Source organism: Hemicordylus capensis, chromosome 5 (assembly GCF_027244095.1).
Source record: "Hemicordylus capensis ecotype Gifberg chromosome 5, rHemCap1.1.pri, whole genome shotgun sequence".
In the NCBI taxonomy this organism is placed as follows: Eukaryota; Metazoa; Chordata; class Lepidosauria; order Squamata; family Cordylidae; genus Hemicordylus; species Hemicordylus capensis.
This window is the reverse complement of record NC_069661.1, coordinates 218203362-218316092: the sequence shown is the minus strand read 5'-3', so window position 1 is coordinate 218316092 and position 112731 is coordinate 218203362. Positions and strand designations below refer to the sequence as shown.

Sequence of the window (112731 nt, the reverse complement as noted above, 5' to 3'; positions counted from 1 at the left end):
TAATAACCAGCACTTTGTATTTTGCCTAGAAACATATTGGCAGCCAGTGCAACTGTTTTAAAAAAGGCATAATATGGTCTCTCTGGGTTACCCTGGAGACCAATCTAGCTGCCACATTTTGAACTAATTAAAGCTTCAGAACGACATACAAAGGCAGCCCCACATAGAGTGCATTGCAATAGTCAAGCCTGGAGGTTACCAGCTGATGCATCACTGTTTTGAGCTTGTTCTCTTCAAGGAATGGATACAGCTGTTGAATCACCTGAAGATGCTGGAAAGCGCTCCTGGCCATAGCCTCCATCTGAGACATCAGGGTGGGGCCTGGATCCAAGAGCACTCCCAAGCTGCATATCTGTTCCTTCTGGGGGAGTGTAACCGCATCCAGCACAGGAAGATCAAACTCATCCCTCAGATTCTGATTGCCCACAATGAGCACCTCTGTCTTCCTTGGATTCAGCTTCAATTTGTTATTCCTCATCCAGCCCATTACTGCCTGTAGGCTGGCATTTAGGGAGTGAATGCCATTTCATGATGATGATGATAGATTTCTCCTTATCATAATAATAGGATGAGGATTATTATCATCATAATAATAGGATGATGAAAAATAGATTTCTCCTTGTCATTCACTTCTTGTTGATATTTCCTGATGATGATGATTGATGATAAGGAGAAATATGAGGGTAATTGCCTGCCGCTGTTGCTTATATGTGCTGCTAACAAATGTCAACATACTATTTCTTCCTGAGATTAAGTGGGGAAACAATGCAATCCCAGTTCCTTGGTACAATATGTAGATGCTTCTAGTTTATCTCTGCCAAGTCATCAAAAGCTCAAGCACAATTCTCTTCCAGTTTTTGAAAGAAGTTTTGAGTATCTACTATCAGCAAGGCTCAAAGTAATTTCATAGTTATAGGGCATCAAAGGCAGTGCTCACTTAGCTCTACAGGAAGTACCCCTTGGACTATTAAAGTGGGGCAGAGGGGAGGGAAAAGGTTTGGGTGCTGAGCAGTAAAATTAGGATCTTGAATGTGCCCTCAGAATAGGAGATGAAGTCATTGGGATGCTATTATATGAATCCAGTGTGCTCGCTTGAGGAAATGGGCTATTCCCAACTTTGGGTCCCAACTTTGGGTCCCCAGATAATGGCCTACAACTCCCATCATCTACAGCCACAAAGACTGAAGGCATTGTGGCTAGGGATGATGGGAGTTGTAGTCCAACAACATCTGGGAATTCACAGTAGGGCATCCCTGGGCCAGGACTGCACAACTTCAGCTCTCCAACTGTTGTTGGACCACAACTCCCATCAACCCCAGCCAGAGTGGTCAGTAGGGATGATGGGAGTTGTAGTCTGATAACAGCCATGGGGGTCAAAGTTGTGCAGCTCTGTCCTGGGTTATTGCATTCTGCACCAGCAGAAGAGTCTGCAGATCACTTTGTAAGTAGTAACAGGGAACAGGAACACGCAAATAACTTTTACTGATGGGGGTAGTGTGTCTGTGAAGATGGAGAGAGAGGAAGAGAGTCATGGTGGTGGAGGAAGAGAATGTGTATGTCCTGTGACTCTCAGTCATGTGAGGCTTTAGGTATGCAGCTCATGGGATTAAACATTGAGGCCACTCCTGGCATATGGCGAAAAGATAGAAATGTGAGCTTCATGGCAATTGGTAGAAGACTTTCCACTTTTTCATTGAACTTTCAGGTTTCTAAGTTGCTATAGAGCCCTCATATTCTTATTTTTAAATTAATCATGGGTTCCCCTATTGCCAATCTGCAGTGTCTAGCTCCTGTACATCCTCAGACGTTCTCCTACCCCAAAGTCGTTATTAGCAAGAGCATGGAAAAGAGTTGAGTGGAAGGTCTAATAAAGTAAGTAAAGTTGTGCTGTTGAGTCAGTGTCAACTCTTGGCGACCACAGAGCCATGTGGTTGTCTTTGGTAGAATACAGGAGGGGTTTACCATTGCCATCTCCCTCACAGTATAAGATGATGCCTTTCAGCATCTTCCTATATCACTGCTGCCCAATACAGGTGTTTCCAATAGTCTGGCAAACATACCAGCGGGGAATTCGAACCAGCAACCTCTTGCTCGCTAGGCAAGTCATTTCCCCGCTGCGCCATTAGGTGGCTTTGGACGGCCAATACCTTAGTACAAAACAGCCAAAAGGGCTTGCCTATCTCCAAGTTATCTAATATTTGTCTGGTATTGTTGCATTCCTGGCCTCAACAAACCACAGCTAAGCCCATGCAGCCAAACAGTGATTCTTTCGCTTTCATTTAACCATGTAGTCCTCTGAAATGGGTAATAGCAATAGCAATAGCAATAGCACTTACATTTATATACCGCTTTATAGCCGGAGCTCTCTAAGCGGTTTACAATGATTTAGCATATTGCCCCCAACATTCTGGGTACTCATTTTACCGACCTCGGAAGGATGGAAGGCTGAGTCAACCTTGAGCCCCTGGTCAGGATCGAACTTGCAACCTTATGGTTACAGGGCAGCAGTTTTACCACTGCGCCACCAGGGGCTCATATTGTGTAATGTCAGCAATCTAATGGTTTTTGTTCAAGTTCTTCATAAGCCACCCAGAATCCCCTGGTAGAAAGGTGGAATAGAAATGAATAAACAGTAATAATTGACAGGGTGATTCCTGAGTCTGAATTTCACACTGTTTAGGTGAAAATTCAAATACTGATGTATAAAATGTTGGTTTGTTAGAATGCAAAGTGCCTAACAAAGCCATCCTGTCTTTGAGTTGTAGTGGCAGGACAGGTGTAGGATTGCTGTTAAATCCCTTATGTGAGCCTAAAGAAGTTAATGACAGCACAGTAACATCAGTATGTTGGTGGAACGCTCAATTGGTATACAGTAAGTGCTAAAGTGCCATCACTTGGATAGCATAAGGGTAGAAATGGGTGGAACTGGGGTATGGCGAGGAGGGGCTACCTTAGTTCAGATCCTGATTTCCTAAAGCAGAGGTTCCCAGCCTTTTTAAGCAAGTGTACCCTTTCTGTCATAAACCTTCAGCTCAAGTACCCAGAAAGAGTACACTAATTTAAACGTTACACAGTTATGAGACAGGCTACTCCAATCATTGGCTTACGTCCAGACTAAATTACTCATTGTTAATTTTCTGAAGCCTGTCAGTCAAGCTAAGGGGAGGGGTATGCTGAGCTTCAGCACACAGCCAGCCAATCAGGAGCAGAGGAGGAGGGGCCTTGACCCTTCTCCCTCCCTTCTGCAATAGACACGTCGCTGAAGATGTGCCGGCTGCAAGCTGGTGAGCCTCAGATGGGGAACAAATATTGTGGCTGTAGCAAGCATGCAGAGATAAGAGGGCTCTGAGAAACCCCTGGGAGCCCTTCACGTACCCTAAGGGTACTAGTTGCCCCCTTTTGGAAACCCCTGTCCTAAAGCACTAGGTCTCATTCCTTCCTGTGTAAAGTTATGCTAGCAAAATAGCTCTCTTGGTTGAATATCATTAAAGCTGATGGAGGAGCCCAAGCTGACTCTCCCGCCCTGTAACTGGTATTCAGAGGTATCGTACCTTTGAGCCTGGAGGTAGCCTATAGCCATCAAGCCTAGTAGCCATTGATAGACTTGACCTTCATGTTTTTTTCTAAGCCAGGGGTTCCCAACTGGTTGTACTCAGCTGTTGCTGAACTACAATTCCCGTAATCCCCAGCCACAATAAATTATAGCTGGGGGTCATGGGAGCTGTAGTTCAGCAACATCTGGAGTACCACAGGTTGGGTACTCCTGGCCTAACCCTCTTTTAAAGTAATCCAAGCTGGTGGCCATCACCGTGTCCCAATGGCAGAGAATTCTATAGATTTGTTATGCACTGCGTGGAAAAGTACTCCCTTTTGTTGGTCATAAATTTTCTGGTCATCAGGAAATGGTTCTAGTGTTGTGAGAGAGGGAGAACTCAATGTCTTATCTTCCTCTCTATCTGCTCTCTCCACACCATGCATAATTGTTATAAGCCTCCCCTTGTTATTTATTTATTTTACATCTCTCTCTCTCTCTCTCTCTCTCTCTCTCTACACACACACACACACATTAATTATTTATGTATCATATTTTTATACCACCAGATATGTACATCTCTAGGCGGTATACAAAATTTAAAATGATATTCAAAAATCAGCACAGATTAGAATACACAAAACAATTAAAACAGTAGCATAAAACAGAAATAAAAACAGTGGCATAAAACCATTATTAAAACAAATTATTAAAATTAATTCAAATCAGAAGCCTGTGAGAACAGGTGAGACTTGAGGGTCTTCCTGAAAACAAACAGAGAAGGAGATGCTGTTATTTCAGGAGGGAGCATATTCTAAAGCCCTGGGGCAGCCACAGAGAAAGCCCTGTCCTGTGTTGCCCCCCAACGAGCTGGTGGCAACCATAACCAGACTTCTCCAGAAGATCGTAACAGGCGGCAGGGTTCATGACAAAAAGGAGGCACTCTCTTAAATACCCTGGACCCAAGCCGTTAAGGACTTTATAGGTAACTAGTATTTTTCAGCCCGTTAAAATAACGGGCACTAGTACCTTTTGTTTGTTTGTTTGTTTTCTTTATTCCTTCTCCCTCTCTCTCGCCCTCCTTTCCTTTTTTGTTTGTTTGTTTGTTTGTCGGGCAGCCGGGCAGAGAGTTCCGCTGCCGCCGCTGCCCAGAGTTCTCCCCAGTTCCCGCTTTGCCGCTTGCTCGTTGCTGTCGGCGGCAGGCGGAGAGTTCAGCCGCCGTCGCAGTGGGCGGCCGGGCGGAGAGTTCCGCTGCCGCCGCTGCCCAGAATTCTCCCCGGTTCCTGTTTTGCCACTTCCTGCCATTGCCGTTTCTGCTCTCCCGGTCCCCCCGCGGGCCCGTCTTTTGACTCTTTACTTTTCTTCCCGCCGTTGGTGTTTTTTTTTTGTTGTTCCCCGCTGCTCTCCCGGTTCCCCCGCTGCTGCCACAGCCCTCCCGGTTCCCCCGCTGCCGCCTCAGCCCTCCCGGTTCCCCCGCTGCCGCCTCAGCCCTCCCGGTTCCCCCGGTGCTGCCTCTGTCCTCCCGGTCCCCCTGCTGTTGCTCAACATGGCCGCCCGTGTCTGGACGGCCGTATCTTTCTCGGCCATTCTGAGCATGCACTCCGCGCATGCCCAGAACGGCCGAGAAAGACACGGGCCGGAAAAGGACACGGGATCACGCTCAAGACTTTTATTATAGAGGATAGCCAGCACCTTGTATTTCAACTGGAAACATATCGGCAGCCAATCAGTTCCCTTAAAACCGGTGTTATGTGGTCCCTTCGAGTTGTCCCAAAGACCAGTCTGGCTGTCGCATTCTGTACCAATTGTCGTTTCCGGACTATGTACAAAGGCAGCCCCACGTGGAGTGCATTACAGTAGTCCAGTCTGGAGGTGACCAGCATATGCACCACTCTTTTAAGGCCATTTACCTCCAGTAATGGATATAGCTGTCATATCAGCCAAAGCTGATAAAAAGCGCTCCTGGCCACTGCCAACCTGAGAAATCAGAGAGAGCTTGGGACTAGGAGCTGTCAGCATTCCTGGGGCGAGGAATTCTCCAAGGCAAACCTTCTGCCCTCCAGCACTAAATTCTAGGTGTGGGCATGGCCTCAGAGCTGGGGAAGGAGGGAAGTTCATTCATTCCGTTCTTCTCCTATCAGTGGGAGCAAAAAGGTCTGAGCTCCTCCCCGGGAGACAGTCAGGCCAACAAGTCCGTCCCGGCTGATCTCCTCATCCTCGGCAGCCCCTGGTTTAAATAGAGCCCTGCATTTCAGACACTCCTCCCTACGTCCAACCTGCTCCATCTTCCCTGGCTGGGCAGGTGTAGTGGCAGCCAACCCCTGGCTTCCGAAAGGGACTTGTTCTCTAATTTCACCACCTTCTGTAATATCCCTGTACCCGTTTGCAGCTGTGGAGTTAATATCGTTGCTCTTCCCATCTCCTGAACTGTCCCCCCCCATCCCCCAGCAGTTGTTGCACTTCTCTCCGAGCCCTCCCTGACTCCTGAGAGGTAATTACTGGGGTTGCCTTGGCATCTGGAGGCCCCGGCTTCCCTTGGCACCCTGCCGTTTGGCTGGGTACGCAACCCTGTCTCGCAGGGGAGGGTAGGAACTCCCAACAGGAGCACTCCCAAGCTACATAGCTGATCTTTCAGGGGGAGTGTAACCTTAGATCTTAAACTCTAAGATCTTAGATCTTAGTGAGATCTAAGTGAATCTCTCGGGTCCCGACCCCTCACAGTCAGTACCTCTGTCTCATTTGGATTCAACTTCAGTTTGTTAACCCCCATCCAACCCATTACCGCCTCCAAGCAGACATTTAGAGAATATATGCCATTTTCTGATGAGGTTGACTATATATAGACTACATATAGACCCTATAAACCCTATTTCTATATTGATTGATTAAGTGCCATCAAGTCGGTGTCGACTCTTAGTGACTACATAGATAGATTTTTCCCAGGATGATCTGTCTTCAACTAGCCTTTTCTCTAACGCTTGGCATTGCTGCTGTGAGAGGATAGGATCTTATGATGATCCAGGTAAGACCAGGCCTGTCCGTAGGGCAGGTGACCAGGGCAATTGCCCCAGCCCAGTGCTGGGACAGGCTCTGCAAAGGATCAGCCTGCCCTGAAAAAAAAATTGACCTCCCTCCCCTCTCCCAGCTTCGACCAACCTGTAGAGCTGCAGCCTGCAAAAGCCCTGCACAGGCTAGCCTGCTATCCAAAGGCTTCTTGCACAAGAGGAGACACTGCTACAGCTCCCTTCCTGGACCGACTCTCAGCTGTTCGGCGGGTGGGTAGGGCTTCCAAGGGCTTCTCTGCTGGTGCAGGCCTCTCTGAAGGCCTCCTAGTTTCCTGAAGCTCTCTCCAGTCCCTGAAGCTCTCCAGCCAGGAGGCAGAGTGTCCAGTGCTGGCTGCCCACTAGAGCGCTGTGCACACTTTCCGTCCTCCCTGCCTACAGCCCTGGGCTGTGCAAAGAGCTTTTGCTTTCCTCCTCCTTCTCAGAGCCAGCAAAGAAAAGTATGGGATTTCCTTTTTTTCATCATTCCCCACTCCCTTGTATATTTATAGAATGGTTTCCTATAGGGCTTTGATATCGGGCACAGATAGAGGCAGGGTAGGAGAGCTCTAAATATTGAAATTGAAATGGATTGGACAAATTATTTTTAATAATTTTTTTTGAATTAACAATAATATATATTTTTTAAAGTCCTACGTGGCTTGTTTCATGGCAGAAAATTACAAAAACATCTGGAACTGAAGGCCCCCCCCATCATTCTACCCCCATGTGGAGGAATCTGCCCTTTGCCTTCATAAAAAGAGTAAAAGCACCCCACTTTTTGCCCCACCCTTTAGATTACCTGGAATGACTTGCATTAGGGCTTTGATATCGGGCACAGATATAGGACAGAGTGAGAGGGCTCTGAATACTGAAACTGATTTTTTTCTAAAAAATATTTTTTAAAAGTCCTATGTGGCTTGTCTCATGACTTTTAATAAATTTTCCTACTGCAGTAAAGCTGCCAGCAAGAGTTCTCTCTATCCACAGAGTACTTCACAACTAGTGAAAGTAGGGCTAACTGTAAACATCTAAATAAACGTTATTTATTTTATTTGTACATGTACTATGCTCAAGTTGGTTTGCAATCCAGAATGTCTGAGTGAGAACATGTGTTGTGCTTTTAACTTTTGTCCCCTTACAAATGAACTATATGACCAAGCTGGTTGGACATGTCAAAAACCCCACTCACTTACTCACTCACATTATTTACACAGTAAGTCATCAGTCAGTATGATTTTGTAATCATACAAAATGTTAAGGGGCCCCCACACATGCTGATTCGCCCCCTGCCCCGCACCTTCCTAGGGACGTCCCTGGCTAAGACCATGAAAGATTCCCAGCTGTAGCAAGTCAAATGCAAGTGCAATCCTATGAACCTACTAAGATGGGCACTATTACACCAAACACTGATGCCTACTGCAGTCCCATCATCCAGCTAAGATGACCGCCATGACACCTGAGTATGAACCCTGAGCTGTCAGGCCCAGCTCAGGCAGGGAGAGGCAGGTTGATTGAGAGAAAACAGAGCAAGCAAGCAATACTGGAAGGATCCAATAAATTTACAAAGGAAGCAAACTAATAATAATAATAATAATTCATATGAAAATACAGGGAATTGCAGTGGAACATAGCACTGTCGAGCAACCCATCAACAAATGGAGGGAATGCACACTTCACCACTGATTCAGTTAAGAGAAGGTAAAGTGTGCCCGTCAAGTTGATTTCGACTCCTGGTGCCCACAGAGCCCTGTGGTTTTCTTTGGTAGAACACAGGAGAGATTTACCATTGCCTCGTCCCGTGCAGTATGAGATGATGCCTTTTAGCATCTTCCTATAAGATACACCTTTAAAAAACCCAAAAAACATGAGCCTCAAGGCAGGGAAAGCTTGAATACCACCTGCTACCCTTTGGAGCTACCTGACTGAGACTTTTTGAAGAAGCCTACAGTGCATTTTGGGGGGAAAGGATATAAAGTAGCTCCCTTTGGGGGGTTATACTGTAAATTTTATACTGGAGCCTTACCTCAGTGGTAACCTGCTGCTTGAATGCAAAAGGTCCCAGTTCCCCAGTTCAAAGCCTCCTGGGCTGAAGCCCAGTCAGTGTCGACAGTCCTGAGCTAAATGGATCAATGGTCTGGCTCGGTACAAGGCAGCTTCCTATGTGCCTATGATGAAGGCTTGCCCTAAAAAATGTCCACTCAGAGCCTAATTGCCCAGGAAACCCCCCCCCCCGCCCCAGTGATTTTGCAGTGGCAGTTTTTTGGGGGGTGGGGGGAACAGTCCTATTGCATCGGCCAAAAAAAAATGCAAATTGTGCTCAGTCTAGGGAGACAGCATGGGCTTCCGTGATGGTAAAAGGAGAGGCAATAAGCTGCACAGGGACTCAAAACAGATGTAATTCTGTTTGTGTGTTCCACATTTCCATTCTCCTCCTCGTTAAAAGACCAAAAGCATAAGGGAAATAATTGGTTTGGCACGCGGGCCAAACGAGCTAATTCTGGAAAGGGAGGAGGGGAGAGGATCAATCACACTGCCAGTGTCGCTGCAACGTGGGCTACCAAACAGGAAGAAAAAGGGCGTCGAGTTAATTAAAAAAAAAAAAAGAGTTTCGACTCTGAAAGTTCCAATCGTGATCGACGTCCCGAAGTTTCATTCGCGGCCAAAAGTAGCCCACCCCTCTCACAGACAGCCACTCAAAACGTTGTATTCAAATTAAGGTATCCTCTTCAGCCAATTACAAAGAGGTTGGTGGGTGTGGCCTGGTCCACCTCCCTGGGGGAAAGTTTGTATTCATTGTTAAAAAACAGGAGACCGCGGTAGCAAGTGTTTCGAGAGCAGCAGAATTATAGAGGTGTATAGTAAGGATTGTATGCTGAAGGGGGCGTTTCTACTATTTTTCCCGGTATGTTTTTTGATGATTGTGTTACCTTCTAAGGCTTGAAATTAAATAGGGTGCGTGAGTGTGTTTAAAACGGCCTGATGCATAAATATTTTAGCAAATCTTATAATTGTTTACCAATACCAACGTGAAACTCGTTTTCCTGATTTACAAGGTGCTCAAGGGTTTGTGACTTTCCCAAAATGAAGCTGTGGAGTTAATAATTTGGTTTCATCGTTGAGATCTCGACTAGCTGCAAGTGACTTTGCTACGTTGTGCTTCTCTTAAATAAGTTCCTAAATGTGTTGTGCGGTAATTAAAAACAGCAACCACAGAGGAAGAGAGAAAAAGCAAACTATCCAGCTAAAGTCATGCACTGATGAGAAGATGCTGCAAACTTGTATGTCGGGTATATGCATGTCTTCCTTTTCGTTTGGAGGAAGTGTTGTGGGAAAACTGCTTTTTAATTATTCTAAACTAGAAAACTTGATGGCTGCTAAATCAGGCTCCTAATTGATTAACAAGGCTGGACTTTTTGCCTTGTTGTGATGGAATGCCACATTAGCTATCATTGTATGGAGGCATGGAATGTCCCTTGCAGCTATCTTCTTTCCACTGTGGTGTTTGATTCAGATAATGTATTTCCAAATGGAAGAATGCTATTTGGAACTTTTCCCAAATAAAACACTAGTGTAGGGTGACTTGTAAATCCAGTATACAGCATATATGTAAAGAAACTAAAAATGAGGGAGAATGGGTGACAAGTATTATCTGTTTATAATATTTACTACATTTCAGAGACTGTACTACATTGGTTGATTGGTTGGTTCAAAGTACTGATCTTCTAATTTTGGTTGATCCTTGCTTGCATTTATCCTGCTGTGCAAATGAGTTGAAAGTGGAAGCAAGAACCACTAGTTACTAATCCAGACCTTGTGTATATGGAAACACTCATTGATTACTGCTTCCCTGTTAAAATTAATCTGGTGACCCAGCATGTGCTTCTAAAAAGATTTTCCTTCTGCATGATCCTGACCCTTATGGTTTCCAGTATATGTCAAATGGAAACTAGAAAGACTTCCTTTACAAACTTGGTCCAAGGATAAAGTTGATAAATCTTGAATGATTGTCAGCATACTAAAAATGCTGTATAATTTTGAAATGGGGGATGGAGGAGAGATGTTAGGTCACTGAGCATGTAGTGTGGCAATGAACTGGATTCTCAGACATCTCCAGTTGAGATACTCAGATAACGGGGAAACAGATTTCTGCTAAACTGTGTTCCTGAGCTCAATATTCCACATGAGCACAAGTGATCTCGTAGTGTTAGGAAAGTCCTTGCCCAAGTCCATGCATCCAGCTAGCAAATGTGGAGCTAATAGCCCTATTCAGACATCATGTTGTATGTGCATGCAGGTATTCCACCTTAAGTGGCGCAGTGGGGAGATGCTTGACTAACAAGCAGAAGGTTGCCAGTTCGAATCCTGAAACACCTATATCCAGCAGTAGCGATATAGGAAGATGCTGTAAGGCATCATTTCATACTGCACAGGAGGAGACAATGGTAAATCCCTCCTGTATTCTACCAAAGAAAACCACGGGGCTCTGTGGCTGCCAGGAGTTGAAGTCGACTTGACAGTACACTTTATCGTTACATGCAGGTATCTGTACAAATGTACATGTGTTTGTGGATCTATACATGTGCTCATTTTAAAAGTGAACCTGGGTACAGCCTGCCTCAAATGTAAAATACCAGTCGGAAATGTACTACTGTATTTGTGTGGAACATACTATGTGAACCTCTCCTCCATTCAACTAGGAGGGGAGAATTGGAGGAGTAAGCCTCTCCTCCAATAACTTGTCTGATCCCCTTTTGAAAGCTATCTAAGTGAATGGGTTGTTGCCACATCTGGTGACTGCAAATTCCACTAATTATGTGTTGTATGAAGAAGTATTCCCTATTTAGGGTGCAATTTAGAGGCATATGATCGGAGCATAGGAAGCTGCCATATACTGAGTCATACCACTGGTCCATCTAGATCAGCATTGTTGACACTGACTGGCAGCAGTTTTCAGAAGTTTCAGGCAGGCAGGAGTTTTTCCCAGCCCTACCTGGAGATGCCAGGGATTGAATCTAGGACCTTCTGCATACATAGTGGATGGTCTACCACTGAACTCTCTCTAGGCTGACTTAAACTTCTGTGGTGTGTGTATGTAAACTGGTGGTTCACTGATGTGGTCTTATAGAGCAAAAGTGCATACTTGGGGTCACTTAGGCAAGTTATACCTTACCTGTTCAGTCATCCTGAGCATGCATTCTTGTCTAAAAACAGAGGAGTTGTATTACTGGATCAGATCAAGGCTCACATGGTCTAGCATTCTTTTGTAAGAATCCCAGCGATCAGCAGGCCTTAAATCAGGAATCCCCAACCTTGGGTCCTCAGATTATGTTGAACTGCAACTCCCATCATCCCCAGCAACAAAGGCTGGGGCTGATGGGAATTGTAGTCCAACAACATCTGGGGACCCAACGTTGGGAGTCTCTGCCTTAGAACACCCACTAGAACAGGGGTAGGCAATGTTGGCTATCCAGCTGTTGCTGAACTACAACTCCCATCATCCTCAACCGCAATAAATGGCAGCTTTCCAGTTCAGCAACAGCTGGAGTGCCAAGTGTTCCTTGCTCCTGCACTAGAAAATGGCCACGAGTCCATCAGTGTGGACTACTGTGTACCTTCTGCCCATCCCTCCTCAAGGTCCTCACCTCACCTGCTTGAGCCTCTTGCATTGTCACTGGGGAGGGGGGGAGAGTCTCAAGTCTGCGCACTGTCAAATCAACATCTAGGAATTCTGTGTGTGCATTGCACATTCCTGGTTCTATCTTGGAGGTGTTTCCCTTGGCAGAGAAGGAGACAGCTGACCAAGTGGACTGTGAAACAAAGGAGGGGAAAGCTCACTGGGGTGGTGGTGGTGGGGGTGAGGGAGTCCAAGTGTGGACAGCCGAGGAGGTGACTTATGGTTGAGCAGGCTAGTGGTGACGGAGAGGAGAGCTGATCTTGTGGTAGCAAGCATGCCTTGTCCCCTTTGCTAAACAGGGTCCACCCTGGTTTGCATTGCAATGGGAGACTCCATGTGAGCACTGTAAAATATTCCCTTTGGGGGATGGGGCTGCTCAGAGTATCTGCATGCAGAAGGTTCCAAGTTCCCTCCCTGGCAGCATCTCCAAGATACAGCTCAGAGAGACTCCTGCCTGTAACCTTGGAGAAGCTGCTGCCAGTCCGTGTAGAGTAGACCATACTTAGCTAGAGGACCAATGGTCTGACTCGGTATAAGGCAGCTTCTTGTGTTCCTATGAAGTAGCCTTTTTGGTCTGAGCAGGAAAACAGCCAAGGCTATCCACACATCTCCACTATACTGTCCTCATCAATGGCTTCCTGTTTCCCATTGGAAAGAGAGTTAGGTTGCAGTTATGGGCTGGAGTGAACACAGCTGCAGCCATGGGGTAAAGTGCTTAAAGTAAAGTGTGCTATTGAGTTGGTGTCGACTCCTGGTGCCCACAGAGCCCTGTGGTTGTCTTTGGTAGAATAGAAGAAGGGTTTACCACTGCCTCCTCCTGTGCAGTATGAGATTATGCCTTTCAGCATCTTCCTATATCGCTGCTGCCCGATATAGGTGTTTCCCATAGTCTGGGAAACATACCAGAGGGGATTCGAGCCGGCAACCTCATGCTTGCTGGGCAAGTGCTTACCCATGTATTTATTATATTTGTACACCGTTCCAAACATGCATCTCTGGGTGGCTTACAAAACATAAAACAAATGAAAACAAAAATTAAAAACATTAAAACAATTTAAAACCACAATTCTAGTTAAAAAGTGGAGAGCTTGCATGGCGAAGTGCATCTGTTGCATCTGCTTAGGTCAGGGCTGTACAACTTTGGCCCTCCCATTTCTTTTTGAATTACAGCTCCCAATCTCTCCAGCTGCAGTGGAGAGGGATGATGGGAGTTGTTGTTTAACATTTGTAGGAGGGCTGAAGTTGTGCAGCCCGAGCTTAGGCCTACAGACTTTGATACTCCTGTATGACGATTCCTTCTTGGAGATGAAGACATTTTGTGCTGTTGTCAGTGACTATCTAGCTACCTGAAGTGCTTTCTCTTTGATCAGCCTGGGGGGGTGGGAATGGAGCTTTCTGATGTGTTATGTGTGTTATGTCCGTTATGTCTTTGATATTAGCTTTCCCCTTTCCCTGCAGCTAGCCCTTTAAAACCGCATGCCTGAGAGACCTTTCCTTTCCTGCATGGACCATGTCAGAAATTGCTGATAATGTTCTCTGTGAGAAGTTTGAAGCCAATATATTTGCCAAGAGCCGGTGCCAGAACTGTTTTCGAACGGCTAGTGCACACCACCCTGGTGACCAGGTGAGCTTACGGTTTGATCTGAGTGGGTGGCTAGGAGGATTTCCTGCACTCTGGGTGGGTAGGGTGTTCCCATAGGATGCACAAGTAGAAATTTCCAAAAGGAGGGGAATAACTAAGAAGTGGTCTTTCTCGTGTGCAGGATGTAAATAATCAGTTCTATACACTGAAAGTGTTGATGGAAGGGGACGGAATATGATTTTTAAAAGTGCCTATGGGGAACCTTTGCAATATTTGTGTGTCTTAAAGCCTGGAATATCAAAGAGATGTTATGAAAAGTATGATATGTCGTCATATTCAAAGTATAAGCTGCCCAAAGATATGAGTTTGGGGCAGTATACATATGTAGAAAATATCCAGTTTTCAGTGATCTGGTCTAATTTTAGTGAGCGTTTTGGTTTAAAAAGAAATACCTTGGATGTTTTTTCTTATTACAGTTAGCATTATTTATATACTATGTAGATAAGTAAAGGGGTGTTTCTTTGTATTTTTCCCTCTTTTATTTAACTATGTAGTTATTCGTATGGATTATTAGTTGTCCTAGCTGAAATAAACAGTGGGGGAATGAAATGCTTCTACAGCAAAGGATTGAGGCATATAGTTTAAAGCTGTGCAAATCCAAGAGTGTGATCATGCAGGAGGCTATTGTGTCTCCTAGATATTGAAAGTGTCAGGAAGCCAAGTGTGTGGCTTTCTATATGGCACAGGCCCTCCAAATGCTAGTGTTGCCACAGAAGGGATGTCAACTCTTTCATGTGACTTTAATAGACTAATGGGGTTCTGAAATTCCCCCCCGCCAAATATTGTGGAATTTAGCTCCCATTAGCCAAGGCCATCGTGGCTGGGAATGATGGAAGCAGAGTCCCCAAATGTGTTTGGACCCACAAGTTTGAAAGCTCCTGGGTGAATGTTTGCTTTGGAAGAAGTGGGCTGATCATGCAACTCTCTGCCATAGGCTTGCTGTGTGACTTGGAACAAGCTGCTGTCTTCCAGCCTCTGCTCCCCATGATGAGAGAGCCAGCGTGGTGTAGTGGTTAGAGTGCTGGACTAGGACCGGGGAGACCCGAGTTCAAATCCCCATTCAGCCATAATACTAGCTGGGTGACTCTGGGCCAGTCACTTCTCTCTCAGCCTAACCTACTTCACAGGGTTGTTGTGAAAGAGAAACTCGAGCATGTAGTACACTGCTCTGGGCTCCTTGGAGGAAGAGCGGGATATAAATGTAAAAATAATGATGATGATGATAATAATAATAATGGGGATGCCATCCTCTAATCCAGGGGTTTCCAACTGGTGGCACTCCAGATGTTAGCAATAGCAATAGCACTTACATTTATATAGCGCTCTATAGCCGGAGCTCTCTAAGCGGTTTACAATGATTTAGCATATTGCCCCCAACATTCTGGGTACTCATTTTACCGACCTCGGAAGGATGGAAGGCTGAGTCAACCTTGAGCCCCTGGTCAGGATTGAACTTGTAACCTTCTGGTTACAGGGCGGCAGTTTTACCACTGCGCCACCATGTTGCTGGACTACAACTCCCATCACCCCAGCTACATTTTATTGTGATTGGGGGTGAGGGGAGTTGTAGTCCCGCAACATCTGGAGTGCCACCGGTTGAGAACCTCCGCTCTAATCCTACCTGCAGCCCTTCTCGCATGGCTGCTTGTGTGCTGCATTGTTTTTAACACTCTGACTAGAAGCAGCCTGTTGGGGGGGGCGGCCTTCAGAAGATCTGAATTTACTGGTGGCTCCCAATCAATGGTTAGGGAATTGCTGGGTGTGCTCACAAAACCTTCCCTGCTTCACTGTTAATTCAGTCAGATTCTACTGTAATTACTTTGGCCGTGTTTTACTACTCTGCACAGTGCAACCAAGGATCAGATTGTAGGGCCAGGAGGCCACATGTGCAACGACGGGGCTCCTGTCCCTTTAAGAGTTGCGTAGAGGCCCGAGTTTTGGCAGGTACTGCTTTTCTCCCCCTGCAGAACAATATGACAAGCTGCACCTGCTGAAATCTCCCTTCCGGCAGCTGTCCTAATGGCGAGAGATGGGCCTATCCTTGCTGTAGTGCATACCTGGGGGAGCGGATCTGGTAGCTTCCCAGTTTTCCTATTTTAGGGCACCTCATGGGGGAGTTGTTCCTGTAATCTGAGCACTCCTTGCAGCAAAGCAGTGACTTCCCTTGCTGACATGCAAAAAAAGAAATCCCCCCCCCCAAAAAAAAACCCTAAGCACTTGAGTCCATTTGTGAATGTGGACTTTGGATGAGGCTTCAAGAGCTTCTAGATAATGTGATAATGGAATCCTGCAGGTTCTGACAGGAGGTGTAAAAAAACAAAACAAAACGGCAGATGAAGTCCTGATGGTGGCTGCAGAGTCATTGGCAGCCTTCTCTTGAGTGGACAAAGCTTCTGCCTCTCTTTAAAATAGTGCTGCATAACTTCAGCCCTCTAGGAAGTTTTCCACATAGGGCTTTTAAAGCCCTTTAGCTCGCATCTCCTCCAGAAGGGAGGGTGTGTGTTCACACATCGACCAGATTTACCCTGAAGTCCCTGCGAGGAAGTAGTTCACACACACAATTCAGGTTTTTCACTGCATGTTAGAGTGCAACTCGATTTATATTCGGGGTAAAGAACCACCACTTTTTGCATTGGGTTTTTTGGGATAACTTTGAGTTCGCAGTAAAGCCGCCTGTGTGGAGAACTCCCAGCTGCTGGACTCCAGTGCCCATGATCCCTAGCCACAGCGGCCAATAGTCAGGGTGATGGGTGCTGGAGTCCAGCAATATTTGCAGGGCCATAGCTGTGCAGCCCTGCTTTAAAAGCTGTATGACTGGTAGCAATTCAGCAGGTGCAGCTTCTCCCTTTATGTTGTGTAAGTACAAGTCTATGTGCCTAGTCCTTTCAAGTCTCTGCCCTTTCAAGGAGTTTACACACTTCTGCAGTGGAGGCAAGGACAGTAACCCTAACTGCAGTGCAGGGGGGAGAGTGAGAGACAGTCTAGGCTGGTTCAGACTATCAGCTAAACCAAGCCTTGACATCCATTCTATGGATCTAGGAGCCAGCCCCTAAAATTAGGGTCTGGACAATAGACACTTGGCAAAATTACCTAAATTAGAGAGAGATGGTAAATGGGCATCACTCTATGCCCTTTACATGTAATAAGAACAGAAACAGGGCTGCCAGGGACAAATAAAGATATTATTAAATAACTCTACCTTGGAATATCCTAGTCTAGGTACCACAGTTAAATTCCTAGGTGCCATGGCTTCCTGGCCCCTGAAACTTGTCAAGTCCTGAACTAAGCATAGCTAGTTAGGATTGTGACGGTAGCGTAACCCAAGCCCATGCCTTTCCTCCTCCCCTTGATACAGTGACTCTGTAATGAAGCTGAGGAGCTTGGCTTTAACAAACCAGGATATTACCTCTGTGGCTTGTGTGAAACCAGGGACTGTGGTTTAATTCTGGTTTACAAGCCAGGATGTTAAACCAGCTTCAAACTCTGGTTTTTAAGCCAGAGTTAAACCACAGTTCTTAGTTTTGCACAAGCCATTGTTTATGCAAGCTAGGATTCCCAGCAGTGTGATCAGAGGAGGTCAGGGGAAGGAGGGCTGTGCTTCTTAGTCTGCATTTACCGTCTTAACTATGGTTCACTGATCATCTGAACCAACCCAATAATTAAATGCTATTTGTCTGAGGAAACTGCCATGAATTATGTGCCATGTGGATGCAAGTCTTCTCTCTTTTGCCCCAGTTTCTAGTTTGTGTGTTAATGCTGGAATGGCCATTTTGTACTGGGAAAGGAGTACAGATGTCACCTGTATATTAATACTCTAATAGCCAATTGTTTCTGCCCAACAGAGCAGGAAAGAAACTTCTGCATCCCCTTAAATTACCTGTGTCGGCTTCATTATTTGGTTTTCCTGAAATTATCAGAACTTATGTAAGATCACCCAAACAATTTAATACTGTTTAGGTGAGCCAAATCTAGGTGGTATATCTAGTAGTGAAGTACTAGAGTCCGATCCCACTGCTTTAATTATAAGACCTTTTGTGATTTTTTTTTTTAAAGTCTTGTGGCTTCCTGTCAAAACCCACTACACAATAAATCTGATCTGTTTTACTGTCTTGAGATCAAACTACACTTTATGTTAAGTTTGTCACTGAGACAGGCTTAACACAGGAAGTGAGAGACACTTGTCAAAAAACAACTGCAGGCCACCCACTCCCTCCATATCAATTGGGATGAGGGAGTTAACACTTTCCCCACTGTGCCATTTTCCTACAGAAAATCCCCAGGATAGTTGGCAATTTATAGTTGTCTTGGGGGGTAAAAGGCCGCTGGTGTGGGTGAGGTGTTCTAGGGGAGGTTGGCAGGAAAATGGTGCAAGAGTAAAGTGTTAACCTTTCCCTCCCTATGCACCATGGTTCCAATCTGGATTGTGTGTGTGTGTGTGTGTATGCATGTTCACACATGTGCACAGACACACACACCTTTTTGACCAAAAAGAGGCACTTCCTGTTTTTACTTCTCTCTTAACAGGTTTAATGTAATGTGACGTTTATACCTTGGTTCACATGAAACCTTGGGAATGTTTACAGTTCAGAGAGTGCCAAGAATGGTCTCTTAAGAGATCCTTGGCCCTCTCATAGAGCTACAGTTTCCAAAAGGTGGGGAGGAGAAGCCACAACAGTTAAATTGATTAAAGCTTTGAGTGCAGACAAGTGAGTCCTGCTTTCACAGTGGCGCATGAGGTTTTCAGTTCTTTTGTTTGGACTTTTCATTCCCTCTAGAATACAGAAATTCTGGGCATTGCCGCGCTAGATGAGCGTCCCTCTAGTAAGCACCTGCAAGGCCACAGTGAGCCACCTGTCGGCTCCTGGCCAACCCCCTGTCTGGGCAGGTGTAAAACTCCATCCCTCCCTATGGGGTGCCAGCTGGTGTCCTGTTAACAAAGGGTTTCGTGTTGTTCATTGTTTGCGGGCTAGATCAGCTCAGGGTTATGAAATAGTAATGAGGTTCCCTCTCTTGCCCAGTCGGGGCCCTCTAGAATTTCCTCCTGGCTCACCTGTGATCTGCTCAGAGCCATGCAGAATTGCAGCCTGAGCAAGACAATGGAGGGAAAGTGGTGCTGACAGCTAGAGACCCTCCCTTTGGTGATCATAACCTACTAAGGTAACTGGGCTGGGGTGAAGGCGGGGAGGGGATGAACCAGTCTAGCATGCTAGGGCAATGCTGATGCTCTTAAAGAGACAGGTGGGTTTGAGATTCAACTCTGGGTCAGAAGCAAGGGAAAGATCAGCTCTGTGTGCCTTTGCCTGGTGGAGTCCTGTTTAATCCCCTCCCCCAAACAAGAAGATGCAGGCAACAAGACACTTCTTGCTTCCCAATCTGTGCTTCAAGTGGATACCTCCTAAGTGCTCCCCTGAGTGGGTAGAGTGGGGACCCCTTGAACTGCAGGGTTGGAACAGCTGTGCTCTCTTGCTCACTCTCCTGCAAAAAGGCATCCTCTCTGTATTGGATGTCTTGATTAGATCGGATCGGATCATGCCTCCCAGATGATTGTGTCTCTCACAGACGGCAGAAGCGAGTCAAGTATCCCTTGTCGGAGGTGCTGCAGAACAAGTGGGATTCCAGGAGGAGACACAGGCAGCTGCTAAGGGAAGCACAGTCCCCTTTCAGTGTGCTCCATGATTGTGCCAGGATAAGGGTCAAAGCTTAACCTGTCCTTCACATCATCCACTTAATGCAGTGTAAGAGGCCATGCACCCTGCATCTCCGATTGATTGCTCGTGGATTGGAATAAAATGAGGTTCTCAAATTGGGTCCTCGGATGTTGTTGGACTACAACTTCCATCATCCCATGGGGACAATGAGAGTTTTAGTCTGCCAGCATCTGAGGACCCATCTTCGAGAGTCCCTGGAATAACTTGCTTATATCTTTGCTTTGCAAGCTCTTTGGCTCACGCCCTCTGGAGTATACTTTGAGTTTGTGTGTTAATCTTATTTTAAGATTAATACGTGCTTAATCTTAACAAATAGGAAGGCACGGCACAGTTAGCATGCCAAGATTTGGGAGTCCCTACTCTAGGGAAAGAATAAGTTCAGTTCTTTAAGTGATTTCTTGCCTGTGTGTTTTCATGTATGCACACACACGTACATCTGTCCTTGTGTCTGCAACTCAATATGTTTTGGAATGGCTGGATTGTGCGCACCCTCTCAGTAGAGGTTGAGGAGAGACTCTGTGTCAACCTCCGCCAAAGAGAAGGCGGAAAAAATGTTCATTTGTTCAGGAATGTAGAATTCCTCTTTAACTGAAATCCTCATAGTGGTTTTCAACACAAATAAGAACAATAGCTGCAGTATTAAACATTGCAGAACATACTATCAATGTCGCAGTTAATATGAAGCAAAGATAAAGGTTTACAATAGAAGGTTGACACCGATGATGACAGGCCAGGGGTTCTCAGAGTTGGGTTCCTGGATATTGTTGAGGTACAATGCCAATCATCCCCAGTCACAATGGACAAAGAGAGTTGTAGTCCCACAACACCTGAGGACCAGTGTTGCCTGTAACCGGGGTTCCCAGATGTTGTTGACGACAACTCCTATAATCCCCAGCCAAAGGCCATTGCAGCTGGGGATTATGAGTGTTGTAATTGGCAACATCTGGGAACCCCTGTTACAGGGAAACCTGCTGGGCAGAGGTGCAGCTAGGTAATTTTGGAGCCTAGACCTAAAGGCCTTTGGAGGCCCCTAGCCCACATCGTATTTTTAACATGACCATGCCACCTGGGACAGACTAAAAAAGATTTGGGGGTCCACAGGGGGTGTGGAGGCCCTGGACTTTGGTCTGGAAGTCCAGGGGTAAGAGCGCCTCTACTGCTGGGGACCCAAGTTTGAGAACCCTGTTACAGCCCAACGGCTTGTTTGAACACAGAGGCTTTATATGGCCCTTCTAAAAGGGTTGAGTGAGAAGGTCTAGCATATTTCGTAGGAGTGAATGCTGCAGTTAAAGCTACTATGAAGAAACATAGGAAGCTTCCATATACTGAGTCAGACCATGGGTCCATCTAGCTCAGTATTGTCTACATAGACTGGCAGTAGCTTCTCCAAGGTTGCAGGCAGGAATCTCTCTCAGCCCTATCTTGGAGATGCCAGAGGGGGAACTTGGAACCTTCTGCTATTCCCAGAGTGGCTCCATCCCCTGAGGGGAATCTCTTACAGTGGTCACACTTCTTGTCTCCCATTCATATGCAACCAGGACAGACCCTGCTTAGCTAAGGGGACAAGTCATGCTTGCTACCACAAGACCAGAAAGCTGTACAATGTTTCATTATGTACCTGGGGGAGATCTCCAAGCAGTTGAAGATGGGATTACCGCAGGCCTGCACCACATAAGGCCCCAGGGGCCAGATCTGGCCCTCAGGGACTATTTTACTGGCCCCCAGGTATCCCACAGCAACACAGGAGCTGGAAACTGCCTTATAGCGCCATCCTATGCATGTTTTCTCAGGAATATGTTCCATCGTGTACCCAGTGAGGCTTACTCCTATGTAACAATGCCTAGGATTGGGTCCTGAAAGTGATTTAGGGAGTGGAGTGGAGAGGATTTTATTTTATATTTATTTTATATTTATTTTATTTACTTACTTACTTACTTATTTTTGCATTTATATACCGCCTTTCATTAAAAGACAACCCCAAGGCGGTTAACAAAAGTTAAAACATACAATAAAAAGACAATAAAAACATCAAGCTAAAAAGTATAAAAACATATGAAAACAGGCATTAAAACAATACAACACTTGGCATTTGTTTGGGGCTGGCATGCATTCCAGGGGCCCCACTGATTGAGCAGGGACAGGATCTATTTTCTGGCCACTATCCTTAGTTAAAACTATGAGTTCCTTGACAGGGGAATATATCCACAATAACATTTTTAATTGTAATGTAATAATGTACTTAAAATTGGCCTTGGCCCTTGGGTTAGGGTGACATTGAGCTGGAGTGGACAGCTGCTGTGATTGCTGTGCCGTTTTTGGTGTTCCCAGTGCAGTTCAAGATGATAAGCTTTATTGGTTGCCTACTTAAGTCCTTTATAAACCAGCTCAATGAAACTGTATTGAAATGAGCTGTGAGAATGAAAGGTGAAGCACCTTCTGTTGCTGCAAGCAGTAACAAATGGCACACCCCAGTACGTTTTTCCTGGACCAATTCCTGTTAGTAAAGGAGTACACAAGCTTCAGACTTACACAGAACTCTTAATTGAGTAGAATGGGAAGATAGGTGGGCAGAATATGGCAAGCTTCCCTATCACTCTCTGCTGAAGACAGCTGCCTCTTTCCAAAGCATTGGAGAGTAAGTGATGGGGGCACCATTGGTGCATCTTCAGTCAACTCCCATCTCCTCCTCCTTACAGGCAGCAGAAGCACATGCACTGAAAACTCTTGAAGGTGGAGATGCTACCAAAGAATCCAGTCTCTGTGAGCCGTGTGACCCCTTGTGCATCTTAGTGCCCCAGTGTGAGCTGTATGTATGCCTGGGATCTGAGGACACAACTGAGAGGTAAATATGCCAGTGGTGTACTGGGGAGGGAAGGAAGGTATTTCAAAAGCACTCTGTAAAATTCAGTCCCTGCTCCGTGATAATCATAGCAGGGTGTGCGGGATAGCACATCTTGGCCTAATTCACACAATCATTCAAACTTAGGTTTAATTGGGGTTACTGACATTAGTGGTGTGCATGGGACCACACCTCTGCGGTCCGGCACTGGGGAGGGGGGTTCTTTAAGGGCAGGGGAGGGTGTACTTGCCCCTCCTGCCACTTTCCCCCCTCCAGCGCTCCCATTTTTGTAAACATTTGGGGCAGCAGGGTACCTTCCTGCTGCCCCTCCCTCTGTTCCTCGTCAAAAAGCTTCAAAAGACTCACTATGCGTGCGCACGTCATGTCCGTGCGTCGCGCGTGTTTGCCTGATGTGCGCATGCACGCGATGCAGGATGTGATGTGCGCACGCGCAGTGAGGCTTTTGAAGAGGAACAGGGGAAGGGGCAGCAGGAAGGTACCCTGCCACCCCAAATGCTTACAAAAATGGGAGCGCTGGAGGGGGGAAAGTGGCGGGAGTGGTAAGTACACCCTCCCCTGCTCTTAAAGGTCCATCCCCCCAGTGTTGAACCGCCAAATCGGCCCCAGGTCTGGAGGTCCTTAGAATGGGCTCCGGACCAGTCCGTGCACATGTCTAACTGACATTAGTATGACTATGTGAACTCACACCAAGGCAGAAACCTCAGATGCAGGAGGCTTGAAGTTGAGTGGGCCTTCTTTAGACCAAGGGGGCACAACTTTGGCCCTCCAGCTGTTGTTGGACTAAACCTCCCCTGGCCACTGTGGTTGGAGGTCAGAGCTGGAGTATGACGAGACCCTAAGCTATGTCAAGCTTAAATGACCTCATAGCATTAAAAAAAATAAATTACTCTAACAAAAAGGCCAATGAAGATAGAAATAAAGCTTTATTTTTACTTGGCAAAGATACAACAAAAAACTAATAATTTAACCAAAATAGTTATTTTGCAATAAGCTTCTTGCATGAGAAATATCTTTAAATGACACATCTTTCAGTCGGTATAAAAATACTACTTTTTATTCTGTGAAATTCTGTTTTTACTCTGTTTTATATTTGTTGTGTGTTTAAATTCTGTATACCACCTAGAGATTCACATATTGGGTGGTATAAAAACATTGATAAATAAATGGAATGAAAATTAGGTGAAACTTGAAATTTAGTCATTTTTAGCCTACTTTCCAGTAGGCTTATGAGAACACCTGGCATTCTCTGTGTGTGCCCCGCCCCCACCATCAACTTTGCAACGCATGAACCAAATCGGGTACAGCTGCAGGGACACCTCAATGGTGTAGTTTGTGATGATGTCATCCACCCCGATCAAAGATGGCGGACACGTAAACTTTTGAGGCGCAAGTGGGCTAACTTGTGGACCTCGATTTCAACCAAATTTAGTCCAGTTGCAGAGATGATGAAGGGAAAGTAGGCACCAGCTGCCAACTGGCCCCTCCCCTTTTGGACTTCAGCGGCCACTGGCCCTTCTGCATGGAGAGGGAGCAAGAGACCGCCCAGTTTTGATAGCTGTTCATCCTGACGGTCCCAAGCAGATTCTCCTTTCATCTTTTCCTGATTGTATCTTGTCTTTGAATTGTGAGGGTAGGGCCTTTATTTTACTGATTGAACTTATGCCATACTTCTCATAAAACGTATGTTCAAAGTGGCTTATTTCTAATGTTTGTACAGTGCCTAGCTCAGTAGTTGTCAACGTTTGCGGGGTGGGATAAGAGAGCCCCCTGAAACGTGTTTTGATATGGAACCCCAGCCCCCTGTCTTCCTGCTGGCGCAATTTCTCCCGCACAATGTAAACAAAAGTTAAATGGTAGTATAAAACCTGGAATTATGAATATGACTAATAGTTATATACCACTTTTCAATCAAAGTCCCCAATGCGATTCATTCTCAGTCTCTCTCTCATAAAAGTAAATAAATAAAATTGTTCCCTAGGCCCAAAGGGTTCACAACCTAAAAAAAGGTACATAAGATAGACACCAACACCAGCAACAGCCACTGGAGGGATGCTGTGCTGGGGATGGATAGGGCCAGTTGCTCTCCCCCTTCTCAATAAAGAGAACCACCACTTTAAAAGGTGCCTCTTTGCTCAGTTAGTTAGCAGAGGTCAGCTTAGTTGCAAGAATTATAGTTTGGATGAAATAGTCAAGATCCCTGGACAATCAAATTATGAATGTCCATAGATATGATCCTGCAACTTCATGGGCTTTTCAGTGTGTTAACCAACACCATTGCCCTGCCACATGAACCTTAATAAATCGCAACATAGAGCCCTTTCTCATGAGCAGTGAGAAAGGGCTATTGGGTTTGTAGGAAGGAAGCCCTAAAGAGCTTACCTCCCCGCAGATGATCATTCTTCCTTGGGCAGGCAGATCAACCACTCAGACGAGCACTGGCTGCTGCTGCTGGCAGCTCCGAGGGTCGGGATGCTGGGATACGTCAACCTGGCGCCCGGAGCTCCAATAATGTACATTATTGCAGTGCATTATGGGGATCCCCCTCCCCGAGTCTGCTAGCCATGGGTGTTTGCAGCCATGGGTGGCTGATGATCATAAAAACAAGGTTAAGGGAGCGCTTTCTCCTTTAACCTCATTTAACAGGGAGACTTCATTGGGTTTTCTGCCGTGGTGCCGCTGGGATCTCGCCCGATCCCAGCAATACAAACGCGCGTGCAAAACCGGGCTGAGCTCCCTTAGCTCGGTTTTGCACACACGTGTGAATAGCTTCATTGTGTACTCAGTTCTGTCAACAAAATAAATAGAGAATGAAAGGATTGAAGGTTGCAAGAGGCATCCGGAGACCAGACTGGGCCACCTATTCCTTCTGGGTTCACTCGTTCTTGGAGTGGGGGTGACTGATGGCACAAGAGGGGAGCGTGAAGTGCCGAGGTGGGAGGTTGTAAATTTTTGTGGGAGCCTGAGGGATGCTTGTGGAAATGACTAGTTCCTCAGAACCCTGGTTGAAACACTTAACGGTATGTGAAGTGCTTCTGGCACTCTGAAATAAAGTGTGCCGTCAAGTCGGTGTCAACTCCTGGCGCCCACAGAGCCATGTGGTTCTCTTCGGTCGAATACAGGAGCTGTTTACCATTGCCATCTCCTGTGCAGTGTGAGATGATGCCTTTCAGCACCTTCCTATATCGCTGCTGGTGTTTCTCATAGTCTGGGAAACATCATCCATCATCATCATCATAAACATTATTACATTTATATCCCGCTCTTCCTCCAAGGAGCCCAGAGCGGTGTACTACATACTTAAGTTTCTCTTTCACAACAACCCTGTGAGGTAGGCTAGGCTGAGACAGAAGTGACTGGCCCAGAGTCACCCAGCTAGTATTATGGCTGAATGGGGATTTGAACTCGGGTCTCCCCGGTCCTAGTCTAGCACTCTAACCACTACACCATGCTGGCTCTCATACCAGCAGGGATTCGAGCCAACCACCTCTGACTTGCTAGTCAAGTTATTTCCCCACTGGGCCATTAGGTAGCTCTAAAACGCCATATAAATGCTAAGGAGCACTATTCTTGGAGGTTACCTCAGTCAAAAAGGTTGTGCTAGAAGGGAGTTTGCTTTCCCTGCACCATTGTCTCCTGGGCAGAGCTTGGCAGGTGAATTCTCTGCAGTAGCTGAGGTGGTGCCGTTGCTCACTGTGGAGCAGCTGCAAAATGCTGCTTTGTCCCATGCCCCGGTGGGGGCCAGCCCCCTTTTGAAAGCCAACACTTACAAGCTTTGAAAGTGCAAGGGAGAGGAAAGTTTGCTTGCAGTGGTCTCTTCTCTTCTCGTGCTGTGCTGCTTGCAGATTTTGCAAGGGGTGTGAGGAGAGGTGCCCTTTCCAAAGTTAGGGTCAAATCGGTCCCAAAGAGCTGTTCCTCTGCCATCTGGTGATGGCAGGAGGCACCTTGCTGCCCTGCTGGTGTCCCAGTTGCCTGGTGCTGCTGCTTCAGTGCCCCATGAAAGAGGAGCCTCTGCTCTGGGGACATGATGGAGTGACTTCCTTTTGCCTTAATCTGGAGAATACGCAGTTCTGGTCCTGCCTTCCTTCTAGTTCAAGCCAGGCATTCTTCAACTACATATTGATCTTATTCATTTACAATATTCTGCTCCTCCAGTGCAATACTGCTCAGGGCAGCTCACAAAAACAGTAAAACCATCAAATGGATAAGGCAGTACAGAATTAATAAATAACTAAGAGCAAGACCCGGCACTTTTAAAATCAAATTTTTAAAAGTTGAAAACCCGTCAGCTGTAAGCTTCAGATAAAACACTAAAAGGCTTTTCTAAAAAGATGGGTCTTTAGAAGCTTTCTAAAAACGTTGCGGCTAAGTAGCAAAGGCCCATGCCTTGCAAGTTCCTTGGATCTGCTGAGGCAGCAAAACTACTACAGTCGCCTCTTGTTCTTGGTACTACCTTCATGCAGGCTCTTGGGCAAGTCTGTGCCATCTCAGCCACTTGCTGCTATAAGTACAACGCTTAGCTTAGCTCAGTGGTGGAGCAACTGCTTGGCATGCGGAAGGTCCCAGGTTCAATCCCTGCCATCTTCAGGTAGGGGTGGAAAAAGCTCCTGCCTGAAACCTTGGAGACCTGCTGCCAGTTGAAGTAGTCTAGGGCTACCCAACGTTGGCCTTCCTGCAGATGTTGGCCTACAACTCCCATCATCCCTGCCTATTGGCCACTGTGGCTGGGGATGCTGGGAGATGTAGTCTGAAAACAGCTAGAGGGCTGCAATTGATGCTGATGAGCTAGATGGACCAGTGGTCTGAGGCAGCTCCTTATGTTTCTCCTACCCAAAATGGTGCTTTGCTTTGCTTTGCTCCACAGCTGGCAAGAAAGCTTGGAGTACACCCAGCTCAGCAGCAGAGCTGAGGAAGAATTCGAGGAAGCCACTGACTGTCATGACACCAGCACCGTCACCAGCATTGATACAGACACCAATGCCACACTCTGTAGGGTGAGATGGAAATGCGGGTTCTTCTCTTATTGCATCCTAATTCTCCCGGTTGTTTTTTTAGCAAGGATTCCTCCTCTTTGAGCTTCTTTAGATGATTGCAGAGGCATTCTTACAGTCCTAAATAAAGGAAGGCAGAGTAGGTATTGGGCATCACCTTGAAGGCCTTCGTCCTATCACTGAGGGCCTGGTCTCTCACGCTTCAACATCTTCTCTTGGCAGAAGAAGCCAGCTATCAGTCCCATCAAACAAGTGCTTGAGTCACATACAGTACGAGTGGGGTAGTGAGAAGGCCAGACAGCAGTGCTTCTCTGTAGGGTGTTTCAGTAATGTAAAATGTAGTGCAAACTTCATTTCTGTCTTAGGACTGGGAAATGACCAGGCTCCTTGAGAGCATTTTGGAATCTGACAAAGACGACATGATGTACTATGCAGGCCAGAAGCAAGAGGTACGACCTGAAAACCTTCATTCTGATCTACCCAGATGGACTGAGACAGCAGCATCCTCTAGGTCTTGTGGAAGAATAGAGTCATGGAGTTGTCTGAAACCAGGTATAGATCGACACACACGCCTCCTCCAGATCTCTCTCTCTCTCTCTCTCTCTCTCTCTCTCTCTCTCTCTCAGATGGGGGGGGGATATTCCTTTTCTGTGGGTTGGAATATCAAGTGCTGTGCCAAGGAACTACAACTCCCATTAACCCTACTGATAATGATGGGATTGTCCAGCAATGGCTAGAGAACCAGTTGTGCAGCCCTACCTTAAGGCCATCAAATAAGTTGATGGCAGAGGTGAGATTAGAACTAGGGAAGTCCTGATTTGCAGCTCTGTTTTTTAGCTGCACTATTTATTTATTTATAATATTTATGCCCCACCCCTCCAGTACAGTACTGCTCGGGGCGGCTCACATCCACTCTCTGTTGTGGGTGAGAACAACGTGGCAAAGCTTGGAAGCTAGGTGTGCTCTAATATCTTGGTCGGCCTGATGGATGATCTCCAACTGGCTATCGACAGAGGCAGTGCAACTCTGCTGGTCCTTTTGGATCTCTCTGAGGCTTTCGATACCATCGACCATGGTATCCTTCTGGACTGCCTGGGGGAGGTGAGATTGGGTTGGCACCCTTTTATAGTAGTTCTGCTCCTATCTCTCTGGCAGGTTCCGGATGGTGTTGCTTGGAGCCTGTTGTTCCGCTAAGCGAGAACTGAAGTGTGGAGTCCCACAAGGCTCCATACTGTCTCCAATGCTTTTTAACATCTACATGAAGCCGCTGGGAGAAATCATCAGGAGGTTTGGTGCTGGGTGTTACCAATATGCTGATGGCACCCAGATTTACTTTTCCATGCTGACCTTATCAGGAAATGGCATATCTTCCCTAAACGCCTTCCTGGAGGCAGTAATGGGCTGGATGAGGGATAACAAACTGAGGTTGAATCCAAATAAGATGGAGGTACTGACTGTGGAGGACAGGACCTGAGAGATGGTTTAGATCTGCCTGTTCTGGATGGGGTTACACTCCCCCTGAAGGATCAGGTACATAGCTTGGGAGTGCTCCTGGACCCAAAGCTCTACCTCTACCCAAAGCTCAGGTGGAGGTGGTGGCCAGGAGCGCTTTTTATCAGCTTCAGTTGATGCATCAGCTACGTCCATTTCTAGAGGTGAATGACCTTAAAACAGTGGTACATATGCTGGTAACCTCCAGGCTTGACTACTGTAATATGCTGTATGTGGAGCTGCCTTTGTACATAGTCCAGAAACTACAATTGGTACAGAATGCGGGCTTTAGAATAAGCTTCCTGTTGAAATAAGAGCATTTCCTTCTCTGTTTGTTTTCGGGAAGAACCTCAAGACCCTCCTGTTCCCTCAGGCTTTTAATTAGAAAGAATTTTAATAATTTTAATTTAAAAAACTAATTTTAATAATTTTATTCTATTGTTTTTATTGTCATGCATTTTTAATTTGTGACTTTTAAATATTTTAAATTTTGTACACTGCCTAGAGATATACATATCAAGCAGTATAAAAATATGATAATAATCCCACAGATAATATTCCCAGTATCTTGTTGTCCGTCTTTGTGGGGAATATTGGTGTATAAACTTCTATATCCATGGATGCCAGGATGGTCGTCTTCAGGAGTTCTGTCAGTAGATTGTGTTTTCTTCTGAAAATCAGTGGTGCCCAACAGATAGCTAGGAATATTGGTGGCATTAGGCCTGAGAATGGAATTTGTATAGCCAGGCACTCCTAGTGTGATAGTGCCAGTGGTAGAAATGGGCACTCAGGTTATCTGGTTTATTCAGGGTGGTAGGCAGGAGAATCACAGTCAAAGCTCCTGTGGTGGGCTGGTGCAGATTTGTTCTTGTACATCAGTTGGAAATTCTTTAATCAGATGATGGTGTTTGTTCTGGCATTTCTCAGCGGGCTCTAAAGATACTGGCCTGTAGAATGTGGTGTTGGAGAGTTACCTCTCAGTTTTGCATTGGTGATCATGAGGGCTAGAAACATGCTCTCCGTGAGAAAGCTAAGATCCTAGGGTAGGACTACACAACTTCAGATCTCCAGTTGTGTTTGGACTACGACTCCCATAATCCTCTCAGCCACAGTGACTAATAGTGAGGAATGATTGGAGTTGTAGTCCAGCATTTGCAGGTGAGCTGAAGTTGTGCAGCCTTGTTCTAAGGATGCCAGAACTCTGAAATTAGATTCCACCCATGGTTCAATAACCTCAAGGTAGCATGGAATGCACACCACTTTGGCTTGGTTTAGAGATTCTGCATGTAAAGGTTCAGTGCTTTGCAGTCAGGTCTCCTGACTGAAGAGGCATGCTTGGAGTGCAGAAATGCCAAATGGACTACCAGATTCACTGCAGCACTTTACAAATTCCCCCAACCCAGCTTATCCCCAGCAGTCTCTTGGCAATTCTTCCAGTCAGCTGAAAAATGTAGCTTGCATTGAGGTTTTCCCCACTCTGGCACCAGCACACAAACTGGTCAGACTCGTTTTTTTACCTTTTGACCCCTATCTTGCATGTGGGTTAAGCTGACCCTCCTAATGGCCAAGGGGAACTTGATGGATGGCATGTTAATTAGCATCTACTATTAGTGACAACACCCCACCAAAGCTAAAGGGAAGTTCCAAATAATATGTCAGCAAGGTTTGTAACAATTCTCTGGATTCCACCCTGCCCACTCCTGCCTTAAAAATAATTCGTTTGGGCTTCTAATGCCATTGTATTTACCCAAATAGAAGACGAGTCTGAATTTAGGATGACCCCCTTTAAAAAATCATGTTAAATACAAGCGATACCTGTATTTATCCAAAAGGATGAAGACTCTGCGTATAAGATTATCCGCCCACCCACAATTTCTTTTTTTATGCTTTACCTAATATTTTCTGAAGCAAATACAATTCATAAACATGGTAGAAGAAAATAAAATTATATATGTACATGACACAAGCTTATCATATTGTAAGAACATGTTTCCAAAATGTATCGTGACCATTTGTAACATTATTTAATTTATTATTTATTCAATTTCTATACTGCCCTTCCAAAAATGGCTCAGGGCGGTTTACACAGAGAAATAACAAATAAATAAATAAGATGGAACCCTGTCCCTAAAGGGCTCACAAACTAAAAAGAAACATAAGATAGACACCAGCAACAGTCACTGGAAGTACTGTGCTGGTGGTGGATAGGGCCAGTTACTCTCCCACTGCTAAATAAAGAGAATCACCACATTAAAGGTGCCTCTTTGCCAAATTAGCAGGGATTACAAGTTAGCAGGCATTACAAATTTCTTGGTGGTTTTTGGCATAATAAGGAACCAGTAAATGATGAACATGTCAGAATGAAAAATTACAGAAGAGACTTGTGACAGTTGTGTTAATTTGTCCATTGTTGCTAATTTCCAGAGTCTAACATACTGGCAGTCAGGGCCTGGGAGCCCTTCACTTTTTCAGTAGAATATAATTTCTGTCTTTGCTGCTGTTAGTCCAAATTAAATAAAGTCTTGAGCTTTGTGAATCTCTTAATTGTATGCCTAGCAATGGATCAGATTGTAGTTTAGACCCAATCATTGATCTAAGTTCTGTGGTAAACAAAAAAAGGTGGGGGGAGGTTGGGGGGAAGTCCAATAAAACTGAATTCAAGACAACCCCCAACTTCTAACATCAAAAAACTTGGAAAAAACCCTAGTCTTGGATTCAGTAAATATGATGATATCAATTTGGCAGAGGGTTTTGATCAGGGGTGCACAACTCAAATGCCCCAGTGGGCCAGAACCACCCATGCCTTAGTATTTAAATTTGCTTTATATTATTTAAGGTTTTCATTGTTATTAATTTGTAAACAGTCCAGAGATGTTATATGAGGTGGTGCATAAATGCCATAAATAAATCACGTGCATCTCAAGCATGGAAGAGATTACTGCAGTATCTTCACTTTTTCCCCTCTAGATCCCAGAGCTGTCAACCAGGATTGTGGGGAAGCCAGGAAGAAGCATCACGCAGAGAGTGGCTATTTCTCTCTGGAGCGTCGGAAGTCCGAACCGAACCGGGCTTCTTCCCCACCCCGTATCAGCCGCAGCGCTTTGCCTGCCCATGGTGATGTCACGGGGACAGGCAGGTGGCCGGCATCATCCTTCAGCTCGGCAGACTCTGACCTGAGTTGGCGTACAAGCGGCAGCAGCGAGGGCCGGCATGGACTGATGAGGCAGGAGTACACGGTATTGGCTGACCTCCCCAAGCCAAAGCGGCTCAACCACCGGCAGGCATTTGAAAAAGACCGCAGCAGCTCCCGCACCCGTAGTCCTGGCCGGGCAGAGGTGGAGCGAATCTTTGGACACGAGCGCAGGTGAGATGAGAGGTGTTGTGGTATAAGGCAGTGTTTCCCCACCAAAGGAGGTGGCTTTTTGTGGTCGCAAGCATGAATTGTCTCAGTTGCTAAGCAGGGTCCAACTTGGTTTGCATTTGGATGGGTGACTCTGTGTGAACACTGAAAGACATTCCCCTTAGGGGATGGGGCTGTAGCTCAGGGGAAGAACATGGGAACATCAGAAGCTGCCTTCTACCGCATCAGACCCTTGGTTCATGTAGCTCAGTATTGTTTACATAGATGGGCAGTGGCTTCTCCAAGGTGGCAGGCAGGAGTCTCTCTCAGTCCTTGCATGCAGAGGGCCCCAGTTTCACTTCCTGGGATCTCCAGGAAGGTCTGGGCAAGACTCCTGCCTGATAACTTGGAGAGCCACTGTCAGTGTAATCAATACTGAGCTAGATGGACCAAGAATCTGACTTGATACAAATTGGCTTCCTCTGTTCCTAACCTTTATCATCCCAAGGCACATAAATTTAAAAATATTGGGACACACTGGCCCCCTCAACATAGTCATGCCTTTGTGGGAGGGTGACAAAGCTGCCACATGACTACATAGGAACATAGGAAGCTGCCACATGTGGAACTCTCTTCCACAGGATGTGGTGACAGCTGACAACCTGGATGGCTTTAAGAGGGGTTTGGATGACTTCATGGAGGAGAGGTCTATCAATGGCTACTAGTCGGAGGGCTGTGGGCCACCTCCAGCCTCGGGGGCGGGGTGCCTCTGAGTACCAATTGCGGGGGAGTAATGGCAGGAGAGAGGGCACGTCCTCAACTCCTGTCTGAGGCTTCCAATGGCATCTGGTGGGCCACTGTGTGAAACAGGATGCTGGACTAGATGGGCCTTGGGCCTGATCCAGCAGGGCTGTTCTTAATGTTCTTGTGCCATATACTGAGTCAGACCATTGGTCCATCTAGCTCAGTATTGTCTTCACAGACTGGCAGCGACTTCTCCAAGGTTGCAGGCAGGAATTGCTCTCATCCCTATCTTGGAGATGCCGGAGACGGAACTCGAAACCTTCTGCTCTTCCCAGAGAGGCTCCATCCCCTGAGGGGAATATCTTCCAGTGCTCACACTTCCAGTCTCCATTTCAAATGCAACCAGGGCAGACCCTGCTTAGCTAAGGGGACAAGTCATGCTTCCTACCGCAAGACCAGCTCTCCTCTCTTGAAATAAATTACTATTTACTTAAAGTGAGTGCCAAAAGCAGGGAAGGATACAACCCTCTGGGTGCATAAAGGAGTGAGTCGGCTCGAATCACCACAAGTTTAAGTGCCACATGTCTTGAGTCGGCTCTCTTCCCTTCTGCACCAGGAGTAGGGATGTGCGCATGCCACATGGTTGTGGTGCTCCAGCAACACATGTGTGGCATCAGCATGTGCAGGCTGCTGGGAGCAGTACCACAGCTGCACGGTGCAGCTTTTCAGAAGTGACAGTGCCGTGATGGGGCGGAGGAGCAGGTAAGACCTGCGTGCCTCCTCTTAAAGCTACAGCTCTGCCCCCCCCCCCGCCCCGGTGGCTGTACGAAACGCTTCATGCACATCCCTACTCCTGGTGCAGAAGGAAGAGCTGACTCAAAGTGGGGCACTTAGACTGGTTGTGTTTGGAGCTGACTCACTTGCATGCCTCCTTTTTTAAAGCCGCTGCTGACCCTCTGCTGAAATGATTTGGCTGTGGCAGCTTCCAGATCATTCCAGGTGAGGCACCGAAACAATTTGGGCACATCCCTAACCAGGAGAAACCTGTCGGTGCATTATAGGGCGGGTCCACTCCAAATGTGGGGAGTTTGAACTCTGCATTTTTGGAGTGGACTTGGGAATCAGCAAAAAAGTACATTCGGCAAAAAATGTACCCCGAGGTCGTTGCTTATCTACAGGCAGGCAGAAGATTGTACACGCAGCTTAGTAAGCAGTCTGAAACCTGATAGTGGGGGTGAAAGGACCAGCAAGTTCTCTGGAGCAGCTGTGGAGATACTTTGCAGTTCAGCTGTAATTGCAACTAATCATTGTCTTGTTTGGGTTGTTAGGAAGTCGGAGACCCTGGGGGCCTTCCAAGCCCTGGAGGAGGGGCTCCTAGACCGGCTGGACAGTAAGAGCCTGAAGCTGGCCAAGGAAGGACGGCTAGTCAGAAGGAAATCCAGCCCCACTCTGCGGAGAGAAGTGAGTGGCTAGGCCATGGGATGGGCCCCCTGCCAAAGTATCTTTGTCTCCTGGCAAGAGCCCTCCCTGTTCACACGCTACATCCAGTTCCTTAACTTGTGTGCACAGATTGTAATCTGTACACATGTGCTGTTGTTCATAGCTTGTATTCTGTGTGATGGAGGTGCAGCTCCTGATGGTATTGGCTCTTAGGACCAGCAGCCTTATTGACCATGAGGGGCACTGGGGCAGGGATAGTGGGTAAGGGAATTCCCTCTCTGACTATCCTTTCTCTACTCTACCAGTCTAACAAAGGGGAAGTAGGTTTCACTCTCTCACCTGAGAGAAATACTTCCTTCTTCCTGTATGTAGCTAGTGGCAAGGCATGTAGGCCTTGATCTATCTCCCTGATGGATTTCCTAAATAAACTACTTTAATTGAGACCTTTAACTCCATGTCCCCAGACAGTATTAATTAGCAGTGCCCTCCTTACCTGAGCACTTCCGCTGCAGCTGGGGTAGATAAAAGAAATCTCCCCTCAACACTATACACATAAGTTTTCAAGGGGTTTAGTCCCCCCTTTTATTTGTACAATGAATGCATAAGCATGGCAAAGTGTGTGTACAGACATCTGTGCATGTGTATGGTAATCTCCTGCTAACTGAGCAAAGAGGCACCTTTTTAAAAGTAGTGATTCTCTTTATTGAGCAGGGGGAGAGCAATTGACCCTATCCATCCCCAGCATAGCATTCCTCCAGTGGCTGTTGCTGGTGTCTATCTTTTGGGATGCACCTAATTGCCAAGGCGGGGAAAGCTCTCATTGGCAGCAGAGAGAGAGTTTTTCCTTGGTAAATCGCAGCCACAGGGGAGCTCTTGATCTGACTCTGGACTTAGCGGGACTTGGGTGGTGTGTGTGTGTGTGTGTGTGTGTGTGTGTGTGTGTGTGTGTGTGTTAAAGCCGCCACCACCACCACGGCTAAGTTCTGAGGGGGTATGGTCCAACTGCTATTTAACACTAAGAAGATAAAGTGTTTTGACCCAGAGTTTGAGTCAAACCCAGAGGAATTTGGATAATTGCCACAAATTCTAGGCAGAGAGTTCACTATATTGCTGGCATCTGCTTTGCTGCCCCCTTCTGGTGCACAATGAACTGACTGCCCTTTTCTTCAGTTGGCAGCCTCTGGCCACAAGAGTCCCTTAGAGCCTCTTGAACTGGTGTGGTGTTCCTTTGCTTCTTCCTAATGTTACTGCACTTTCTTAATACGGTTCTCAGCAGTTGCCAGTAACCTGGATTCAGCTGGTGTGTTTGCTGCTGATACTAGGCTTGTGTTTTCAAATACTGCTACTGTGTATGGCCTTTGATTAGGTGCTGTCAAGTCGGTGTTGACTCTAAGTGGCCACCTAGATAGATTCTCTCCAGGATGATCTGTCTTCAACTTGGCCTTTAAGGCCTCTCAGTGGTGCATTCATTGCTGTCGTAATCGAGTCCATCCACCTTGCTGCTGGTCGTCCTCTTCTTCTCTTTCCTTCAACTTCCCCCAGCATTATGGACTTCTCAAGGGAGCTGGGTTTTTGCATAATATATCCGAAGTATGATAGTTTGAGCCTGGTCATTTGTGCCTCGAGTGAAAATTCTGGATTGATTGGTTCTATGATCCATTTGTTTGTTTTCCTGGCTGTCCATGGTATCCTCAAAAGTTTTCTCCAGCACCAAAGTTCAAAAGCATCAATATCTTTTCTATCTTGCTTCTTCAAAGTCCAGCTTGTGCATTACAAGGGGCAACGGGGTGGGGGGGTGGACACTATACCTTGAAATGGGAAGTTCTGCCTCCCCTCTGACAGTTTTGTAGCCAATTGTGAGGGCAAACCACTGCTTCAGAGGAAGAGGTTTCCAGCGTGAAAACTGCACCGAAGGAAGATATCGACCTCCACTTCCTCATCATATGTCACCCTCCTGGCCCAGATTGAAAGACCAGTGTTTTCTCTTTTTTTTTTAAAAAAAATTCATCTGTGTGCAGAATGAGTCTTGTTCTGGGCAGCCGTATCAAAGCAGTGTGTGTGCGCCTGCCTTCAGAGTGGGGCCTTCCTGATTCAACTTGAGCGGGATCTAAAATTAACTGAACAGACATCGAAAAACGTGTGAGCACGCGCACATGTGCACACCTTAGAGGGAGGACTGATTGGGACCCTCTGCAACAACATTTGAATGAAAAAAGGACCGCTTCTAGGATAAGCCCATTTTCTAATGACGGGTTTAGCATCATGTGAAGTTTGGCTCTTACAAGCTACAGGGGAGAAGCTGAGTAATACTAGTAGGAAGCAGGATGAGTGGTGTGCAGAGTAATTTTTTATTTTTAATCCATTTTGCTTAATGCATGCATACATTTGCCTAAATAAGACTGTATAAGGGCGATGAAATACTCATTTTCACACTGCAAAGCTTTTTCAATTACCTTCTTTAATGTGCAATAAAAATTCAAAAACATTCAAAAGTTTAAAACTTAAAAACTAAACCACAGATGTAACAAAATAGCAGACATTTCGATGTAAGACTTCCTAGCACTGAGGATGATGTTTTGCATCAAAACGTCTGCTGGTTTAGTTCTTAAGTTTTAAACTTTTGAATGTTTTTGAACTTAACTTTTATTGCGCATTAAAGAAGGTCGTTGAAAAAGCTTTGCCTAAATGTATACAGGTTGCAGCACTCGAGTTCCTTTGGTGTGGAATGTGTTTTGTATATGTGCCTTCCATGCAGCTCCCAGTTATCAATTTAAATTTTCCGAAAGCATATCTCCATTTTCACTTTTCCTCACACTTCAGAGGTAATTGGAGGCTTTACTAGACAAACCTAGGTCTAGGGCATACTTTGCACAGGGCAGCACTCCAGTAACAGCAGCAGATTGTGGAGTGATCATAGAGTACTGGTCCTTCAAGCCTCCTAGCCTGGTGCAGGGTGAATCTAATGAAAGAAGGGACTTCCAGGTCGGGGGTCACAGTAGTTTCTGCTTAAGATCATGGTGGCATGCATCTCTTCCTTAATACTCCATAGATAAAAATGGAATTTCTGTTTCAAGTCCTGCCTTAAGGTCACACCACATGTGTTAAATGTTTCACTGGCCCTGACACACTTAACTGTTGCTTATTAAATTGCAGTCGTGAGGCGTGGGGGTCAGGGGTGGGGTTGCAGCATGGTGAAGGGGGGCTTTAGCTCCCCTCCCCACTGCTGCAGTCCTGGTTCAGATTGCACACCCCACAAAGGGAAGCTCCCTTTGGCATCCCTTAAAGCTTCAGCGGGGGAGGGCGTAAAAGCTCTCTTTCCACCATGTTATGATCCTGAGCTAGATTGAACCTCCCACGTGACTGCTCTTAAAGTTTGGGCATTGGGGACCAATGGACCAATTGGGCATTGGGGGCATTGGGGACCAATTGGGCACTGGGGACCAATTGCACATTTAATTTGACCCTTGGTGCTTCTGCTGCTCATGGAGAGCGGACAGTGAAGGGAAGATAGAGGGTCTAATGTTACATGATGCCAAAAAAGGCCAGGCAGGGGATCTTAGCATCCCTGGAAAGAGGTGGTCTTAGAATCCTGGGGGCTGGAGTGTAAACGGATCTGGCCCTACTATTGGTTCTTGCCAGATCAGTTTGCTCTGCTACTAGGCAAAGTGAAGGGGTACATCTTAGCCACCGCTAAAAGGCTGCAGATTGTCAGTTGTTTAATATATTCTGGCACTCTTTGCTGCAGGGAGGTATTGTGAGGGTTTTCTTCCTTGCTTCCTAAAGTACATTGGCCTGCTTGAAGTATGAGATGCAAGTGAGGGTCATGACAGGACAGAGGTCATGATCTGTCATCTAATCAGGACAGAGGTCATGGTTAAATCTGCTCCCTCCTGAGTTGATCTACAGGGCCCTGACCCAGCTGCTATTTGCCGACTAAAAAAAGCAGCATGTTTGCCTCAGTCATGCACTTACAGTATGCCTACATTGAACCTTAGGTTACCCTAAAGAGAGCTGGCCTTGTGGTAGTGAGCATGAACTGTCCCCTTTTTAAAGCAGTCCTCCCTGGTTTGCATTTGAATGGAGACTACATGTGAGCACTGTAAGATACTTGCATGCGGAAGGTTCCAGGTTCAATGGCACCTCCAGATAGGGCTGAGAGTCTCCTGCCTGTAACCTTGGGTAAGCTGCTGTCAGTTAGTATAGACAATACTGAGCTAGAGGGACCAATGGTCTGACTCAGTAGTAGAAACATAGGAAGCTGCCATATCCTGAGTCAGACCATTGGTCCATCTAGCTCAGTAATGTCTACACAGATTGGCGGCGGCTTTTCCAAGGTTGTAGGCAGGAATCTCTCTCAGCCCTGTCTTGGAGCTGCTGCCAGGGAGGGACCTTGGAACCTAGATGCTCTTCCCAGAGCAGCTCCATCCTCTGAGGGGAATATTTTGCAGTGCTCGCATGTGGTCTTCCATTCATATGCAACCAGGGTGGACCCTGCTTAGCTAAGGGAACAAGTCATGCTTGCTACTACAAGACCAGCTCTCTTCCCTTAGACCAGCTCCCTATGTCCCTAGCCCTTTGTGATGGGCCCACAAACATCTCTCCCCATTTTCTTCTTCTTCAGGTGAACAAAAAAACCCCTTGGGAGGCGGAACAGCCCAGCAGAAGCAGAGGAGAATCCCTGCGCTTGGGGAGACCTGAACTGCGGCCCGAGAGAAGCAGCAGGAGCCAAGGCGAGCCTCTGTGCCCGGGGAGTCCAACTCAGCGAAAGGAGAGGGAGAGCAGGAGCAGAGGGGTGTCTCATCAGGCAGCGGCTCCTCAGGCAGCGGCTCCTCTGGAGAGAGAGAGGAGGAAACGGGAGGAGCCCGTGCACCATCAGAGAGCGGGGAGAGAGAGGACTTCCCTTCATGCCACGAGTCCTGGGAAGCAAACGGATAATAGCAGAAAGAGCCAAACGGAGCCCTCGCATCACAAGAGCTCAGGGAAGACCTCGGACACGAAATGGAAAACCTGCCTGAATGCCTTGCACGGTGCCAGCCCTGGAAAGAGCTTGGACAAGAGTCAAGCAAGCCACCGGAGGGGCTTGCAAGAGCTGAGCAAGCCACAAGAGAGGTTCAGAGAAAGTGACCGGAAGGCCCGTGGCAAACCTTTGCTCCCCATAGACACTGCCGAGCATCCGAGAAAGGACACACAAGACGACAGAGGAGCCATGCGTGCTCTCAGCCCAGGGAGGGGAGTGACAGCCAGTGGGAAAGGTGGGCAGACCCTCAGTCCTCCAAGATGCACGGGGGATAGTTGGGGAGCCCAAAGAGAGTTCAGGCGTGCTCTCAGCCCGGGAAGAGATGCTGGGATTGGCCTGAAAAGTCACGGGGAGGCTGGGGGTATGTTCAGTCCTGGGAGATGCACAGGCGGAGGTCAGAGAGAGACCAAGCGCGCTCTCAGCCCGGGAAGAGATTCTGGGATTCGTCTGAAAAGTCACGGGGAGGCTGGGGGTATGTTCAGTCCTGGGAGGTGCCCAGGTGGAGGCCAAAGAGACACTGCACGCTCCTTCAGCCCAGGAAGAGATGTTGGGATTGGCCTGAAAAGCCAAGGGGAGGCTGGGGGTATGCTTAGTCCTGGGAGATGCACAGGTGGAGGCCCAAGAGAGAGTGGGCGCTCCCTCAGCCCAGGAAGAGGCAGAGAAGGCAGCTGGAGCAGCTCTGGAGAGGTCAGACGTTCTCCTAGTCCTGGGAGGCCAGTGGAGGGTAGCTGTTCATGCCCAAAGCAGGCAAGAGGCTGTGCTGTTCATGGGCAACCCGCAGAGCACAGCTGGGAAAGCCAACAGGAGGCCCCTGCCAGGAACCGAAGGACCTGCACAGATAGTGACTGGCCTGATGAAGCAGAGCCATTGAACCCTTTTGCACTTATGAAAGAGAGTGACTGGAAGGGTTATGGCAAATCCTTACGGCCCACAAGTCCATCGGTTACTAAGCAGCAGGTGGTGGGCAAAGGAGAGCTCCCTCACTCCTTGAATCCAGCCTGGAGATCAGAGACTGGCCAGAAGAGTCAAGAAGGGCCTTTAGGCCATGTCCATCCCATGCAGCTCTTGGAAAGGGAGTGGGGACGTCCAGGAGAATACCTGCATTCCACGAAACCAGAACAGCAGCCATTGGGGAGTCACCGAACACACCAAGGGAGTTCAACAGGATGGATGGAGGATGAGTGGAACGATCAGGGAAGGTGTCCAGGTCTCATGAGGCTAGAGAAGCAAGTGGAGAATGACTGTCGTAACGAGGATAAGCTCTTGCACCAGGTAAGTATGGCCCAGCAAATGGGGCCATAGCTCAGTGGTAAAACATCTTCTGTGCATGCAGAGTGGCCCAGATGCAATCCCTGTCATCTGCAGGAAGTTTTTCACAACCGGCTTTCAGTTTGCAATGGAGGGTGTGTGTTCACACATTGGCCAAATTTACCCCGAAGTCCCTGCGAGCTCTCAGGGAGCACTTCAATTGGGTTTTTTTTTTAAAAAAATTGTGTGTTAGTGGAGCCCAGTTTATATCTGGGGAATTAAAAAACCCCACGTTTTGCATTGGTTTTGGGGGGCAACTTTGAACTCACGGTAATGCCTGCTATCTGGGAAAGCTCCAGGTAAAGCTGGGAAAGACTCCTGCCTGAAGCCCTAAAAAGCCACTGGCAAGTCAGCGTAGACAATACTGAGCTGCTTCTGTTTTGAATATTGTTATACCCCTTTCCAACACAAGTTCTCCAAGCAGTTTACACAGAAATAGAAACAAATGAGATGGTTCCCTGTCCCGAAAGGGCTCACAATTGAAAAGGGAACACTAGGTGACCAGCAACAGCTGCTGGAGGGCTGCTCCGCTGGAGCTGGATAGGACCACTTGCTAAATGAGAGAATCGCCACTTTCAAAAGGTGCTCAGTTAGGGGCTGAGCTAGATGACCGAGTTGGTATAAGGTAGCTTCCTGTGATCCTTTCTAAGAAATGTGGGAAGATGGTTGCCACCTAAGTGACTTCAAAGTTGCTTTTATAACCTCCTGGTTTTCAATAGAGAGAGCTTTTTCATGAAGTTCCCTGCTGCTGCTTTGCACTTGCATAGCATGCAAAAGATCAAGGAGCCAAGTCCCTGGCATCTCTAGGTAGGGCTGGAAAATACCCCTGTCCGAAATCATGGAAAGTTTTTGTTAGTCGGAGTAACCAATGGGATTGAGGTAAATACACCAATGGTCTGAGTTGGTATAAAGCAGCTTCTTGTTTGTTTTTCCATCCTTTGAAGGAAGCCATTTGAATATGCCTTTCCTTATACATGTTCCCTTGTAGCATCATCTGGATGGAGGACCACCTGTGGCAAATGTCCGTTCCTCAAGAAGCCAAGACCTGTATCTGAGCACCAGTAAGAAACACCAGGTACAGTATGACCTTCAAAACACTACCTGAGTGAGCAGCTGAATATCTCTGTCCAGGCTTGCTCATTCCAGGCTTGTAAAGAGACCCTGTACCTATTAATAACTGCATGGCTGTGGATGGCTTGGCAAATAGAGCTTCTCTGTTGCGGCAACGTTGCTAGTTGATTTATCATCGGTTGCTGTCTGTAGGCTGATGACGCCTGGCTATTGTGAGCAGAGGTACAAGCATGCTAATCTCTCTCTGTTTGTATGTAACGGATGTCATTTTTGTGATAAGAGTGAATATTTGGCCCCTCACTCTGTTCATCCCCTAGTTTAAAAGAAGCCTGGTAAAGGCTCTAAGAATATGAATTCATATTCTTGTGGAATTCTCTGCTGCAAGATGCGGTGACAGCCAACAACCTGGATGGCTTTAAGAGGGGTTTGGATAACTTCATGGAGGAGAGGTCTATCAACGGCTACTAGTTGGAGGGCTAAAGGCCACCTCCAGCCTCAAAGGCAGGATGCCTCTGAGTACCAGTTCCAGGGGATTAACAGGAGGAGAGTGGGCATACCCTCAACTCCTGCTGTAGGCTTCCAGTGGCATCTGGTGGGCCACTGTGCAAAATGGGATGCTGGACTAGATGGGCCTTGGGCCTGATCCAGCAGAGCTGTTCTTATGTTCACAAGAATCTGTAAAATGGTGGATTTGAGAGCCATCTCCTGGCAGGGTTTCTATTACGAGAGTAAAGGGTGATTGATCTGATGCCTCCTATAAGGAGATGCCTTGTAAACTACACAGTTCAGGGGCTCTCAACCTTGGGTCCCCAGATATTGTAAGATTTACAATCCCCACATCCCATTGTGGCTAGGCATGATGGGAGTTGTAGCCCAACATCATCTGGGGACTCAAGGTTGAGAACCCCTGACATAATGAATTTTGCTACAGAGCTAAAAGGCACTGGTATATGTTTATACCCCATTATATAATGGCCAATTCCTGGATGAAAGGCTATAAGAAGGTGCAGGTTTTCACTGATTGGTTTGGATTTGTAGGGGAAAGGTACTGCACAGTGTGGTGTACTGGGTTGTGAAATGAGATTGCAAAGGTATATGTGTGAGTGACTTGGAAACTCCAACACTGGAAATCATTTTCTGTTCTTTGGGTGCTTGACATTCTAAGACAGAAGCTACTGAAAGAAGGAGAGGAATCTGTGTGTGTGTTTAGTGCTCATGCAGCTGCAAGGGAATTATTATTATTATTTATTCGATTTCTATACCGCCCTTCCAAAAATGGCTCAGGGCTCTGTGTGTGTGTGTGTGTGTGCGCACGCGCGTGCCTTGGGCAAACCTAGCACCCGCATCTCTTCTCTTCCAGACATTGCCTTTACTGCTGAGCTTGCAACACACTTTTATTGTGACACCTGGAAGGTAAATAGCCCAGGAGATAGATAAATCCCTGTTCAGAAGCAAGAAAACCGCCTTGACTGAAGGTCACAGTGTCAGTGGCGAAGGCCTAGGCTGGGATGCAGATCTTTCTAACAATCTGCTTGGATGATATTTTGTCATCGTCTTGGGGAGGACAATGCTTGGAATGGTCCTTGGAGAAGGACTGTATACTAGGGGAAGGACCATAGCTCTATGAAAGAGCATCTGCTTTGCCTGTAGAAGGCCCCAGGTTCAGTCCCCCTGCAATCCCCAGGTGGGGCTAGGAAATATCCATCTGAAATCCAAACCAGCTTCCAGTCGGTGTAGTCGATGCTGAGCTGGATAGAACAACAACATCATTTATATACTGCTTTTCAACAAAGGTTTCCAAAGCAGTTCACATAAAGAGTGAATGAATGAATGGATAAATGGTCTGACTCGCTATAAGTCAGCTTCCTATGTAAACTACTATATTATTTGTGGTATCTTTGCAAACTTCTTAATAAAGCACAATGCATTGCCCAGGCATCTGTTTGTGATCACAGCAGAACTGGCCTCTTAGCATTTCTCCAGCTATTTTGTTCTCTCCAATCCCTGCTTTAGACAATCTGGGTTGCAGCACAGGCTAAAAACGCGTCTTGGTCTTGGTCTTTGGTTTCATCTTCTCCTAAATTTAGACCTTCCCCGCCATCTTTTTATATACCTGTTAGAGAATGGACTGAATATTTCCATGCTCTATATGCTAGAGAGGGAACAACTACAACATTCTTACGAATAGACCAGGAACTGGACCCTAACTTATTACCTGAGTGGACTCCAGTATCATGCACAGAGATTGCCTCAATAGTGAACCAGTTTAAAACTGGTAAGGCCCCCGGCTCAGACAATTTGCCGGTGGAGGCCATCAAGAATAACATGGATTGGTATCTGCTGGTATTAGCCTCTTTGTTTACAGAGGAAACAAAGGAAACAAACTGGAAACTGCTGATTAGGATGAGTTTATGTCTGTTTATATCATGTATATATTATGATGATGATGTATGCTTTAAATTTTGGTCTATGACCGTAAATAAACATGACTGACTGACAATCTGGGTTGGGAAGAATGATGGTTGGTTGAAGCCAGTAGAGAGCTGGATAGGATGTCCATTGTAACTTCCTAGTCCAGGATTGCACAGAGAAAAGCCTGTGGCTGCAGAGAAGCTAATCTGGCCTATCACAATCCTTTTCTATGTCACAGTATTCCTACAAGGAACTGTTGTTGTCTACAACATGTATGAATTGCTCCATGTGCCTGCAGGTGCCTTTTTAGTGCAAGAATTGTGTAACAAGTGAAGCAGCCTTCAGCCACCATCTGATTCTGACTCTGAACAGTCCTTGACTGTAGATGGAAGTGTTTCACCCCTGGCTTTTAGTTCACATCTCCTCCAGAATGGAGGTGTGCATTCACATATCGGCCAAATTTACCCCGAAGTCCCTGAAGCTATCGGTGAGCACTTTATACACGGTTTGGGTTTTTCATTGCATGTTAGACTGTAGCCCGCTTTATATCTGAGGTTAAAAAAATCCACTCTTTGCATCATTTTTTTGTGGCAACTTTGAACTCGCAGTAAAGCCTTGCAGTAAGCCCACGGTACAGCCTGCTGTCTGGGAAAGCTCATGCTGCTTGCTCCACCCATTCCCCAGTATTGCTGTCATAATGTGCCACCTCATTGACTCTTCACTTGCGGCTGAGAGTGTGATATGCTGTGTTGGCATGCATTTAACCCTGCATAATTCCATGCAGTTGTCTAATGCAAATAGCATTTGCATCATTGCATTGTTGGTATTCTTTCCTCCACCCTGATCACAGAATTTGTGTTACTTTATAGAAGAATTTTGAAATATTGAGAGGTGGAGTGGAACATTCCCAGGTTGCTCCTGATCATAACTAGGGAAGGTTGCATGTTAAGTTAGGCATAACATAAATAGCATACCAATACACCGAGGGGAAACTGTCCTTTTTCTAAAGGGTGCTATGTAACCTAAGCTTAAGATGACAGCGTGGAAGGGAGTACATTGCGACAACAGATGTGCTGCTGAGCAAGATCAGCAACTGCCTCTGCCTCCCATCTGCTTGGCATATTGAATGAACATGGAATAGGTGATAACTTGCCCATATTGTACACGGGCATTGTTGATATTAGTGTTCTCTTTTCCTTAAGGTGATTGAAGCTGTTGTAATAAGGTTAGCTTCTTGCTGTTTTGTGAGCCACCCAGAGAACAATGTTATGGGGCAGCAATATAAAGGAAGTTGTTGTTGTTTGGTTTTTTTATTATGGCATAGCAAATACTCAAACTACCACTTTCTTATTTTAGTGATCTAATTGTTCCAGATGAATTGCTTCCAAAAACATCATTTTCAGTTGCTGGGAAAATAAAATAAGCAAGTGACTTTGGAGCAAACTACACATGTTCTAAAGTGGTGTTAGTCCTTGGTGGATATAATTTTTCTCTAATGGTGGCCGGATTGAGTCTGCAACCAGGGGGTAGCTTCAATCCTACCCCTGATCCGTAGGAGGAGCTCGATCCAGCTGCTGTTCAATAATGAAAAACTATAAATGTCACACGTAGTCTGATCCTTTAATTTCAGAGTGTTCTTCTCTTCCTCAATTTGGTCTATTCCAGAATGGGCAAACTTATTTCTTGGCCTTACATTACAGCTGACACCATGTGCAGACTCTGTTATTTCAATGGACTTGACTACACTAAACCCTGCAAGGATTGGCATAAAAGGGTGACAACTGGAGGTTCTTCCATTCTGAACAGAGAGTTTTCCACGCAGAGCTTTTAGCTCACATCTCTTCCAGAATGGAAGGTGTGCGTTCACATATTGGCCAGATCTACCCCGAAGGCACTGTGAGCTATCGGGGAGCACTTCACATATGATTTGGGTTTTTCATTGAGCGTTGGAATGTAGCCCAATTTATATCGGGTAAACAAAATCCACTTCTTGCGTTGGGTTTTGGGGGGCAACTTTGAATTCGCCGTAAAGCCTCGCAGTAAACTTGCGGTAAAGCTTGCTGTGTGAAAAACGCCCAGGAGGGTTTTATTTTTATGGCATGTTGCACCTGCCAATTAAGAATGTAGTTAAGCTTATTACAATGCATGTCAGAAGACCTGGAACTGATCCTCTGCTTCTGTGATTAAGAGAATCTTTGGTTGCTAAGCTCCACTTTCTGGGACCTCAAGCAGAAGCCTAACATGTGAAGCAGCATTATACCAAGTGAGATCATTGGCCAGCCTAGCTCAGCATTGTCTGGCATTGGCTCTCCAGAGTTTCAGACAGAGAAAGAGTTATTCCCAGCCCTAACTGGAGATGTCGGTGATTGAACCTGGGACCTTCTGTGTACAAGGAAAAGGGGTGGCCGGCATGTTGGAGTCACCAATATTTATTTATTTATTACATTCTATATCCAAGGAGCCTTTCATTAGGGATGTGCACGAACTGGTCCGGAGCCGGACCGGTCCGGCACCAAGGGGGGGTCTACCTTTAAGGGCGGGGGGGTAGAATTTACCCCTCCCGCCGCTCTTCCCCCTCCGGCGCTGCAGTTTCAAGCGAAGTTTTTGGGGCGGCAGCGTTCCTCACTGCTGCCCCTGCCCCCATTGTCGCCTGGAAGTCTCCATAATAGCAGCATGCATGCGCGCGTGGCGGCGAGCGCCTGTCGCTACTGTGCATGTGCGCGCTGCCTACGTCACACGCAGTTTCAACTTCGCTTGAAACTGCAGCGCTGGAGGGGGAAAAGCGGCGGGAGGGGGAAGTTCTACCCCACCGCCCTTAAAGGTAGATCCCCCCCCCCTCGGAGCCGGTCCAAACCATGCACATCCCATGCAAATCCCAAAACATTTCGTTGTTTTGCTTACCAGCTAGCCTAATTAAGGGTTCTGTTGGACTTGAATACTTAGCGTCTGATGCCTTTGTTCCTTTTTGGTTGGTCCTAATAAAAGTATTACCTACCCTGGGTTATGTTTTCTCAGGGATCAACATGGCCATCTATTATTTTGTTATGTGACAACTCACTTGTGCAACCAGAACAGTGATAGAAATCTCAACAGAAAATGTTGCAATCCCTTAGTGTTTGAAGCTGATAAATGAGAACTTCCTTCAAATGTAGGGCAGCACAGCCAAGAGAATGAAATTGTTTTTCCAATTATGTTTTGACCCTGGAAATGCAGTTGTAAGCAAGGATACTGCTGGCTCACCTGGGCAATCAGGTGGAGCTCCACTGCAAACCCCCCCCCCCAATATATTTTCCCCTCTGAAGAAAATATAGTTTGTGTGCTCCCTTCTTAGCTTTTTGGTGTGTTCTAGGGAGGTGATCAAGGCCCTGGAGTCTTCTGTATGACCAGAACTGGGAGTGCTTACAGCACAGTAACACAGATGCTACATAGTAGATCGAATGCAGCAAACAGGAGATTGAATTTACAGAAATCATCTGAAGAGAGTTCTGGGCCTGTCCAGTACCTTGGATCAAAAACTCCCTCGGAACCCAACTGTCACTTAGAGCTCTGTTGAGGGAAGGGTGGGATACAAATGGAGGTGGGGCGGAAGCAGAGAAAGATTAAATTGGTGGCATTTCACCCTTCTGAAAGAGAGTGTGTAAGAGTGAAATTTTAAAAACTAGCAAATCCTTTTGCCCTCTCTTTTGAAAAAGAAGAAACATTGGAATGTATGTCCTCTACTATTTACGACTGTAAGCAGGAATTGCTTACAATTCCTTTCTAGCTTTATGGCATACTTAGCATTCTCTAATGCTATGATTCGCCATGTGATGCATGCCGGGGTGCAGATGGAGGGAAAGCTGGAAGAGCAGCAACTCGCGTAAAATTCTTGAGCAGGAAGAGAAAAAGTTGGGAGGGGATTGAAGATCTGGACTATTTAGTGGAGGGACTTGGTAAAAGAGGGGGAGGGCTCTTCAAATACTTAGGGTGGATCTGCACCCCTGAATGCATGCATCTTAAGGATGTGAAAGTCATGTTTATGTAAAGCTAGTGTAGTGTGGTAAAGGTAAAGTGTGCCATCGAGTCGGTGTCGACTCCTGGCGACCACAGAGCCCTGTGGTTGTCTTGGGTAGAATACAGGAGGGGTTTGCCATTGCCTCCTCCCACACAGTGTGAGATGATGCCTTTCAGCATCTTCCTATATCGCTGCTGCCCAATAGAGGTGTTTCCCATAGTCTGGAAACATACCAGTGGGGATTTGAAACAGAAACCTCTTGCTCCCTAGGCAAATTACTTCCCCACTGTGCCATTAGGTGGCTCATGTCATGTGGTAGTGAATATGAATTCTCCCCTTTGCTCAGCAAGGTCTGCCTTGGTTTGCATTTAGATGGGTGACTACTTGTGAGTGCTATTAAGATGTTCCCCTTAGGGAATGAGGCCATAGCTCAGTGGGAGAGCATCCCAGGGATTTTTACACACAGCAGCCTTTACTGTGAGTTTAGTGGGAGGCTTTACTGCAAATCCGAAGTTGTCCCAAAAAACCCAACACTATTAGTGGATTTTTTTTTAACCCCAGATGTAAACTGGGCTCTACTCTAACACACTGTGGAAAAACCTGAATTGTGTGTGAACTGCTCCCTGACAACTCGCAGGGACTTTGGAGTAAATCTGGCCGATATGTGGATGCACTCCTTCATTCCATAGGAGTTGCAAGTTAAAGAACTTCAAAAGCCCCCTGTGAAAAAACGTCTAGGTTCACTCCCTGGCATCTCCAGGTAGGGCTGGGAGTCAGAGAGATTCCTGCCTGAAACCTTGGAGAGCTACTGCCAGTCAGTGTAGTAGGCAATACTGAGCTAGATGGACCCACAGTTTGACTTGGTATAAGATAGCTTCCTATGTTCCTATAGCTTCTCTGGTTCAAACCTTACCTCGGTTATGAATTTACTAGGAAGCCTTAGGCAAGCCACTCCCACTTCAGCCCCCCCCCCCCATCTGTGATGCAGGGATAATATACACACAGGGTGATTCATTATGATTACAACCAGATTAGGCATGTGAAATGTTTGAAAGCACTATGCTAAGTATTAATATTATATGCATATAACTTTAGACACCAGGTAAAATTTTGTTCATTCAGGCCCTTTAAATTGAGACTTTCAATTTTGATTTTTAACTGATTTTAAAATGCTTTGTGTATTATATTTCCCCCCTTTTTAGTCTGTTATGATTTAATGTGTTATGTGGTTTTTATTTCATGTTGCTGTGCTATGAGCTGCTCAGAGAACAATTTGTTATGGGGCGGCTAACAAATGTTGTTATAAGATATAATATGTGTATAAGGTTTTTAGTTTATAGGCCAGGTAGCATGTCAAACTGTTCCATGCCGTAGTGTGAATCCATGCAATATGGGTAAATGCAGTTCAGTTTGCAGTGCTGAGCGCTGGTGAGGGTAGCCTGTATTCAGAGAATTTCTACTTCTTTTCAGTTGCTACTTCAGGGACTTTGAGGCTCATTCAGCCCAAATATATCTGGATTCTGGACATGTGTGTGTTGGTGTGCGAGTTGCCAGCAAAGGCATTTTAATCTTGTTTGCATTGGCATGTTAACCCCCAAATTGAGAGTTTAACTGTAACAAAACTCCTACTCTAATAAACTTCCTCCCACTCCGCCCTTAGGAGCTATGTCTATTCTTTATCATTCTTAAGTGCTGCAGTGCACAAAGTACACAATGATTTTTATATAGAGAAAAACAAATAAAAGATGTCCTACACGGAAGACATCTAAGAGCTAGCTAAAAATTTTAGGAGCCAGATCTATGGGGGGAGCAGATTCACTCTTGCCTCCAGCAATGCCCTCCACTCCATGCTGGTGGGGGGATTCACCCCCACCCCACACACAGCAATGCCCTATGCTTTGGGATCAGAGTGGACTCCACACCTTGCTTGCTCTTTTCCCTTGTGCCTGTTTGGCTCAGGGAGGCAATGGATCAATGTGACCAGGAGGAGGAGGGAGTAACCCACCCCTGCCTTGCTTGCTGCCTTTTCCTTCTGGTTGTATCCATCCATCAGCTGCCCCAGGCACCATGCTTCAACTTCCAGGTGCCCTGGTGAGCTGCTGCCTGGGAATTGTGGAGCCCAGCTATATGGAAACCATTCTGGCTGCATATTTGTGAGTAAACACACTGACAGCCTGATCCTGTCCATTTTTGCTCCAAAGTTGCATTTCTTTCAATGGGTTGTGGCAATGGAATTGGACTACCAGTGATGCACAGAAGAGCAGCCAGTTGTACTTTCTCGAGGGCCTGCTAAATACTGTTTTTCTGCTTTCTCCTGTTCCTCTCAGTCTTTTTGATTTCTCTTGCAACTCTCTGGACGGAAGGAGTGAATAGATGGAAGGCATTAATTGGTAGGTTCACCCTTTCCCTTCCATAAACTGCAACCAGATGCTGCCCCCTGCCCCCAACAACTTGTAGCATGAGACAAAGGTATGGGACCAAGATGGATAAAGTAGGGATATAGAGCGGAAAGAAACAAGCAGAGCCTGTACTGTATGTATTAATATGCCAGAGTCTTGTGAAACATTAAAGACTTCTTATTTTATTGTAACATAAGCTTTTGTGGACTTAATGGAGGCTTGAATCAAGATAATGGCTTCCAGTCGTGTCATAGCATTAATTAACTTAGCAAAACTAAGAAAATGTTGTTGCGTATGTGTAACTTATGCAACATACATTTTTAGTACTAGCTAAGGTGCCACAAAATTTTTTTGTTGTGGCTGCTGCAATAGACTAATTTGGCCAGTTTCTCTCTGGAAGTGTATATTCATATTTTATATTTAAATCTTGTCCTCAGCAATTTTGCTGGGATTATTTATTATTTACTTAACAAATTTATATACTGCCTAAAACTTCTGATTGTATCCATCCATCAGCTGCCCTGTCTCTGGGCAGCCTATAATAAACACAGTACATATTAAAACCTTAAAATAATTAACAATTTAACCAATGTTAAAACTGTTAAACTATTAAAAACTGTAAATCTAAACAAAGCCTGGGTCAACAAATGTCTTAACTGCCTTTTTAAAAGTTGCCAGAGATGGGGAGGCTCTTATTTCAAGTGTGCTCATTCCAAATTAGGCAGTAATAGGCTGCGAGACTGTGGTGTTGCATAAATTATTAGAAAATATTTATATATCATGCTTCAACTAAAAAAAACACACCACGTTTCTCAGAGCAGTTTACATGGCAGAATGTATCAGAAAATGGTTTCCTGTTCCAAAAGGGTTCATTATATATCCCAAAAGTAAGAGATACTAACAGTCATTGAAGAGAGTATGCTGGGCTGAATAGGAACTGTTGTTTTCCAGTGCTACATAAAAGATCCCCCACTTCAGAAGGTGCCCGTTTGTCCAGTTAGCAGAGGTAGGTTACGCTGTTTGTCCGTCCAACCTGCCTACGGAGCCGCTCCTTCCTCTCGCTATCCCAACGGGCTGACACATCGACTACACTGGCGCGCGCCCTCTGGATTCTGGAAAGGAAAGGGGACTCGAGTCCCCGGCGCCTCTCTGCCGAAGTCCCTCCCACTTGTCCTGAAGGTCTCTCTTTTTTCTTTCCCCTTTCCAGTTTCCCCCCACCTCCCCATTGGCTACGCTCCCAACCCTTTTTTTGCATTTGGCAGCCAGACTCCGCCCCATGTTCTTCTTCATTGGCTGTTTACAATTTGAGACTCGCGAAAGTTCCAATTCGATGGCTTTCCATTGGCTGGAAAGGGCCCTCCCAGGAAGTTTTGAAAAAAGCAAGAGAAAAAGTTTGTTCTGGGCGGATAGAAGAGGTTGGAACGACAAGCGAAGAGGGAGAGAGCGAGGCGAACGGGGGAGGAAATGGGCATCGCTGCTGCTGCTGGGGGCGAGCTCGGCTTGTCTTCATTTGGCCGGTTTTAAAACATACAAGGAAGGAGGCGCTTTGCTGCTGGATCCAGCTCCCACCATGACGGTTAGTTAGTGTCCTTCTGCTGGGCTGCTTTTTCTCCATTTGTGGAAATGTTTCTTAGGAGGATGTATAGAGGTAGGGATTGTTGCGCCCCAGTTAGTTGCCCCCAAGACTGGGATTCCCCTCGGAGGACTTGGCGCGAATGGGAATAGGATGCGGGCCAAGCCTCTTTGTTTCTCGAATGGCTCTGCTGGTTCTGCTCAAGATTTTTGCTCCCAGGGTGAGCCTAGAACTTTCTTCCTACTTCTGCTCCATTCGGCATAGCGTGTCCTCAGTGTGATCGTGCAAGGGGGCTGTTGTCTTCTAGGGCGATACACGCGCTGTAGGTAGCGCAGTATCTTCTCGGCCGCTTATTGTATTGGACGGTGTATGTCAGTTTAGATGACATACATTTTATGCCTCCGCAAAAGGTGACTGTCTTCGATTTAAAGAGGGGGGAAAACTGTCCATTTTTTCTCTCCTTCCTCGGCCCCTTAAAGGTGGGGGGGGCGGGAGGTACAGCTGGCATGTTTATAACCAGGAAGAGCCACTAGCTTTGTTGCTAGGTTAAGGGAATATTGTTTGCATGTCTGGGAAGGATCGTGCGGAAACCGCTTTCTGTCCTGGCCGCCAGAGGTGCTCAGAAAGCGAGCTTTGCACAACTGCAGCCCTTCCTCTGGCCTCCCGGGAGTGGGTGTGCGATAGTCACGGAATGGAGTGGGTCGACTCTCCCTCTTCATTTTGAAGAGATTCAGCTGATTGGGAGAGGATCCCGGAGCCTTGGGTGGCTGTCTGTCGGACAAAATGGTTGAAAAATGCCAAAATTCTTTCTTTCAAAAGCTGCCAAAGGATTAGAGAGACATGACCTCTGGGTCTGCCTCACCTCTTAACCTTCCTGTTGTTTTCCGTTGTACTCTGTGCGGGATTTCTCTCTAGCTCTAGGTAGAAGTTTTAAAGGTTCAGCCCCCATTTTGGGTGTTCTTGTGTACAAAAACAGCAAACACCCTATGCTATTTGCTCTGTCTCTGCTCCCATAATCTATTTTAAAAAGGGCTCATTGACTTTGAGGGAGGGGAGTGGCCTTAAGAGGCAAAAAAGCTTATTCAGACATTATGTTGTATATGCATACGGGTGCCTGTATGTGTTTTTCTGTGAATGTATCCGTGATCACTTTAGAAATGAACCTAGGAACAGGGCCCCTCAAAAGCAGGATGCAAATAGGGAGTGTACTACTATATGTGCGTGTAACTGCATGAGCCTGCACTCTACACAGACTTGTACGTGCGCTGAGCAAAATGCATAGGGGTGTGTACAATTTGTGGGAGATGCTGATGAGGCAGCAAGAGGGTATGGCTGGTCTGGGGGAGGGGTTTGTTTCTGCAAAGGTGAGTGAATCTGGAGCACGTTGGGAAGCAGTTTCTTGCAACTTTCCAGCAGACCTACCCAACCAGGACTGTGCAACTTCAGGGGCCCCCCCCCAGCTATTTTGGGTTTCAATTCCCATCATCCACAGCCAAAGTGGCCTACAACCAGGGATTATGGGAGTTGTAATCCAGCATCTGCAGGGGGACTGAAGTTGTGCAGCTATGTAATCCGTATGGACACACCAAGCTGCCTTCTACGGAGACAGATGATTGGTCCATCTGACTTGGTATTGACTACACTGACTGGCAGCTGCTCCCCAGGATTACAGAGAGGAGCCTTTCCTACCTGAAAATTAGGGGTGTGCACAGAACCGTCTGGTTCGGTTCGAGGCCAGACCGGCCTCGAACGGAACTGGGCCAGTTCGGTCCGGCCCCCATTGAACCCCCCCCAGACTAGTCCGCGAACTTTAAAAAATAAAATAAAATAAAAGTGAAGGAAGTACCTGTATTCCCTTTGGGGGGGCTTGCTGAAGCCGCGGGGGTGTGTGTCCGCGCGGGTTCCCTCTCCCCCCCCCCGGCCTTCTTCATAACTGCCGCGGCCGTGGCCTCACAGAGGGCATTTGCACATGTGCGGCGGCCGCTTGCTCTTATGGAGGCCCGAAAAGGCCAAAAACACTTCACACCCGGCCACGGTGGTGATGAGGAAGGCCAGCGGGGGGGCGAGGGAACCCGCGAGGACACACACACACCCGCGGCTTCAGCAAGCCCCCCCAAGGGGCTACAAGTACTTCCTTTACTTTTAAAACTTAAAAAAAAAAAAAAAGCTCGCAGACCTGCCAGACCAGACCCGGCGGTCTGGTTCTGGTCCGATGGAACCAGCGGGGTGGGTGGTTCGGTTCGACCGCCGGACCAATCCGCACATCCCTACTGAAAATGTCTCAGTTTCTCCCCAAGACCTTCTGTATGCAAAGTTTGGAAACTTTTGTTGAAAAGCGGTGTTCCCTGGCCATCTATTTAATTTATTGATTTGGTTTGATTTATATCTCCTAACTGCTCTGAGCCATTTTTGGAAGGGCGGTATCGAAATCAAATTAATAATAATAATAATAATAATAATAATAATGAACTTCGCAGCCCGGCCCATCAGCCCTGTATTTGCCTGGATTCTTAGGGGTGTGACTGTGACAGCCCCCACTATTTTTGGAGTCCCCAGCTATCAGTAAAGGTAGGAGGCCCTGGTGGAGCTCTGTTCATGGCTCATGGGCAGTATTTGGTTTCCTTGGTTGAAAAGCTACAATCATATGGATATTTTCTGTGTTATTGATAGCATGGGGTTGTGAGCAAGCCAAATTAGCTCTCAGACAAAGATTGTTAGATAACGCATGTCAAAGCGAGTTAAGTTGTGTTTCAAATAAGTTTTATTCTTAAAGGTAAAGTGTGCTGTCAAGTCAGTTTCAACTCCTGGCACCCACAGAGCTCTGACCAATTATTCAACACTAAACCAGCAAGGTACCTTATTTGCTTACAGTACTACGTACAGAATGTGTTTGCTGGCATGTTTCAATGCTCTTTCGTCAGTGGTGCTGGTTTAAGACGACCTGCCCTCCAGGTTGAAGAAGACCATTCAGAAGAGTTTTGTTTTGATTTCTCCTCTCGGACCAGGATTCTGCTGTTTTGTATAGTGTGGCCAAACTCTTTGTAGTAGCCAATAAAACGGGACAGATATTTGGGCCTAACTTAAATGATATAGTCTAGAATGGATTATTAATGCAGCTTATTAAACATCATTCAACCAATAGTGGACTTTTGTCTACTCTTGTTTTGCTGATTAGATACAAAAATAATTGATTTGAACTAAAGCTTTCTTGGCCATGAGATGAATAAACCTGCTGTAGGAGAAGTGGCAAAAATAATCAGAACCTTTCTTCTCTCTCTTATCCATAGTTGTTGGCAGTGTTCTCTCTAATTTTTTGCACCTGTGTGCGGAATGAGTTTTGTTCTGGGCGGCAGTATCAAGGCAGTGTGTGTGCTTAGGCATTCAGAGTGAGACCTTCCTGATTAAACTTGAGCGGGATCTAAAATTCACTGAGCGGACATAAAAAAAGTGTGAGCACACGTGCACACCTTAGAGGGAACAATGGTTGTTGGCATAAACTGTAAGCATGTGTGTCTGTGCACGAGAGAGATACCCAAATAGGGTTGAAAGAAGACTTCAAGACTGGCTGGGCCATGAGGGTTGTCTAGTGTAGGGATTCTCAATGTTGGGTCCCCAGATGTTGTTGGACCTCAACGCCCATAATCCCCAGCCCCAGTGGCCTTTGGTTGGGGATAATGGGAGTTGAAGTCCAGTAACATCTGGGGACCCATCATTAGGAATCTCTAGCCTAGTGTAACGGTGTCTGCATTGCAGTTAGCTGCATGAAGAACGGAGGCACCAAGTGATTTACATCCCTATCGGAGGAAAGCAGTAACCCTGAGCTCTCAGCGTGGGCTTCCTACAGCCTTGCAACATCCTGCAGCCCTTCCTATCCTTCCTGGAGACACCACTCCTTTTCCTCTATTCTCTCCCCCCCCCCTTCGCCTGGCACTCAAACCAAAGATAACTGCTGATTGAGGGAGAGAGGAAGAAACTGACATTTGAAATGGTTTTTCTCCTCTTGAAGCCTGAGGGTGGAATTGTATGGAATTCTCGCTCCTTCATATAGCAATGGCATGGAACCTACCTAATCCTGTCTACCCTTTCTATGTTTATTTTTCTTCCTCCTTGCTGGGGGTTGGGTGGGGGCTGGATGCCATTGGTCCTTAGCCAAGCCTTGGCTGAGAGTGCAGGAACAGAGCTGTGTAATCTCTCCAAGAGTGCTGGATTCCATCTAATCAGATACGCAAGGTTGGAGTAAGGCAAGTGATGTCTCTCTCTTGCTAGCTTGGGCTTGTTCCCACTAAAGTATCTGGATGCCTGTGCCCAAGATCATTTCATGGTGGCTGATTACTTTATTTTAACATCCTTCCAATTGGCCTACCATTCACAGAAAGCATTTTGAAGGTGAACTCCTTCTGCCCCACCCTTCATACCTTGGGTGGAATGGAGACACAAATCCCACTACTGTATTTCCATTAACAAAGCCATTAGGTTTAATCAGGAGGGCAGTAGCTATCGATACAAGACCTTCAAGAATACCCCACACAGTGTGCATTACAGTAGCCTAATCACAATGTAACACAGGCAAGAATGGCCAAGCCTGACTGAGAAATAAATGGACACAGCTGGAATACCAGCCAAAGTTGAGCAGAAAGTCCCCTTGGACCTCAATAGATGTCAGAACATCAGGTACAATACTGTATCCAGTTATTATATAAATTAAATAAGCAGTTCAAACACAGCATACAGACATACAGATTAACCTCACCAACATCCACATATCCATAATCACTTGACCTTGGAATATGCAGGGAGGGGGGATGACTACAAAGAGTTAATTTTAGCATATCTGTGGTTTGGGAGTACCTAGAAAAGATCTCCAAGGTCCATTCCGGCCACCATTTTGTGGCTTGTTTTGTTTGTTTGTTTGTTACATGTTATATCCTGCTATTCCTCCAAAGAGCCCAGAATGGTGTACTACATACTTAGGTTTCTCCTCACAACAACCCTGTGAAGTAGGTTAGGCTGAGAGAAGTGACTGGCGCAGAGTCACCCAGCAGGTATCATGGCTGAATGGGGATTTTTGAACTCAGGTCTCCCCGGTCCTAGTCCAGCACTCTAACCACTATACCACGCTGGTTTAAAAGAGGGGGGAAATAGTTCCTGTGGAAAATGGCAATCTTGGGTTTTTGGGGGGCATTGCAGGACAGCTGCAGACCCATGAAGCACCTGTAAGGCACTTTGTTTCCATTATTTTCTGCCCTTGACCTTTTTTCTATTTTTAAGCCTCTAGGAACCTAAACCCTCCCCCTCATTCCATTGACCTAATGCCCGACTATCTGCGTTTTTCTTATCAGCAGTTGTAGTGAAGAATGGAACCCCACAGTTAATGGAGTTTGCTTATAGTATGTTGGGACCAGTTTGGACAAGTGCCAGCCACAACGTGTCTTCTGGATGCAGTTCTGACAAGTGTGTGTCCACCCTGATGTCACTGGAAGATGTGCTGTTGGGGCATCCCTTAATTGTATGCATTGCCCCTCTACACGTGTTTAAAAAAAACAACAAAACCCTGAGGGATTTGGAGCATGCGTAGAGGGGTGATTCAGATGGACGCTCACCTCATACAATTAAGGGACGCCCCACAGTGTATCAGGACATTCTCAGTGATGTTGGGGCTGGTGCACTCTCAGCAGGACCCCATCCTGATCATGCGTTGCAGACCCTTGTAAAATTTGCAGTCCACCAGCATAGCTGCATGTTCCTTGATTCTGGAAGTGATTCTGGAGTCGGGGTGTGACAAGCCAACAGAACTCCCAGAGCATAGTAGTCCTTACTGTGTGCTGCTTTGCTTGCATAATCCTGGCTTCTATGAATCTTTTGGCTTTTGTGTGCTAGCTTAGTTACGCCTGCTAACTGAGCAAAGAAGCACCTTTTTAAAGTGGCAATTCTTATATTTAGCAGGGGGAGAGCAACTGGCCCAGTTCACCCCATCCCAGCATCACACCAGTAACTGTTGCTGGGGTTTTTAAAAGATTGTGAGCCCTTTGGGAACTGGGAACCATCTTGTTTATCTTTCTATGTAAACTGTGTTGAGAACTCCTTGTTGATAAGTAGTATATAAATATTTGTTGTAGTAATGTGAGTGTCTTTTTTTAAAGCCTACTTCTCAGACTTTCCTAGTAATCAGTGTCAAACTAATGTGTGTAGTACCAAATTCCAGCTTTCTAGATGGTTTTGAAACCTCACTATTTCAGATTATACATCTCAAGACTTAACAGATGTTCCGTCTTTCTATTTTATGAGAAATCACCGTTCCTCAGAACAAGTATTCCCAATTTAATTTCTCCAGGTCATGTGGAAGTATCCTAACCATTTTGGTACCCCTGTGAGTTATTCTCTGACAAGGGAAAGGTGGTCAGCAGAGATTCCTTGGGGTGTGTGCATGAGAAAAGTCTGACTCTTTCAAGAAAGCTTGCTTACTAACCTTCCCACATTATTTCTCAAAAGTGAGAGAGTGGGTTTTTAAAAAAAAAAATCTATTGCTAGTATTGTGATGCTGCACTATGGAGCTGGAAAACATCCCAGAGCGAGGCTCAAATATGCTAAAAGTAACTGTGACCCTAGCAGAGGTCACAGTTCAAATTAGGAAAGAGTCACTTTCAAATTAGGAGGCATCAAGGCTTTAAAAAAAAAATGCAGGAAGACTCTTTTCAGTGGGGGTGCTTCTTACGAGATGGCAGTGAGTCCAGTTCAGCCCGCTACCAGTTCCCAGTGTGCAAGGACTCCTGGTGGAAGCCGCAAGTTCTGCTCCCGGTGTGTCGTGTGAACTCGCCAATGTCGGATGGCCAAGCACCACCTCCCTCCACCAACACCCAACTTCAAATCTTGGTTACTGATGTTGGGTGGCGAAGTGTTGCTTGACCGTCCAACATTGGCAAGTCTACATGACATGCCAGGAGCAGAACTTGCAGCTTGTACCCGAGATGTCGCTCTCCAAGAAGCAGAACTACACTTGCTGCTTTATCATGAGAAGCCATCCTGTCTTTCCTCTGCCCCTTAGCTGTCCTAATTTTTCCTTCTTCAGAATAGGATTACTGAAGAATAAAGAATTAAAACCTAAACCAGGAATAGCATGTTATGTTTGCTTTCTCTTTTGTAACCATCATTGCATCCTCCTCCTATCTCATCCCTGTCTGTCTCACGACTCTTTTTATAAAGGTAGTGCTTGTTTGTGTTTCCATATACTAGATACTAAGTATTGTTTGCTTTTCGGGTGGTGGTGTACGGCTGAGGTGAGCGACTGCTGATTCTATGCAGCTTGAATCCCAAGGATTTTTCTTATGGGGATCTGCACTCTCGCTCCCGGTAAGCATAATCGGGGCTTTCTTATGCCGGTTGCTGGGATGTTGGAAGATATACACAATTGAAGGTACATTGGTAGCAATGCTTCTGTTATTACAAGTATCAAAAGACTGTTTAAGGTCAATTACAGACTGGAAGCAGTTCTTTTCTGCAAATAACATAGAGTTTAGGGAGCAGGAATTGTGTTGGCATGACTGCACGGGGGCCATGAATGCCTTTTCCTCAGTGGTTCACATCCTGATTAAGTGTGCTCAAATAATTTCCATTAAAATTAAAAGGACAAGTTAGGCATACCTAACTTCTCCTTTTTATTTTCAGTGGGACTTCTTTAAGTAGACTGATGTTAGCCAGTGTCTCTTAGAGTAAGATTTTCATTCCTGCTCCATTGCCTGTACATAGTCTTACTGCAAAGGGCAATATGTTTCCATAGATCCATCCAATTAGTTGTCATTACTGTATTATGTGTATAACATTTCAATCTGCAGAGTGCCTGTTATATTTTAATATTCTTTATTCACAGAAATCATTTGTAGTAGGTAGCTATTTCCAATATGGGAAAACTCCCAGATGAGAATAAGGAAAAGGCTTGCCCAGGCTGCACATAGAGTCCATGGCAGAAGCAGAACATGTTTTTGGGTCCTCGAGATGATAAAGTCTACTCTCTCCCTAAGCCCTGTTGCTGAACTCATTGGTGATGGGGAGAATTTGTATGCTTACCTTAATTTTTGTCTCTATAAGCTTTACTGACTAGTTGGTCGCATTTTTGGTTAACACATCAAAAGAGATTTATTTAATTTTATATACTGCCTGACTCCAAGGCTCTATTCTCCTGTTTCCAAGATCTGCCTGTTTTTCTGCTCCAACATAGGACAAGATGACCTAATGATAGGCACATCGGAAGCTGCCTTATACCAAGTCAGAGCATTGCTCCATCTAGTTCAGTATTGTCTACACTGACTGGCAGCAGCTTTCAGACAGGGGTCTTTCCCAGCCCTACCTGGAGATGCCAGGGATTGAACCTGTGACCTTCGGCATACAAAGCAGATGCTCTCCCAGTGAGCTACAGCCCCATCTCCAAATAATGCCGCTAGAAGTGCTTTATGTGGTTTTTTTTAGCTTTGTTCCGGGGGCTTTAATCCATGCAACGACCTTTTGAAGTAGGCAAAGATAGTAGTAGTACTCTGAAGTAGGCAAACATGACAACTTCCCCACAAAATGTGGTACAACTCATTACTGATCAGGGATTAAAACGTTGGTTTCCCACAGCCCAAGCTCCTGCTCTACCCTTTGCACCACACTGCCTTCTGCTGGTGTTGTGGACCAAATGCCACAACCCACCTATTTTCCTCTGTCCCTCAGCTAGTGGTGCAAAGTTTATTTTTCCTTCCAGGATCATTTTCTAGTTGTTGTTGTTTTCACTTCTACCTCCTGGTGGGAAATGTACCAGAACCAAATCGGCCTTGTATGAAAGCATCGTCCACTGAGGTTTAGCTCTCATTCTTGGCATGAAAGATATTTGTCCTCCCATCATGAGATGTCGAGCGGCTTTTTATCCTACCTAGTTACAAGCCTGCTCCTGGCTTCAACATATCTATAAATGCCTTATGAACATTCTTTCTTGTTCCTCCTTCTACCCATTTGTATCATCCAAAGCAATTCCTTTCCTCCTTTTGGTGTTTACATTCTTTGCATACTTTCACACTATTATCATGTCCCCTGTAGTCCAGATTTTGCTGGGCTAAGCACATTTAATTCTTCTTCTAATCTCCTCTTGCCTCCTTCAGCCCCCTGATCAGTATTGGGTTTTTTTGTTCCTGTGTCCAGCAGCATAGTGTCTTGCAGATGAAATGCAACACTCTTTAAGCACAGTTTAAGCCAAAATTGAGTTGTTGTTCATGCCTTCAAACTCATGAAATGTTGAGCTTAGAGTGGCATTTTCCCAACCTAATTTCTAGCTTGTCTTTTAAATTACATATATTTTCCCTATGTTCTCTTGCAGCATCCTATCATATCGAACTTTTGAGCGAGATCTCTTTGGGGGCACTGCATTGTGACTCCCCTTGTACTTCAGTGCTGCCTGAAATGGTGAGGCATCTTCCGATATCTGGAGGGCTGTCATGGAAGATGGAACAGACTTGTTCTTGGTTGCTCCCGAGAACAGGATTGGAACCAGTGGGTTGAAATGACAAGCAAGCAGATTTGGCCTAGACATCAGAAGGAATTTCCAAACTAAGAATTGTTTGACAGTGGAACAGTCTGCCTCATGCAGTGGTGGACTCTCATTCACCAGAGGTTTTCAAACAGAAGCTGGATGGGGAGTTTTCGGGGATGTTGTAGCAGATTCCTACACTGAGCAAGGGTTTGGACTTGAAGGTCTTCCACGATCTCTTCCAACTCCATGGTTCTATGAGTCTTATGACTTACTGCAGTGCAGTGTTGCCCGTAAAATGGATTCCCAGATGTTGTTGACTTCAACTCCCAGAATCCCCAGCCATTGCAGCTGGGGATTCTGGGAGTTGTGCAACATCTGGGAATCCCTCATACAGGAAACACTGCTGCAAAGCTGCACAACTTTGGTCCTCCTGCAGATTTTGAACTACAACTCCCAGAATCCCTTGCTACTGGCCCTTGTGGCTGGGCATGATGGGAGCTATAGTCCAAAACCAGCTGGAGGGCTAAAGCTGTGCAGCCCTGATCTGCTTCTTCTGAACTCTTGATGGAACGCATAGAAAGACCGGAGCTCACCGTTTGGCCACCTTGTGCCTAAGAAGGGATAGGAAGTAGTTGATCGTTGATGGACAAGAGATGCCATTCTATTGCTTGCATCCGCAGTAGCTGATTGTTCCCCAAGGAAGCCTTCCTTTGGGCAGGCAGGGTCACAACAACTTGTGCAGGCTGTAATAAATGTTAAATGTCAAATGCAGTACTGCATGCTGCAATAAATGTGGTAGTTTTCAAGGGGCCAGAAGACTCTCATATTTTGCTGCAACGGAGTATCCCAGCTGCCTCTCTGACAGCTATTGTCTGGGTGGAGAACTCTTGTGGTCTTATTTACAAGGGCTGCACCAGATAATGCCACGTCAGGCTTTGAAAAATGTGACTGCAGTTTGACCTCTTCCCCACTGCTGTGGTTTTGCTTGTGGTGCTTCAGCAGGCTTTTTTGTTACTATAGGAATGCTGTCTGCAGCAGTGTTCCCTCTAAGGCGTGCGCTTGCACTCACACATTTTTTGATGTCTACTCAGTTAATTTTAGATTCTGCTCAAATTGAACTGGGAAGGTCCAACTCTGAATGCACATGCGCACACCCTGCTCTGATAATGCCGCCCAGAACAAAACTCATTCCAAACACAGATGAAGAAAACTAGAGAGAACATTGGTCTGCAGTTGTTGTCACTCCATTACATACAACGCTGCTGATTCTTTTGTGTGTTTTTTAAAAAAAACCAAAACACCACTTAAGGCAGCATATGATAAACAAGTAGTTCTGGAAGAACTAATCTGCCTACTTTGCTTTCACTATCCCTACAACTGGACTAAATTTGGTTCAAACTGGTTAGGTGGTTCACAAGTTAGCTCACTTGCGCCTCACACATTTATGCGTCCATCATGTTGAATTGGGGTGGATGACATCATCGCAAATTGCACCATTGAGGTGTCCCTGCAGTTGTACCCAATTTGGTTCATATTCTCATTTTCTCTCTTTCTCTCTGCTCCTGGTGATCTCGTGGCATTTAAAAGCAGACGTAGCATGAAACACAGCAGTAGAACAAGCTGATTCCCAATATTAAATGCCTAGCTACCACCACTATTCAGGGATAGCAAAAACTATCAAACCTTGGACAGGGATTCTCAGACTTGAGTCCCTGCATGATATTGGACCACAGTTCTCATTATCCACAGTGGCCTTTGACCATTGCAGCTAGGAAAGATATGAATTGAAGTCCAGCATTTGGGGACCTAAGTTTGAGAGCTGCTGACTTACCATTCCTTTTTTTTTTTAGCCTGCTTTCTTTAAGGAAAGAGCTAATGAGATCACTCGGCATTGTATGTGTGTTTTCCCCATTCCCCGCATCAACTTCGCATTGCCTGCATCAATATGAACTAAATTGGATACAGTTGTAGAGACATCTCAATGATGTAGTTTGTGGTGATGTCATCCAGATGGCAGACACATGGACGTTTGAGGCGCAAGTGGGCTAACTTGTGAACTGCCTAACTAATTTGGATCAAATTTAGTTCAGTTGTAGAGATATTAGTTCTTACCAGAGCTACTTCTTGGTTTTTCTTCAGGATCTTCAACCAGTGGTCTCTCTCTATCTATCCTTGCTTAGCTATATACATCAATGCAAGTCCACAAGCCAAAACCTGGTCCCTAGTTATTCTTCCTAATTTAGTGTGTCCTGCAAATATTGTCTAACTTTTAAATTTTCTCCTTCCATTAGGAAAAATGCCTGATGTACCATATGTCCTTATTAATTTCTCTGTCTCAACCTTTTGATGTCTATGTGATTTTTTTTCCTTCCATGTTATCTTGCTTTCGAATATTGATGGCCTGGTTTATTTGGACATAGAATGCCATGGAAACAGTACAATATTTGGCTGCAAAATGGAAAAATATTACATACACTGCATTCCTTCGGCCCTTTCTGAAATCTGGGTGTAACTTGCTAGAGTTATCCATTTCTAATCACTCACGGCTTGCTCATGTTTCTGTAGCCCTATAAATACCTAGGGATTTTCTTGCAAAACTCCTCATGATTTTTTTCTTGGAAGCAGTGATGTGGACATTGGTGGTTAACAGGGAATGTGATGGAGGCTTCCAAGAACGAAGCAGGACTGGATAAGTGTTTTGATGCTCTGGGTTTGGGCAGTGATATCACAGCACTTCTAATGCATCAAATGCAAATACAACTAGAATACGTTTGAACAGATTCCAACTGGGTCTTGGTTGCAATAATTGAAATGAAACTGATGCTACAATTCCAAGAAGTCCATTTTGAAGTCGGCGATTATCCAGAATTGGTGTCTTGTAGAGAATACTCCAATTCTGTTTATTTTAAAATTACTCCCAAGGAAAATCATGGGGTGGGGGAAAATAGTTTATTTATAGAAATGTGTGGCTAATCACAAGCTCAATAGCCCTGTTTGAATATCCTGTTGTATGTGTGTACAGGTGTCTATACACACCCAGATGTGTTTTGTGTGAGTGACTGCACATCAGGCCTTGACAGACTTTCTTTTGATCTAGGAGCCAGCCCAAACATTTAGGAACCAGACAGTTCTGGTTTTACTGGAGTTAGTGATAGACATGTACTGGAGTTAGTGATAGACATTACGGATGGGTGGTGATAAATGGGCTTCTTGTTATCCCCTTTACAAGTACAGGCATGCCTCACAATTCGCCTATCCGTGGCCGGGTAATGGACATCCAATCTCTGCATACACAGAGAAAAACCTGAAAATAAGCAGTTATATTTGGGTATTCACGGGTTGAGGGGTGGCCGGAAATGACCTTGGAAGTCATTTCTGGCCGCCATTTTGTGGTCCATTTTTGTTTTTAAAAACACAAAACCACAATTATTTGCTGAATTTTGGGGACATCTGGACTTGTGGCGGGCATCCTTGGATTCCTGAAGGCCCACGGAGCCCGATAGGGCACTTTATTTGGCCCATTTTTGCAGGTGCTTTGGGGGTTGTTTTCTTAATCTAGGAACCTAACCTCCACAATCCCATAGACTCAATGCCCCATTATCCGCAGTTTCATTACCTGATGCAATCTGTGAGGATGGAACCCCCATGGATAATGAGATCCTTCTGTAACATACTTAGAGCAGAAAACAGGGCTGCCGTGAACAAATATTTTATGAAATAACTCTGCCTTTGAATATCCTAGTCTAGATGCCATGGCTTCCTGGCGCCTGGGATTTGACAAACCCTGCTGTGCATGTATTTATTTAGTGAACCTGTACCTGTGTACAGTCCCCCTCCAATGCAGGGTACAGATAGGAAGTGTACTACTGTTTGCGTGTTGCTCATCATGTGATGTTTGCTGTTCATGCGTACTGACCTTTAGATGCATGCACGGTACACAGATTGTGTTGAACATGTGTGTGAATAAGGCTAATGTCTACTGCTACCTATGGCTGTTCCCTGCCACTGCTCAACCACTACTATGGCAAGGGGTGTGTGTGAGTAAGAGAACTTACTGCCTTTTCCTCTGACTCATCATTGCCTTTTAAAAAGATGCTTCTGAAAATGGAGAGTGGATCTGAACTAACCAATCCTGACTATGTTCTGCTGAGTTTGAACAAGGTTATTGTGGCTCTTCCCTCTGGCCATGTAGTGCTGAAATGGTGATGGTTTGATATTCATGCGCCAGCAGATGTTTAGACTGTGCTCATGTTTCTCACCCCAATTGTCAGGATGTGTCCTTGGCTCTCTCTTGCCTTTAATTCATGCCTTGTTGGCCGTGAAGTGCAGCCTTTGGGTTTAACTCGACTGCTTGTGGTTCTGTTTGTTTGTAATGCAATACCCTATTGAAGACTAAACAAAAGTGGTTTATGTAGCAGAGAAATGAGAAAACGGTGGGCCCCATTGGGATAGGAAACCATCTTCTAAAAGAACAAGACAGAAAAGAGAGCCAGTAGTGAAAATACCAGCAACAGCCACTGGGGGGGAAAAAAGGCTAAGCTGGGATGAATAAGGGCAGGTGCTCTTCCCTTGCTAAATATGAGAGCCATTACAGGCACTCCCCCAACTTAAAACACCCAGACTTGCAAACAAGTGTTTTCATGTCCCATATTACGCTAATGAAATCCCCAAGCTGCACATACAAACAAATTCTCCCTCTTGGGAGCTGTGTGTGTTCTGAGTTATGAACAAATCCATTATTGACTTACACAATAATGGATTTTTTTTTTTAAAGCTTCCACTTACGCAGTGGCATTCTTGTCTTCTTGGAATATTTGACTGCAGTCATATCATAGGCGGTTAATTGTCCACTGATGCATTGACCCTATATACCAGTTTTCATGAGGATCAGGAAAGATGTAAAAACATGAGAAGTGTCTCTACAGTGTTCCCTGTAAGAGAGGTTCCCAAATGTTGCTGACTACAACTCTCATAATCCCCAGCCAAAGGCCATTGCATCTGGGAATGCTGGAAGTTGTAGTCAACATCTGGGAATCCTTCATACAGGAAACACTACTTTCTACTCTTGAAGACTGAGAGAACTGAATGGAAGTTAGTGTGCATGTTCAGGACAAAACTCTACTGTGTTGACTGGAATCGAAGATGACTCCGAATTTAAGGCGAACCCCCCCCCCCCCGACTTCTGATATCAAAAAACTTGGAATAAACCTAGTCTTGGATTCAGATAAATACAGTAAATTTTATTAAGCTAGACTTTACCCTTACACCAAAGAAATTGGGAACCAGATTTTCCTCAAACACTGGACTGGTTCAGATGCTGCTTTGAACTGGCCATCATAACTGCGTGCAAGGAAAGCGAGAGTGCTCATCTCCCCTCCCTGGCGCACTGTTCTGTGCAATGTATCTGGACTGCCCCCTCTATGCATGGTTCAAGTACTGAGTGGTATTTGAACCTCCCATAGAGACAGGGCCTTTTTGGCCCTCCATTTGGAACACCCTCCCAGAAGCCGCTGAAGGCCCATCTCTTTAGAGAGGCATTTTGACATTTTAGCTGCAGCTTATATCTGGTGGGTTTTAACTTTAACTTATTTAGCTTGTTTTTTAAAATTTGGTTATAATCATAGGCTTGTGTTTAGGTAGTTTCTATTTTGTTAGTTTTGTATTGCTTTTATAGTGTATCTGTTTGATTTTGATAGCTGTCCTGAGCCAAATAGAGTGTTTCAGACTAACAGCCGCCCCCCCCCCCCCACACACACCAATTGGATGATGGGATTCTGATGTGAGGGGGTGGGAAGCATGCATGCATGCCAACATGCCTCCCCTTTGTGTTGAACTGGAATGATCAAAGTGTCATTGAAACCTGGTTCCCTCCCTGGTTTCTCCCAGATAGGGCTGAGAGAGACTCCTGCCTGCAACCTTGGAGAAGCCGCTGCCAGTCTATGTAGACAATACTGAGCTAGATAGACCAACGGTCTGACTCAGTATATGGCAGTTTCCTATGTTCCTAAACCAGCCCACTGTGTTGATCTGTGCCCTCTAGCCACTAGGTAATACTACCCGGTTTGGCTTTTTATTGCCCTGTCTAAAATTAAACTTCAGCTTTGTAAATATGAAGACAACCATTTGTCTTCAATGGTTTCTTGTTTACTTCTGCTCTGCATCATAAGAAGTCTATATGCCAGGCCTGCTCAACTTTGCCCTCCCAGCTGTTTTTGGACTACGACTCCCATCATCCCCGGCCACAGTGGTCAATAGCCAGAGATTATGGGAGTTGTAGGCCAGCATCTGTAGAAGAGCCAAAATTGTGCAGCCCTGCTGTATGCTCTGCTCAGTGCTGGAAGCAGAACAGAATAACTACTAGATCTTAGATTTTTTTTTTTTAAAGGGGGGAACAACTGGTATTGATTTGGTTTGTCTCTATAGCCCTATGTGCATCCTACTTAGTACCTAGTGAGGCTAATCCTTTTTCTGTTGGTGACGGCCAACAACCTAGATGGCTTTAAGAGTGGTTTGGATAACTTCATGGAGGAAAGGTCTATCACTGGCTACTAGTTGAAGGGCTATAGGCCACCTCCAGTCTCAAAGGCAGGATACCTCTGAGTACCAGTTGCAGGGGAGTAACAGCAGGAGGGAGGACACGCCCTCAACTCCTGTCTGTGGCTTCCAGCGGCATCTGGTGGGCCACTGTGTGAAATAGGATGCTGGACTAGATGGGCCTTGGGCCGGATCCAGCAGGACTGTTCTTATGTTCTTATTTTCCTCCTCGCATTTAGAATGGGCTGGCAGCCATCTTTTTAGAACTGACCATGTGTGGTTTTTACTAGTTAACTTGGTTTCTCTTTCCAATATGCTTCCTCAAGCTCCCGCTCTCTTTATATGGCGGATTTAGATATTCCTATTGCCTTTCTAGCCCACTTTATGCACCTGGTGAAGTGTAGTGCTGTCTTTGAAATAATATTGCAATGGACGTGTCCAGTGTTCTCTCTAATTTTTTTTTCATCTGTGTGTGGAATAAGTTTTGTTCTGGGTGGCAGTATCAAGGCAGTGTGCACGCATGTGCATTCAGAAGGGGGCCTTCTTGATTCAACCCGAGTAGGATCTAAAATTAGATGAGCGGACATCAAAAAACTTGGCAGTGCACACGCCTTAGAGGGAACACTGGACATGTCTAATGTCATCTTTATTATGAGTCCCACCACCCTTTTGAGATCATCCGGAGGGGTCCATCTGCAGTTGCCACCAGTTTGTCTGCTGGCTACTGGGGACAGGCCTTCTCTGTTGCCTCCTCAAGCCTTTGGCATGCACTCCGAGTCTCCCTATCTCTGACAACTTTTAAAGAGACTCTTAGGCTGTATTTGTTCACTCATACTTAACTGTGTTAATGTGTTAATTCATTTTAATGTTGGTTGTAAACTGCCCAGAGATGTGAGTTGGGGCGGGGTACAGATATGCTGGTTTGACCATTCGCAGTCACCCCCACCCCCTCTGGCCCCTGTGTCAGTGCTACAGACTTGATAGATTTTTCTTTCAAGTTCTGTCTGCTCCTTTCCTGCAATGTTCTTCCTCCTCCGACTCTTGGGTCATGAGATTTAATTACCTCTGGAATGGGGGCAATGGTGCTGCTAGCACAGATGTATTTACATGGGGAATGGATTATTTGAACATGAAGGAGGAAAAACCCAGCCTGGACATGCAGACTTTGATCCAAACTGTTGATTTTATCTTGCCTGCCCCTCCCCATCTTTCTCCCAATGTTTGACAGTGGTGGAGGTGAAGAGAGAGGAAGCCTCGGTCATCTAGCTCTAGTTTCCATGCGGGTTTTCTTTTCCCCCCTTCCTGTTGACATCTAGTCCCTGTAACCGGACACCCCAGCCAAGTAGGCCAGCGATAGGCTGGGATTCACAACTGTAGCAACAGGTGGCCCGCCCCTGCATCCAATCAGGATGGACCGTTTGGGGCGAGCCCTGCTTCTCCGCTGCCGTCTGCCATAACCTTGGGTGTAACCCAAGAACTCAGCCTTGGGAGATGAAAGCAGGGAAAGTTTCGCCTAGCTGGGCTGCAAGAGAGCCAGGCTTGCAGAGACACCTGGGTTTGCAGAGACACCTGGTGCTCAGCGGATGCCTTCTTGGAAGTATTGGAAGCCCAAGAGGGAAGTGAGCATCTTTTCAGGTGCCAAGCTGCTCTCTACGCTACCCTCTTCCAGGCTGGAGGATGTGGCAGTTTGGACCACTGGACAACTTACCTGTGAATGGCCATCTTGATGGAGACAGCTCTCTGGTATGGATATGCTCCCTTGTATCTTCCAGTTCTCTCCAGTCATGTCAAGGCAGCCTTTAGGGGGTGAGAGTGTCACTGGTCCAGTGTAACTAGAGCCTAGTCTCTTAGTTAAAAACAAATATTAGTGTTTTAAGTTCTAGATTGTATCCATTCTATTAATGGTGCAAGCCACCCTGAGCAGTAGTGCACTGGAGGGGCCAGGGTATAAATATCGTAAAGAAACAATACAAGCCAGTTGGATTCCTTTAGGAACTTCAGGGCTATCCATTCTTCTGGGAAGTGAGGCTGTCTCTCTACTATAGAGAAAGAGGTGGTGAACTCCCTTCTGGACAGTAGCACAGCCAGATCTATATTAAGACTTCATCTGCATTCAGAAGTGTGGCTACTTCCGTCCAACCCATCTGAGACATTGGGTTTGGGCAAGACGCAAGCCTTCCTTGTCGCTCTGGGAATGGTTTGGGTTGTGAACTGGTTGGTTTGGGTTGTGCACTGGACCTGGTTGGGGAGGGAGGGGGAGTAAAGGTTTACACAGAGCCCGTGTGTGAACAGACCGATGACCACTAGAAGAGCCTCAGTTACAGGTAAGCAACCTGTTGTTACTCTCCCTGAGGTGGGGAGTAGAGGCAGTTAATGATGCATTAGCAACCTGAAACCTTGTGAAAAGTAGAGAGCATCAGAAGGTGGCCATGGAGACAAGATGCACATCTTAAAATTTGCTTATAGGGGTCTGTGAAGAAACATAGGACGCAGCTGCCTACTGAGTGAGGTAAGACCATGGATCCACCAAGCCCAGTATTGTCTGCACTGACTGGCAGCAGCTTCTCCAAGGTTTCAGGCAGGACTCTTTCCCAGCCCTATCTGGCAGGGATTGAATTTGGGGCCTTCTGTATGCAAAACCCTTGATGCTCTACTCTTGAGTTAGGGCCCCATATCTAAAGGAGCGATGGGGGGAGACCTTTTCACTTGTTGAAGGGCAGCATCTAGACAGCTGCTTTAGAAACCTTCCTTTTGTCCCTCTATTTTCATTCCTGTCTCTTATAATCTATCCCAATAGTTAATCACTTTATACTGATTTTATTTTATTTTTTAAGCTGGAAGGTGGTGTGCTGAGTTGTCCTTCTTGGTTTTGTGAAGCAATAAGGCACTCTTCCCATGTCAGCTTTTCAGAACTGGGACGGAAAACTGGTTGGGGTGCAGCAGTCTGATGAGAGATTGTATGCCTAGCCTTACCTCTTTGATTTAGAACCGTATCCACCCCATTCATGTTGATGCATAAGAGCTTTGCCACCAGGAGAGAGGGAGGGAGATGTGTGAGTCTAGTAGTGGGAGGGGCTCTGCTCATTGCATTTTAAGAAGAACATTTGTAGTCTCAGATCTTTCTTGTCCTATAGCCTTGGGCAAGTTATTCTAATATTTTTAAATTTACTCATCTGTGTGCATGGACTCAACAAAGCAAATGCTTGTTTGCTTATTTCCTGTAATGCAAAGTTGAAAGTTAACTATGCCTTTTAAGAAGTAGTGGATATTATTGAATTAACATGTTAGGAAAAAATAGTTTAAAAGCAGCTTCTGTTCTTGCGTGAAGACAAAAGAAGCCAGTCTTTCAGTCTCATACTACTGATTCAAGGAAGTTATGAATGGACCCTATTTCCAAAGATTAGCTATTGGTAGGGTTTGTGCAGTTCTTTGACAAACCATGTCTGTTTGTCCATTAGTTAAGTTGCAAATGCCTTCAATAACCACTGCATCATTGTGGGTGAAGAACAGGTAGAGGGGTGTGTGTGTGTGTGTGTGTGTGTGTGTGTGTGTGTGTGTGTGTGTGTGTGTGTGTTGCTTAGTGGGGGATGTAAGGAGCTGTCAATTTGAGTACTAAACAAATTTATTTGAGTAACAATCAAGTTTATTAGCTCTCTTCTGCCCCCCTGCCCCAATCTAGAATGTTCCATAACATCCCTAATGAATATATAACATACATCTGTCATCTCCAGTTTGGTTTTCTGCTTGAAATGAATTGTCAGTTACTGCCTGTTGTCTAATCCACCAAACAGGTTTTCTAAATCATGTAACACCACTTGGCATACAAATATTGCAGGTGTGTGTTAAGGGAGACATGAATCGGGAGACTATGACTTCATGGGAAGTGGGGGACAAGGAGTTACACCTGGGTGTACGTTCCACCTCTGCCATGGATTCACTGGATACCCTTGGGCAAGTCACTTATTGCAGAACTGGGAGGGAGGATAATGATTACCCCAAGGTTGTTATAAGGGTGGATGGCTCAGTGCAATCAGGCTCTATAGCAGTTGGGACACTAAGCATGCAGTGCAGATATGGATTCCTGGGTCAAGCAGCTGTGCATTATCTTTAACCTTTGGGGACTGAACATCCTATAATGAAAGGGGATGCCTTCTTGCTTTGGCCTTTAGTAGACATGTTTGTCTAAGATCTGTATCTCAGGCAGGTGGTATCAAAATATTTCTCTTAAGTCTCTGACATTCTGTTGGTAAGTAGGGGGAGCTCTCTGTTCACATCTACTTATTTATTCTTGTCCGTTGCATTTTAGTCCAACAAAGTCCAAACATTAGAACCAAAGGACATCCCTATAGTGCTGGGCAAGTAACTCCAATTTAATTCCAACCTAATTTCCAATTTGGCATCTGATAAAGTAGGTCATCATTGCCCATGAAAGCTAATGCTTGTTTGTGTAAATAATAATAATAACAATCTACAGTTCGTTTCAAAGTGCCACTCATTAACTTATTGCACCCACAAAAGACTAACAAGGCTATCTTGGAGACGGAAATTTGAGTGTATTGACCAAAGTCTTAATAGATTATGATTTCCTCACACAGTATGTATCAAGACGCCACTTCAGATATTTTCTGTCTCTTTAAGAACATTAGAATGTTTTCCTTCCATCTGCCTTCAACTGACCTCTCCACTCTGCTCCCCGCAGGGCCAATTTAGCCTCTGATGAAGTGGGTCCTTGTCCATGAAAGCTAATGCTCGGTTGAAACTACCTGCAGGTCTTTGTTGTTACAAAGCGGCACCCATTTATTCTACTTGGCTAATAGCAGTTAGTAAGAACGCTGCATGCTGAGAACAACTGCCCCTCCTCCATCAAAAGAAGCCCCCGGGTTACTGAGCTATGCTAGTCCTGGTGCTGAGGTAACTAGGCCTAACTGAAGCTGTCGACTCTGGCATTTTTGAGAGGGGCACATGAAAAATCCGGGTGGCCCAGCACCCCCACAAGAAGAGCCCTGCTGATTCCATCTGATCCAGTACCCTGTCTCCACAGTGGCCATCCAGAGATCTCTCCAATTAACATGTTGGCAAATTTAAGTGCTTCTCTGGGATGTTTTCATTGATACACTTGTCTCTTTTTCTAAGCTCTTTTGAAGCTGCAGTTAAACCTCGGACCCGGATCTGCAGAGCCGCCCCCCCCCCCCCACTTTTCTCCCCCTCCCCAGCTTTTACAAACAATTTTTAAACTGCTCTGTTGTAATGGAGAGCCACTAAGCTGACACAACCTGCTTCCCCGCCACAACCTTAGGCTGGCTCTATTCAGACTTGCAGATTTATGTTGGATTTCCAAATCTCTCTCTTAATCCCGGGCACTTATTAAACCTCTGTGTGGTCTTCTCTTTTCCAGCCAGACCTTCTCAATTTCAAGAAGGGATGGATGTCCATATTGGAAGAGCCTGGAGAGGTAAGCTTGAGGATAGAGAAAAAGGAGACATCTTGCAGCTGTCCTTGTTTTGAGCTGTGAAGTTCTCTGTCAGCATTGTTGCTACAATCCTTGTTGAAGAAGCAGGGATGGGAACCGCTTCCAGCTTTGCTTCATGGCTGAAAGTAATGATTTTGTTTGCCAGTGTGGGTGGAAACTGCACTAGGTTCTTAAAAATTGGGAAGTGGACACAAAGCAAAGCATTTGAGCAATTTTAGAATTTCCTCTTGGGGTGCAATGAGATGGATGCTTTGCGGAGATCTTGAGAAGACTTTGTTCATAAAAATGAAATTTTAACTACTACTTTACCCGGCATGCTTTGTGTATTCCAGAATCTCTATTGCATGCTTCCCATCAGACTCTGCTTGTATCTCATTGGATGGATAAGAAAAGGGAATCAGGGGAGATCTCCTGCAAGAAGTGGGGTAGCCGGATTTGTGCCTGACTTTTGAGCATCGGCTTTAGAAAGCCATTAAGTGCAACGCACTTCCTTGATATCTCTTTAATATAGCTCTCCTTCCCCCTCCCTGTCTTGTCCCCTCTTCTCCCTAATGGTTGTGTCTGCAGTGGACGAAGCACTGGTTTGTGCTGACAGACTCGAGCCTGAGATACTACAGGGACTCCAATGCTGAGGAGGTAAGGAGGCATCCTGACCTGCATGATCTCTCCTGCACTGGGCAACTTGACAACTAGCATAATAATTTCTGTAATGCACTTTGAGTACACAAGACAAATGCTGGATAATGATTTTATATTGTCACATTAGATGAATATAATCAAAAGTTGGGGGATTGGAGCACCATGGTGGGGGCCATGGTACTCATCTTTTGTATTGAACAGAGGAGGATGGGCAGGTCATGGATTCATAAGAGTGGGTCTACTGGGCAGGGGAAGAATTTCTCAAATGGTGTAGATACTGTATTTACCTGAATCCAAGACTAGTCGTCCCTGTCCCCACCCTGCCAAAGTTCTTTGATGCTGGAAGTTGGAGGGTTGTCTTAAGTAGAGAGTGCTATTCCTTTTGGGAAAATACAACTATAACCCGTATTTAACCTCCTGTTTTTTTTTAAGGGGGGCGTCTTTTAATTCAGGGTCGTCTTGTGTTTGAGTAAATACAGTAAGATACATGGAGCAAAGAATTTGATGGGGGCTTAGGAAGAAGAAGAAGAGGGGAGAGTGGAGTTGGGAGTGGTGTTAAATGAGTTGCCAATCTGAAGCTGATGGTCTGGAGGTCATTTTCAGGCAGACGATCTGGATGGGGAGATTGACCTACGCTCCTGCACCGATGTGACGGAATATTCAGTGCAGCGCAACTATGGCTTCCAGATACATGTGAGTGCCTGCAATGGCAAAGTTGGGGTAGAATAAAAAGACCACAATGCCCAGCCTTATACTCTATGCTGCTGCGGTAAAAATGTTTGAGGGAAGGGAATCTGTGGACTTCATGTGTGCAATTCACAGTTTTCCTATGTAGGCAGTCCCCAGGTAATGTTCTGCATCTGATGTGGGATGATGCAGTATCAAGAAGTGTTGAGTGGCGTGGAATTACAGGTGTCATCTGGTCTTGTTGACTGAATTGTTCTTTGTAGAAACAGAGGAGAAGAACATGGGAAGATCACTTATAGAGTCAGACCATTAGTCCATTTAGCTCATTATTGTCCTATACTGACTGGTAGTGTAGGTTTCAGGCAGGAGTCTGTCCCAGTCGTACCTGTAGATGCTAGGCAGGCCTGCTCAATTTTGGCCTCCCCCAGCTGTTTTTGAACTACAGCTCCCATAATCCCCAGCCACAGTGACCAATAGCCAGGGATTATGGGAATTGTAGGCCAACATCTGCAGGAGGGCCAAAGTTGAGTAGCCCTGTACTAAGGAGTGAACTTGGGAGCTTCTGCATTCAAGCGTGAGGATGATCTTCCACTGAGCCATGGCCCTATCCCCGAAGGGAAATACCTTACGGAGCTCACAGATAGTCCCCTATCCAAATGTGCAACCCTTGCACATCCAAGGTGGACCCTGCTTCGCAAAGGGGACAACTCATGCTCACTACCACAAGACCAGCTCTCCTACCCAAGGAATGAGGCAGAGATACAGTAGCCTACAGGAGAGCATCCCAGTGTTGAACACATCTGGGGAAACTCAGCAGAGTGTGATGGAAGAGCTTCCTTGCATGTAGTTGGTGGAGGGGGAAGGAGAGAGAAGGTGGGTGACCATCCCTTCAAGATGTGCTTGCAAAACTCAGGCACAGTTTCCATGTAGAAAGTGAGGTCCAGGGGATAATGTTTGGTTTGATCCCTGGAAGTCCTGGATTCAAACCCCACCTCCCATTGTGGGCTCAATGCTTTTCCTAAGGTTGCACAATATCTCAGGCTCTATTTTCCTTTTCCAGAGTAGAGACAAAGGTCTGCCTTGTAACTGAAAGCTATTTACTTAAAGAATGCCTAACAAAAGAGAGGGTGCTGCTATTTTGTTTTCCCTGACCACACAAGCTTGTAGATATGGAGACAGGCAATATAAGTCTTGAGGAGCTGGCAAGAGGGTTTTGTTTTGTTTTTGAAGGCGCAGAACATAACCTGATGACTAACATTGTAGTTACTTTAGTCATAAAAAGATGGTCAGAATTAAAATCTATAAAGCTGCTGTTGGGTTTACTTCTGCTTGAGGTTGTTTACTACTCTTTTTCCCAACATATAAATGATGTGAATAAAGATCCCCTATTAAATTTCAAGGCAGATGACGAAGAGCTATAGCTCAGTGATAGAGCACTTGCTTCACTCCCTGGCATCTCCAAGTAGGACTGGGGAAGAATGCTGCCCAAAACCTTGGAGAGCTGCTATCAGTGTACACAATACTGAGCTCGATGGACCAATGGCCTGACTTGGTATAAAGATGTTTCATATATTCCTAAGCACTTTTGGTTAAAAGAGCAGCTTGATGTTGGGCAAAGGTTTAAATTAATTGGGCCTGAACTTTAATAAAAGGGTAATAGTCTGATTCTAAGATAATCTGTACTGATGTGTTCAACGTGCTGTAATAAGCATTCTTTCTCTCCCCCCCCGCCCGTTTTTAATAGTTTGATTGATTTTAATTGCCTTTGTTTTATATGTAAACCGCCCTGAGCCAATTTTGGAAGGCGGTATAAAAATTGAATATATATACACACACGTGCGGGCATGCATACGCTAGGGCAATGTGTGACATGCTGGAGTGGGTGTGGCCTTTTAAAGCCCTGCCAGTTAGTGCTCTTCCCACAGGCTGCCTGCCCCCCAAATGGCCTGAAAATGGCTTAACCTGGCATTTGGGAGGAAGCTGGGCCCAAGGAAGGAACTCTTGCTGCCATATCAGTACTAGTGTGCAGATGCTCTGTGTGGGTAAAGCTAGTTTAAAATATTCTTTTTAGTTTCAAAAACCTAAATTTTGGAGGGGGCATCAAAGACAAATGTCTTCCAAATGTGCTTGCAGATTTCAGTGAAATGCACTAACTTGTTTCTACCCAGTTTTGATCTTCAGGTTCCTTTTCTGTACTGATGATGATGTACCAGTCTATGAAGGTAGCCAAGCCCGATCTTGATGTTTCTCTTTCAGACTAAAGATGGTGTCTTCACACTGTCTGCGATGACATCGGGAATCCGGCGGAACTGGATCGAGGCACTGAGAAAAAGCGTGCGTCCTGGCAGTGTGCCAGATGTGACAAAGTACGTCAAAATTATATAGAGGATCCATGTCAGCCAAGAAACGCACAACCACATACAAAAAAAGCAGCTGCAAAATAGATGATATATTCCACCATGTTTCGATTGATATCGTTTAAAGGATGTTTTCCCGGAATTGCCTGAAAGACATACTTTCTTGCAGGAATCAGTCTGCCTAGGATTCTTGCAAAACAGTACCACTTCCAAGCAGTTCTGGGAAAATATTCTTGAAAACGATATCACTCCAAATGGGGTGGAATAAATCTTCTACTAGCCAACTCCGCACAGAGCATCTGTGTGCTCTTTGGGGCTGGCGGTTACCTCTCCCCCCCCCGCCCCAGTCTCAATTTCCAGGCCCAGCCGCCTCTCCTCCCCACCACCACCTTCTGCCTCCCCCATTCTCCCCTCTCCTCCTGGGCCTTGCCTCCGCGGCTGGGCTGGGCCCACCGCTGCCTCTGGCCTCCACGGCCAGACCTGCCGCTGCCGCTGTGACCAATCCTCCTGGGTGCGCCTCAGCCAATCAGCTGGGCTGTGGGACACACATTCCAAGGCACACCTGGGAGAATTAATATAATGGATTCTTCAGCAGTTTGTTACAAAATATTATCTCGCTCCCCTGAAATCATGGCAATTTTGATCCATTTTCCTGATGGGTCACTGAATGATATTTTCAGACTTCCTGTGGATCTGCCATGTTGACCATTCCCAAACTTTATCTTCTCTGCTTCTGTAGCAAAGCATATGCTCCCCAAGCTGCTACACTAGCAATGTCTGGAACAACTTGTTCTAAGGAGCATCCACTGTATGTGTGTCACTTGCTGAAGGAGCAGGCACCATTTTGGCCCAGCTTGAGCAGATCTAGCTTTCCTCTTCTGGCCTTTGCAGTCGCTCAGCATATTATATTGTAGGTTGCAAGAATCCCCTGGTAGGCTTTTGCTTACTGCAGCAAATCATTAGCCACTGCCTTAGGGTATGCTTCGAGCAATAGTCTCTTGGTACAGCAAGCAAAGGAGTAAAAAATGCCATGTGTTTTCAAGCTGCAGTTGTGGAAGGAATTCCTCGAGCTCTGCATTTTGGGATCCTGTGCAGGTTCAGTAATAATCAGACATGGCATTTGAGTGTACAGACACCTGTACACTCATGCATGTTTTTATGTGAATGACTGTACCTGTGTTCATTTTAAAAATGCATTTGGGTACAGTCCACTTCAGTTGCATAGTACAGATAAGAAGCATGGTGCTGTAACTGTGCTCAGTGTAATGTGTGAATAACTACCTGTGTACAGATCTGTACCTGTGTATACTGCACACTCATACAAGTGTTGAACATAAAGGCCTTGCTGAATCAGGCCCAAGGCCTATATAGTCCAGCATTCTATTTCACGCAGTGGCCCATTGAATACCTCTGGGAAGTCCTCAAACAGGAGATGAAGGAATGCCCCCACTCCTGATGTTGCTCCCCTGCAGCTGATATTTGGAGTCATCCTGTCTCTAAACCTGGAGGTAGCCTATAACTATCAAGACTAATAGCCATTGATAGACCCTTCCTCCATGAACTTGTCTAAGCCCCCTTTTAAAGCCTGCCAAGCTGATATCCATCATCTCATCCCATTGCAGAGAATTCCACAGATTAATTATACACGTTCGCCTGATTCAGACTGTATCCAAAGCCTTGCTGTAGCTGTGTACAGTGGGGCAAAGGTGGAAGAAGTCTCACCCCTCTACTGTGTCACTCATCAACACACCCCGCTGTTCACTGTTTCAATGGGGCTTGATGATGACTACGACTATTACTATGACAAATATTTATATACCGCTCTTCAACCAAAGTTCTCAAAGTGGTTTACATAGAAAAATAAATAATGCATAAATAAGATGGTCCCCTGTCCCCAAAGAACTCACAATCTAAAAAGAAACACAAGGTAGACACCAACAGCCACTGGAGGAATACCAGGCAGCCACTGTGTGAAAAGGGAAGAGCCCTTCACATGATGGCAGACACATCCATGATTGTGGGGGTGGACAGCAGAGATTAGAACCTCCGAGTTCCCTTGTCAGCGTGCACTGGAAGGGTGGTAAAAACAAGTGTGCATGAAATTGGGCCTTTGCCACGGTGGCTGGAGATGATGAGAACCCAAGGTTGGGAGCAGTGTTACCTGTAAGAGGGATTCCCAGATGGTGTTGACTACAACTCCCAGAATCCCCAGCTGCAATGACCTTTCGCTGAGGATTCTGGGAGTTGTAGTCAACAGCATCTAGGAATTCCTCTTACAGGGAACACTGATTGGGAGCCCCTGCCACATGAGGATTTGGAGCCTTTGCCTCAAAAGGAAGACGTTGAAACTCTCGACTGTATAAAGTGCAGCTGTTCTCACCGCAAAATTCTCTTTTATGCAGCACTTGTGTGCTAACTGCCCAGATCAGTGGTAGGCAGCCTTGGCTCTCCACCTGTTGAACTACAACTCCCATTGTCCCCAGCCACAATAAACAGTGGCCTAGATCTTGTACCCTAGTCTTGGAAGGTTGTCCGTATTGCTCAGGCACATGGTGTGCCTGGGTAGTTCCCAGGGCTGGACTAATAAGGGATGTGGCTACATGTTGTGCTTGAGAGCCCGTATGGGCAGCTTTCACAGTCCTTACCTGCACTCTTTGTGTGGCCTCTCTCGGCTTCCAGGCTATCTGACTGCAATAAGGAGAACTCCTTCCGGAGCTACGGATCACAGAAGAGCAGATCGGAGGAGCAGCGGCCAGGCGCAGGCTCGGAGGTTATATCCAGAGGTGGCGGCAGCAGCAGGAAAGCAGATGGGCAGCGCCATGCTTTTGACTACGTTGAGCTGTCTCCCTTGCAGCAGGGACCTTTAAATCAGGGGTCCCCACAACGGACCAGGGGGAGCGTAAGAGCTGCTGATGGAACAGCCAAGCGGGAGGACCTGGAGCGGGACTTGGCCCACCGCTCAGAGGAAAGGCGGAAGTGGTTTGAGTCCCCAGCCAGTGGAGTCCTGCAGACGGATGGCTTGGCAGGGGAACATTACCCCACAGCAGGTGGCCCGGAGCCTTCAGGGCCTCCCCTCTCAGTGGCTCAGAGGAATCGCCTAAGTGAGGAGATTGAGAAGAAATGGCAGGAGCTGGAGCGCCTGCCCCTGAAGGTCTCCAAGCGGGTACCACTGATGGCCCTGCTGAACCAGGGCAAAGGAGGCCACAGCGATGCAAACGAGGCCCTGGAAAAAGAGGTAGAGCTGGTCCTGGTGGGCTGCCAGTTCTTTCTACGTGCTCAGAGTGTATTGTGCAGTATGTGTGTTCTTGATTTGGGGCTTGGTGTGATGTCTGGGCTGTTATGAAGAGGAGTGAGTAAGTGTGTGAGAGAGACGGATAAGAGGAATTAAGTTATATTTTTCTGAGGGTGGCTAGGTAGGTTTTTTTGAGTTACACAGAATTGTTCTCTGGTAACTGGTAAATGTGTGAACTGAAGTATTCTGGGAAGGCAAAAAGCAGGCCATTCCCCATTTACGTCATGGTCACAGTCACCTTAAGTGGCGCAGCAGGTAAATGCTTGACTAACAAGAAGAAGGTTGCCGGTTCGAATCCCATCAGGCAGCAGTGATATAGGAAGATGCTGAAAGGCATCATCTCATACTGCGCAGGAGGAGGCAATGGTAAACCCCTCCTGTATTCTACTAAAGAAAACCACAGGTCTCTGGCCACCAGGAGTCTAAATCGACTTGATGACACACTTTACCTTTTACACAGTGCATTTGTCTTTAGGGTCCATATTCTGGTTTTGTTCAGTACTCTTTTTCTCCAGACCAGTTCAGACAAAAACATGTGAACCCTGTTCAGATGTTGAGGGAGAGTGCTGGTGAACACACAAGATTGGAAGTGGGTTGGAGGTTCTGCCTGCAGCCCATCACTGACTCTCCAGACCTGCTCTTCACACTCAGAGCAGTGTTTGAAGAGACGCCAGTAAGCATGACTGACTGTTTCTGTGATCAGGAGGCTGGGCACCCCAGTCTCCCGATCATGGAAATGGGGGGCAGTCACACGTACAGCGTTGGTCTCTTCCGACAAACAATGACTTAAGCATGAAGAATGAGTGATGGGCTGGGGACGGGATTTCCCATCCACTTGAAACTTGTGTACATGTACATTAAGATGTGATTTGAATAATTTTGGTAATGAGCTGCTTTAAACATTAGCACCCCCATGTTGAGGCCCTGCCACATGGAAGTGCCTTCCTTGATGTCTGTGAGGTGCCTCTGATGCATGAATTGGTCCACGGTATTGACAGTATTGAGGATTTTAAAAGTGCACTTTATTAAACTGAAGTAGTTCTCAATGTGGCTCTCCCCTTATGTTTTGTCCTGTGAACTGCTAGTACTGTGAATATATACTGCTTTTCAGCAAAAGTTCTCAAAGCAGTTTACACAGAAACATAATAAATAAATAAATAAGGTGGTCCCAAAGGGGCTCACAATCTAAAAGAAACACAATGTAGACCCCAGCAGTGATCACAAGAGGGATGTAGTGCTGGGGCTGGATAGCGACAGTTTCTTTCCCCCAGCCAAATAGCAGAGAATCACCACTTCAAAAGGTGCCTCTTTGCTTACTTAGCATGAGCACACAAGCATATTGCCTTGTCCTAAGTACTCTTATATTTAGCAGTGGGAGAACAACTGTCCATATTCCAAGCATAGTATCTTTTCCAGGGATTTTTACTAGTATCTGCCCTTTTAAGATTGTGAGTCATCTGGGGCAGCGAACCTTTTTCTCTTTCATTTCTCTATGTGAATTACTTGGAATTTTTGAAAAGTGGTGTATAAATATGAATATACCACTTAAGTGATAGGAATATACAGGCAAACCTCATTACTCGTGGGGAACCTCTGTTCCTCACCTACTACCACGAGTAATGAAACCGCAAATAACAAGGCATTGTGCCTATGGAAAATGGGGGGTAGGGAGGTAGGTTTCTGGATGAGGAAAAAAGGGCAAAAAATGGCAGGGGAAACTACTGTACCGTGCTCCTTGTGCCCAGCAATGCCCCCCCCCAAAAAACTACAAAAATGGGCAAAAAACCCAGGGGGGGGGGACTACTGTTCCATGTTTTGCAGGGTCTCCTTGTGCCCAGCAATGCCCTCCAAATGTGTGAAAAATCATGGGGGAAATGCCTTTTTAAAAGAAATGAGCCACAAAATGGATTCTGCTTATAAATGCTTACAAAATGGTGGCCAGAAGTGACCTCCCTGGTCACTTTCAGCCCTCTAGGGACTGTGGACACGTGGGTTTTTGCTCTTAATATCCACAGATACTGAAATAGGTGTGAATTAGGCACCCGCGGATACGTGAAAATGCAGATGGCGAGCCTGTAAATAGTGAGCTTTCCCTGTATAACGTATTAATATTATTACTATAATAATCTAGCTAGGTTACAGCATGTGGATTTAAAATCAGTGCTTGCCCCTCTCCCAGGAGTCTGAATCTTGCTTTTTCTGGTGCAGGTGCAGGTCCTGAGGTCACAGCTGGAGTCCTTGCATGTCCAAAGTGAGGAAAAATCCCACCGAGATGGGCACACACCTCGAGGCTACATCTCTCAGGTAGAGGCACAGCTGAGCATGCTGTTCTGTATTCCCCGCCTTATCTCTCTTTGCTTTTCTTCTTTCTCTTGTGTGTCCCCAGCCATGCGATAAGGGTAGTGAAACAAGGACCAGGAATTACCGCCCTCCCTCCCTTTGCCTGCGCTTCATAGATTACTGCTGCCATAGCAACCACCATTGGACACAGCTATAATCAATGTTAATTATATAGCTTCTCCATGCAAGATTTTCCCATCTGACACAGCTGAAGTCATCAGCTTGCGGGGGGAGGGGGGCGTGATACTGTGTGTGTACAGGTATGGAGGCTGGCCATGTGAAAAGGTTGAGTGCAAGCAGCTGGGGCGGACGAATTACATCGGAAGCTGTGCAATAGTGAGCTGGACCATTGGCTCAGCTAGCTCAGCATTGTGTACAGTACATTGACGAACAGTGACTCTTCAGGGTTTCAGAAGGGTCTTTCAGTCATTCCTGAAGATGCCAGATACTGAACCTTGCATCTTCTGTATGCAAAACGGGTACTCTCCCTAAGCAACAGCATCCTCAGTCTGGCATGGCGTTGGTCTCTCTAGGCCACAAACGGGGCTTTGGGTCAGCAGTTTCTTTGACTAACATTTGTGTTTCTTCAAATGTAAGCTACCTTTCCCTGGGATAGAGGTTCAGAGCTGAAAGACTGCATGTCCCAGAAGGCAGTGCTGGCCTTGCCAGCTGCATTTGATCTTTGAGCGAAATAAACATGGAATTTGAACGGTATTGCCTGCACAATTCAGCTTGTGCTGGCAACACAGTACAGCATTGCCTTCTGGGACATGCAGTCTTTCAGCTCTGAACATCTATCCCAGGGAAAGGTGGTTTATATTTGAAGAAACACAAATGTTAGTCAAACAAATAAACTGCGGACCCAAAGCCATTTGTGGCCTAGAGACCAGCGACATGGCAGACTGGAGATGCTGTTGCTCAGGGAGAGTACCAGTTTTGCATACAGAAGGATGCTTTAAGGAACATGGAGTGTAGGTGATTCCATTTTATTAATCCACCAGCATTGGTGCTGGCACTGGAGGAGAATGTATAGGCCGTAGTCAAGGCCTATTGACCAAACTACTGCTAAGAGCCTCTTTTGTGCTTAGCGGTTGCTTCTGAAGCAATCGGTCATGTGGTTGCAGTCATACTGTTAACCAGTGAAAGCCTTTCTTTATCCAAGATCACTTAGGCTGGAAAGATATATTGTTAGCTGCCTAACTGAAATGTAGGCCCAAACAAAGACCGGTTTGATGAGAAGTTTGAGAGTACATAATGAACTCTGACTTGAACTCTGTGAGTCAGCCCTGGAGGCTACAGCTGCTCAGAGATTCTGAGGCCCACAGCACAGAATGGGCTGCAATCCGTCTTGCACAATGTGCAAGCTCATATTTCAGCACAATTAAACTTTGCTTGACTGGCCCCCTCAACTAGAGAAGGCTTCATTTGCCTTACCTTTTGAAAACAAGGTTTCAAATTAAGTCTTGTAATAAAGGTACAGCATATACTGTCTTCTGTGTCAAATAGATCAAGCTTTTTCATAACTACTTATTGTATTCTGTTTTTAATAACATTACGGAATAAAAAACAAGATTTAACAGTGTCAAATTCCACACACAACCCCCACCCCCACCCCCAGAGAGAAAAAATAAATACATCGATTATTAAAATAAATAATGAATAAATAAAATGTTCAGTAGCACCTTAGGGATCATCTACTCCCAGCTGAATCTACTCGCCTGACTAGTTCAGTCAGGAGGGCTCTGTTCTGTGCTCTGATGCCTGTTGAGGCCTGTTTGTTGAGCACACGGGGCAGGGCCTTCTCAGTTGTTGCCCCCAGGCTGTGGAACTCGTTCTCATTTGAGACTTGCATGACTTCTCTCTCCTAGCCTTTAGAAGGAAAGTGAAGACTGCCCTTCTTATCCAGGCTTTTGGCCAATGAGCTGTCCTTTACCCTTTTTAAACTTTTAGCTCTATTGGTTATATGTTTTATGTTTTTATTTAATTGTATTGTATCTTGTTGTTAGGACAAAGGGCAAAAAATATAAATAAAACGATTAGATAAAATAAAGGAAGATTACAAATATAACATTGTTCATACTTAAATTGAGAAAAATTCTAAACTAGCATTCCATATTTTGTCAAATTTGAATCAAGTTTTATTTCATAAAAAAATTTCATGTGCTGCAAGCTTCATTTGTTGTACCCATTCTTTGTGTCTGAAGAGGTAGTACTTTTCCAGTTTAACAGAAGAAACACAATTGCATGTGTGTATATTTGTACAATGTGTTGCTACATAAATACCTGAAAACCACAAGGAAAAATTTTGTAGCTAATTAGTTTACAGTATCCTCAGTGAGCCAGATGCTGGATGTCACACCTCTTTTTGTGTTTAATACATTTTTGGTTCTGTTAGGGGGTATGGTTTAATGTATTATCCCTCACCTGGAGCTGGTCAGTTTCTTAATATAGTGAAAAATCCCTGCTGCTTTTCTGTTCTTAATATGCCCCCACATGGTGAACAGAGAGACAACTGTGGGGAAAAGATGCTGTTAATAATGGAAATCATTTAATGCTCGTATTTCACCATGTATCAGTATATTAACAAAGATGTGCAACGGACTGTAGGGAAAACAGCAGGACTCCCTGGGAGTGATTCCCTGTAATGTTGATTGTGTGCTAATGATTCTGTGTTTGTGATACAGAAAGGGCTTGGCAACCTTTTGCTTTGTGGCAGGTATTCAGCAGCCTAAAAAGTGTCTCCGGTTTTGCTTGACCAAACCACATATGTACTCTTGTTTTGGGTACAGGAAATCCTCAGGCTTATGACACAATTGGTCCCTGAAAACTGTGTCTTAAGTCAAAACTTCTTAACTTGGAACCTCTTGTCCCATAGGAAACAATGTTATAAATGAGAGTTTGGTTCCTGGACCAATGCTAGATACCCTGTTTTTCCCTCTGCTGCTGTCAAAACTGGTGGTCTATCAGTTGCAGACATGCAGCAGAAGTCGATGGTGGGGAATCGGAAGTTGCTCACCCTTGCCACCCACTCCCTTCTTGTCTCTTGTCTCTTCCTCACTTTTCTGTAGACGGAAGGGAGGCTACTGGGTAGCTTGTCTCCATCTCCTCCTTCTGGGCAACGGTTAGATAAGGAAGGAAGGCTGGGAATGAATTGGACTCTCTCCCTCTTGACACAACAGCACAGCAGCTGATCCTTGGTACTTTCCAGGTTACGCCCTAGAACAGCAGTAAAACACTTCAGCTGGGCAGGATCGTATTGAAAACGATCCCCAGAATCTCAGACTCCTACAATGGGAAAATAACAGCTATTTTTCTGCAACAGACTTGCAACATCGTAGCACTAAATGGCAAAGATAAAATCAAAAATAAGGCATCAGAAATGTGAACAGCACCTTGCTGACTGTGCATGGACTGCAATGTCAAAACACAGGAAGCACACTTAGAGACCCGTAGTGACACTGTTGTAGGGCTTAATCTGGAAAGCACCCTGGAGCAGGAGGAATGGAAGCAGCAGTAGCGGCAGGGAAGTGTTTTGGATGGGCAAATTGACTGATCTCTGTACTACAGCTGCTGCTGCAGCTTCCACCAGGACTGCCAGTTGTAATTATTTTTATTTATTTTTACATTGATATACCACTCTTCCTTCCAGGAACCCAGAGCAGTGTGCAGTATGGAAAGGAGAGCTGGTCTTGTGGTAGCAAGCATGACTTGTCTCCATAACTAAGCATGGTCTGCCCTGGTTGCATATGAATGGGAGACTTGATGTGTGAGCACTGCAAGATATTCTCCTCAGGGGATGAAGCCGCTCTGGGAAGAGCAGAAGGTTTCAAGTTCCCTCCCTGGCTTCTCCAAGTTAGGGCTGAGAGAGATTCCTGCCTGCAACCTTGAAGAAGCCGCTGCCAGTCTGTGAAGACAATACTGAACTAGATAGATCAATGGTCTGACTCAGTATATGGCAGTTTCCTCTGTTCCTATGTGCATGGTTATTTTTATCCTCACAACAACCCTGTGAGTTAGGTTAGGCCAAAAATTAAGTGACTGGCCCAGAGTCCTCCAGTGAGTTTCATGGCTGAAAGGGGATTTGAACTCTGGTCTCCCCAGTCCTAGTCCAGCACTCTAACCACTACTCTGCACTGGCCCTACACGTTGGCAGTTACCACATGAGCCTGAGCTGCCATGGTCTTCTCCTCCTAGTCCGTGCTGCAGCAGCCACCCTCCATTCCTGTGGCAAGTGTTGTAAAATTAAAACAAGCTGGCAATTCATTCAAAAATGCCTAAAGTGCCATTCATCTTGATTCAAAGCAAGCATCTTAAATCAAGGACAGCCTGTATAATTCTCCAGCATTTTTATTTCATTCATCTAGCATATTTATATACCACCCAAAGCTCTGGGTGGTTTACAATAAAACAGGGCAGATTAAAACAAAAAAATGAAACGTTAAAATAAGAGTTCTTTCATCAGTGGAATTAAAAACCTGGATGAATAAATGCATCTTAACAGCCCTTTAAAAAACTGGTGGAGGTGGGAAGGTTCTTATTTTGGCAGGGCATGTATTCCAAATCCTTGGAGTGGCAATGGAGAAGGCCCGTCTGAGTAGCCACCAGACGAGCTTGTGGCAACTGTCGTTGGACCTCTGTGGGTGATCTCGATAGACAGCAGGGCTCATAACAGAGAAGGCGTTCTCGTCAATACCCTGGGCCTAAGCTGTTTAGGGCTTTATAGGTTATAATCAGCACTTTGTATTTTACCCAGAAGCAGATTGGTAGCCCGTGCAGTTCTTTTAATATAGGTGTGATATGGTCTCTTTGAGATGATCCAGACACCAACTTCACTGCCGCATTTTGCACCCATTGCAGTTTCTGGACTACATACAGTGTCTGCCCTACATAGCGTGTGTTGCAGGAATCAAGTCTTACTAATCTTAGTTCTTCTTCTTCTTCTTCTTCTTTCCAACTCAGTCAGTCTAACTCTTTCCATTCTCCCCTGGCCCCACCATGTCTGGCAGGAGGCCTGCGAACGCAGCTTGGCCGAGATGGAGACTTCCCACCAGCAGGTCATGGCCGAACTGCAGCGGCACCACCAGAGAGAGATGGAGCGGCTCCAGAAGGAGAAGGAGCGCCTTCTGTCTGAAGAGGCGGCTGCCACGGCTGCAGGTAGACGCTGCTCTTGTGCGGGCACATGTGTGGCGGGTTTTACGTCATTTTTGGCATTCTCATTTAAAGCCAGATAGCCTCAAGTCTCTCCTGAGTGCATGGTTGGAAGAACTTGGGGTATTCAGTGATGCACATGATCATGTTGCCATGTCTGTAGCAAGGACTGAAAGTAATGAGCATTTGGTTCACTAAATCTCTGAATGTATAAAGGTGTCTTTATACCAATTTAGGGCACTGGTTCATCTAGCCCAGTATTGTCTACTCCAGGGCCACACAACTTTGGCTGTCCAGCTGTGGTTAGACTAAAAGTCCCATCATCCCCTGCCATAGTGGCCAGTATTATTATTATGATGATGATGATGATGATGATGATGATGATGATGATGATTATTATTATTATTATTATTATTATTATTATTACATTTATATCCCGCTCTTCCTCCAAGGAGCCCAGAGCGGTGTACTACATACTTGAGTTTCTCTTTCATAACAACCCTGTGAAGTAGGTTAGGCTGAGAGAGAAGTGACTGGCCCAGAGTCACCCAGCAAGTATTTAGCTGAATGGGGATTTGAACTCAGGTCTCCCCAGTCCTAGTCCAGCACTCTAACCAGTAGTCAATTTCCATTCTCCCACACCCCCACTGTATAGTCAGGGGTGATGGGAGTTGTAGTCCAACAACTACTGATGGTAGGGGTGCAAAGTTCTGCAGTCTTGGCCTACTTTAACTAGTAGGGTCTCAGTCAGAGGTCTTTCCTTTATCCAGAGACACTAGTTATCGAACTTGGGATCTTCCATGTCCAAAGCCTTCCACTGGCCCATTAGTTAGGAAGCAATAAAGAAATGCAGTGAACTTTGCCATCATGCCTCCAGTTCAGCAGGCTTCTCTTTCACTTTCCTCCCATCTTGTTCTAGCAATTGAAGCACTTAAGAAGGCACACAGAGAGGAACTGAGCAGAGAGCTGGGCAGGACCCGTGGTTTCCAGAAGGGCAGCTTAGACCCAGATGCCCTCCGGCGGCAGCATCAGTAAGCAGCTCGTCTGGCATTCCAGATTTCTGAGATTGGAGCCCTGTTTTGAGAAACGATAAATTGCTTATAACTGATGATAAAGTCATGGCGGAGGGAGTGTTCCAAACGAAGTGTGAGCAGCAACACCATCAGGATTGCTGAAAGGAAGGGACAGGATTGTGCAGGGGTGGCCAACCTGAGACTCTCTAGCTCTTGTTGGACTACGATTCCCGTCATCTCCAGTCACAGTAAATTGTGGCTGTGAATGATGGGAGTTGTAGTCTGACAGCTGGAGAGCCTCAGGTTGGCCATCCCTGTCTATTAGAAATGGGTGCTGTAGAAATGGCCGAAGTCCATTTCACTGGCAGCCCTTTGGTGAGGCAGGAAGACGTTCTCCCCTTACTTTTTTGCTACTAACTCTTAGCTATTGATCATTGTACAGAACCTTAGCCAGCCCATCCCCTTTTGTCACAGAAACATAAGAAGCTGCCTTCTACTGAGTCATACCATTGGTCCATCCAGTTGAGTATTGTCTACACCAGGGATTCTCAGCATTGGGTCCCCTGATGTTATTGGACTTCAACTCCCATAATCCCCAACCAAAGGCCGCTGGGGATTATGAGAGTTGAAGTCCAATAACATCTGAGGACCCGACATTGAGAATCCCTGGTCTACACTAACTGGCAGTGGCTCTCCAGGGTTTCAAGCCGGAGTCTCTCTCAGCCCTACCTGGAGATGCCAGGGAGTGAACCTGGGACTTTCTGCATGCAGATGCTCTTCCACTGAGCTACAGCCCCATCCTGTCCTCCAGAAGCTTTGGTCAAGAGGCAGCTTCTGCAGCATATGAGACATACCAGCATGGGGGCCTTAGAGGACCTGGGAGTGTGAGGAATGGTGGAGGTTGGCAGTGTATGCACAAGGGCCCTGGAATGGGCAGTAGACTTGGCGGTGGTAGCATCCTGACCTCTGCTGCAGGTCTGATGTGGAGTCTCTGAAGCGGGAGCTGCAGGTCCTCTCAGAGCAGTATTCCCAGAAGTGCCTGGAGATCGGGGACCTGGTACAGAAGGCGGAAGAGCAGGAGCTGACTCTGCAGCATTGCCAGCAGGAGGGGAAGGAGCTGCTACGGCAAAACCAGGCAAGTGGTTTATCGGAACCAGCAGTCATACCGTGAAACTGATGGCGAGAGTGCTCTTTCACACGGCTCGTAATTAACCTGTGGAATTCCCTGCCACGGAATGTGGCCACCGGCTTGGATGGCTTTAAAAGGGGCTTAGACAAACTCATGGAGGACAGGTCTATCAATGGCAACTATTCCTGATGGCTATAGGTTACCTCCAGATTCAGAGGCAGAATGCCGCTGAAGACCAGTTGCAGGGGAGCAACAGCAGGAGAGGGGCATGCCTTCATCTCCTGCTTTTGAACTTCTTGGTGCATCTAGGTGGCCGCTATAGGAAAATAGATAGATAAATAGAAAATAGTTGCTAGATAGGCCTTGAGCCTGATCAAACAAGGTTCTTACGATCTGTTTTTCCCCACCCACCCCCAACCTTGGCAGTATGGAAAACAGTAAAGAAAGGGTAGCATTGGGGGGAAATGTGTGGGGAGCGGCTACTGCAGTCTGTTTAAACAAACAGACAGACAGACAATGCAAAGCCCTCCAAGGCAGCCGAAAAGCATCTAGTACTTGCCTAATATTTCTGTGAAGCAGCTGGATACAAGCTTGTTGCCAAAAGCATCTGAGGGGACTGCCAGCTGTATGACTAATGCTGGAGGAGAAAAGGGTCAGCTGCATTAATGGGAGCATCAGGCCCTAAACTTCTGTGCCTTCTCCAGCATTAATCTCTTGCAAGACAGGCTTTAGGAGATGCCGAGTGTCTGTTCATTGCTGCTCTTGACCAAACAAAACCCTTCTCATCGTTCCAGGAGTTACAGAGGCGCCTCTCGGAGGAGATTGGGCAGTTACGGGCCTTCATTGCAGCCCAGGCCTCACGGGATGGTGCTTCACCCAACAGTGAAAGGAGCTCTTGTGAGCTGGAGGTGAGGAGGGCGGCTGCCCTTTGCTGGTGGCAGATCCACTGTGTACTGGGTGTCTTGGATGTTGCATGCTGCTGGCCTCAGAGAGGCTTTGAAGTGCTAAGAGAAGAGCCAATGCGGAAAGGTGGACTCAAGGCAGAAAAGGGTGAAGCTGGGGCAGCTCCCAGTGGAATCTGTGCCTGGAATCCAGGCCTGGGGCTGCACAAACTTCAAAACTATGAAGCACAGCAGCTAATGAGAGTGGCCGGAATGCGTTGGATAGAGCAATGCCCTTCATTGCAAGGCCCAGGTCCCAGTAGCAGCACTCTGACTCATTGTAAAGCCAAACACTTTGTGTAGGAACATAGGAAGCTGCCATATACTGAGTCAGACCCTTGGTCCATCTTGCTCAGTATTGTCTACCCAGACTGGCCGCGGCTTCTCCAAGGTTGTAGGCAGGAATCTCTCTCAGCCCTATCTTGGAAAAGCCAGGGAGGGAACTTGAAACCTTCTGCTCTTTCCAGAGCAGTTCCATCCCCTGAGGGGAATATCTGACAGTACTCACACTTCTAGTCTCCCTTTCATATGCAACCAGGGCAGACCCTGCTTAGCTAAGGGGACAAGTCATGCTTGCTACCACAAGACCAGCTCTCCCCCACCCCAACTGCCCTAGCACCACATGGAGGTGACTGTTCCCACTGCACAGTGCTGTACTTTTCCCCAGGTTCCTCTAAAGGAAACAGACCCCCTCAGGCTCTGGGGCCATTTTGGAAAGTGCACATGGACTGCTGCATAGTCCTTCCCAGCACTTTCTCCATACAGCTCTGTAGGGAAAGCCCACAGAAAAACAATACTTCCCAGCGCTCTGTGCATGCCTTCCAGGATGATGCTAGGACTTGGAAGTGCTCAGCACTGTGCAGTGTTCAGCATGGTGAGCTTCTGCTTGGGAGGTTTTTTGCCCCCAAGTGACCCACCCTCTTGAAAAATAGAGAAGATCATGGGGTGGAGTATCTGGCTCAGCCTTTCGTGCACACCCATCACTGAGTTTTTCTTGGGAGAGCAATTCACGGCCTCACTTGGCCTTATCTGTAAGACGGGGCTGATAGTGACCCGCCTCACAGTGTGGCTATGAGTGCTATGATGATGACTGCGAATCATTTTGCACACTCTGGCTACAATCATACGGATCGTAAAGCCCTTTCAAGATGGTGGGCCTTCTTAAGTATGCTTGCTCTGTGCTCTAAAGGCGCTTAGCTAAAGTAACAATAGGGGCATAAGAGTGTAAAGTCGGAAGGAGCTATAATCTAGTGTATCTGGTGTGCAAAATTTTGGGTTTTGTTTCACTTTTAAACGCACAGCAACCGAAACTCGACTGTAAGAACTGGTTATTGGCCTTTTTGCTTTCTGAAAGTTAACCAAATGTTGCTTTGTATAACTCTGCTAGAAGAAGATCAGGAACTATGTAGAGCCCTGAAATTTCCCCCCTTGTTGGAAATCGTAGCCAAGACTTCTCTTCTTCTCCTACCCACAACACTGAGATTTCACTAAACATTGCCCACACAAACTCCAACCTAATGTCCCAGCCAAACACACCAAGAACACACTCCATATATTTTCCCAGTTAAAATGTTGAGATTTGTAGGATGGTAAATTTTGTATAGGATGCATAGATGCTCGGTTATACCAGATCCCCCTTTCCACAGCATTGTTTCTGTGCCTTTCTCCATTAAGACTGGATGCTCTTTCTTTCCCTCCATGTATTTCCACCTGTTGCCAGCAGCTTTATCCTTTTGACTGACAGTACTTGGAAACAACTTGTGTACAGAATAGTGCTCCAAACAAGCGTCTGCAAGACCCCATTCCTAAAGCTGTGTTAGTCATTTGTAGGGCTGTGCACTAATCAAATTCTGCAATTCGATTAGAGGTAGAATCGAATCACAGAACCATCAAATTGATTTGTTGAGAACAGCCGCCTGGGCCGGTTGTCTCGATGAATCACCCACATCGATTCAGATTATTTGACTGCCATTTTGAGGCCTGTTTTCCTGGGAAAAAATGGGCCTAAAAATGGCACTTTTTTCTAGGGAGAGCTGGTCTACCAATTGGAGTTGGCAGGTAGACCAGCCCTCTGCTCTAGACTTGGCACATTTGCCTGTCTCAGAGGACTGGTCTACGCAGGTAGACCAGTCCTCCAGGGTGGGAAGATGTGCCAAGTCCAGAGCAGAGGGCTGTTTTACCCAATGAAAAACAGGAGAGCTTGTCTACCAATTGAGATGGCGGGTAGACCAGCCCTCCACTCCAGACTTGGCATGTCTGCTCACCTCAGACAACTGGAGCAGAGGGCTGGTCTGCCTGCTGATCCCAATCAGTAGACCAGCTCTCCCTGGGGATAGTGCCATTTTGGAGGCCTGTTTTCCCACCAAAACAGGCCTAAAATGGCATTTGAATCACCTCCATCGATTTGGGTTGAATTGGGGGTGGTTCTCTTTGACCCCAAATCAGGCCCTCTATTTTGAAGGCGACTTGATTAGACGTTGAATCTGTGAATTGCCCTTGATTTGATCCAAACTGATCAGACTAGCAAATAACTCAATACAGGTTAAAAAAGAAAAGTAATCCTCTCTAATAAAACGCTTGGTGTCCGTCCGTGGACGGACACCAAGCGTGTGTTCGTGCCTTCCTCGGCAGTTCTGGGCATGTGCGGAGCGCATGCCCAAAACACGCCGAGGGAGGCACGACCGCCAGCACCCGGCGGCCATGTTGGGCGGCCAGAAGCGGCCGCTCAGAAGAAGCCGGGAAGAGGCGGCGAGGGAAACGGCGGGGCCAGAAGCGGCCGCCGCGAAGATAGGAAAGAGGCGGAGGGGAAAGAGGCGGCGGGGGAAGCCGGCCGAGGTGGTGCCGGAGCCGCCACCGAGGCCTGGCATCGCCGCTAAAGCCGGGCGGGGGGGGAACCTTGGGGCCCAACTTCCCCGCACTAGAGCCCGACTTCCCCGCACCCCCCCACATGAACAAGGGCCAACATGGCCCAGGAAAATGCCACCGCGGCGGCCGCCGCCAACCACCCTCCCAGCTGCCCGAGACCTCCTTACCCAAAGAAGAACCAGCAAGGAAAAAGGAGCTCACGAAAAGAGCTCCTCTCCCGGCAAAGACGCTGCCCAGACTGCCGCTATGGACGCAATAGGCGTCCTTTACGCCCAATGCAACAGTCCGGGAAGAGGCTTGGCCGAGAAAGGAGCTTACTTGCAAGCTCCTTTCTCCTTCGCATTCAAAACAGTGAGTAAAGTTGCCGGGTGGGGGGTGGAGCGCAAGACTTTTCTGGGCAGGGGAGAGGGGGAAGGGGGGAGGGCAAGTGGGGGAGGGCAATAGGGACTGGGGCAGGGAGGAGGGCAATAGGGAGGGGGGAGGGCCAAGAGGGAGTGGGTCAGAGTGGAGGGGCAAGAGGGACTGGGGGAGGGCAAGAGGGAGTGGGGCAGGGGGGAGGGCAATAGGGAGTGGGGCAGGGGGGAGGGCAAGAGGGAGTAGGGCAGGGGGGAGGGCAAGAGGGAGTAGGGCAGGGGGGAGGGCAAGAAGGAGTGGGGCAGGGGGGAAGAGGGAGGGCCAAGAGGGAGAGGGGCAGGGTGGAGGGGCAAGAGGGAGTGGGGCATGGGGAGGGGAGAGGGCAAGAGGGAGGTGGGGCAAGAGGGAGTGGGTCGGGGGGAGGGCAAGAGGGAGTGGGGCAGGAGGAGGGGGAAGGGCAAGAGGGAGTGGGGTGGCAGGAGGGACTGGGGCAGGAGGCTGACAGGAAGGGGAGCGAGCGAGCGGGGTGGGAGGGGGAGGAAGAGAGGCCAGAGTGTGGGGCAGGAGGGAGGGTGGGACAGGAGAGACAAACACACACACACACCAAAAAAAAAGGAAAAAGAAATGAACACATAAAGGGGGGTAAAAAGGCTAGCGCCTGTTATTATAACGGGCTTAAAAATGCTAGTTAAACATAATATACATGTCATATACATCCTTCAGCCTTGTACTGAATTCAGTTTGGATTGGCTGTTGGCATGCCACTGCAAAATTATATTTGCATTAACATGTTGACAGCCAGGCCCAGCTGAATTCATTGCAAGGCTGCTGCTGCCCACAATGCCTCTCTCCCTCTCCTTAGGAGCAAACATCTGGAATGTATCACAGGGCTACACCTTTTCCCCATAGCTGCCACAACCTGTGAGATGGTTAAGTGAAGAGGTCCTTGCTGTCCAGTATACTCAGGACAGAGTACTTTCTGAATGTGGTTGCACTCAAGATTGTGTAGATTATTTCACACCACTTGGCCTGTTCATGAAAATGTGCTTACTCCAACTTCCTGCTTTGATGCCCGAAGGCACTTCAGTAATGTGTGGGGCAGGCCACTTAAGTTTAAAGTTAACCTAATGGTTGTGTTATACTGCTCTGGAAAACATCACCGCCTTCTTACTGTGTCAAAAACGACCTCCTTGGTAAAGGCTCACATCATTCCCTGTTCTTCTTCTTTCTCTGCAGGTACTGCTCCGAGTGAAGGAAAACGAACTCCAGTACCTGAAACAGGAAGTCCAGTGTCTTAGGGAGGAACTCCATATGATGCAAAAGGTAGATCCTAAGGGCAAGTTGATTGGCCTCTCTGAGCCAGGTGGGGTTCATGTTCTCCATGCAAAGCCATAGAGGGACGCACATAGGGCTGGCACTGGCAGAACTTATCGACTTCTGCAGTTTGGCATTCATCTGCTTGCTTTCCATCCTTTCCAGCCCATTGAAGGTCAGAATGTGGTGAAGGCATAGACTTTGTGGGGATGGCAGAGGATTTGGAAGCTTTAGACTGCCTGGAAGGAATCTTCAGTCTGGTTAAAACCTGCTTCTGTTTATCAGCTCTTATTCTCAGCTAGACTATTTCAGGAGAAGTGGTAGGATACAATATAGACCACAAGCCACCATGGTCTCTGCCCACCATCTTGTGAAAATTGCTACTGTTTAACGCTATATTCCCTGGCTGAACAAAGAGAGGGATTTTGTATAGGCTAGAGAAGATCAGGCCAGATCTCTGGGATAAATACCAAGATCTCCATGGCAATTCCTTCCCCTCCTCAGGATAAAAGGTTTGCTTCTGGGAAATACCAGGATGTCTACGTGGAACTGAACCACATCAAGCGGCGGTCAGAACGAGAGATTGAACAGCTGAAGGAGCATCTCCGCCTGGCTGTGGCAGCTCTACAGGAGAAAGAGACACTACACAATAGCATTGGTAAACGGAGGGGAGAAGCTTCTGGGAATGCTGGGGTGCATTACGTGAAGCTGAACTAGCTAACAACAAGGGCAAGAAAAGATCTGGGAGGCCACCTTTCCTCCATTGCTGGAGGGGATGGTGCTTGGTGACGAGGGTGTGGCCTTGTATTGGGCATCTTTGCCAATGATTAAGACCAGCCTTGTCATATAAATCGACATGAAGCCATTGCTTCAGGCAGTGGGTTCCAAGAGGATTTTTTGGTACCTTCAATCACTCTATGTAGACATGGTTTAAATGAACACTGTTCAAGCCAGCCACCATGTTTCCATAAATTGCATGCACCATATCTGAACAATGGATGTGGCTGTTCTGAAATGTAAGGAATTGACATTGGTGTGTTAGCAGCCATTGGCTGAGGAAATGGTGATTAAAGGAGATAAGGCTTGATTATCTGTAGAATGCATGTAGATACAGGTGTATAAGATCAACATAGCCTGCAAAAGTACTCATTCTCAAGCTTGCTTATAGCTTTGTTCGGTGTTGCAAGTTCATAAGAAATTGCCACTGCACAATGAAATAGTGTGCTGTGCCTGCATATGGTGAAATAGAGCGGAGGCATTCTTAGCAATGCCTCTTCTGGATTAGTAGCTGCTTCACCATGTGGTGAAGCACACTTCCATGCAGGAGCACACTTGTATGCAGCCTAGTAATTATGGAGACATTAACAGGAACTAGCTGACCTGGTACAGAGCATCTGCGTCCCTAGTTCTCCCTGTCTCTCCCGCCCGCCCCAGTTCATCCCCCCCACCCGTTTGTTCTCCCTCAGCGGCCAGGCTTCTCCTCCCCACCCACTGCCACTTTTCCCCGCTCAGCGGCCGGCCTGGCCTCTAGTTCGCTGCTGCCGCTGTCACTGTCTTCTTCCCTGCCAGCCTCTGCTGCTGTGCCCGCTTCCACCACCCGCCATCATGGCTGGCCACCCTCTCCTCCCCCAGCCCACTGGCTGCACCGCTGCTCACCAGCATTTTGTTTCCCAACCAGCCGGCTACCGCCGCTGCCACCACCATTTTTCCCCCTCCCAGCCGTCCTGTCGTTATCCTGAACTCTCACGAGAGCTGCCACACATGGGATTAGTGACGGAGAAATATATATAAAGAAGATTTGTTTATAACCATTATAACTTGGCCGTTGGCACAAGGAAAAGCCAACACCTCAGTATTACAATCCTGTGGCACACCTGGCACACAACTGTCTCTTTTGTAGACCACCTGGCTGGTCATATTTGTAACTGGCTAATGCATATAGATATACTTTATTACTGTCACTGACTAGTGCGGCTAATACATATACATTGTGTAGGAATAACCTTTGCTTATTATTTTTTCATTGTCTCTCAGAAATGCCCACCCTCTGCGGCCGATGCATTATAGCCTAGCTATTTTTGAAGCTAAAAGGGGTGGGGGAAAGCAAGTTTTGGGCAACTTGACAATTGCATCCTCACATGATAGATTACTGTGGGGGCTTGACCCACTTCTATAATCAGGGCTCGCCTGGTTTTATATTGCCAGTATAAACTACTCTAGGGATGTAGGAAAGGCTGAAAAATCCCAGCCTCTGGTAACCCAGGATTCTAAAAAATGCAATGCATAGAAATGTGAATATTTTTCTTGGTTCTCTAGGGGGTCTGCTCAGAAAACCTAGAATAATTATTTCCCCCGGAACTGCAAAGTCTAACAATGGTTTTAGATGTAAAACAAGTTATAAGCAAAGCTGCTGAAGCAAAGGTATTATCAACCACCATTTTGCACATTTGCACAAGCTTAGTACATCTCAGTACATCTCCAGCAACATTTCCTCCTCTCCAGCCCCATGCCACTTTCAAAGCTTGCAAGGGTTGGTTTTGAAGGTCTGGTCCCCACCAGAGGTGTGGGCCAAGGTGGTATTTGACTCTGCAGTACTTGGGCCACCCCTGACTTCAAGTGCCAGTCCATTTCCTTAACTCTGATTGTCTGTTTGCTCCATAGGTTAGTTGGCTTTGTCCCTCTCTTTGGAGGACAAGACTCAATCCCATCCGATGTCCCCCTCGAGGAAATGGGACCAAGCCTCCATCAGTGACTATCCATCACGTGCACCTGCCTGCCTCGGCATGTTTGGGCTGGATCCTACTACTTGCACCTTCTTTGGGATTTTATACATGAAAATATATTTTATATAGTTTTGGGGTGGGTGGGTTACATTTTAAAGTCTATACTATGTTTTTAGCCAGCAGTTGACCAGAAAAGTGAGCCAGGTCCTTTCCCCTCCAGCCTCCTTTCAGTCATCCATTGATTTCCCTCATCCAGATCCTTGAGTGCAACTAAACACATACATGGCCACCTGCTTCCATTCATGCTCAAGCAAGCATTCACATACATCCCAACTTGTACTGTGAGAGTCTCCTTGGATGGACATTGTTGATCCACGTTGACATGTGTTTTTGGATGCACTGTGTGCTGGGAGGATATTACATTGATGGTTTTGATGAGGAACTGGTTTTGAGCAAAGACTTTCTGGAGTTTCAGTGTTTCGTGTTTTCGAAGGATCTGAAGACTGACCATTTGCTTTCATGTACTCCAAGCAAAGGCAGACTTTTTAATATGGATGAAACGTCTATGCATCCCACTACAAAGCAAGCCCCCACTGGAGTTTGTCTTCCACCTGACTACTCCTGTGCGGAGGGATACCCTGCTGATGCTGCCAGAGCCAAACAATGACGGCAGCCTATTATTTCTTTCTTCGCAGTTATAAACTAACTTAATAAAAACCTCGGATATAAAAGGTGATGTTGCTTGCTTTGTGTATTTGAATCTGCAGCAGAAATTGTCGTGAATTATCTTAGCAGTAAGTCAAGTAAATGTTGGGCTTCGTCTGTGAGCCAGGCCCACAAACTTTTCCATCAGTACCATCTCAGGACAAATGCTCATAGTGATCTTTGGCAATGACTATCCCCATAGAGGTCAAAAATAAGTGATAACATTGTCACACTTACGGCTTTCTGTGTGTTATCACCTCTTCTTTATCCCTAGCTCCAAACAATTGGAGTAAAAATGCAGTCATTTTTGCACAGGGGAAAAGGTTATGGTAGGATCAGGGCAACAATAAACACTGTTCTACTCTTTCTGTGGGGTAATCTTTGGAGGACATTCCTGCCAATCTTCATGTCTATTCCTCTGACAACACTGATAAAACTTTGTCGATTTTTGTATGTTTTAAAAACTTTTAAAGCCTTTAAGACACCATCACAAATTTAGCCACTGCAGACTCAGCGAAGATAAAGGTATGCTAACACACTGAAAGCTGAAAGTACTGCAATGTTATTGCCTGTTTTCCATCTCTAGATCTAGAGGTTATTGCCTGTGTTCCATCTCTAGATCTTTTCCACCTTGTCAAAAATTGCAATGAGCGTACGTTCCCCCAGATGTTACTGACCACCCCAGCTGCCTTGTTTACTAACTTCTGTGTTCTCAGAATATGGGTGTCTGCAGCCCTCACATCGTCATAGTTGGCACTGGGCTTTAGAGCACTCAAAGTGCTTCACTCGTGTTTATCTCTGGGATTCTTAGAACCCCAAGGGAGGTCAGTAATCCAATTGCCATGCTACACATGGGGCTGGGGGTCTGAAGCTAGCCAAGAGCCAGCTTGCAGCTAACAAAGGATTCATGGCTGAAACAAGATTTGAACTGCCTATTTTAGTTACTGCACTATACCAGCTCTTGCCTAGATCCTTCTGAGATGCTAATGACTGCTGTTCTAGCCTGCTGGAGGCCAAGATGAGATGATGGTGGTTGCAGTCTAACAACATCTGGGACCTAAGGTTGAAAACCCCAGGTACTGGCATATTGTGTGAGGAGCAGGGCTGTTGGTGCTCATTTAGTACAGCACACCAAAAATTGCTGAATTGTGACCTATATAAATTATGCATCTTGTTCCTGGCTGCTACTGAAAATCCTCTCCAATTCAAGCCTGATCAAAAGGGAGTGGTAGAATGTCCACAGCTCCCATTTCAGTGTCATGGGTTGCTTGGCCTTTCTCTATTGAAACACTTGCTTCTAACATAGTAACTATGTTACTGTGTAGTAACATAGTATGTAGTAGGGAAGCTGCCTTATACCGGGTCAGACTATTGGTCCACCTAGCTCAGCATTGTCCACACTGCCTGGCAGTGGCTGTCTAAGATTTCAGGCAGGAGTCTTTCTCAGCACTATCTGAAGGTGTCAGGGATTGAACCTGGAACCTTCTACATGCAAGAGAGGTATCTTGCCACAAACCCAGAAACGACGCTCGTGTGTTTTCACTCATGCAAATGCAAACCAAGGTGAACCCTGCTTAGCAGCAGGGACACATGCTTGCTCCTGTAAGACCAGCTCACCACCTTTTCTGCTATGAGGCAAGCTCCATGCCCTAAGTAAGAACATCAGAACAACCCTGCTGGATCAGGCCCAAGGCCCATCTAGTCCAGCATCCTGTTTCACACAGTGGCCCACCAGCTGCCACTGGAAACCTACAGCAGGAGTTGAGGGCATACCCTCTCTCCTGCTGTTACTCCCCTGTAACTGGTACTCAGAGGCATCCTGCCTTTGAAGCTGGAGGCGGCCCTCTGACTAGTAGCCATTGATAGACCTCCATGAAGTTATCCAAGCCCCTCTTAAAGCCATCCAGGTTGCTGGCTGTCACCACATCTTGTGGCAGAGAATTCCACAAGTTGATTATGTGTTGTGTGAAAAAATAACTTCCGTTTGCTGGTCCTCAATTTCCTGGATCATTTAGAGGTGGATCATTTAGAGGTTAAAATGCCCCAATTGTTCTAATAATTGGAGATGAAATGTGTGTGTACACACTAAGTTGCAGCTTTCTAGCTAGTGGGGAGGGATCTTCACATTTTGGGGGTTACAGTTCATGTCCCCTTAGTTGGAGGGCAATGTAAGTGTCCCACTCCCAGATATCATTACCTCTGTGTGTGTGTGTGTGTGTGTGTGTGTGTGTGTGTGTGTGTGTATGCATGCAATTATTCGTTTTGCATCTATTCAACTCTTCTGCTAGTCAGGACAAGAAACAATGTCTGGTACTGAACATTTCACAAAACCTGCCTCCCTACCATATGTCTTGGAGCCTTCATCAGAGATGGGAGACTGATCTTTGCAGGCTTGAAAACTAAATGCTTGTTCTTCAACCGGGGGCGGTGGCGAGTTGGAGAATCCTCAGTATGCTGAATCCTCTTGTGATCAGTACTGAATTCTGCCTTTTCTGAAGATGTGGGCAGTCATGGAATAAACACAGACCTGCTTATGATGGTTACTGGAGGACCTTTTATGAATACATCTCTGCTCAAACACCCTCTTCTGGTTTGGGTTTTTTAATCATGCTATTGCACCATAAGTGGGATTCTAACTGGGTCTTTGCTGTAATTGCCGTTTCAGTTTGAAATATGCTTCATAGGAACATAGGAAACTGCCATATACTGAGTCAGAGCATTGGTCTATCTAGCTCAGTATTGTCTTCACAGACTGGCAGCAGCTTCTCCAAGGTTGCAGGCAGGAATCTCTCTCAGCCCTATCTTGGAGAAGCCAGGGAGGGAACTTGGAACCTTCTGCTCTTCCCAGAGCGGCTTCATCCCGAGGGGAATATCTTACAGTGCTCACACATCAAGTCTCCCATTCATATGCAACCAGGGCAGACCCTGCTTAGCTATGGGGACAAGTCATGCTTGCTACCACAAGACCACCTCTCCTCTCCTCTGGCTTCCAGATCCAGATAGTAGTCTTCCCTAAAACACACCTTGTTTGCCAACTGCCTTACTGCAGATCTGCTGTTGACTTTGTTTCTTTTACCAGAAAACCTTTCCCTTGATTTTCCATCTGCAAATGTGTAAATCATAATGCACGTTAGTGTACCTTAGGTAAAATGCCAAAGTGTATATAAAGTATTCTGAACATGGATGAAGTTTTTATCGGACGTGCTGTGAGCATTAACTGGTCATTGTAAGAGCTGGTATAGCGTAGTGACAAATCACTAAATCTTGCCTCTGCCACAAGGATGGGGCCACAGCTCCGTTGTAAATCTGTTTTGCATGAAGAAGGTCCCAATCATGGAAAGCTGCTGCCAATCAGAGTAGACAGTACTGAAGTCGATGGAACACCAGGTCTGATTGGGTATAAGACAGCTGCCTGCCTCTTCTTGGCTTCAGTCTCTTCCATCTGTAATAAGGGAATAATTCTGGCATATTTTACAGCTGTTCTAATGATTTGAAGGAGATTATGTATGTGACATGAACTGAACACTGGAATGTTGAAAAATATGAAATCTTGTTGACCTCAAAGAGAAAATATTTCACAAGAGCTTCCCTCATTCATTCCCACCACCCACACATGATCTTATGATGGGGGAAACCCAAAACTAGTCCCCACCCCCGCAACACCCTTCTCCTTCACATTTTGAAGAGGGAAGCTCACAACAGTGTTTTGTCTGTCCTGCTATATAGCTACAGGATTATGTAAAATTCTAAGCAAAAAGCCATAAAGATATGTCGAATAAGATACAGGAGTGTACCTTACAATTCCAAAATCCAGAAAAGGATAATAGCTTTCATTAGGACCAGCTAAAATATCACCTAGCAAGCTTTCTAGAACTCCAGACTGGATATTAAAAAGAATGAAGTGGGAAGAAGCATGATGGGAAAGCCCCATGGTCTGCTGTAAGAGTTTTAGGATTAAGTGCAGGAGGTTTTATTTAGTCTTAATTTTGACTATATTCTGTTTAAGTATGGCAGATTTCAGTTTCCACTGAGGGCTAGGAGGACAAAGAAAGAAAGAAAATGTTATTCCCTCTCCCTCTTTTTAATATAGCCATTTCGTTCTGGCTCCAGCATAAATCTAAACATCTGGGAATTTAGGCAAGGCAGAGTGGAAGCAAAACAAAATTATATATCAGCAAAGCTAGAAATTAATTTTAGATGATAGCCTAGACAGAAGCCAGATTGGCGAGTACAGTATTACTTGTGGGTGAAGGACATGCAATTACCAAAAGTTGAGTCCCTTCTTTAGGTGGTAGAAGAAAATATTTCAGTTGTAAGATTCCTCTTCTAGGTGCTTAAATCTCTATTAAAAAATTGTAGGTAGCTGGAGTGCCACCTTGCTTTATTTAACATCCAGCTTGAAGAAGAGTGCTGCAGGACTTAAAAGCTTGCTCACTGCCTTCTAAATATATTGTCCTACTTCTGATTTTTATTCTTTGTAAAGAAGCAATATGCTTACCTATATTGTTTGATTTATTAATTATTATTATTATTTTATTTATTAATTCAATTTCTATACCGCCCTTCCACACATTTAGAGTGTGTGTGGTTGTGTTTGGTTTGTTGTTTTTTGGTGGTAGGAATATAGTTAGGTAGTACTATGAGCTATAGTGATGGTGCAACCTTAATTAGTGGGGAGTAAAGGCTAGAATGTGCATGCTGGGACCATTGTGTATAGACAGTGTGGAACAAAATAGCTTTTGCAACAAATCCATCTGCGCATTTTTCAGAATCATTTTAGCTTCTGCCATCACAGATCAAATTATCAAACAAAACTTTTTTTTTTTACATTTTTATCCCACTCTTCCTTCAAGAAGCCCAGAGTGGCATGCATGCTTGTTTTTATACCCTCACAACAACCCTGCGAGAGATAAGTGACTAGCCCAGAGTCACCCAGTGAGTTTGATGACTGAAGTGGAATTTGAACACCGGTCTCCCCAGTCCTAGTTCAACACTACACCACGCTGGCTCTAAAAGCATTGTAGACTCAGGGTGCTTGTTTTGCTAAAATCATACCGAAACGGCTGCCCTCTGTTCCCTAGGGCCAGTGTAAAATATACAAAAAGGAAACTATACCACAGAGGAGCAGAATCTGGTAAATGCCACTTCTGAACACTGTCTTTCCATTCTTCCCTATAGAGAAAGTCATCTAGTTCCATGACTATCACAGCTGTGGTGACTTTGATTTTAAAAAACTAACGTAGTAAACAATTTACTATTAAGAGTCGCCATTTATTTATATATACATCAACATTTTTATTCGTCTTTAAATCGAAATTGCTTACTAATAGTCAAGATAAGTTTGCACTGCAAAATAATTTAAACTCATTCCTTATTTCCCTCACCTGAACGCATTTGTAATCAGCCGATGTTTATCGGTTGTGACATCGAATTTTGTGGCTATTGGCTAACCACAAAGAGGAAGTAGCGTACACACAGAAATCTTTAAAAAGAACCACTTCGCGGCTTCGAGCAGCACAACAAAGGAAGTGAAATCTTGCCTGCTATTGACAAAAAGGAAATCTGCAAACAATATTTACGGCCTGAGTGTATTGAAGGAAGGATAAAGCGTAATCTTTGTAGAATGCAAGTAATTGAGTTTCTTGATAGATGCTGTGCGTTAGTAGGGCGAGCTGTGGAGCACGACTGTAGCAACAGTCAAACCAAAAACCAAAAACCGGACGTTTAAATCTATTGTTTTCCCCGGAGGGAACACGTCAGTTCGCGGACTACATTTCCCACAAGTCATTGCTCATGCATCTTACGGCGGTTCTAAGTGATGAAAGTTGGCTTGTTCCAACCCCCCACCCCACCCCGCTGTAAGAATTAATCAGCTGACTGATGAGAGGCTCTTCAAAGCAGCTATGACTACTGTCAACACTGAATTGTCAATGGACTATCCACTGGGTTGATTAATGGACGGCACTTGTCATGATAGGTCTCAACTCTTCACTAAATATACGCATATACTCTGTATAGATCCATTGTTCATTATTACGCTTCCCTCTCATCCAAGTTAAGAAAACAACAAATAGCCCACCTTATAACTGCACTTTTCCATCCTAACCCCCACCCCCATCTTTACCTTTCTGAAAAACACGCATTATAATGTTGTGTGCACAGACCTTTACACACTTGGTGTTGTCTCTCTGTACTGTAACTTTCCATTTCCACTGACGGATTCCCCCGCTCCCACATTACAAGTTGTTGGTGTATGTGAAATTCAGTTTCAAATTGAATGTGCTAGTGTGACTCTCCTTCCTGTTACCAAATGTGTGCTACGTTTTATCAATAGAACAAGGAAAGGATGAAAAGTGCTTTAAAAAGAAGTTTCAGAACATCAAGTTATTCCTCCCAACGCCTTAAATGTGTTTAGGAGGAAGGGAGATATTCCGCTTTATAGCAATGTAAATATATAAATCAAATTGCTCTTTATAAATGCATTAGGACAGTGAGAAAATGCGGAGTTTGCAGAAGGAAACAAGAGTACGGAACCTCATTTACTGACCATAAGAAAAAAAAAAGGGGGGAAGTTAATCCTCCTCCACGCTTTGGAGTCAAAACGACTGAAAGGGGGTTGGTTGAGGAGGCATCTCCCCCCCGCCCGCCCCCAGCTCTGTGGTCATCTCACTTTTGGAACTCATTGAATAACTTCTGGTGTTGGTGGGTTAACACGAAGGCTGCCGCTGCAGCCGTCTGTCACTGAGCAGAACGACATGCTATCAACTGCCTTAGTATTAGTATTAATTAGTATAGTAAAAATTAGTATTTTTATTTATTCTAAGTAGACAAACACCTGTCCGATCGTGTGTGTTTTTAAAAGGAAGGCATCTGAGCTCGCTCTAAATTAGAAAACAAAAACAAAAACAGAGAGAAAAGATCTGGCCATATCAGGCATTGACACATGCTTAATTATGTACATTCCACATCCACAGGCTAATACCCCCATGATCACTTCTTGAAACCCTTAAATCCACAACATGCGTATTAAACCCTTTAATTGAGCTGCGATGGGATGTCCTGGGGGAAAAGACAGAGGTGCCAAAGTGTATGGATGTATATTTTTGTTGCTGGTGTTCTCGGTGTTGCTAGGATCCCACGTTGATTTTCTAATTCTTTTTTAAAAGTGCTCCAGAGGTGTTTTTACAGTCCGTTCCCGAGTTATTCGGTACCACAAACCGTGAGGCTGCAGCTCCGCATCTTTACTCTGGCATCCACGACGCTTTTAATTAATATTTTTATTAAGAAAAAATCAAAAGAGGGAAGAGAGATGGGAAGGAAATACAACCTCAGTTCTTCCAGCAAGATGGCGATGGCACGTACATTTAATCTCCTAACAACAGTTAAGCACTCCCCCAGGATTGGGAAATTAGGGTTAATTCAAGCAGAGAAACTACTCTTCACCCCACTCGCCACTTGCCCCCTCTCCTTCCTGGCACTTTGTGTCTTGGAGGGTTTTTTTCAGTAATAGGCTCGACTCCACCTTGAAAAATGCAAGAAGGAACAAAACAAGCTATGCAAATCTCCACAGCACTTTCGTGGGGTGCAAAACTATCGGGGGGCAGGGTGACAGGTGTAGCCCGGGGAGCGACAGGGGGTGTCTTAGAAGGTGCCGGTGTCGGCAAAAATAGGATGTGGGGGTGTCGTGTCCCCCCCTCCCCAATGCCGTCTTCTTCCATAGAGATACTCATGATTTAGAAGCCACTGGGGCCAGTGAACTAGTTTTGGGGGACCCCGGGGGTGACTGTGGCAAGCGCCCCCCACCCCTTAGCCCAGGCAAGGCAGGGCCACATTCCTCGCCCATGTGCCCCCCAACTCCAAGCAAGGGGCTGCCAGGTGCTCCTTGGGGGAGGGGATGGCTGCAAACTTCCCATCTAACAAAAAGAAAAGTTTTCCCAGCGCTGGGGCTTGGAGCAGTAGGCGGCTGGAGGAGGGGGTCCACGGGATGGGGGGCAGGGGTCCCCCCAGGGACCCCCCCACCCTTGGGGGAGCCACTCCTCCCCCCTCCCTGGCCAGGTCTGGGCTGAGCCTTGCCTGGCTCGGGGCTCCCTGTGTTAGTTGGGGTCTGCTCCTGGGGCCCCTGCGCGCCTCTTGGGGCGCCGAGAGGGCCGGGAGGAGGGTCCCCCGGCGGCCCAGGGCTGCCCCTTGGTCCTCGCTTCCCCCCCGGCCCGAACTCCCCCCGGGCGCCTGGCTATGGGGGCGCAAAGGGGAAATGTCGCTGCGCCCCACTCGTACCCAGCGCCGTTTGAGGCGCCCTGAAGAGGCGGGGGACGGCGTCAGGGGGAGCCGGCCGCGGGGCCCAACAGCTCAGAGACCGGAGCAGCCGGCGGCGGCGGTGCGGAGCCCAGGAGCCGCCGAGAGAAGCGGGAAAAAGCTGGTTTAGGCGGCGGAAGAAACACAGATGTCGGCGGCGCGGCGCCATTCGGGGCCTGAACAGGCAGCCAGCAGCCCGGTCCTCACCGCGGTCCGCACTTGAGCGCTAAATACCCGGATGCGCCGGCTGCTGCCTAGAGAGCCAGACACAGAGCAAGAGGCAGAGGCAGGAGCGCAGCAGAGGCTGCTGACACGAGAGGTGCGGGAGTTGCACCCTACAGCGAGCAGAGAAAGGAGGCGAGCAGGAGCTGGGCTGTTGGACAGAGCAGTCCTCGAGCTTGACAGCAGGCTCTTTGCCCAGAGAAGAGTCCTGTGTCAGACAGGCCTTAGCCGCAGCTACTTGAGTCTCAAGAGGGACATTCCCTGGGAAGGCTGCCCTGACCACACCCTGCCACCAACTGCCTGAAGGGGTCATAAGGCGGAAGACCTCCAACGTGTGTATTTTTATTTTCTTCCTGCAAAGTGCTGCAAGGAGAATTGTGGGGGAAAGTTTTATCCATCTCATCCAAAGGATTCTTTACCACGAGGCAGTTGGGAAGGATTTCTACGTGCCTTGATACAGTTTGGGAGCAGCCCCAAAGCCAGCTTCGATTTGAGGACAAGGGCAACTGCAAAGCAGCATGACTGAGAACTCTGCTGCAGCACCTGCTGCCAAGCCCAAGCGGGCCAAGACAGCCAAGAAGTCAACAGACCACCCCAAATACTCTGACATGATTGTGGCCGCTATCCAGGCCGAAAAGAGCCGGGCCGGATCTTCCCGTCAATCCATCCAGAAATACATCAAGAGCCACTACAAGGTGGGGGAGAATGCTGACTCCCAAATCAAGTTGTCCATCAAAAGGTTGGTGACAACAGGTGTCCTGAAACAGACCAAAGGGGTTGGTGCCTCTGGCTCCTTTCGCCTAGCCAAGGGTGATGAGCCCAAGAAAGCTCCAGTTAAGAAGGCCAAAAAGGAAGTCAAGAAGGCCACAACACCCAAGAAAGCAGCTAAGCCCAAGAAAGCTGCTGCCAAGTCACCGGCCAAGAAGCCCAAACCTGCGGTAAAGAAAGCCAAAAAGAAGCCAGCACCTGCTCCAAAGAAAGCTAAGAAGCCAAAGACTGTCAAGGCCAAGCCAGTGAAGGCATCAAAGCCTAAAAAGGCAAAAGCATCAAAACCCAAAGCAAAGTCCAGTGCAAAGAAGTCCGCCAAGAAAAAGTGAAGGACAAGCTTGGGACCTTCTTTCTTGGACATTCTTCTTGATCTCTACTCTGTAAATAGTTTTCTCCTTTATTCTCTACACCTTTCTATTGCAGCTTTATAAAAGACTGAAGTATTCTTCCCTTATAATAGTTTAAATAACCCAATTACCTAAAAAAACCTTTAATATGGAAGGCTCAATTCTTGGTTTGGATTTCCCCCCCAAATTGCAATTTTTAAATATCCTTTTGTCTTCATCTTGTTTCTCTTCCTCCCCTCCCCTTAAAGGTATGCAATACTTGTTTGTGTTTTGAGCATGAGGGAAGATCAGGTTAGATAAAGAGGAATATTCTGAATGTTCCTACTACTTTGAGAGAATTTTTTAAATGCTTGGCTAAGGATGGGACGAAACATGGATCCTCTTTTAGCCAGGGCACCTTAAATGATGGATCTGAGAAACCTAATCCTATTGGAAGCTTTTAGCTACTTGGAATTGGATGCTATATCATGATTTTAAACAAACAAAAACTTTTGTTGGTGGGACAAATAAGATTTCAATGTAACAATGTATTTAGGATGGTGTGTTTCTTTCTAGCCCTGGTAAGGGGTGGATAGGTTGATGCTTTCTGCTGGCTTTGCTCTTTCACTGTGTGTTGTGTGGGGTGGGGAGGGGGAGGTTACATTAAAAATGGAATAACATTAAAAATTGGTAAAAAATTGGATTTTATTTTCCTTGTTAAAATCTCTGTAGGCTGATTGTACTGAAGTGGGTATCAGAATGAAAATTTAATTTTCCCTTCCAAAGAAATTAGAAATAGGTATCTCTTACCCCCCTGGGGTCTGATCATCCCCCCCCCCGCCCCTGCCCTCCGCTGGAGTTTGAACACTATCTCGGTCCTGGCAACTTCAAGGGAAGGTGTCATATGAAAACTGTCCTTCTGCCATCAGTGAAGTCTTGTAATGGGTTTTCAGAGTGCTTCCCAGCCCTGCAGTGCCTGCCTCCTAATCCACAGCTTTTCTGTTTAGATTCTTGTGTCTATCATACACCCAGCAATCTATATTTTTTCAGTTGTGAGTCTCTGTTCAATGGGTGAGGGAGGGAAGAACGAATGTAGGTGGTGCAGGAAATGTAGTCCATATTAAATCTATTGAAGTAACTTTATGAAGCTGTGTACTATTATTACTAAGCTTTGGAGTGGTTTTTTTCCTGCGTGGAGTGTGTGTGAAAAGGATAATTTTCAGTACTCCAGTTTAAAAACAAAAATATGCTTGTTTAAACAAAGGAAAATTTTCATAGGGTTGACACTTGATTGTCCATTTTATTTTGTATGTGTAATTTTGTGCAAGAAGGATTTAGCTGTCTTTGTAACTTTAGGGTTTAAAATAAAATGTAAAACAGCATATTGACTTAGATTTCCCTCATCTATCTTTACATATATACATATACAACCAAGAATTTAAAAATTGCAGGCTCGTCTGTACATACCCCAAAGTGGTTAGGGGCATGATTCCTGTTCTGATCTGTAAAGCTGAATCAAACTATTCTAGTAAAACAATCTATTCTAGTAAAAGAGTGATGAATGGAAACAAAGTTTGTTGGTGTCTGAACTACAGAAACACTTCCCTGGGGAATTGTGAAGGGTCTGGATATCTGACAGGTTGGAGAAGAGATTGAGAAGTAAAGCTTTCACCAAGAAAAATCAGCATGAATAACCACCAGATGGCAGCTTAGCAAGGCATGATCTCACTTTACAAGTGGAGGAAAAAGGCAGCATCAAATTGTTGTGTTCCACAGGAAACAGACCAGCCACCAGTTTGCTACTTGATTCCTTGTTTATGATCATGATCCTATACAATGTAAACTAAGATCTAAGTCATACTTTGTGGCAAGTGTGTTTGTGGTGTATACACTGGTGTTTGCGGCGGTAAACACTAGAATATGGAGAAATATATTTCCAGACTCATGGTGGATGTATACTGGCAAGCCCCAGTTGTCGGTGGCTCCTTGGGGTATGTCCATTGTGCATTCACAAAGGTGCATCTGTGCTTTGTACTAGAGTATATGTGGCACAAACACTTGTCATGTAAAGCGTCAGTTGGTCCTTCAGCTGGTGCCTGTATGGGAGACGCTCTTACCCTGTGCCTGTGTCACTTTGTTGTTAAATGAGGGCAGTGGTGAAACGCAGGTACCTTCTTTATTGCATGGCAATGCCATCAAATGCACTGAGCAGACTGTGAGATTTATGCTAGTTTTGCAATTGCCATCTTATCTCAGTGGGCAGGAATTGGAGCCGTTTGGGCAATCCAAGGAGAAGATGTGTGGAATGAGTGGATCTGATCTCTTAAATACCCAAGTCGGTTTGCTGTTATTTAGAAGTGAAATTCATTGAAATGAGTAGACATATTTACTTGGAGAAATTCTAGGTTTCTGCCCACAGATCATTTGTTCAGTAGGACTTGCATACATAACAAGATGCCATGTACATCATGGGTTTGCTGCCTCATTGCTACGCACAGTTCACAATGTCGGATCAGGATCCGCACATGCAGCTCCCAACATATGGTGTAGATTAGTTGCAAATGCTTGTTGCATCACCTTGTGCACCAACAAAAGCAATTCCACTCTGCACTATACGGTGTGTGTTCCTCATCCATTTTATGAGACTCATTGGAAAAGTATATCTACAACCATTGCCAGGCAATGATGCACACGTTGCTACCTGCACACTGCTCGTCACTGTATTGCGTTGTTTTTCACAACAATGTGTATCTGGGATCTGAGCCAACGTTTCAAACCAAGGTGCAAGTCTGTTGACAAAGCACAGAATATAAAGACAATTCCTGGATTTGGGGGGTTATCCAATGGGATTTATTCCTCAAACATCTTCTGGTTGGTTTTTTTCTTTTAAAATCTCTCCACCCCCATTTTAAGGTAGTTTCCAAAGTTGGATGCCTGGCCTCTGCCTGAAAAACCCATGGAAGTGAATTGTCTGAACTATTTGGTGGGATGGATTAGGAAAAACTTCAGGCATCTGGGTTGTCTTTAGCATTACATATTTAGCAAAATATATAGAGAGAGGGGACATTCAGTAATACAGAAGGCTGAAAACCTAATAGTGCCCAGAAAGACAGCTAGTGATCAGTTGATGGGTTTCAGTCTCCTGGGTAGTAGGTGAGCTGTAGAGCAAGCAATTATGGAATGTAAAATATTTCTATTAAACAGAACAAATTGGAGAATACATTTTGGGAAGATGTCTGTGCCTCAGAACTGAGGCCTTGATGCTTTGTGCCATCTTTCCTGATGCAATATTATCTCTTATTTGAAGGATCGGGTCCAGTTTCTCTACATTTACAATCCAGTTAAGTAGCACAGACTTTCAGAATGAATAAAAACCTTAACCAAATCAAGAACATTTGGTTCAGTTTTGATTTGTTACAAAGTAAACTACAAGGGCTTTGAATAAATCACAAATGGTTCATTTTCATAGCCCATTTGTCAGTCATTTGGAAAAAGGCAGCCTTTGTGTACACAGGAGAGGTGTTGTCTAGGCAAAAGAAACCTTTGGTAGCCTGGCTGGCCATTTATACGACCATGGAAGATGTATCATGGGTGTGCAAAGACAGTATTTGACATCTCAAATGCTGCTTTCTGGGCCTAGAAGGAGATATTCTTGGGCATGTGGAACCTTTGATGGGCCAAGAAACCCTGTCAAAAGCTTTTGGGTTCACTAAGGGTCTTCCATTGAAAGCAATGTGAAACAAAAATGAATGGAAGTAACAAAATCCAGATATCTTTCTCATAAAACAAATTTTAAAGATAAGTAACAGAACAATTTAACTCTTCAACAGTGTTCCCTCTTAAGGCGTGCGCATGTGCGTGCACTCACATGTTTTTGAT

The 112731-nt window shown here is 46.0% G+C and overlaps 2 protein-coding genes and 1 long non-coding RNA gene across 6 annotated transcripts; 2 read left to right on the top strand and 1 right to left on the bottom strand.

The window, feature by feature from the left end:
* The first annotated feature begins 9361 nt into the window (after positions 1–9361).
* Positions 9362–99275, top strand: TRIOBP (TRIO and F-actin binding protein). 4 transcript variants are annotated; one of them, XM_053257511.1, is made up of 22 exons: positions 9362–9478; positions 13709–13874; positions 22297–22442; positions 27322–27451; positions 27814–28000; positions 31907–32303; positions 34352–34484; positions 39085–40752; positions 41777–41863; positions 73663–73719; positions 74305–74373; positions 74980–75069; positions 77320–77429; positions 80100–80655; positions 82921–83016; positions 88059–88206; positions 89120–89231; positions 90189–90348; positions 91137–91250; positions 95739–95825; positions 96321–96474; positions 98478–99275. In XM_053257511.1, exons 2-22 carry the CDS (start codon positions 13761–13763, stop codon positions 98480–98482), a joined length of 4620 nt encoding a protein of 1539 aa, XP_053113486.1. In that variant the 5' UTR covers positions 9362–9478; positions 13709–13760; the 3' UTR covers positions 98483–99275. The 4 variants fall into 4 exon arrangements, with proteins under 4 accessions (XP_053113486.1, XP_053113487.1, XP_053113490.1 ...); XM_053257512.1 differs by lacking the exons at positions 9362–9478; positions 13709–13874; positions 22297–22442; ... (4 more) ...; positions 39085–40752; positions 41777–41863 and adding an exon at positions 52039–52240; XM_053257515.1 differs by lacking the exons at positions 9362–9478; positions 13709–13874; positions 22297–22442; ... (4 more) ...; positions 39085–40752; positions 41777–41863 and adding an exon at positions 69930–70010.
* Positions 51413–54136, bottom strand: LOC128328011 (uncharacterized). The gene is made up of 2 exons (XR_008308944.1): positions 54084–54136; positions 51413–53008 (listed from the first exon to the last, which is right to left on the bottom strand). It is a non-coding gene; the product is annotated as an uncharacterized LOC128328011 (long non-coding RNA).
* Positions 99276–107775: 8500 nt separating the features above from the next.
* On the top strand, positions 107776–110234 carry LOC128327565 (histone H1.0). Its single transcript, XM_053256487.1, has one exon. The coding sequence runs from the start codon at positions 108277–108279 to the stop codon at positions 108853–108855; it is 579 nt and encodes a 192-aa protein (XP_053112462.1). The 5' UTR covers positions 107776–108276; the 3' UTR covers positions 108856–110234.
* Positions 110235–112731: the final 2497 nt, after the last annotated feature.

Coding starts and splice junctions, on each gene's coding strand:
- TRIOBP (XM_053257511.1), top strand. CDS start 13,761: ATGTCAGAAATTGCTGATAATGTTCTCTGTGAGAAGTTTGAAGCCAAT. Junction 75,070..77,319: donor ACTATGGCTTCCAGATACAT/GTGAGTGCCTGC, acceptor TTTCTCTTTCAG/ACTAAAGATGGTGTCTTCAC. Junction 77,430..80,099: donor AGTGTGCCAGATGTGACAAA/GTACGTCAAAAT, acceptor CTCGGCTTCCAG/GCTATCTGACTGCAATAAGG.
- LOC128327565 (XM_053256487.1), top strand. CDS start 108,277: ATGACTGAGAACTCTGCTGCAGCACCTGCTGCCAAGCCCAAGCGGGCC.